Raw genomic sequence first — 108,643 nt, 5'->3', positions numbered from 1 at the left:
GAGTCAGGTAGATCTCTGTGAGTTCGAGGCCAGCCTGGTCTACAAGAGCTAGTTCCAGGACAGCCTCCAAAGCCACAGAGAAACCCTGCCTCGAACTCCTCCTCCCCCTAAAAAAGAATTTATGTGTTTTTTTCCCTTTGTTTTATACATTTTATTTGATATGTATGGGTGTTTGGCTTACATGTATGTCTGTGTACCATTGTTGTGCCTGGTGCCTGTGGAGGCCAGCAGAGGGCGTCAGTTCCCCTGGATCTGGAGTTACAGACAGATGTGAGCTGCCACGTGGGTGCTGGGACTTAAATCCCTTCTTTTTCCTTCATTTCTCATGAGATACTGGGATGCACTGAGCTGTATCCCAGCTCAGAGCTCATTCTCAGTTGTCAAACATCGATAAGTGTTCATTTATGTTTATCATACATGCCAAGAGGACAGTTAACAGTCAGATTGACAGGAGAATGGCCTGAAGTCATGCGTTTGTGTTGGGTTTGGAGGGTTGACTAATTTTCCTGTCAGTGGTCCAGACGGCACTCTTGCCCCTAATTCACAAGCCCTGAGGAATTATTTACAGGGAGGAATTTGAACCCAGACAGCTCAGCTCCAGTGCCTTCCTGGTTGCCCTGGGCTCCGAGCTAGGCGCTCAAGTGGGAAAAGGGAATCTCGAAGGCCTCCAAAGGCAGGGAGAAGAATTTGAGACGGTGGCCTGAGAACAAAGGAGGACCTTTTAGGGGTTTTGGAGTTGGAGATGGGGGGTGGGGACAGGGAAGTGACCTGGTCGGAATTGAAATTTCAAAAGCTCCCAGTAGCTGGAGGGTGTGGGGGATGGGCAAAGCCAGGGCCTGGAGGCTGATGGGAGGTGGTTCCCTCCCACCCTGAGAGCAGATTACTAAGGTCTTTAAACTGGATGACCTGCCCATGGAGCTACGCCGTCGTAGGAGCCAAGGCTGGAAGATGTCGGAAAGGTACGAGTCACAGGGCTGGGGGTCAAAGGTCTTGGGGCCTTCGATCTCAAGGGTTGTTTGGGGGCTGATCAAACTGGGAGAGGGTGATGTGGATACATTTGGAGGGGAAGGGGGAGGGGACTGGCTCTGGACTGTGATCAAGTTGCTCGTTTCCATTCTGTTGCTGGTGTGTTTTGGATGTTGCTTGGTTCTGATGGCCTCCTGCAACTGGCTTTGGATCCTCTTCCCATAGCATTTGTTTCTTGGAGTTTTAGAGGCGGAGAGGGCCTATTCTTAATTTTTCTTATGAATGTGTTTTTCGCATCCTGATGCTAGGGATTGGAACTCAGGGCCTTGAGCATGCTGGGTAAGCGCTGTACTGCTGGGCACACTGCCTTCCTTTTGCAGCTAGATTAATATCTCTATTCTTGCTGTCACCCACCTATAATCTCAGATAGTAGTAGCAGCAGCCTGGGAATCCAGCTAGGAAGATTCATTTGCTAAATGTGCACAGCTTAGTCTCTGCACTCAGGAGGAGGAAGACTGTGGATTTGAGACCAGCTTGGGCTACATGGTCAAAAAAAAATTAGTAAATAAGGGTTGATGAGATGGCTTAGTAGGTTAAGGTACTTGCTGCCAAGTCTGGCAACCCTGACAACCCGAGTTCAATCCCTGGGCTCCCATGATAGGAAGCGAGCGTTGACTCCTGCAAATTGTCCTTTGACCTCCGCATAAGGGAGAGCACACATGGAATACACTCAGAATGACACACGTGTGCAACAAAAGAAGAAAATGTGATACAAATGTAAATAAATAAATGAACCCGGTGTGGTGAAATTTCAACCCCTGGGAGGGAGAAGGATTACGGATTTAGATCGGTTTGGGATACAGGGTGAAAACAAAACTACCCAGGACAGGTGTGGCGCACACCTTTATTCCCGGTCCTGGGGAGGCAGAGGCCAGCAGATCTCTGTGAGTGTGAGACCAGCCTGGTCTACACAGAGTTCGAGTTCAGCCTGGGCTACACAGTGAGACTGTTTTTTCTTTTTAAGTATCTGGTACTTGGTGAGTCTCAGTAAAGGCAAGCTGTCCTCAAAAGGAAAGCGGGTGGTAGTGTTGTCATGACAACAGGCTGTTGCCTTGGGGAGAGGTAAAGCCCATAGAAGTTGCCTCCATGCTGAGGAAGCCACATTAAGTCACAGTATTCAGTGACAAGAGAACTCGCCCCTTCCCCCCAAAGACAAGACAGGGTTTCTCTGTGTAGCCTTTCTAGAACTTGCTCTGGAGGCCAGGTTGGCCATGAACTCACAGAGATTTCTGTACCTGTGCCTCCTGAGTGTTGGGATTAAACAAGAGTGTGCCACCACTGCCCTGCTGACAAGAGACCTCTTAAGAAAGGTTTGCTTGGGGCTGGAGAGATGGCTCAGAGGTTAAGACTGCTCTTCCAGGGGTCCTGAGTTCAACTTCCAGCAACCACATGGTGACACTCAACCGTCTACAATTCAATCTGGTGCCCTCTTCTGGCATGTAGGCAGAACACTGTATATGTGATAAACAAATCTTTAAAAAGAAAGAAAGAAAGAAAAAAGAAAGAAAGAAAGAAAGAAAGATTTGCTTGGCTGGGTGATAGTGGCCCAGGCCTTAAATCCCAGCACTTGGGAGGCAGAGGAAGGCAGACCTCAGTGAGTTCGAGGCCACCCTGGTCCACAAAGTGAGTTCCAGGATATTCTGGACTGTTACACAGAGAAGCTCTGTCTTAAAAAAACAAACCCAAAAATTTTATTTTTAGTTAGAGACAGGGTCAATCCACAGGGTTGCTCTGCTACTTGTTATGTAACTCAGGCTGACTGTAAACTCACAGATAAATGTGTAGCCCAGGCTGGCCTCAAACTTGGGATCCTTCTGCCTTTGCCTCATCATGTTTTACAGGCATGCACTACCACAAATATATTTCTTTTATGTATATGAGTGCTGGCCTGCATGTGTGTATACATGTACCACTGCTTGCCTGGTACCCATGGAGACCAAAAGACGGTGTCAGATCCCCTGGAACTGGAATTACGGAGAGTTGGGAGCCAACACATGGGTACTGAGAACCAAAGCTGTGTCTCCTGCCAGAGCATGCAGTGCTGTCAAACACCGAGCCATCTCTCCTGCCCCTTGGGTAAATATTTTAGATACCGAGGGCCATCTGCCTCTGCAGGTGTCTGGCTTCCTGTGGTTACTCAGCAGCAGCCAGAAGCTATTACAGGTGGAAACACTTCCCCATCCCCGAGACAGTCTCATATAGCCCAGGCTGGCCTTGAACTCATGTACTCTCAGATCAGCTTGACCTGATCCTCTTTCCACTTCCTGAATGCAGGGATCACAGGTGTGTGCCACCACACCACCACAACTTACTCTGAGTCCTATTTCTCTTTTGAGGCAGGATCTGGGTTGTTGCCTCCGCCTAAGTGACTGGAAGCATAGGCCTGCGTCTTCAAGCCTGAATGCCTAGGAGGTTTTGAGTAGGCAGTTGACATATCACCTTGGGGATAAGATCCCCATGGCTGGGCCCAGAGAAATGAAGCAGTGTCCCCAGGTGCCCCAGAGGAGAGGGAGTGAGCCTGGCAGGGTAGGGGGACAGACAGGTGACTCACTCCTTGGGGGAGCGCTGGTGCCTACTGAAGCTTTGGGGGGGTGGAACACAAGAGCCCAGGACTGTGAGGGTTGAGTTTGGAGCAGTCAGGTGGGGAGAGATCCTGGACCAGAGTAGCTGTTTGGCAGGCAGGAGGATGCTGGCTGTGACTTGTTCGCCATTGGGTCCCAGGAATTGGGGACTTGGAGAAATCGCACCTGCAAGGCCATGTGTTTCACACCATAGGTTTCTGGAACCAATAAGGCTTAGGATTGGAGAGGGGGTTCAGGACCTGGAGAGGACGGGAATGCAGCCTGGTGTCATCTCTGGGAGTAGCAGGAAGCTAGGCTTGGGGTCTGAGGAGGCGGGGCCTTACCGAGGACGTAGTCTTCCCTGGAGTGCTAGGGAGCTGCTGAGGGTTTTGTGAGCACAGCAATGGGAGTGGCTATGCTGGAGCATCTCAGTGCTCTCAGAGCAGACAGATGCCCGCATCCTGTTATTTGTCTCATCTCCCAGACAACCATGGTACTTGCGCTGCCAGATGACCCAGGAACATTATTCGGCATTCTGCGGCTGGCAGAAAGAACCAGAGCCAGGTCTGAGGAGGAGCTTAAGGTCCAGTGTACACATGTCCATCTCTCTTTCTCCCTCCTTCCTTCCTTGGCAGGATCTCCCATGGCTCAGGCTGGCCTCGAACTCACAGCGTAGCAAAGTGAGGGGAATACAAGCGTTTAAGAGCATACCTGGTTTATGCAGTGCTGGGGTTAGGATCTGTGCCTGCTGGGCAAACTCTCCAGTATTGAGCTCCTACCCCAGCCTTTTTGTTTATCTTTTATGCGGTTTTCATTGGCAGGAGAACCAGGGGTGGTGAAGACTGGATGTGGAGGAGAGTAGGGATGGGAAGAAAAGGATGTCCTGGGATAGTTTGGCTCAGTCACAGAAGAACTGCTGACACAGAGATCATGTCTCCAGGAGAAACCTTCAGAACCTCTCTTACTGAGTGACAGTTGATCTGCCAGGCTCAGCCCTACCCTACCGCAGGGCCTTTTTATGTGTTTGCTGTGACCATTTTCAGCTCTAGTGTCTTAGCCTTCTGCATCAGACTCCTCCCCTTATATCATTCCTCTGTCCCTGTCCCTGCTCCTCTTTACAGTGGTTTGCCTTAATTTAATGTTTTATCTTATGTGTGGATTTTTTTTTTCTAGACTGAGTTTCTCTCTGTAACAGTCCTGAAACTCACTTTGTAGACCAGGCTGGCCTGGAACTCACAGAGATCCGCCTGCCTCTGCCTCCTGAGTGCTGTGTTTAAAGGCGTTCACCACCACCACCTGGCTCCCATATCAAATTTTGAAATTATATTTTTATTTATATTGTGTGTGTGCGTGCGCCGTGACACACAAGTAGAGATCAGAGGACAAATTACAAGGGCCTGTTCTTGCTTGCCACCATGTAGGTCCCGAGGATTGAGTTCAGTTCAGTGGCTTGATGAAAAGTGACCCTACCCACTGACTTCCAGTAAATTAAAGAGCTTTTTACTTTTTAAACATTTCATTACTTATTTTTGAGTGTGTGGGACCATACACGCCAGGGCACACACATTTAGAGGTTAGAGGATGACATAAAGGAGTCGGTATGGTTCTCTTCTTCCATTATGTGGGTCCTGGGGGTCAAATTCAGGTCACTGGTCTTGGCAGCAAGTACCCTTAGGTGCTAAGCCATCTCCATATTTATGTAGAAAATTTGTTTAGATTTTAGATTTAATGAATTAATTTATTTTGATTTTCTAAGACAGGGAATCTGTGTTTAGCCCTGGCTGTCCTTGAACTCCTCACTCTAGATCTCTGCCCCACCCCCCAAGTGCTGGGATTAAAGATTAAAGACGTGTACCTCCACCACCGCCTGCTGAGATCTTCTTCTTCTTCTTCTTCTTCTTCTTCTTCTTCTTCTTCTTCTTCTTCTTCTTCTTCTTCTTCTTCTTCTTCTTCTTCTTCTTCATTTTTGGTTTTTCGAGGCAGGATTTCTCTGCATTGTTTTGGAGGTTGTCCTGGAACTCTCTCTGTAGACCAGGCTGGCCTCGAACTCACAGTGTTGGGATTAAAGGCGTGCGCCACCAACGCCTGCCGAGATTTTATTCTTTTAAGTATGTGAGATTTCCAGCGTACTCACTTTCATGTACCCACATGTGTGTGTGCACACATGAGTTTGCGTGTAGGTCAGAGGACAGCTTCTGTCATGTGATCCTGGGAATTGAAGGCAGATCGTCAGGTTTATTGCAAGGATCTTTTAGCTCCTGAGCCCCCTTGCTGGCCTGGAGGGAAACTATGAGACTGAGCCAAACAGGCTAGGAAACTGGACATGGGCTGGCTTTGTGCTGTAGCCACAGTGCCCCATGGGAAGGGCGCATTCAGGCTTCCAGGTGGGTACTGTGACTGCTCCCTTGTGCAGATGAGGGAATCTAGGCAAGGAGGATCGTGGACCTGGGCCTTGCAGCTGATGAGTGGAGCAGCTGGGATTCACACCTGGCAGTCTGCTGCTGGAAGCCACACATTTAACCACCGCCCCTTTCTGCCTCTTGATGTGGGGAAGAAAGGGAAAGAGTGAAGGCTGCAAGAGAAACGGGGGGCCCTGGCTGAGGGGGGCTGGGGAGGGGAAGGCAGACCCTGAGTGTCTGTCTGCCTGGGAATCCTTTTTTATTTTTGTTGTGCTAACGACCAAACCCAGGGCCTATTCTACCACCGAGCTATGTCTTTAGCCTTTGGGTTTTGGAGACAGGATCTTGTTATGTAATGTAGCCCAGGCTGGTCTCAAATTCAGCCTCCCAAATGAAGGAATTACAGACGTGCTCCACCATACCAGGGTTTGGAGGAGTCCTTTCTGAAACTAGAAGGAATAGACAGATGTGCTGAGGTCCAGAGGAGGAAATGGCTTAGTGTTTTGAGGTGGGCTGGGGGAGCAGAGAGGGCTGAGGGGAGGAGGTACAGAGCAGAGCTGGGGACCAAGTGCAAAGGCCAGAGGAGGGGCTCGGGGTGTGCTGGCAGGTGGAGAGGACAGATGGGCACACAGAGTGGAGGGAGGGAGCTGCAGAGAGGGCTGAGGGGAGGAGGAACGAGGCGAAACTGGAGATGGGATGCCACCCAGCTGGTGAGGATGGGTGTTCAATCAGTTGTAAGGCTTGGCTTTTGCTCTTAGAGGGATGGGAGTCAGGGAAGGAATCATGGAGTTTTGAGGAGGGAGGGACAGGAGCTGGACAAGGATTGTTGTCATCCTAGGTGGTACGTGGTGTGTGTGTATGTTTTCAGTATTTGCAGGAACTGGAGCAGAGGTTGTGGCAGGCATCTGTCTGTCTGTCTGTCTATCTATCTATCTATCATCTATTGATTTGAGGTAGGGTCTTTATGTAGCCTGACTGTCCTGGGACTTGCTAGTCTAGCCTCACTCACAGAGGTCTGCCTGCCTCTGCCTCCCTAGTGCAGTGCTGGAATAAAAATTGTTACCACTCCTGGCCCTATTGTTTTGCTTGCGGTTCTTGGGGATGGGATTTAGGGCTTTGTGTGTGTCTGTTCTACCCCATGGGTAGATGATGACTTACAGAGCTTTACTAATCTGGGGCAGCACTGGGTTGAATTTGGGAGAAGGCCTGAGCAGAGGGTTTGAGTTCAGTGAAACCCCTAGACCCACACAGGACCCCAAGCTTTAGTTAGGCTACAGTGAAGCAGGCTGCCTCTCTGGTAGGCTGTCCTGTGTGCAGTGGTAGGATGTGACAGGGTCAGTATCCCTGAACTCTCCCTGTTAGATCCCTGAAGCATCTCCACCCTCAGCCCCTCTCCAGAGATCGCCATATGTCCTTTGGGAGGCAAATGTTTTCCTCCATTGATAACCAATGGTCTAGTGGGAAGGAGAGACAAACAGTAAAGCAATAGGGACGGCAGAAAAGCAGGTTTGGGTGACACTGAATGGCCTTCCTTTGTTTTGACCCTGTACCACACACACACACACACACACACACACACACACACACACACACACACACACACACACCACACACCACACACACCCCTCTTCCTCCTCCCAGCCGGGGCAGACATCTTGTCCAAGGGAGGGACAAGCCTCTTTGTGGCTGTAACAGGATGCTGTCAGTTTCATCCCTGAAGGTGAGCCCTGCTGTCACTGTCCCCAAGGTTGGCTCTGGTTCTAATTGGCCAAACAGAAACAACACAAAACCAAGATATTTTAAACGCCGCCCCTGCCTCAGTCCCCACAGTTTCACATAACAGACAAGACTGTTTGTCTTCTTGCCCATGGCAGATAAGTCCACGTCGCCGGCTTCCTAGTTTCTGCCTAAGCTATCTTGGGATGCAGCTTGCAGAGGCTGCTCCTCCTCCTGCTGCCTGGCTGCTGGCCAGAGGCTTTGAGAACCATCTCAGGGAGGCCTGGCCTCTGCTAAGTGAGGCGCAGGAGAGGGAGGTCGACCAGCCCTTCCCCGCCTCCAAGGCTAGCTGTCTTGACTGCATGGCTTCCCAGAAGCTGGATTCTGACCTTGTAAGAGCCATGCACTGAGCTACTACATGTACAAGCCTCTTTTCACTTTTTATTCTGAGACAAGGTCTCACTGTGTTGCCCAAGTCGGCCCTTTATGAGACTCAAGACTGGCCTTGACTTTCCATCCTTCTAATTTAGCCCCTCACTCCAGCCGGGAGCTGGGATTACAAACCTGCACCACCAGGTTTAGTGAAAGAGACATGTTTTAATACAATTTTATTAGCTCATTACTTATTAATATCATGGAGGAGCATACTTGTTTAGCGGTGCCGGCTTTCGATGCAGAAACATGATGGTTGTTTTTTTTTTTTCCCTTCCCTTGTTTTATTGCAGACTCCCAACCTCAGCACAAAGTGCATTCTGGGTCTGGCACTTCCCGGCAGTGTGGGGGTCATGGCAGTGTTTTTACTGTGTCTCTGGTTTCTACTCACGATGTCAGCAGTCAGCTCTTCTCCCATTGTGACAGCCCAGAAGTCTGCAGTTGTCACCTAGGTTGGGTGACAAAATTGCGCCTGTTGAAATGCACAGATTTTAAGAAATACAAAAGCCTCATTTGAGGTGGCAGTCTATCAGGAGGTTTATACAGGAAAGGGGGCTATCCCCTCCACACCTCTTCTGTAAATGGACAGTTGGGTCAGTTGAGTCCTAGGGTGGATCTCTTTTTATATTTTAATTTTATTTTATGCTCATTAGTACTTTGCCTGCATTTATGTCCGGGTGAGGGTGTCAGATCCCCTAGAACTGGAGTTACAGACAGTTGTGAGCTGCCATGTTGGTGCTGAGAATTGAACCCAGGTCCTCTGGAAGAGCAGCCCATGTTCTTAACCACTGAGCCATCTCTCCAGCCCCAAGAGAAAGAAAAAGGGCTTGCTTGCCATTGCAGCCTCAGTTCAGCCAAAGCAATCTGGGGTTACTGCTGGACTGGTTGGTAGTCATCTGGAGGCACCTGCTAGCTGTGTGACCTTGAGCCGTGCACATGGCCTCTCTGGGCCTGGTTCAAGGTCTGTAGCCAATCCCTGCCCTGATGCAATTAGCCTGTGCAGCACAGATGTGGCGGCCGAGCGGCCGAGCAGCGAGGCGTTCAGAAGTGTTTTCTGTTGCTTTGCCGTCAGTCACATTCCATCAAGCCCAGGATCAGCTTTGGTTGGTAGGCGGTCCTCAGGCTTCCTTCTCAATCTGTGTCCTTCCCAGAATTCTGTCTGCACCCTACCTTTGTCTCTGTCTCCAGCCCAGTTACATTTCCCAGATAACCTCAGACAAGCTTGAATGGCAGCAGCATTCCTCAAACAAAGCTGCCCCGATATGTCGCCAGCACAGGCCTGCAGCTTCCTGCTCTTTGCCCCAGAAAACAGTTCAAGTGATCAGATGCAGGGAGAGAGGGAGGGAGAGAGAAGGGAGAGGGCCTCTGTGTGTGTGTGTGTGTGTGTGTGTGTGTGCATGTGCGCGCTCTGTAATTGCTTATGCAACAAGTTTTAACCTGGGATATCCACGAGTGTCCGGCTGTGTATGTATTTCCTTTTCCAGTTCTGAAGTTAGCAACCCCATGTGGTGTTTATTCCCCTAAAGCAATATTTCATATGGGCAATGGTGGAGGCCTCTGCCACATGAATGGGAGGGAGAGGAGAGTGTGCCCGCATCAGACCTCTGCTTCCCCATTTGGTCCCAGTTAAGGTTTTCCTCCCCAGTAAGAGCTGACTCCTCCCTTCGGGTGAGGCCAGGCCTGTTGTCCTGAGTCCTTTGTCAGCCTCGTGGCTCTGGAGATGTCTCCTGTCTTGGCCTCGGCCTGTTAAAACAACAAATCCTGTCTCCTATCCAAAGCCAGGGCTCTTCCCTGCAGTAGTGTTTAGATTCCTGGCTGGGTCTACAGAGCCCCAGCCAGGGAGAATGCATGCCGGCCTGCTGGGCATCTGTTGTCCTTGGGGGGCAGGGAGAGCGAGCGAGCAGCTCAGCTCTTCAATTTCTGTGAGGAATGGTGGGGAGGCAGGACGAGCCCTAATTTCTGTCGCTGAGGGAGACTTTATTGCTTCCTGGGTCCGCCTCCTGGTGTCTGGCTGCTTCAACTCCAGCCCCCAAAGAAAGGTGTTTATTTAGCATCTGTTTTTTTTTTTTATCTATCTTGTTAATTATGTTGTTGTTTAAAAATAACTAGAGGGTAGGAGAGAGGCTTGGACAATTTAAGGTTCTTGTCTTTGCCCTTTCTACCGATGCAGCTTTTAGAAGGAAACAGGCATGGGCCTCCCACCCAGCACTGTTGAAACGAGTAGAATTATAAGCAGGTCTGAGAAACTAGTTAATATTTTACTGGGGAGCAGAGCCAGGGACTGGGGGAGTGGGGGGAATTGCCAAGTGTGAGGCTGTGTGTGAAGTCACCGTTCCCTCTGCCTTAGGGGCGAAAAGAAGCAGTTCTCTGTGGAAATAAATTGAAGCAGGAACCCTTGCGAAGCCCAGGGGATTTGTCAGCCCACCAAACAGGGCCCAGATCCCCCCCAGAGCACACATACAGGGGCGATTGTGGCCGAAAGGGCTAACCTGTGGGTGTGTAGGCCTGACTATAATGAAGGTTCTTGTTTCCTGGCCGGGTTTGACATCGTTCTCCGTCCCTCTGGATTTAAATGGCTTCTCAGACACTGCCTGTATGCCCTGGATTCAGAAGGTCCACGCCTCCTTGGGAAGCAGAGGCGAGACAGCAGTTAGCTAGCTCTCCCTCTCTTTCTGCATCTGCCCGGGAGAGCTGCAGCTGGTATTTTTCCACAGGCCTTTTCTGCAATCTCAGGGCCTAGTTTTTCCCATCGAGGCCCAGAGTCCGAGAGAGGGTTAACAGGCAGGAAGCTGAAGGCATCACAGACTAATACGGAAGTCAGATTTTTGTTTAACTGACAGGTTTAGCAGGCCTCATTGGTTGGGGGAGGGGGCTGGGAAGGGAGGCCTGTGGCCTGCTAGCAACGCTTTTGGCTTTTCTTAGGGTAAGCCTGGAGAGGTTCTCCCCTTGCCATCTTGACAGAGACCTTTTTGGTTTTTCTTTGAGGACTGAGGGGGGAGGAGAGAGGCTGTAGACTGGCTCTGTGGGCCTGCTTTCTCCAGCAGGCACTTTGAGCATGACTAGGCAAACCTGACCACTCCTCCCCACAGCAGAGGCTCCTTTCACCCCTCGGGAACCTTGGCTGCCCCTCGCTGATTTGTTGGGGGCCTCCCTTGGGCTGCCTGTTCCCCCCTCAGCCCCTCAGAGGCCTGCATCTGGCCTTGTCCCTCTTGCTCCTGTTTCTCTGGGGCTTTCCACCCCTCAGCTCGACTTTCTCCTTTGAGACCCATTCAAGCTGGCTTGTTGTAGAAAACGGGCTGTTTTCCACCTTAGAAAAGGACTTCTGCGTGGGGGCAGGTGTGGATGAGACCCCCAGCCCACCCCAAAAGGGCTCTTCCCAGTGGCATCCTGGCCTCGGGCTTTGCTGGAGCAGGTCAGGCTGGCTGCACAGGTTTGCCAGGACCGGGGAATCTCGCCAGGGTGTAGGAGAAGTGCGTGCGGGGGCCCCTTTCCTAAGTTTTTCTTCCTGCAAAAGGCCTAGCTTGGCCTGTCTTTTTCTATGCACAGGATGGCTCTTGCTCACCCGAGCCTCACAAAGATAATCGCTCAGGAAGTGTTTCAGCCAATCCGCGGCGACTTTACACTCCGATTTGCCGGGACAGCCAATCGGGGATGAGCTTTTATTAGGCGGCCAGATCATCAGCCGAAGTGCCAAACCCTTTTTCTGTGAGAACTAGGAGCCTGTCCTCCATGTTTTATAAGTATTGACATTACACAGTTAACAATGCATCCACAGAGGTAAGCTCGCCTTTTTAACCATCTTTTCCTCCCTCCCTCTGAGTCATCCGACTTGTGGACTAGCAGTGTGATTCCTCTGGAGCCTGGCTGTGCCACACTCACCCCCCCAGAGCACTTAGGCTAACTTGGGACTGTTTAGAGAGGTTTTTTTTTCCTTTCTTGGGTCACATGGCTAAGTAGCCATTAGCCATAGCTTGATTTTACAGCCTGCTGAGGGCCTGGGACACCTTTACTCTGTCCAGGACATAGAATTTCTGGAATAGTTTGAAGCTAGATCCTGGTATGCCAAAAGAGTAGCTATTATTTTATTTCCCCTTCTTTTTTTTTTTTTTCTTTCCTCCCTTCCTCTCCCTGTCTCCCTCTCTGAACAGTCCCCCCCCCCCCCCTGCACTATTGTCTACTCTGTCACATGCTTGCTGGGGGAAGAAATTGGAAGGTAAGCCCGAAGGTGTTCTCCCAGCCCTGTTCAGGACTGCGTGTGGCAGACAGCAGAGCAACCAAGCCTGCTTCTCCAGAGAGGTTCTGGGAAAGGCTGGGCTAGGTTCTGACAAGGCAGGATGTGTGTTTGTTTGCAACAGAACCCAGGCCTGAGCAAGAGCAGTGCTCAGAGAGGCCAGGCTGGCTGCTGGGCCTAGGTGGGTGGTGGCGTGTGGACTCACTGCTCTTCCTCTACAGGGCTTCGCACTTACAGCTACGTTGTTCAGCCCTTTTCCCCGACTTAGCTTTGGTACAGAGTGTTCTTCAAGCCAGCCTACAGCCAGCAAATGGTTCTGAAAGTGTTTTCTAGCCTCTGAGGGAGTTTGTGGAGTAGGGATGGTGCCTGGGGGGTGGGGTGGGGGTGGGGATGGGGAGAGATTTTGAATAACATCCTGCAGGGAAAAAAAAAACCCTGGGAGGACTCTGACTCCTTTACCTTTCTACTCTTGCATGCTTTTCCATGGGCTAATGTTTCTTTTATCCTTGCTTTCTTTCCCTCTTCTTCTTTTTTAACATTATATCATCTTCTGGCCTCTGTGATACAGTATGGAGGACCTAAGATCATACCTGAGGCTCATGACAGCATCCCATACCCAGTGGCTGGGTTGTGTTGTGGTGGTGGTGGTGTTGGTGGTGCACATTTTTTAATAATACCATGTAACTGTTTACAAAAAATTTTCCTTTTTGATCAAGTCCCAAATCTGCCAGCTTGTTCTCTCTTCCTAACTGGAAAAGTGAGACGGTTGCTTGAACGTGTGTTGGGTAAGTAAAGCAATCCATCTCCTCTGGCTGTGTAGCAAGAGTTCGGTGAATTGGGGGGGGTGTAATGGGGGGGTGGCTTCTAAAGAGTGTCTTGAGTTTAGGTGATGGCTTGGATCCACTGTTGTTCCTGCTAACCTGCAGTTAGGACTGAAGATCTCACTTCCTGTTTACCCCCAGCTGGGGAGGAATTGCTGGGTTCATTGTGACTTGCAGCTAGACCTTGAATTGTGTCTGGCCCTTCTGAACTCTGGGTAGGTGATCTGCTTGTGAAATGGGAACAAAATTGTCTCTTCTCAGGGGTTCCAGAGCCCTACACACAGGGTATGTGCCTCTGTGTGTGTGTGTGTGTCTTGTGTCATATATAAGTTTTACAGTGTTTACATCTGGTGTAGAATCCTATACTCTCCCAAACTAGGTTTGGTTTAGGGCTCACTGACCACCAGTTTTAGCCTTTTTTCTCTCAAGCCTGATCCACACTTCTGTGCATGTTGGCTTTTAAGGGTGCAGCTGGAATTTTAAAGTGACAGAAGTCGACTTTCCTTTAGCATTCACCTTCAGGGTCTGCCTGGCAGCTCACCACGTATATTTTCAGCTTTGAGACGCAGTCAGCTTGCATGGAGCTGCTGCCCCGCGTGCAGAGGTGGTCTCAGGCCAACTTCACAGACGCACTAATCTTTTCCTTTCAGTGTTCAAGCAACTCAGCCTTTGATATCAGTTGAAAAAGGTTCGTTTAGTAAAGAGGTACGGACTGAGTTATGGACGGGGCCGTCTGAGGCAGGCCAGCACCTCTGAAGTCAGACTACGGATGGGGGTAAAGCTCTTTAACCAGTGCCACTGCTCCACACAAGTTCTGCTATTCTTTCTTATCTTGTTGCTGTAAATGGAAATTACATTCTGAGGTTCTCGTGGTCTTCCCCAGAGCCAGTGGCTAATGAGAAGCCTCCTGGTTTGCCTCTGTCAGTATTTGCATAACTTGTCAGGTTGCAAAGAAACTTGAGGGCAAAGCGATTGTCCTCCAAACCTTGCATTAAAATGGCTCCCACAGGTTTGGAAAGCCAGGCTCTGTTTGTGAATGTGAACCCCAGCCAATTTCCCAGCCCTGCTCAAGCTGGCCGATTTTCCTCATGGCCACCACCATGCCTGGGTTGGTAAAAAGTTAATTGCTTTCGAAGTAGCATTCTTTTCCAGTTACTTAAGGGAGAGTTAAAAAAAAAAAAAAAAAGGACTGCATTGCAGTTGACTCTAGGTGGGAACCTCAGTCCTGGCTCACAGACTAGCCCAATGGGGTTCCTTTTTTTCCCCCTTGCACTTTTAAACCAAGAGATTTTGGGGAAAAGGTTAAAGATTGACAATTGCAGTGGCCTGAGTACAGGACTTCTGGAAATTTCTACCATTGTTCCCTTCCTTTTAGGAAAAGCAGGTGGCCAAGCTGAAGAGTCTCCTACATTCCATCCCTAGGATCCCCCATCCCCCACCTTGCTTTTCCTCATCAAGGTGGTAGGTTCAACACTTGTGCAAATTGCAGAGGGGAAAACAAACTGAGGGTCTGTTTTCCCTTTCCTTCTGCCTCCTTGGTCCCCAAAGAGGATTCACAGCTGCAAGGAACAAATACAGACACTGGCGCTTTTGATCCCCCCTCCTCATCTCCCCCTCCCTCTCTCTTCCTCTGCCTCCCTCCCCTCCATATCTCTCCCCTCCCTTTGCCCCTTTAAGACCTTCTAGGATGGGTACACCATTCTGCTTCGGGAGATGAAGTGGCATTCACGTGGGGGAGGGGAGTGGCTGCTTTTATTAGCTCCAGAAAATGGCCAGTGCTCAGGCTTAACTAGGAATTAATTACATATAATCACTCAGTAAACTTTCTTCAGGGTTTTTCTAATTGTGGGAGCAAGAACATTGCAGAAGTCCAGTTACTTTTATAATCAACGCTCAAAAGATTTGAGTCAGAAAGAAAGAATGAGGTCCCTTGGATTATAAATTAGGGGTGAAAACAATAGGTTTCCTCTCTTTCTTCCAGAGAGCTAGTGCATCAGGTCTTAAAGAAAAGGTTGCGGTGGGGGTGGTGTCATATTTTTGAAGGCTGGGTGCTGGTGACCCTGAAGGCAAGGTATGTTTGGGAAGTCCAACCTAGTCAAACCTGTGATCTCCTTTGTTTCTGCTTGTCTTCCTTCCCCTTCTGGCTCTCTGGCCCAGGCACACGCTTGCTAGCCTGTGGATCTCTTTGCCTCTGGTTGACCCTGAGGAGAAAGACACATTCAAGGGGCCCTGCCTCCAGGACTGACATGTAAAAGGCAGTGTTGGCTTTAGAAGCCTTCATGGTTGTTCTTCACTTGCAAAAGCAACTCAGGAGTCATCCTTGGCCTCAGGTTGCTGGGCTCTGGTTGCCCTTCCCCCCTCTGCTTCTGCTTCTCTTACAGACAAACAGGGAGGCCCTGCCAGGTCTGCCGGCCCTTCCTACCCGGATCACCTACCTGCAGGCCGGCTCCCAGCCAGCGGCCCAGCCGCACCCTGCTCAGCCTTGGGCATGGTGCCCTCCTTTCTCCCTAGGAGCTGAAAAACTGTCACCTTGAAACTCCCTGCTCCCAGCACGGGAGAAATTCTGCAGCCCTTAGACTCTAGCAGTCAGTGACATTGGCCACCATGAGGCTATTATTACTGGTTCGGCCTGTGAAAGGGGGCTTTGCAAAAATGCATTGTTGCCTCCCAGGCCCTGTAGGGGAGGTGGATGCAAACCTCATTCGTGAGAGTTGTCTGTGGACTAGGGTTCCTCCTCTGCAGCCCTGAGGGGTCTGTCCTTGGTCATCTCTGTTATCGGGGGTGGCTGCTGTACTTGGTGGCAGTTTTTAGGATCACCATTCTTCCTGAATTTTCACCTTGGCCTCAGACAGAGGGGCAGCCCTGTCGCTTTCCGTCTTTGATGCCTGCTGTTCTGGGAGCTTTCATTTTACCTGGAGAAGTGATGTCGAGCTGTGCTGCTCAGGACTCAGAAGGGCACGAGCTGCCTCCTCTGCAGCCTGCTCTGTAGGACAGATCTGCGCGCAGGGACACCTGTCTGTCTCCACATTATGCCAGGGGGCTGCGTAACTCCTAACCTTCCACCCACGTCAGTGCAGGGCAAGGGGGCCCCAGTCTCCTGAGGAAGGCTGAACGCCCGAAAGGGAGGCTTTTCTCTGGGAACCTGTGACTTCACTAACTCCCTGCCACTGCAGTTTGTTGGTGTTTTTTTTTTTCCTCTCTCTCTCTTTTTCTTTTTTTATTCTTCTTCAAACGTTGGATTGTTGGTGTCCTTTGGTGGAGCGTTTCCTAGCTCTGATGTTTATGGAGGCAGCTTTGGAACTAGCAGGACTCCTTAAACATGAGCTCAGCTTTTGAACAAACTGCTACCATTTTAGCTTCAATACAGGAATGAGGCACTGTTGCCAGCCGCCATTTTAAGAATCCTGCATAAATAGCTTAGCTCCGATGACTGCCCGTTTTAGGTGAGTGGTTATAGAAAGCGTTTTGCTAACCATCCCCCCTCCCCCAATTAAAGGAAATTATTTGCAGATTCAGAGGCGCATGTTTGGTTTTGTTTTGCTTTTGTCTCTTTGCCCCCTTTACATTTTGATGCTGATGTTGTGACATGGAGGAGGAGGAGGATGCGGTGCCTTGGGTATTAAGTATCTCTTACAGCCTGGACCCTAATAGTATCTTTTGAATGAAAGTAAAACCTAGGAGAAGTGCTTGAGAGTGATGCATGATTCCTGAATTGCTGTGTGATGTTCTTCTTCTGACTGGGGCAGCGAGGTCTTGTGCATGCTGGTTATATGTTCTAGCTGGGTTACAGATTGTTGTGAAAGTCAAGCATTAAGGGCACTTGGGGGGAAAGGAGGATCTGCCTATTGTATCTCCATCCAGGCTCTCCCCCTACACCCTGTCAAACAGATAGGCTTTTTCTTCTCTGTCTCTCTCCTTTGGAAGTGTTGAAGGGGTGAGATGCCTGGGAATTACGGACCAGCCCTGAGTCCCCAGAATTAATAATCAGAAGGTTTAAGGCTCCCTGGATGGACAGGAGCGCGTATGTAACTTTTAATTGCTCCTTTCCCCAGTGGATGGAGGTTTGGAAGTAAGACCCGATTTCTTGCTCAGATAATGAGTATGGGGAGTCTTAATCGTTTTTGGAAAGGGGAAAGAGATGGAGTTGATTGTGTTTGCAGGTGCTGTGTCTTTTTTCCGTAGCAGTTTGCGGCTCCACCAGTAAGTGACTTGGGTAAATATGAGCCTAAGTGCTGACGGTCGCCTGCACACAGTGGATGCAACTAGTTGATGCATTTTTTTCCCCTGTTGGCTTATTTTACCCTGTTCTTTGTGCATCCATTCACCCGTCAGCCCTTTGCAAAAATAGAAATGTCAGTTTGTAAACAGGACTTGTTCCTTTGTTGATTGAAATGATGAGAGTTGCTGGGTTCTAGCAGCCGTGGAGGGGGGGGCTGTGTATGCGAGAACGCTTAACATGTTAATGGCAAAAGTTCAAAGTGTTTTCTCCAGTTGCAGTTTTCTTCCTCAAGATTGTTATTTGGCTCCCCGCCCCCACTTCCACCCCACAGGCTCCTAACAGCTCTTAAACTAAATTGCCCAAGCTCTGTGGGGCATTTAGAAAGGTACCAATCTTTCCTCATCATCACTTGTGATATGATCCCCTCTTAGTATGACGCCAGTGCTTAACATTGAACAAGAAAAAAAAAAAAGAAAAGAAAAGAAACCCGAGATTGTAGGTAAAAGGAAGTCTCTTGAATGTGGCTATTCGAAATGACTAATTTTGTGTTTTGTTTTTTTCGAAATGACTAATTTTTGTGTTTTGGCCTTTGCTTCTGTAAACAGTGCATCTGTTTGTTTCCCCTTTTAAATGCACAGGCACTGCAATGTCAGTTTAGTCAAATACAAGTTGTGCACGTGTGTGTGTGTGTGTGTGTACACGCGCGCGCGCCCGTGCGCGTGCGCTTGCACAGATGCTGTTGTGTGAAAAAGATGGTTTTCCTCAATTGTGGGGGAAATCCTAGGCTCAACACTGGCGGTGCTGTCGCTAAGTCAGGTGACTAGGGTAAAGCTTGGGTAGATAAAACAGCTTACCCCCCACTTCTGCTTCAGAATTGATTATCTCAAACTCAGCAGCAAACAGCCACCCCGAGAAACTACTTTGCATTTTCTTAGCTTCTCAGCTGCACTCCTGCCTGAAGTATTCAGCCCCTCTGGGCTCTTACAAGCCCCATAATTGTTCTCTTCAGTGCAGTCCTCTGCTTGATCAATACACCTTTGAATGTTTCCACGATAGATTTCCATGGTGGATACCCTTCAAGTGGGGTGTTTTGGGGGTGGGGGTGGCACTTTCTGTGAGTCATAATTGCTTCTTTTCCCCCACTGGTGCATTTTAGTTGGAGCACAGATTAACATACTCCCCCCTCATCCCTCAAAATATGGGTGGAATCTGTTTTACATGTTTCATGCTAGGGAGGGGAACAGGCTTGTAGTTGCTAGAAAGATCAAGGGTTACGGGGTGTTCCTTTGAAGTTAACCATCTACCCCATCTCTGATGGCTACAGGAGTTGCCCCTCCAGCAGCACCCAGGCAGATAATCGGTGTTCTAGGCAGGGTTTCTGAGTTGGGTATGCTTCTGTCTTGAAGCTGGAGTAGACAGTGTACCTTTTACTTCCCCTGTATTGTTCTGCTTGGCGCTATCCCTGGATCTGGCAGGCAGGTGTCTTTTGAGGAGCATCACCTGTGACAATGTGTCAGTACTTCCTTCATTGGTCTCTCTACAGAAGCCCACTAAATGAAATTGTTACCAAGACCCTGTGTCACAATGCTAAGCATGTTTATGTTCAAATTCAAGCCTTAACTATCTCCCTCTCTTGGGACTAGTTAAAACCGAGGACTTGGCTCTTGTCGTGAGCAATAATCTTTTCTTTTTTGCCTAGTTCCTGTCTTGAAGTCTGTCCTCTCAACACACCCGAGGCTCTCTCAAACATGGCTCCATCTTACCCTGAGCTTCCAGGCATGAGGCTGTCTTTTGGACCCATCCTTTGCCTTGTCACTGACACAGAGCACTGGACACAGACAGGACAGTCCTCTTGGCTCTTTTCCTGTCTTGCCTTCAAGTCTTCCCGATGGAAAATTCCGGCCACACCAATTGATGATACATCCGTTTCTTTTTGCTGAACCACGGTCTGCTGGGATTACACCTAGAGTGATTGCTTAGCTTCTCTTAAAAGCAGCATCTGGAAATGCCTGGAAAGTTCTAGTTCCTCAAATTGTGTATTAAGAGCAGGTCTACATTTCCTCTGGTTTGACTTATGAAGCTTAGGGTGTGTGTGTGTGTGTGTGTGTGTGTGTGTGTGTGTGTGTGTGTGTGTGTGTGTGTGTGTGTGTGTATAGATCTGACAGGGCCTGCTCTGGTTTAACCTGTGTTCCAGCAGAGAGGCAGAGAAGGTTCTGGATGATAGACTTTCCTAGCTAAGGGGGCCTGCCCCTTCCTTCTTTCTTACCCCAGCTCTCCACTCAGCCTGTGTCTTTTAAATAATCCTTCCTCATTCCTCTGTCTGTGCTGGAGTGTAATTAGTCACAGTTCAGAAGGAAGCCATGTTCAGGCTACCTGGAGACCCCAGGGTCCTGATTCCTGGGATAAAGGCTGGTAGAGCCTGGCCATGCTTTTTACCTTGTGATTTAACCAGTATGTCCTTTTTCATGGTCCTGCCTCATCGGAGAGCTATTAGGTTCATGATGGGGAGGCCTGGGAACTGCTAAAATTCTGAGTTAGGGATTCCAGGTACCGGGTGGAAGGTCTCTAACTTGCCTGCAAGGCACCCTGGTGTAAGCAATGAGAGACTTGTTAATTGAGGACGGGGTTCCTTAGGCTGGAAGTGGGTAGAGTGTACTGGAGTTTCTAAACTAAAAACACGCCCACCCCATCTCTTCATGAGTGGTGTGACAATTGAAATACTAATTTGGCTTTTTAAAAGTGTTTTTTTACTGTTCTAATATCAGCGTCCTCACACTTGGCTGAAATCAGGTGTGCTCCCCATTCACACAAGGAGGGCCTGGAGGGAGAGCCCGTTTGCTGTCTGGCTCCCCGGCAGACAGGGGCCATTGGCAGCCTACCTAAACATACATAATTTGCTCTATTTCAGCTTGGCTGAGGAGGAAATAAAAACTGAACCGGAGGTGGTAGAGGGAATGGACATCTCTACTCGCTCCAAAGGTGAGTAAAAAATCTCAGATTATCCACTCAGTTCTGCAGGGGGGGGGGAGGGGAGTCTTTCTTTTGTTGTTGTTGAAGGAGTGAAATGTTCTCCGAGCTGCTGGCTCTGACACCCATCGCACTGTAGGCTCCTTTGATGGATGAACCTAATTTCTGGAGACATTGTTCAGTCTTCCTTCCCTGCTGTGCCTGTGTGGGTGCACTGACTTGTCTGGAGTTGCTCTGTGGTAAATTTGGGGTGTGTGTCTGGGCCAGGGTGCCTGCCTGCCTCTCTCCCCAGAGCGGTTCTTACAGGAATCAAGAGTCCAAATGATGTGTTTCCTGCAGGAGCCACTGGGGTCTGCAGCTGTGGCAGGCTTCCAGATTTCAACAGCAAGCCTCTGTGCAGTCTCACGAGTGGGGTGGAGTGGGCCGGCTTGATTGGAAAATGGTGGTCTTGGTTAGCAGGGGTGAGGAGGCCAGGGCCTGCATTCAGAACCCACTGTCTGTCTGCTCTGCTGTTTATTCTGCTTGCTGGGAGCCTGCAGTGGGGCCAGCAGGGCCTGCCTTGCTGCTCAGTGGGAGGGTTTGTGGAGCACCCCAAAGGGAGCACTTGCATGTGCTTTGGGTGCTCTTAGCAGCAGCTGGTTGGAGTGCTGTCACTTATCTGCCGTAATAGCCTCACTTCTGTGTTGTTTTGTTCCCTCCCTGCAGCTCACCGCCCTGTCTGGGAGGTGGGAGGGGCTGCAGGGCTGGCTCTGTCACAGATCCTTCAGGAGGAGACTCTCATCTGGCCAGGATGTCATAAAGTATGACTTCTAAAAGCACCTGAAAGGAAAGGAAAGGGCTTAAAAAGAAGGCAGCCTGTTATTTGGGTCAAGCTCAGGATCAGGTGGCCACACAGAGCTGCCTGGGGACAGGGAGGAGGAGGCAGGCTCACTGCCCCGTTCCCTGCCCCCACTGTCCCAGAATGTGTGGGCATCTGAATTTCATTGCCTCAAGTGGCAAGGAACCCACGGAGCTGGAGCAGGGAATGTCCTTCCACCAGAGATTCTGGAGGCAGTTGACCGTGACTGAGGAAGCCCCTTGAAGCCCTGCTGCTGGGGATTGACTGATGAGACATGGGACAGAGAGGATGAGGGGCAGTCTGGAGAGGGACTGGGCCTGTTGGGTCTTCATCTTTGCCTGTCTGTCTTGCGCCCTCCCTTTTCATTTCTTTTTGGAAACAGGGTCTCACTATACAGCCCTGGCTGGCCTAGAGTTTGCTCTGTAGACCCTGCTGACTTTGAACTCACAGAGATCCACCTGTCTCTGCCCCCAGATCGCACTGTGCGCCATCACTCGTCCCTGGCTCCTTTTATTATCCGTAAACCTAGGTGTGGCATTATTTTATACCTCAGGCTCCTCCCACCTAGGGCTGTCTATGCCAGTGATACTGGTGTGTTTGAAGGCTGGTTGGTGGGTCACCATGAGCTGCCTTGTATTGAACCTGTCCAATCTCCTGAGGTGGAAGGTGTCCTTTCCCACTCTGCGGTCAGGACACCGAGGCTCTAGTGGGTGTAAGTGGGCAGCGTGGGCTGTGTTGAGTCTGTTTCTTTGCTGGACTCCTCGGTAGGCAGAGCGAGCGTCCTGCAGAAGATTCACAGTTGGGAAAACCCACCAGGCACCTGCCTTGCCCGCTGTGGAGACCTTTTTTGTCATTATACATTAAGGTACCTAATTCATAACTAAATGCTTTTCCCCCTATATTACCTAAAGCTTGCCAGCTGTGGGTGACCAGAGCCCGTCTGCCTTTCCCAGGGCGACGAGGACCAGTATGAAAAAGCACCTGTGGGTTGGGAAGGTGGCTTAGTTGGTAGAGCACTCGCTGAAGACCTGAGTCATCTGTAGCAATTGTGTAAAAATCCTGTCTCAGCCTTTGGTCCCAGTGTGAGACCCTCACTCTCTGGAGAAACACGGGGGGGGGTGTGGACAGCCCGTGAGGAGTAACAGCTGAGGTTGACCTCTGGCCTCCACACATGCACACGCCCGTGCACAGGCACCCCCTCACTTATGCTTTTCCTTCCAAAGCTTCTAATCCCTCCTGACACCCTTACTCTTGTCCCAAGTCACTGTGACCTGCCTCTTGCCTCCATTGCCCCTGTGACGCCCATTTACCTGGTCCCAACTCTTCCCAACCTCACTCCCTGTGTCCTTTTTGTTCTGGGAGTTTGTGTCTTTGTCTGTCTGGAACATGCTGGAACATGCTGTCCTGGGTCCTGGCAGCCTGCTTCTTATCACACAGATTCATCTCAGATGTTGCTAGAAAGACCTTTGGCTGCTGGTTCTGAAGGAGTCATCTTGTTGTATTTTTAAAATAAGTGCTTTTTTTTTTTTTTGGTTTTTCTTTTCTTTTTTTTTTTTTTTGGGTTTTTTTTTTCGAGACAGGGTTTCTCTGTAGCTTTGGAGGCTGTCCTGGAACTCACTTTGTAGACCAGGCTGGCCTCGAACTCACAGAGATCCGCCTGCCTCTGCCTCCCGAGTGCTGGGATTAAAGGCGTGCGCCACCAACGCCCGGCAAATAAGTGCATTTTAAGAGTTTTAGATTTCAAGAAGACTAAGAAGGTAGCCCAGCCCCCACCCCACTCCACCCGTCCTGTTACTGTCCTCTTCAGCATATCTAGATGGTAGAATTCATCAACTAAAGTCCACACGGGATTCAGATTTCCTCGGTTTTTCTGGGAAGGCCCCATTTCTGATCCAGAATGCTATTGTGATACTATATGGCGTTGTCTCCTTAGTAACAGTTTCTCAGACCTTTATTTTTGATGACCTTGACATTTTCCAAATTGTACTCCTAAAAAGAAATTTTTTTTGACAGAGACTCATGTCGCTCATACTGGCCTTAGCCTGTTCAGTCAAGGGGATCTGCCGAGGCTCTGGGGTTACAGATGTCACCATGCGAAGTTTGTGCTGTGCTGGGTGTGGAACCTGGGGCTTGTTAATGCTAGGCAAGCTCTCTACCAACTGAGCCACGTCCCCTGTGCCCACACTACAGCCTTTGGCAGGAAATCCCTCAGGCACATCCCAGGAGCAGCAGATTGTGTCCCTGGTTTAGCTCCTCCATGAACCTCCTCCTTCTCCAGGCAGAGTGACTACATTAGAGCTCTGTACAGCGGAGATGCTGTTCCCCTATAACAGTCAGTCTGGCTTTTTTAAAAAAATAATGTGTATAGGTGTTTTGCCTGCATGTATGCCTGTATACCATGCTCATGCTTGGTGCCTACAGAGGCCAGAAGAGGGAACTGGGTCTCCTGGAATTGGAATTATAGATGATTGTGAGCCATGTGGGTGCTGGGAATTAAGCCCAGGTCCTCTGGAGGAACCAGCACTCTTAAGTGCTGAGCCATCTCTCCTATGTGTTTCTTTGTTCTTTTATATTGTCATGGATCCAAGGACCAGTCTTGTGCTCTTGGGGTCATGCGTTGTTACTTGCTACAGATTGCTTCTGTTGGGCTGCTAGGGGTGCTTTGTGTTGGCTCTCGAAACCACTGAACAGCATCTATCACTGTGGGCTCTGTTTATGACTTTCTGCTTAAGGCCCTGTCTGGGACAGTGGTATTAGAAACCAAGATCTAGGTGTGCCAGGTATGCTCTTCCATGCTGGGGTATCTGCTTCCAGGTTCCCTGAGTTAAAGCCAAGAAGCAAGTGTGTGTCCTCACAGTTACTGCTCCAGTCTGAATACTTGTGTGCATATGTACACACACATGCATGTACTGCTATACACACATGGAGGTCAGAAGACAGCATGCTGGAGTTGGTTCTTTATACCACGTGGGACTCTGGGATCAAACTCGGATCTCTAGTCTCCGTGGCAAGCAACTTTACCCACGGAGCCAATTCACCAGCCCCTAGCTGCCTTCCATTAGTATGGGCCACCTCTAGCTCCCCCAGCTCATCAATGCCAACACTGGGGAAGCTGGCTCCCCTGCTTTTGTGTGCTGTATGTCCTGACCTGCAGTACAGTGAAGACCGCTAACAAGTGTACACTCAGACCACGACCCACTCAAGGGGATGGGCCATGGAGAGATGGCTCAGTGCTTAAGGTATGTGGTTGCTGTTTTCCAGAGGAGTGGAGTTTGGTTCCCGGCATCCACAGCTCACAACTGCCTCAAACCTCAGATGCCGGGGACCCAACCCCTTCTGGCAGGGCACACACATGTGACATACACACATTCAGACACACACACATACACATAGGTTAATAAAAAGATAACGTAACACATCTAGCTGTCTAGAAAGTTCCTCCATCATTATTCCCATTGTGTTCTTGTGCTATTCTGCTTGCTGGTCTTCAAGATCACAGGATTTTTCCCTAGAAGGTCCTTGGCCTCCAAGTGTGTCCCAACTCCCATCTGAGAGAAAGGTGGTGTGGCCTTTCCTTTTCATTTTATACATATGTGTGTGTGCGCATGTGTGCACGTGTGCACTTGACTGTGTATGGCTTGTTGAGGCCAGAGGTAAACCTTGGATGTCTTCCTCTGTTGCTCTCCACTCAGTTATTTGAGACAGGGTATGACTGAACTGAGAGCTGGCCATTTTAGCTAGACTGCCTGGCCGTCAAGCCCCTGGTGTCTGACTATCTCCCCCTTCCCCTACGCTCTGGGGTTATGCCCTCAGATTCCTGTGTCTGGCTTTTGACATTGTGCTTTTGTTACAGGTTGCCAAGTTTTTGCAGTGGGCACTTTACCCCGGAACTCATTTGATTATTTGAGGTGGGATCTCACAGATCCCAGGCAGTCTTGTTATACAGGTGAGGGTGACCTTGAACTTTTGATCTTCTGCCTCTGCCTCCCGAGTGTTAGGACTGCCCGACTAGTTGAGTTCTAGTTTATGACTCAGTTTTCCCTAAGTGGAATTAGGAAGTTCAGATTGAATTTAGCTCACATAGAGTGCTCAGAATGGTGTGTGAACATGAGTGTTCCCAAATGCCAGTCATGATTAGATAAGACTGGAAGAGACGGGGAGTTCTTCCTGACTCTGATTGCTCTTGCCTCTCAGAAGAGGGTGTGGGGGTATGGAGGTTGGTGTCCAGCCAGTTTGGTAAGCTATTATGTATGGCTGCTCAGGGCCGACTGGGAACTAGGAAGAAGTGTGTGTGTGTGTGTGTGTGTGTGTGTGTGTGTGTGTGTGTGTGTGTGTGTATTCCTCCATTGCACAGTGGCTCAGCCTGCTGACCTGCTGGCCTCTGCACTGTTCAAAGTGATTAGAGGCCCTGGCTTTGCTCAGAGTCTGAAGGGAGGTCCCCCTTGTGCCTAAGGAAATTTCTGCCAACCCTTTGGTAGCTGTCCTTGTGGGGAGGGGCCTGCTCTGGCTGCTGCTGTTTTCAGGGCATCTTTCTCTTAAATATTTATTTATTTTAAATTATATGTTTCTGTGTTTGGTTTGTACAAGTGACTGTAGACACCCGCAAGGCCAGCAGAGGGTTCTAACCCCTGGCTCTGGAGGTGGAAGCTGTTGTGAGCTGCTGGATGAGGGCGCTGGGAATTGAGCTGAGGTTTTCTGCAAGAGTGGCTCTTGTTTGCTGAGCCGTCTCATCATTACGATTGTGTTTTTCTTTTTCTTTCTTTTTTTTTTTTTTTGTGGAGGCAGGGTCTCACCATGTAGCTCTGGTTGTCCTGGAACTTGCTCTGTAGATCAGGCTGACCTAGAGATCTTCCAAATGCTGTCTCCCGAGTGTTGGGATTAAAAACTTGTACCACGATGTCTGGTTTATGTTATGATTATTGCTGTTGTTATTGTTATTATTTTGAGACATGGTCGCACTCTGGAAACCAGGCTGGCCTTGAGCTACCTCCCAAGCACTGGAATTAAAGGTGTGTGCTTTTACAAGACAGAATTTCATATAACCCATGCTAATCTTGAACTTGCTATATAGCAAAGGCTGGACTTGAACTCTGGATATCCTTTATTTCTGTCCCCAGGTGCTGGGATTACAAGGGGGCACCACCGCACCCCTATCAGGGCGCTCTTCTGACAGTCCCCGAGTGTCATTCATATTTTACAGCCTGAGCTTTATCCCAGGGCACTGAGGTTTTAGAGTTGAAATCTGTGTGGCCAAGATGTGATGGTCGTGATGTGTTGGAACAAGACTTTTCCCTCTTTTAACCCCATTTATTTATCCCAGAGGTCCCCGGTGCAGTCATCCAGGCTGTGAACAGTAATTGTCCCTGTAGACTCCCTTTCTTGTGGCTCTAGATGTTTAGTGCTTCAGTCCCCAAAAGACAGAATCCTGTCTTTAAAAAAATGTAATTAATTAACCTGGAGAGAGCGGGGAGGAGAAAGAGAGACACCGTTTCACCACCGTGTGTGTCCTGTCTGGCTTCTCTTTTTCTGTTAAGGACAGCTCAAGCCTCTCTGGACCATTTGGGCAGGAACAGAAGGGACTGGAAGGAAACTGGTCAGTTTTCTCATGGGGGTGACAGGAAGGCTGTCAGCTGGGTGTGGATGTCTCCACGGCCTCGGCAGGAACAATAGGGCACAGGCCATGTGTCTCTGACTGCCCTGTGGCTGCTGTCTAGACACTTAGACCCACCCTCGATGTCTCCACAAGAAGGAGAAAATATCTGGAGGAGCACAGGACTTTAATCTGGGCTTGGTGCTGGGGGATAGGATCAGAGTGAGCTCCAGCTGCTCTGGGAACTCAGAAATTGATAGTTGTTGGAGAGGTGAAGGCTTGGTGTCCTAGACAAGTGTACTACCCTTCAACCACCTCTCTAAACCCCAGTTGAAATCTTGTTTTATTCCATTTATTTTGGTGTATGTGTGTGGATGTACATCTTTATGCCATTGATTTTGTGTGTGTGTGTGTGTGTGTGTGTGTGTGTGTGTGTGTATGTGTGTGTGTGTGTGGATCAGAGGACAATTTTTGGGAATTGGTTTTCTCCTTCCACTATGTGGGTCCTGAGGAGGACCCGGGACCCGGGAACTCAGGTTTGGTGGCGTGTGAAGGCTCCCACTGAGCCTTCTCTCCAGACCTAACTCAGAATTCTCAAATCCTGTTCAGACACCTCATCCGTGGGGCCTTCAGGTGCCCTGAATTTCTATCAGCTGCTCTCTTCCTGTGCAATCACTTATTATTAATAGGCTTGTTCCCAAGTCTGCTGCTGCCTTTATATCATCCTTGGCATTTTCCAGAGCTCTCGCTTCTCAGGAGACAAAGCCTTCATGCTTTCAAGATGTCAGGGTGACATTTGTGTCCAGGGTGACAATTCGCTGAAAGCTATTCAGGCACAAATCACAAGCACCATCTAGCTTCCAGGAGTGCTGGCACATTGAGCAGCTCCTGCAATCTTACCGGGTGCCACGAATTATTTGTTTATCATCTCATTGGTTTTCAACTCACGGCTCTGATAGGTGTTTTCCCATTTCACAGTCTTGGAAACTGAGGCTCTGGGGCTTGGTTTTGTCTTTTCCTTTAAACCTTCAAGTCACATCCTTTCAGGACCAGAAGGTATATCTGTGGTGATTGCTGGCATGGGGGAAATGGGGAGGAGGATGTTACTGGATGGGCGGGCTCTACTTAACCGCTCAGTGCCAGGGATTGGACTCACTGCTGAGATTGCCCCACCATTCTCTTGCAGAGGTAGCTCAGTTAGACACAGGAATGCAGACCAGTTTCTCAAGGATGGTATGAGAACCCAGAGACTCACATCAAGGGGACAGAAATGGCTCAGGGCTGTAATTTTGCATTCTCTGTGCAAGACTGGGCACAGCACCCTTCTTGCAGGAGACGGAAGTCTGAAAAGCAGTCTGTCTGGTTCACTTCCCCGGATGGAGGCTCCTATTCAGGCCGCTTGCATCTTGCTCCTGCTGCATGCACATTGTAGGCATAATGGCGGTGTGCAGCTGTGCCGTGTCTGTGTTGTGTCACCGGCACAAGGGAACGGTCCCCTCGGAAACCAGGCGCAGATGTAGCGGAAGCCCAACATATTAAAATCCCGAACAGTGTCGTTCTTTGTGAGACTGGCTTGCCTATGGGTGTATTTACAGAGCCAGGGTGCTAGAGAATCTACAATTAGAACAATTTGCTAACTAGTCCCAGACCTTAATTAGCACAGGATCCTCTGTCTCTCTGTTGTATGTAAATTGAGACCTTCACAGGGAGATTGATTGTGGACGCGGCTGTGAGGTGAGGGACCCTCTGTCATTTTTCAAGGGATCTCTAAGAAAACAGAACTGTCAATACCTTTAAGCCATGGCAGCGGAAGCACAGGGAGGCTTTCTTTCAAGAAACATCAGTGATTTGAACTGTCCCAACTCTGACATCTCTGGTCCTAGGAAGTGCCAGCTCTGCAATGTGTATGGCAAGTATGCATGAATGAGAGAACTGTCATTTTGTCCCCCTCCTCCCTAATAAGGTCTAAAATATCCCAGAATGTTAAGCCCTCCGATCATGGCTTTCCGACTAGAAATTGCCTGCCTTCTCTTGGCAAGTGTTACCTGCTGGGCATCTGTCCTGTTGGGCATGTCCATGTAGTTTCCCGAGTGTGTGTGTGTGCCTGTGTGTGTGTGTGTGTGTGTGTGTGTGTGTCTGTGTCTCCCCTTCCCTCCCTCCCCCTCCCCCACCTGCCCATCTACCCTGGTTTCCTTTACATATTCATATTCATATGCGTGTTAAGGTTAACATTGGATACCTTAGTCATTCCCTCCTTCCCTCCCTCCCTCCCTCCCTCCCTTTCTTCCAGAGGGTTTCCCTGTATAGCCTGGCTGCCCTGGAACTTGCTCTGTAGACTGGTGTTGATGGGAGTTTCTGTCCTACTTGTTTATTTAGTCCCAAATAAACACACAGAGACTTAAATTAATTATAAACTGGCTGATGGCTTCTTACTGACTAGCTCTCTCTTAATTGTTGACCCATTTCTGTGTATCTCCATGTGGTCTTGGATTACTGGTGATGTCCAGTCTCTTGCTTCCTCGGTGACTATGTGCTGTGTCCTTGACTCCACCTACTACCGTTCTCTATCCCGGTTTGGGTTTCCCACGTGACTAAATCCTACCTGGCTATTGGCTAAAACAACTTTATTTATCAACCAATAAGAACATATTCATAGCATACAGGAGGACATCCCCCATCAGACTAGGCTGGCCCTGAACTCACAGAGATCCTCCTGCCTCTGCCTCCCGGGTGCTGGGATTAAAGGCGTGTGCCACCACCGCCTGGCTCTGTTTTATTTCTTTAGACAAAGTCTCTCACCAAATCTGGAGCCAACCAATTTCTCAGGACTAGCTGGCAAATGAGTGCCAGGAATCCCTTGTCTCATCCTCCCAAATACAGGGATTAGAACCTGCTTTTTACAGGGGTGCTGGGGATCTGAATTCATGTCCTCATTTTTGCTCAGCAAGGATTTTACTGACTGACCCTTCTTTCCAGCTTGATACAGTTGACCTCTTGTTACAGTCTGCCCCATTTTTGAAACCCCATTCTTATAATAAGCAGTTTATTTTTTGAGCCTAAAGACTGTCTCTAAAAGCGATGGTTTTCCACACTAAAAGGAACCTTCTGTTTCTTCCTTCAAAGGCCTTAGAGCAAACATACCATGTAGAGGGCCTGCCTTAACATCTGAGCCCTCTTACCAAACATTTCAAATAATACTCATGTTTGAGCCGGGCGTTGGTGGCGCACGCCTTTAATCCCAGCACTCGGGAGGCAGAGGCAGGCGGATCTCTGTGAGTTCGAGACCAGCCTGGACTACCAAGCGAGTTCCACGACAGCCTCCAAAGCCACAGAGAAACACTGTCTTGTAAAACCAAACCAAACCAAACCAAAAAAAAAACACCTCATGTTTGAATCTCTCTTCTTTAAAATTCTTGATACAAGGAGTATCCTAGATTTCAGATTTTGAAAAATTGGAATATGAGTCTGTGCACAATGGTGTATTTTGAGCATGTCCTCGAGTCTAAACTTGAAACTCATTTGTGTATACCTTGCATAGCACAATGGCCTTCAGACGATATTTTCAGGGTTCTGGCTTTTTGTTTTTTGTTTGTTTTTTCTTTTGAGGCTATCTTGACATGCAACCCCATCTGGCGTGGGACTCCACTCCAGCTTCCTGTTTCTGCTACTTTGATGCTTCTGGGGTTACCATGTAAACTACCTCTGACAGATGGCTCCTGTTCCAATGGACTTCAAGGCAATACATGATAACGGGCATGGAATTTTCCACTCATGACAAGCACTCAGAGATATTCTGATCTTGGAGCATTTCAAATTCCAAGTGTTTGGATGAGGGATGTTCTGTCTGTCCTCATTTTGGCTTCAGAGGCAGTAGACTTCTTCTTCCTCTTCCTCTTCCTCTTTTGTCTGTCTGACTGTTTGTTTGTTTGTTTGTTTTTCGAGACAGGGTTTCTCTGTATTGTTTTGGAGGCTGTTGCTCTGTAGACCAGGCTGGTCTTGAACTCACAGAGATCCACCTGCCTCTGACTCCCGAGTGTTGGGATAAAGGCGTGCGCCACCAACGCCCTACTCCTCTTCTTTTTTTAAAATTATATTTTATGTGTTAGTGGCATTTGAGATTTTGAGGGTGAGTCTCACTATGTTGTTTGGATTGGCCTCAGATTTGAGAACTCACAACACCAGCATTTTGTATGCCAGGTAAACTTTGGGTATGGGGTCCTACTCTCTTAAGTTTCCTGAGTTACAAGCTTGTTCTACCAGGCTGGGCAAGAGAGCATGGGATATTTGGGGGTGAGGGTGGTGGTTCTGGGGTCTTCTGCATGCTTGGCAAATACTCTATTACTGAACTACATGCCCAGACCAACTTGTGGGCTCATGTGGCTCTCTTGTCCCCCTCCCCCCCCCACGCCTCCCAAGTAGCTAAGACTATGTAGGCCAACCCATCCTGCCAGCCCTCTGTTGCCTGTGAATGTCTCACTTCATTAATCTCTTTGTTGGTGGACATTGAGTTATGTCTAGATGCTGCCTCGAGCATCCTGTGTAGAGAGAGTGTGTGTCTCTCTGCATGTGTGTTTTCTTCTGTCTGGGTGCAGACCTGAAAGTGGAATTGTGGGATATGACTGGCAACCGTGTTTCACCAAGGCCTGGTGTCAGACTCTGGCCTGTGCTGTGCTGCTAGCCTCGTTGCTCTCTCTCTGCTTCACACACAGTTAACTTTTCAAATCACCAACGCCCGGCCTCCCTGCCTTCATTTAAGAAGATTTTTTTCTCAAAGCCGGGTCTTTTATTCTAGCACTTGGGAAACAGGGCCAGGTGGATTTCTATGAGCTTGATGCTAGCCTGACCTACACAGCAAACTCCAGGCAGCCGGGACTACACTATGAGACTCTGTCTCAAAATAAACAACAAAAAATTTTTCAAGATTTATTTTTATTATTTTAAATTATGTGTGGGTGCGTGTGTCTGCATGTGGATATCAACACATGAGTGTAGGTACCTGTGGAAGCCAGAGCCGTCAAATCCCCCGGAGCCCAAGTTCCGAGCTGCTTTGTGGGTGCTGGGAACGGAACCCAGGTCCTCTGGGAGAGCAGCCACTGACTGAGCTACCTCTTCATCCCTCTGTCTCAGAGTTTCTTTAACCTTCTCAGACACCCATTAGCCAGGCAGACTGCACAGAGACTGAGCGTGAGAGCCACAGAGGGTGTGAGTGCCTGACAATTTCCAGGAGTGGCTGTCATGGAGAATAATCACCCCCACAACTTCAGGGAATGAGATGAAGAGCTTGCAGGCCAGGGTGTTCTTGGGAGGCCCACTGGAAGTGACATTTGAGCCACAGGCTGAAGTTAGCTACTGCGGAGAAGATTGGGTACAGAACATTCTAGGTGGAGGGAGGGGCCAGCTGAGTGCCAAGGAAACATGACTAGTAACAGGGAACAGGGAAGGAGGTCACAATGCCTGGGGTGAGGAGAGCAGAACTGAGCATACCTCCTCATGGTAGCCCAGGATGGCCTAGACCAATTCGTGAAAATCCCCTTGCCTCAGCCTCCTGAGTGCTGGAATCCCTGGCGTGAGCCACCACACTGGCCTTAGGTTTGGCATTTTGAATGAATAATTAGAAGTCTGAAGCTCAGAGAAGTGAAGGTCACAAAGCTTGCTGAGGTAGAACTTCTCTCTGGCCTGTTCTCTCTGCCAGAGACTCCCAGGCCTTGAGAGGAGGAGCACACATTCAGAGGATCACTGGCTGACAAAGTATGGGACATAGGAGAGATTCAAGCTGGTTACGAAATGAAGTCCTGAGCCTGGAGGGGTTTTGAGCCTGGCTTTGTGGAGTTGAGCCAGCCAGAGAGGTTTTATCAGCCAGGTAGGCGGTTGCAGGCCATGACGAGGGCACAGCAAGTTTTGGGGAAACTGGTTTGACTCAGACAGAGTCTTTCCCTGCCTCCATAAGAGGAGACTGACAGTGGTAACTCATAGCACCGTCACTGGTGGTTCACAGTGCACGCATGTACTTAACTGTACCTCATCACACACGTGGATTCTGGTAGCAACAGCTGAATTCACTGCGGCTTAGAGAGATCAGGAAACTTGCCCAAAGGCACCGAGCCCTTGGATTCTTTCAGAGCTGTACCAGGTGGCAGAGCCTGTACACCTGCAGTGTGCTATGTGTTGTGACAGTGTTGACGTGTGGCCCAAGCGTGGCTGCTGCCAATCAGAACCTAGGCTGCCAGGGTCTGCCTTGGCAGTAGGGTGTTGGGATGGCACCTGGGGGAGTGTAGATTGGGGTGGGTTGTATTGTCACGAGACTCTTAAGGCCCCCACTTCCTTCCCTGGAATGAACTGAACCATATAAGCACTACCATTGAGCCACATCCTGGCTCTGGAGGAATATCTTCCCCATCCCCCAGGGTTTCTCTGTGTAATCACTCTGGCTGCACTGGAACTCACTTAGCAGACTAGTCTGGACTCAAACTCACGGAGATCTGCCTGCCTCTGCCTCCGTATTCCCTGTAGCCCATAAAAAAATATTTCAAAGGCTGGGGAGATGGCTTGGTGGACAAAGTCTTGTACTCCATGCTGAGGACACAAGTGTGGCTCTCCCCGCTATGGTGAATGTTCATAGTCACCATATTCTCTGTAGCTAGAAAAAAATATATGGGGTTGGAGAGATGGCTCAGTGGTTAAGAGCACTGACTGCTCTTCCAGTGTTCTGAGTTCAATTCCCAGTACCCACATGGTGGTGGCTCACAACCCTCTATAATGAGATCTGATGCTGTCTTCCGGTGTGCACACACACACAAACACACACACACACATGCAAATAAATCTTTAAAAAATATTTCAGTGCCAGGTGGTGGTGGTGCATGCCTTTAATCCCAGCACTCAGGAGGCAGAGGGCAGGTGGATCTCTGTGAGTTCGAGACCAGCCTGTTCTATAAGAGCTGGTTCCAGGACAGCCTCCAAAGCCACAGAGAAACCCTGTCTTAAAACCATACCGCCTCCCCACAATAAAAAGTATCTCAAAGGCTGGGGAGGTGGCTTAGTAGGTAAAGTGGTTGTCGTACAATCGAGAGGACTTGAGTTCAGATCCCCAGAACTGTGTAATGCTGGAGCTGTTTGTGGTTAAGGGAGGTTGTGACCCTGGTGTTTCCATTGTGAGGGGGGAGTGAGGGGGGAGGCAAAGGTGAGAATCCTGAAGCTTTTGAGCCAGGTAACTTGGCACACGCAGAAGCAGACAAGAGACGCAACTTCAAACAAGTGGAGGACACACGCACACACACACACAGACGCATGCACGCACACACGCAAATGTGTAGACACATTAGAAAGATAAGTGGAATCTCCGTTTTCTGGTTTAAATGTTCCTGCACACTCAGGATCTCTGTGGCCCTCTGTTTTGCACTCTGCTTAATTCTTGACCTTTCCAGTAGGATTTCCTACACGCCCTTACCCATGGGATTCCTGATCCACTGTCTGGCTGCGGCTCCCTGCTGCTTCCTGTTGGGCTGCTCCAAGCCCCCACTGCAGTGCAGGCCTCACACCCTGAGAGCTCCAGGGATGGGCGGGCCTGCCCCTCCCACCAGGGTAATCTGGGCTACTTTCTGCCTCTAAAGTCAGCTTGTGCAGAAGAGCGAGGCGAGCTGCCTGGAAGGCCTGTCCCTTCCCCCCTTGTTTTCTGGCATTTTCCTTGCCCTAATTAGGGTGACTTTTGGAGGCGGAATCCTCCGTGCTTGTGGGGAGCAGGGCCTGGTTCCCGGCAGCCCCTCTTCCTCCATCTGCCCTCCTTTCGGAGGTGCCTTTATTACCCTTTCTTTTCTCAGCCCACTTCTGAGCTTCAGCCCCTGAGACAAGAGGTCCGTCTTTTGTGTCTGAATAGTCCCTCCACTGCTGCAGTCCCTCCACTGCTGCAGTCCCTCACTGCATCCCGAGAGCCGCAGGCACATACTTGGTGGTGGGGGATGGATATGCAGCTGGGTACCAACCCCAGTCCTCATTCTGGAGCCAGCAGTGTTGGGGGGGCCAAAGGAAGGAAGGGCCTGAACTAGGCACCCGTGCTGAAAGCAGTCCCAGGACTAGGAGGCCACGAGGGGAGTGCCACAATGGCTCTTCCTCTTCAACGGTCTGAAAGAGCCCTGGTATTTTCCAGCCAGGAAAGTGCCAGGGTCCTGCAGCTGAGGATGAGGAAGGACCAGGCTACCGTTGTGGTGGTTGAGGCCTGAACACATCTGTCTGCCTCTTCCTGGATGGTGGCGGTTTCTGTCCTGCTCATCTTCCCTTTTACATATGGATTTGATGCCTAGAGAGTGTGGAGGCCTCCGTGGGCATGTATCTGCCAGCTTCTCCCGTGGTAAAACACCTAATAAAAAATATTAAGGACATGTTCAGAATGCAAACCACCTCCCTTCTCTCGCAGCTACCCTGTCCTCAGAGCCATAGCGAGTGTGCGTGTGTTTACTCCCGTCTACCGTTAATAAATGGCTCCTGGGCGCAGCGCGTGGGTGACTTCTCGCATAGCCACGCTGCTGTCGAGGGTGATGAATTAGATCCAAAGCCTGCGGACTCTAGGCAAGGCTCTGCCTGCCCTATTGCAAAGGTGTCCTTGTGCTGCTGGGCGACCTAACGTGTCTACGACCAGAGCTGGCCTGGTAAGTGGTGACTCTCAGTCTGTGCGCTCTCTCTGCTTCCTCCTCCCCTTGGGAGAGGCCGCCGAGGAGCCGGAAGCAGGAATGTCTGCCGGGAGTCTGCCTCTGTCCTCTTTTGGAACAGAGGAGCCAGGCTTTCTGAGCGAGCAAGCTGCCTCTATGGCAGGTAAGTGCCCACCCTCTGTGCCATCTGGCCCTCGCTTGCTGGTATGGAGGCCTCCAGGTGAAGTGACATTTTCTCCTACGATGAGAATGACCTTTCTCCTTCCACCCACTTCCTGGTTCTGGGCGAGCAGCTGCTAGGCCCTGTTTCCTACCGAGCCTGGGTGCATCTGGCTCCAGCGTTGGGAGGCCCATTCAGGCTGATTTCTGAGGGCCTACCTAAGACACACTGCTCTTGAGAGCGAGGGGTCACCCAGGGAGCTCTTGCCGTGAACAGGGTTCACCTCCTGCCCACATTCTTTGCTAGAGGGACAGTTTGGCCCCTGCCCCCATCCTTGCATCTGTTTTGTGCTCTTTGAGAGGAGGAAGTTCTGGGCTTTTGTTTCTTTATGATGTAATTACCCAGTGGGGAGCGCCAGGGATTCCTGGGGAGGGAGGCCCTTTTGGGTACCTGCTCTCTGTCTTTGGGAATAGCTTTGGAAATGATTAACGAGGGGCTCGCTTTGCCACTTCTGGGAGAGCTGGCCGAGGGTGGTCCTGTTTGAAGCCGGAGCGTTGAGCCTGGTAGTGACTAGGAGTGTTGCCTACACTTGGTGCTCCAGCTGCTCCTGACCCAGAGGCCTCTGCGGTATCCAGGGCCTCTCCAGTCAGTGTGTGCAGAGCCATTGAAGCTATGTGCAGGACTCATTTGCTTTCCTCTTGATAGAGGCCAGCGTTTTTTGTTATTTCCAACCCATGGGATTGATTTAGGATGCTCTTTGGAAGAGAGCGAGCTCTTTTTAGACTAGGTGGTGATGGGGGAGGGGGAGGGAGGAGTAAGCAGGATCTTATTTCTTAAAAAAGAATGGGGGCGGGGGTTGCTGGAGAGGTGGCTCATCTGGTAAGAGTGGGCGCTAAGGAATTGAATGTAGGTCCTGTAAGAGCCATCTCCAGCTCCCCTGTTTTCAAAGGGTTGTTTATTGGCCTGGGGCCAGCTGTTTGCTGTCACCTCTGCCCCAGTGCTCTTTGCTCCTGGGCACAGTGGGCTCGCTGTCTGCATTCTTAAGGAAATTCAACACCCACAAAAACACAAAGCTCCCAGCGTTTACGCTTGGTGACCCCTTTCCCTAGGGAAGAAACGGTTCCCTGTGAGGTGTGTCACTGCATAGACCCTGGAGAGGTCTGACTCAGGTCCTGGACATGGATGTGGATGTGGGTGGTGCCTGGTGTGGCAGGTGGCCAGGCTGATGGAGGTGGAAGTGTGGTTTGGAGGGGGTGGGGTTCAGAAGCCTGTGGGTTCTGATGCAGCCTTGGCGGGGGTGGGGTGGGGTGGGGGCGGGGTTGCTCCCAGATTCTGCCTTTAAGAGGATGACCTCATCTATGGGACTCTGCTGGGGTCCTTCCTGTCCCCTTTCCTCCCGGTGCAGTTGAAAAGCAAAAGCAAGTGGGTGAGTGCTGGAGCAGGGACCACAGTCAACAGCCCTCCCCCATCCCCAGCTGAGGACTATTGGCACTGGGGTCACTCTACTGCCCCAGTTCAAATCCTGGAGCAGGGACCACAGTCAACAGCCCTCCCCCATCCCCAGCTGAGGACTGTTGGCACTGGGGTCACTCTACTGCCCCAGTTCAAATCCTGGCACCCACACTTGGTAATAGCTGTCCCGTCGTGGGTGAGTGGAAATGAATTCGAAGCAGTTTGAAGAGGGCCTCGCTTGTGGGCAGGTTATCGTGAGGTGAGGTGTCCCCAAAGTCAGAGGATGTGCAGGGACTGCTGAGGGTGATTATTTCTGGTGATTCACAAGACATCAGCTCTGGGAGGATTACATCACATGCTTAGCTTTTAATACCCAGGAGACCGCTCACTGAGACTTCAGGGTTTGCTTCTGGTGCCGGCTTCACTCCAGGCTGTGCTCCTGAGTCATTGCAGACACATGTCTCCTCCACAAAGCGGGCCCGCTCCCTCACCCATTTTAGCACATTCAGAGCCAGACTTATTTTGATGGGGGAGGGGTGGGGTGGCAGGGTGGTGGTGGTGGTGGATTGGAGGCAGGGGTTGGCACAGGGCCAGCCTAATAGAATTCTGCTAATCCAGAGAAGGGGGAGGGGAAAAAAACCTTCTTGGATGCAAGGTGAACCGTTTTCCAAAGAGACAGCCAGCGGGGGCAGTGTATCATCACTCCAAATTTACAGATGAGATACGCTTAGCAAGGTAGCCTCATCAGAATCAAGTCATTAGAGAAGTAAAAATCTGACTCAGCTTTCTGGAAGAGGTCCTTATGGTGACTTCATTACTATGACGACAGCTGGGTTATTTCCCATCACTGTACAATCACCGGATGCCAGGTTTCCTATGGAGCAGGGAGAGTGTTTAAGCCACAGGGCTGGCCTGCCATTTGGTATTCCACGACATCTCCTAGTTATCCTTGCTGAGAGGTTTTTTTTTTTTGGTTTTTCGAGACAGGGTTTCTCTGTGGCTTTGGAGGCTGTCCTGGAACTCGCTTGGTAGTCCAGGCTGGTCTCGAACTCACAGAGATCCGCCTGCCTCTGCCTCCCGAGTGCTGGGATTAATGGCGTGCACCACCAACGCCCGGCTTTGTTGAGAGCTTTTATGGGGAGCTTTTGGAGGGCAACTGAAGGTTTAGCTCTTAGATACAGCTGCTGGGTGTCCATGAGCCCTAGGGAGATAGGGAGAGGCGGTGTTATTTGTAACAGTAAATACGATTGAGGTGATTCTTGCTTGTTTGCCTGAGACAGGTTCTAATTATGTAGCTCTGAATGACTTGGAACTTGCTCTGTAGACCAGGCTGGCCTTGAACTCACAGAGTTCACTGTCCTTGAGTGTTGGAATTAAAGGCGTGCACCACCATGCTCAGCTTGAAGTTTTTACGTTTTGCTGAGACGAGGTTTAGACTACTCAGACCTGGGCAGCTGTGAGACAGACCGATCTCTCACTAAGTGGGTGGGATTCAGTTTTGTTTCCTAGTAGGCTGGGACAGAACTCCCTGTCAGGCATAGATTGCTTATAAGTCTGTTACTTTCCAGCGATTTCCCCACACTTCCCATGAAAATACTCTAAAGTTCAAAGAAAGAGTTTTACAGTTCTCTTGTCTTGCCCCCCATTTATTTCCGTGTGTGCATGTTTACACAGCCCAGGAATGATCTCGGTCACCCTAAATTCCATGGTCTGGTGTAGAAGCAGTTTTCATGACTTTTTTAAAAAGTTTTACAGAACAAAGTCGTAAAATCAGGGAAGCTTAGAATACGTCTGTGGAAACATCAAAGAGGCGGGTGCAGAGTCGGGGAAGCTTTCCTATAGGCCTCAGATGCTATCTGATGACATTCTTCTTTGGGTTGGTGGAAGCTAGTGGTTTGCCACATTAATAGATTGTAAAAGGTTTTTTTATCTGTCAGTCATAGGATGTCAGTTTTGACAGAGAGGTGGGCAGGGAGTGGTGAAATGGCTAGAACTAGCCCAGGATAAGACGGTCAGTCTGTGGACTTGCATCATTCCAACTCTCCATATCACTGGTTCCAATCAGTCAGTCTCTGCAGACAGGGCTTCTTTTTAGGAACTCTTGTTTATATGCATACTGCAGAGAGTGACCGTGGGGGCTGGTGCCCAGAGAACATCCGTGAGAGCTGGCTTCCATGCTCCCCAGTAAGTGCCTCTATCTGAACACAACTCTGTCCTTTAGGCCATCTCTGCAAAGGTGAAGGCTTAGCCCCACCCCTCAAATCTAGGAAACTGTCTTTACAGAGTGGTGTCATGTACTTCCTGGATTCTTTTTTTTAATTAATTTAATTATTTTATTTTATGTGCACTGATGCATGTTTTGCCTGTATGTCTGTCTGATCTTGGAGTTACAGACAGTTGTAAGCTGTCATGTAGGTGCTGGGAATTGAACCCAGGTCCTCTGGAAGAACAGCCAGTGCTCTTAACTGCTTATCCATCTCTCCAGCCCACTTCCTGGATTCTTGAGATGTTCAGTGGAGCCATCCAAGGACTCCTGACCACCACTTCCCTCTTTCCCTTATTGCACACAAGGCCCTTAGGGGCAAAGAGGCTTGGGGTCCCTTTCATCTAATCATGGAGTCCCATAGCAGCCCTGCCTAGGGGATTTCGTGTGTGTGTGTGTGTGTGTGTGTGTGTGTGTGTGTGTGTGTGTGTGTGTGTGGCTGATACCTCCACCCCCATCTCAAGCATGTATGTACCCTGAAGCCTCTCAAACCCAGGAATCCCTTGCGTCTAAGGACCCTGGTTCTGTGGATCCAGGTGAGGCCCAGTGAGCTGAATATTTTAAGGTGCTGCTGGTCATAAGAACCTTAGCCCACACTGGGGGTTCTGGAGGGGTGGATCCTAGAACCTGTCTGGGCTGATGCATAGTCCCTGAGGCTGCACTGTTCCCCTTCCTGGTGGGCTGTTTTTTTTTTATTGTCATAGCCCTTGGGGATCCTAATGGGATTGAATTTGACTGAAGGCTGAGAAACCCGGAGACACCCCAGAAACTGTCTACCTTTGTCTAATCTTCTCTCAACCTAACCGCTAGCTGAGATTTTGTTAAGTGTAACGTTTGTTTGTCTGGTCTGTTTCTGGTTCCGGCTGGCCAGAGTATCATTTCTTTTGAGACACATTCTTGTGAGTCCCCTGGTCACCTGCCCTTATCACCTGCGTTAAGTGTGTAGACTCTTGACACTTGATCTATGTAGAACGAGCCCCAAACTCCTTCGTGAGCCCCTCAGCATCCCAGCCCCCACTTTATCCATCTGCGACTTCTATCTGGAATGCCTCCCTCTTTTACTCATTATTGCCTTTTGCCTGCACCTGCTGCTTTTCATGTGAAATTGAGCCTTCTAAATCCCTTTCATTTCCCTCACTTTGATAAAGTCATCTGGGTACATGATGAATACAGTACACGAGGGTATATGGTTGAAAAAATAATCCCTTCCCACATGCCTTCCTCCTGAGACACCCACCCGACTTTGGCGTTCACCCTGGAGTAATATAAGTGTTTTGCATTCTTTTGGGGAGGGGTGTGAGAGCCTCCTGCTGGCACTAGATGTGTTGTTTTGTAACTGGACCCAGGCAGGAGATAGTCTCACATCATTCCTTGGCAAAGATGCTGTTGTCCCTGGTGCTGGGAATGGACCTGGAGCCTTGTGCCTGCTAGGCAAATGCTCTGCCACTAAATGGCACCCTCAGTACTGCCTCATTAGTCTTTCAATAGGGGAGGGCTTGGGATGGTGTGGCACTCTGTTACCCAGCCTGGCCTGGGACCCAGCAACCAGGACCCATCAACCCTTCTGCTTCAGCCTCTGGAGTGTTGGGATTCCAAAGGCCGGTGACTATGCCTGTCTTTCTTGCCCATGGTGCTGTCTCTCTCTCTCTCTCTCTGTCTCTCTCTCTCTGTCTCTCTCTCTCTCTTTCTCTCTCTCTCTCTCTCTCTCTCTCTCTCTCTCTCTCTCTCTCTCTCTCTCTCTCTCTCTCTCTCTCTCTCTCTCGGAGGACAGCCTCGGGAGTCAGCTTTCTCCTCCTACCTTGTCTGAGATAGTCTTTTGTTTGTCACAGTATACACCAGGCTAGCCTGCTGGCCCATGAGCCTCTGGGGATCCTCCTGCCTGCCTCACATCTTGCTAAAGAAAGTGCTGGGATAAGAGATTCAGGCAACCACGTCCAACTTTACATGGCTTCTGGACTCAGAGCCTCACACTCTGCAACTGCAACACTTCATTTTGAGACAGGGTTTCACTAGCCCAGAACTCAACCAGGCTGGCCTCAAACTCACGGAGCCCTGTCTGCCTCTGCCTCCTGGCTGTGTTCAACATTCTTCTTTTAAAAATGTGTACGAGTGTTTTTCCTACAGGTGTGTCTGTGCACCATGTGTGCAGTTCCTGCAGAGGCCAGAAGGTGGTTGGTATTGGATCACCTGGCGATGGACTTAGAGATGGTTGTGAGCTACCATGTGGGTGCTGGGAATTGAACCCAGGTCCTCTGCAAGAGCAGCTAGGGCTCTTCGCTGCTGAGCCATATGTTCATTCTGCACTCAACATTCTCTATGGCCAAAGAATGTTCTGTTGTTTGGCTGCCAAGCGTTAAGCCACTTCTGTTCGTGGTCACTGAGGTTCATGTCTGCTTGTAGCAGTGAAGGGTTCTTTGTGTCCTCTTCAACTTCTGTGACTTCAGTCCCGCAGAGTGTACCTTGTCCCCAAGCTAACAAGCCTACCATTGAGCATGATCAGACTGGGACTCTTATAGGTGAATAATGGGTGGATGGTGACGGAAAGACGAGTAGGACCAAGGACAGATTGAACTGCAGTGGGTGGTTCTTAAGGTGGGAACCAGTGAGTGTCATTTGTTTTGATGCCTTTGGAGGGGGTGGGTAGGGCATGAGAACTTTCCAGTGGGCGGGGTCTCATCCTGGCTGAATGAATGTGAATGAGCACTGGTGGCTCTATTTCCTAAGTGTTTCTACTTGTCTAGATTTTGCTGTTGGGCATGGGATGGAGAAGCGTTTCTTGGTTGTAAGAGCAACATCTCTGCCTTGCGACTACTTCTCGTAACTTGATGTATTATTTTCTTGTTGCAATGACCAAATACGAGACAAGCAACCTAAGGAAGGTAAGGTTTATTTTGGCTTCCATCTTGAGGGGATATAGGCTGCCGTCTTAGGAGGCCTGGTGGTAGGTGGCCCCATCTACGGTGGTGGGAGTGTGTACTTGGGCTCCTCACATCTACACATCTTCTGAACAGGAAGTAGGAAGTTGACAGGAAACAGAGCCTAGCTCAGAAATGTCAAAGTCCACCCCTGGTGACCCATGCCCTCTAGTGAGGCTCCATTTCCTAAATGTACCACAGATGCCACAAGCAGTGCCGCCAGCTGGTTGTCAGGTGTTGAAATACATAACCTGTGGGGGATTTCTCACATTCAAATTGTGGTCATGGCTTTGTCTCCAGGGCTCTTCCAGGGCCATGGTAGGGAAGGGTATAGTTTTGTTTAGAAAAATAGATGATAGCTTCCCATGTGACGTTAGATAATGGCTTCACAGCTGTAGCGGGTGCCACCAGGGCCTATGGGCCTTGCTCTGTCATTTAAAAAATTTTTGTTTTTAAAGAGAAGCCAAAAAAAAAAAATCTAGGTGTTTCTTGTGTACTTTGGCACCAAGTTAAGAGTTTACATAAATGTTATGTAGGCTGAAGAAAGACCCGACTTTCCTGAAGGAAGAGATGGGTAGATTCTAGGAGGGAAACACTGACATGTCACTTGGAATTTGGGGACAGAGTGACTGTGACTGTGTCACCTTCACACCCTCTCCGAGTGACCCAGGCCTCCTCGACAGCTGTTCAAACATGGTCTTTTATGTCTCTTACAGATCCTGGCTCTGCAGAGCGAACAGCCCAGAAACGGAAGTTCCCCAGCCCTCCACATTCCTCCAATGGCCATTCGCCCCAGGACTCATCCACAAGCCCCATTAAAAAGAAAAAGAAACCCGGCTTACTGAACAGTAGCAATAAGGAGCAGGTAAACGAGCCACCAGGAGTGAGTGGCTTCTGTGCAGTGGGGTGGAGGCCAGGCAGCAGCAGTGCAGCTTGGGTTCTTGGCCCCCATGCAGCAGGGTACCTGGTAGTAGCTGTTGTTTACAGAAGGGCAGTTCAGAAGAGGCCTGGGCAAAAGTCTTTTCAGTGGGGTTTTAGATCTGTTTTGGGGACAGAGGATAGAGCTGTAAGAGCTGTAAGTCAGATTGGGGGGATGGACTGGTGTTTTTTTCCTTGGTTTTGTTCTTGGTGGCCTCAGGGTTTTCCTTCCCTCTGGGCTAAGTAAGACAGCTGCCCGAGGGGGCTGCGTGACTGAGGCCATTTTCTCATCTGTAAAATGTTGGTCAGTGTGGGAGAGACACTGTCTGAGTCCAGCTTTGGTGGAGGGTCACTGTCCCTTCTCTCTGCACCCTCCTCCCCCAAGCCAGTTCTGTCAGCTATATGGAAAAGGCTGTCCTCTTGAATTTTGTCTAAAGAATCTTCTATCTTTACATTCTCTGTTGAGGCTAGTTAGTCTTCGGGGGGTGAACTGGGGTGAGGCCTGTGAATGGACTGGGTTGGGATAGGATGTCTGTCCGCTCTGTGACTGTGAGGTCCATGCTGGCATTGTTTTCAGTGATGACTCTTTTCTTCCGTTCTGTGCTTTATCAAGGGCTGGAGTGGGCTCTGGGGGCCAGGGTTGAATTAAGTGAGATTGCTGCTTTTACTGGTAGAGGCCTTGCAATGGTTAAATGCCTAAGGCCTCGAGTATATGTTTCTGAGCATAAATCTATTTTCACTCTCAATTATACAGCGAGTGGCCAGCTCAGCCTTGGCTCTGAGGTTTTGTGCAAGTTAACCTCTTGTGTACCATTAGTTTTCTCATTCAGATAAAGATTGTGGTACTGCCCAGTCTACAGGGCTGCTGTGGACATTCATTGAACACCATTAATTAATTAACGATGGGAACAGGGTGACAGGATTTGAAAAAGAAGGCTGACTTTAGTAATCCTCTCCCCACGCCCCTTGTAACCATGGTTGGCCTGGGACTCTGGCTCTAGCAATCTTAAGGTCTTTGCACACAACAAAACTCTCCCAATATCTGAAAAAGTGTTGTAGACCCACAATGTCTGGCATGGAAGCCACAAACCATCTGTAGCTGTCTTGGTCAAGAGTGACTGAGAAACCGAGTTTTTCATTTGATTTTAATTTGGAGTTACATGGTTGCTGTCTGTGGCTGTCTGTTAGAAGGCACAGACCCGATCATTTGGGAAGGGTTGTAACTCTCTGGTAAAGGGAAGTACGGTGTTCCCTCCTCAAGGTCTCAGGGCAAGTGAGGTTAGCTTTGTTTGTCTGGCTGGTGACATCTGGCTCCTGTCACCTGGGAGCTATCATAGCTAGTAGGAGTGAAGACTCAAAAAGAAACATAGGGGCTATGGCATGGCTCAGTTTGTAAAAGAATTTGCTTTGCAAGCATGAGGACCTGACCTGAGTTTGAGAATCCCTGGAACCTATGTAAAAATGCTGAATGTGTTTGCTTGTAATTAATTCCATTGCTGGGGAGATGGACACAGGAGGATCCCTGACACCCACTGGTCAACCAGGCTTGCCGGCTTTGCGAGTTCCAGGCTAGTGAGAGACTGTCTTAAGAAAGTAGTGGGCTTCCCTAAGGGTGACGCCTGAGGTCATCATTGTCACCTCTGGCCTCCACACGGTTGTGAGCTCACATGTGTGTGTCCTTGGGCCCCTGAGAATTGGCTATCTTTCTGCTAGTGTGGCCATGTGAACATTTTCTCTCCTCCCTTCCTTACCCATACAGGTCAGTTTTCTCAGCCAAGTGATGGCCATCCCAGTACTTAGGAAGCTAAGATTAGAGTATAGAGTTTAAGGCTAGCCTAGCTCCATGGTAAACTAGAAGCCAACCTAGGCTTCATAGCCAGTTAGTGGCCAGCCTGGGCTATCTACCTAGCAAGGCCTAGTCTTACACAAGCAAGTAGCAAAAGCAGCAATCGTGACCATCTCCAAGCTCACCCACCATGCTGTTGGTGATTGTAGCTCCGTGTCACCTCCGTGGCCTCTCGGAAGTGTCCGTGTCCTGCACTGGCGTTGCTCAGGGTTTCACAGAGGGTGGGACTCCACGGCTTCAGAAGACATTTAGGGCATGGGAACAGAAGGGTGAGGGCAAAGGGACACAGGGCCTGGGCTGGCCTCTGGGGATTTGTCATCAGTAGAAAGGCACTCAGCTCTACCAGGGCACATGACTTAGCTCCCAGGGTCAGGGACACTCACTGTGCAATCAGGTCACTGGTTTTCTCTTGGAGGTTCAGTTAGGGCTCAGGTAAGCACTGTTTAAGGTTGATTGACAGGTAGGTAGATCAGGCTCACCAGGCAAAGGAAGGAGAGCCCTTACCCCTTGCTTCTTTGAGTGTTTCTAGCTTATGGCATTTGCAGAAAGGGGCAGTTTTCATGCATCCTATCGAAGCAATCACAGATATTTACTCATTTTGAGATAGAGCCACACTATGTAGCCCCGACTGGCTTGGAACTCATTATGTAGACTCATTAAGTCGACTTCACGCTCACAGAGATTCCTCAGTCTGTCTCTGGGATTAAAGGTGTGTGCCACGATTCCTGGCTTTTTCAGAGGGGATTCATCTGTTATTTTAAAAATTTATATGTTATGTGTGTTTGCTTGCATGAGTTTGTGTACATCATGTGCGTGTAGAAGCCCTTAGAGGTCAGATTCCTTGAAATTGGAGTTATAGGAAGTTGTCATGAGCTATGTAGGTGTTGGAAACTGAGTCCTGATGGCCTGTTTGTCCTTGCTACTTACTATCCTTAAAGATTTATTTATTTTCAGCCGGGCGTTGGTGGCGCACGCCTTTAATCCCAGCACTCGGGAGGCAGAGGCAGGCGGATCTCTGTGAGTTCGAGGCCAGCCTGGTCTACAAAGCGAGTTCCAGGACAGTCTCCAAAACAATACAGAGAAACCTTGTCTTGAAAAACCATTTTATCTGTATGAATTCTGCCTGCACGTGTGTGTACACCCTTCTTGTGTGTAGGGCCCGTGGAGGCCTGAAGAAAGGCATGGGATCCCCTGGAACTGTTAAAATTGTGTGCTGTGGGTGCTGGGAACTGAACCAGGGTCCTCTGGAAGAGCAGTCAGCGCTAACCCGCCACGCCATGTCTCTGGCCCTTCACTCCCAGATAGAAAACATCTGTCAGCTTTAGCTTAGATGAGACCATCCCTGGAGAGAGTGAATAGGTCTTTTCCATTTTCTTGTTAAGCTGACCTGGGGCAGGAGCCAGGGAATAAAAACATTTACTCTGTAACCTGCAATTATCCCCTTGTCGCACAGCCTGTGCCCTTTGCTGTAGGGCCGGCTACATACTTTAGACTCGTGGGAGAGGGAAATCAAAATTGGTTTTATCTGAAATTGTTGGCTTGTCCTTTAAGAACTTCCGCATTTGTTATCAGGTTGTTTTTGTGGAGCTTGTAAGGGGAATGTGTGATTGACAGGGCGACTGTCCTCTGCTGCCACTGAGGCTCCCGGAGTGGGTGGGTCTCTGAAGAGAGCAGTCACCTGGCTGATGGAGCCTGGGGGAAACTTCTGAGCCAGCAAAGAAACAAAAGAAATGCCCAGTTGGGCCCACGGAACCCAGGTGTTACCCATCTCATTTGATCCCTGAGTTTTGGCTTGACTCTTTTGTTATTGAGATAGGTATTGCTAAATTACAAGGCTGCCTTGAACTTGCTGCAGTATGTTGAAAAATGAAGAAAAAAAGTACCTTTTTTCTTTTTGGATTTTCAAGACCAAGTTCCTCTGTGTAGCCCTGGCTGACCTGGAATTCACTCTGTAGACCAGGCTGGCCTCGAACTCACAGAGATCCACCTGTCTCTGCCTGAGTGCTGTGTGTGTGTGTGTGTGTGTGGCAATCGGGCTGAGAAATCAGACTTTTAGTTAACAAAATTTAACAGTGGATTTCATATTTGGTCAGTATTAAAAATGTTGAAGTATGTGTGTGTAAGTAAGAGCTGTTGTTACAAAAAATGTAATAGGAGACCACGTTCATTTCACACATACATACTTTTTAAAATTAAAAACAAAGTGTGTGTGAATGTGTATGTGTGTGAGGGTGAGCACGCGCGCGCGCGCGCTCGTGTGTGTGTGTGTGTGTGTGTGTGTGTGTGTGTGTGTGTGTGAGGGTAAGCCTGTGTGTCTGTGTGTGTGAGAGTGTGTGTGTGAGGGTAAGCCTGTGTGTGTGTGGGGGGGGTGAGCATGAGCGTGTGTGTTTGGTGTCTCCTTTTCCATGGGTTCCAGGAATCAAACTGGTTGTCAGTCAGGCTGGCAGGCTGACTTTTACCTGCTGAGCTGTCTTGTCAGCCTTTGTTTGGTTTTTGAGACGTGGTCACACACAGTCTGCTTTGCCTGTCCATATTGCAGTTTGTAGCCAGTATGAGATCTTTCTGGAGGAAATAGTAATATTTTACTAGCAAGGAGCTTGTGTTGTGTAAATGTGATATCTGTATAATATCCATGGGTTTGTTGCGGAGGCAGTCTTGTTTCCTTGTGGGTTCTGAAGGTCACACAGCTTTAACTAGGAGGCCGTTTGACAGTCATGACTGGGCTGGGCTATTCGAGGCTGCTTCTGAAGGCTTTTCTGTGTTTGGCTTTGCTGTGTTCTCAAATGTCTCATTCTAGAGACATGTTTCCAGACGCTGCCCCGCAGGATGGTGTCTGGTTCCCATGAGGTGGCTTGCCCTTTCCTCTCTCTGCCGCTGTTGGCTCTGATTAAGTGACCAGGCTTCCTGGCGGATGCGAACACCCCGCTCCAAGGAGCCTCTTGGAGATACTTTCTACTCTGGAGATAGGCTTAAATAATGGAGGATAATTTTGCGTGAACCAAATCTAATTATTTCTACCCTCCAAATTCCTGCTATTTAAAGCACACCAGGGCAAATTGCCAAACTTACATTAGCTTTGCAAATTTGGACTGATGCATCTTGGGCTCTTCACAGTTTTTGCAAGTAGTGGCTGTGCCACCACTTAATACCAACATGTTGGGACTCTCAACCCCATTTTACAGATGAGAAAATCGAGGCTGGGGGTGGAGAGAGACACGGCCCAGGTCACGTAGCTGGTTAACGGGGGAGTTAGATTGTGCGTTTGGGTGTGCTTGGGCCACGTAGTCACTAACTCTCAGGTGCTAGCCTTTAATCTCTGGCCTTTTAACAGAGGTAAGCGGCTTCACCGCCGCTGCCCAGCTGTGTTTAGTTGGGAACTGGAGGTGGCCTAGCTGTATAGTGAGCTTGTGAGGTGTGTGATGCTGGTGTGTTGTTTGTGATGTACTTGTGCAAATGTCTGCTGAGAAACCACATTTGTTTTGAAACCCCACCTGTCTTTCTTGCCTACATTTCAGTCAGAGCTAAGACATGGTCCGTTTTACTATATGAAGCAGCCACTCACCACAGACCCTGTTGATGTTGTACCACAGGACGGACGGAATGACTTCTACTGCTGGGTTTGTCACCGGGAAGGACAAGTCCTTTGCTGTGAGCTCTGTCCCCGGGTTTATCACGCTAAGTGTCTGAGACTGACATCGGAACCAGAGGGGGACTGGTTTTGTCCTGAATGTGAGGTTAGTTCCCGATGAATGAATTCATTACCTGCCTCATTTCCTCTCCTTTCTCTTTTCTTCCTTTTATTTTTTTAAAAATTTCAAATAATCCAAATAGAGGGAAAGAGAAATGTCTTGCCTCCTGCCTGCTCTACCCTGGCCGCCCCTCTGGGGACCCGCCTCCGCGCTGGCTGCAGTGGGGCAGCCCCTGGGAAGACATGTCGCCTTGCCTGCCCCTGCTTCTTCGAGCCTTGGGAGCGCTTTGAGATCTGCGGCTGTGCCTCTGCTGCTTCTGCCGTGAGTGCCTTGGACAGGGACCTTGTAGATCTGTAATGGTTGACGATGTCTTTTGAAAAGATCCCGTGCTGTGTTTCCCTCCTTCGTTTGGCCTGGAGTTCGCGCCCGTAGCCCGACTGGGAAGACCACTCTGGAGTGTGTGTTCCACGTGGTCACCGTCTCACGCCTTCTTTCATGCAACAAGTTTTTCTCCAGTGCTGGAGAGTCAACCGCACATGGGACAGAGAGGATAACCTTTTATGATTATTGTTCCTGTTTTGGGCAAAATCGGACAGAGCCCCAACCTAGAATAAATAGGTTGAAGAAAAGTGGAGAAAATGGACGGAAGACGGGAGAGGGAGCTGAGGTGCTGGGCGTCCCCTCTTTAAGAATCCAGGCCTGGGAAGGTCACTCTGAGAGATGAGGAGGATCCGAAGGGGAGGAAATCTGGGCAGAGGAAGCCGCAGGTTCAGAGCTGTGGCTGGGCGTGCGAGACCGAAGTAGCCCACCCAGCATTTCCCGTCAGCAGCAGAGCTGAGCAGACCCGCCAGGAAGCCCACTGCTGGAGCTCCCCCTGCTGCTGGAGCTCCCCCTGCTGCGGAGCTCGCCGATGCTCTCTGCCCTGCTGCAAGCAAGTGTCAGTGGCTCACACCAGCTCATGTGGAACAGCTCTGGGATTCCACCGTGCACTGCGTTAGATTTTGAGGATGCTTCCAGTGTGTGAGAGGAAAGTGTCGTCTAGATGTGTGTGGGGGAGGAACTCGATACTGGAGAACGCCCATGATGCCACTCTTGGGTGGGGAAAGGAGAAAAAGAAGAAATACTTGAAATAAATTAGACTTCAAAACAAATGATGATAGCATTGAAGGGGTCTTGTGCCTCTGTCACAGCCAAAGCTGGCTGACGGCTCCCCCGGGGTTGCTCCAGACAGACTTGCACACTCCGTGCTGGCAGCCCCCTCCTATGTATAGACCTGGGTTTGCTCCCCCATAGTTTTGTGGGTCCCTGAGCCTCCAGCAGTTTTCTACTGTCTTGTACATCCTTCCCCCTGTTGTCTGAGTCACCAAATAGAGAATGGTTGAGGTAGGCTCCCTTCTGCAAGCGATGCTTGTAATGAGCGATGTCTGAGACACCAGAGCTTGTGACCATCGTGTGTGGGGAAGCAGCCAGGGAGGTAGGTCAGCCTGGCTGTTTGGAACCAAGCCTGCTGTCTCGCCATCACGATGATGGCTCCTCTCTGTCCCCTTGGCCGCATACAGCATTGCTGCTGGAGGCTTATATATCATGTGGATAGTCAACGCTTTCCCTAAGCGAATGGCACATCTCCTGACTTCCCTTACATCGAGTGGAAGAGTTTCCCCCAGTGTCCTCCAGCCGATTTGCCCTCGGGCTCCTTGGTCAGCATTGCTCACCAGTGTCCCTGTTGAAAAAGCTTGACCGGGACTCCTGTGCTGTGCTAATCAGTCACTGTTAGGAAACAGGAAGGAGTAGAAGTTGTCGGAGGGCGTGACAGGTGGGCAGGTGGCTCCCTAGATGTCCACTACGAATATGTAGCCCTCAGAAAGAAAGAGGACTCAAGCAAGCAGGTGCGCTTCTGTGTGCTCAGATACAGGGCCCTCAAGTTTCTCCCTGGGGTGAATTGGAAAAGGCAGCTTTTGAAAAGATAAAATGGGACCGATCTGTGTACTCTGTTCCATTGCCAGTTTCTGAGTGACTCTGTGTGGCCCTTTTCTTGATAACCAGCCACACCGGGAGTTCACTGGAGGGCCCCAGAGATGTGACAGATGGAAACTGGTTCCAAATTAATTGGAGAAGATGTCTAGCTCCTTCCACAGACAGGCCAGAAGAGTCCCCGACATTGTAGGATTTGCTATTTTTGTTGTTGCTGCCACATAATCCTCAGAGTCCCCGAGGTCTCGTATGGGGCTTCTGCAGCACCGTGCGCACAGTTGTCTTGCTGGGTCTTTTCTCTATGAAATGGCCATTCTGACCTGGCTGTGGTGGCACATGCTTGTAAACCCACTTGGGAGGCTGAGGCAGGAGAATTAGGAGTTTGAGGCCAGCCTGGGCTACACAGTGAGATTCTTTCTCCAAAGAGAAAAGGGGAAGGGAAGGAGGAGGAAGGAAGGAAAAGGAGAAGAAAAAAGGTAAGGTAAGGAATAGGAAAGGGAAAGGAAGAGAAAAGGAACCCTGGATATGGTGGCACACACCTTAAATCCCAGCTCCTGGGAGGCTGAGGTAGGTGACTTTATGTGAGTTTTGGACCAGCCTGGTCTACCTACTGAATTCCAGGCCAGCATGGCATACATAGTGAGGTGGCCTTAAAACAAAGAAATGACAAAGGAGAGGTTGCCTCTTGTAGGATGCCTACAGTGGCTTCACGTCCTTGGGCGTGGCAAATGAGATACGTTTCTCATTGGCTTCACATCCTTGGGCGTGGCATATGAGGCGTGTTTCTCATTGGCTGACCTCCTTCCCTGATTCTTCTACAGGGAGCGCCATCTCCCTGCTGCACCAGCGGCATCTTTGGGAAAGGCCATGCTGGTGTTCTGGTCTGCTTGGCCAGAGCTCAGGGCCCCCGGGGATGTGGATGGTAGTTGTTGAGCCACATTCCGTGTTGCAGTTCCCTCCCTCTACTCTCTGGGGTCTTTCTTTTCAAATTCAATTCTTAAGACCCAAAGGTTGCAGTCTGCCACCTGCCCAGGCCCCAGATCAGATCATCATGTCTCCATCAGCCCAAATCACTTCCTGATACCGTACATGTGGACTGACAACTTAAATCTTTGCCCACAGATCCAGTTCGTGCTGGTCTGGTAGTTTGGGCTAATAGCTATTCCAACGCCAATAGCTCTTCTCATTTAGATGGGAATTGCATTTACATGTGAGTGCATTAAAAATAATAGAAGGAGAACAAATGCATTGGCAGTGATGTGTTTTCCCCCTAACGGACCTGTGTGTGTGGTTTTTGACTTGTAGAAGATTACAGTAGCAGAATGCATCGAGACACAGAGCAAAGCCATGACGATGCTGACCATTGAACAGCTGTCCTACCTGCTCAAGTTTGCCATTCAGAAAATGAAGCAGCCAGGGGTAAGAGGACTATTCCCGCTGCTGTGAGCCTAATGGCGATGGTGGCTTCTGTTTTGTTCCTTTAATGTCCTGTGTGTTTCCTGATGGCCTTGCTTTTCAGGAGCACAGGCATACTCTTGGGGCCTTCCTGTATTTGCAGATATAAGATACTCTGTCCTGGAAGAGCTTAGTCAGGAGACAGTAGTTACTAGTAGGATGGGTTTGGGGATGGTTCTGAGGAGCTGTGAGGTCAAAATAACAATGGCCAAACCCCATTGGCCAATGAGGGACTCTGCTCCTGCCCCTTTGTGAAATTGTGTAGGTAGAGTGTAACTTAGTGTACTGAGACTGAACCAGGGAGCTCTCCTAGATGGGTGAGGCTGTCCTTCCTGAAGGGGGACGGGGTTTGAAACATTCAGTTTCCATCCTTTCTGAAGGCGGATGGGGTTTGAAACATTCAGTTTGAGCAGTGGGGAGAGGTAAGCTGCCACATTTGGCTGTCCAGATGTGTTCCTCACAGCTGTGCCCTCCTGAGAGCCTCTACTGGTCCAGCACTGCTATGGTCAGTGTGTTTTCTATGATGGCTTCGGGAAAATGTCGGAATAATAATTCCTTGTTTTGTTTTTCTTGTGGCCATGGCGGTTGAACCCAGGGTGTTTCAACCCCCATCCTCATCCCCAAAATATATTGTGTTTTAAAATGTAATTTTTTTTTAACATTAAACCCAGTCGTGGTGACATGTCTATGTTCCAGCACTTGGGGAGGCTGAAGTTCAAGGCCACCTTGCTCTTCTAAACAGGTTTCAGTCTAGCCATGGCCACAGCAAGAGTCTGGCACAGAAACACCCTCTCCCCCATTGCCTTAAGACATTAAAATTACTTACTGCATTTTCCCCTACAGATGAATTCCAGGAACATTTTGGGCAGGGTTCCCCTTTCTGTTTGCACAAAAGCACCCTATGCTCTAGTGAAATTTCTTTGCGTTTGTGTTCCAAGTTCACAGAAATGTAGACTCAGGGTCAGGGCTTGCCCATTAAACCTCTTTCAAAAGAACAAAAAAAAGCCCAGCTCAGTGGGTAAAGATACTTGCTGCCAAGTCAGCTGACCAGGGTTCCACCCCCAGGCTTTGCATGTAATAAAGAAGAAGTTCCCCAAAGTTGTCCCCTGATTTCCATACACTCACCCTCACATGTCTGTGCTCACACACAGACACTAAATTAATAGCTGTAATAGTACACAAAAGTGAGGAAAAGTAGGCTTTGTCTTAGAGATGAATTCTGAAATCTGTTGTTGTCTGGGGGAAAAACATCCAGACCCTTCCGGTTGGCTATTGTTAAAATGGGAAACTATCTTTCTCTTGAATCCCAATCTTTGGGAGTAAAGTGTATGGTCAGAATTTGGTACAAAGTGAAAAAAGAAGATCTTTATAATTTTACTGTGGAGTGGTTTTTAGATTGAATGTGGCAAGGAGTGGCTTCTGATTTTTCCAGTCTATTAACTGTGTCTACTTAAGACCATCTATATAAAAGGATCATCTAGACCGAATAACTTGGTAAAAGTATTATCTTTGTTTTGAGGCAAGGTGAAGGGTGCTGGGCATTGAACCCAGAACCTTTTCCATGGTGGATAAGTGCTCTACCACTGGGCTATAGCCCCAACCCAACAGTGTGTGTGTCTGTGTGTGTTTTTCCCAGACTGGGTTTCTCTGTGTAATAGCCGTAGTTGTCTTTAAACTGGGTCTGTAGACCAAGCTGACCTCAGATATCCACCCGACCCTCCTGCCTCACGAGTTCTGGGATTAAAGGCGTGTGCCACCACCGCCCCGGCATGTGATGTATTTTAAAAAGATTTATCTATTTTTATGTGTGAGTATTTTGCCTGTGTGTACCATGTGTGCCTGGTGTTCGAGCTTAGAAGAGAGCACTGAAGCTTCTGGAACTGGAGAGTTACAGGTGCTTGTGAGCTACTAGGTAGGTACTGGGATCTGAACCTGGGTCCTTTGCAAGAGCACCCTGTGCTCTTAACTACTGAGCCATTTTTCTAGTGCCCATACATGGTATTTGTTATAAAGTTATCCAGGGCTTGTGTGTGTGTGTGTGTGTGTGTGTGTGTGTGTGTGTGTGTGTGTGTGTGTGTATGTATGTGTGTGTGTGCGCGTGTGCATGTGTGTGTGCGCATGCGCAGGCCTCCCTGGAGCTGCCCGGTGTGGGTTCTGGGATCTGAACTTGAACTCCTGTGGTGGAGTAAGCGCTCTTAAACACAGAGCCATCTCTCCAGCACCTCTTTTTAGCATCTTTAAATTGAGAAGTAAATACCTACCTTGTACATTGCCCCTTGAGCTGATGCCTTAAGTAGGTAAGATCAAAAACTTGCTCAGCCTGGGTGTTGAGGGAGGAACAGAGTCTCACTTTGTATGTTTTTCCCCGGGTCACGCCCTATGCTCATACTTAGGGGACATTTTTTGGTGAGTCAGCCATCAAGTCAGTTTTTCCTGGGGTGTGGACTACACAGCAAGTGTCCTTTAGAGGCCTAAAGTGGCTTATAGTGTTGTAATTGTTAACATTAATGGAAGAGGACAGAGACTATGCACTGAAATCAAAACAAATAACAAAATCAGACCCACTGACCCAGGCCCAGGACTCCGTGAGGGGAATTAGAAGATGGGTCACTACAAGCTTTTCAAGGTCATCTTATGTGACTCCCGCTAGAATTGTGAAAGCGTGTCTGGTGTTCAGCGCCCTTTGCTGTCCATGTGTGGTCTTCAGAGCAGTGATGGTTTTTGCCTGTGCGCATGTCTCTTTCTCTTACAGACAGATGCATTCCAGAAGCCCGTCCCCTTGGAGCAGCATCCCGACTATGCAGAATACATTTTCCACCCCATGGACCTTTGTACATTGGAAAAGGTTGGCCTCTATCACAGGGCCTGGCTGGAGCAGCACCGCTGTTGAGATGGCCAAGGCTCTTCTCTTTCTTTGGCCAAGCTCCAGTCAGATTTTCTTCGGGACATTATCTCGCTCTGTTTGAGTCAGTTCGATCTGTCTTCCATGCCCTTCCTCTGTGCCCTCCTCCTGGGGGGATTGCAGGGGATTGTTGAAATCCACTGGCAGTGCTTTTGAGGGATAGTCCCAGCTTCTTGGAATTAGTGACTTGATTGATCGGCTTCTCACTTCCTCTTTCGGAGGTGCTAATGAGAGCAGTGGGGAGGAGGAGGGGACATGATGTGTTTGGAAACCTCCAGATTAGCAGTAAAGGGGCTTCTTAGAACTGAATTAATTCCCTTTGCCCATCAGGCTGTTTCTTTAATGCCTGAAGAGCTTGTGCTAAAATTCCATGGTGAAAATCACACTTGAAGCACTTTGCTTGAGCCTATGATACTCATGCAGATTTCCCAACTCGGCAGCTAAATGTGGGTTTGAAACCCATCTTAGTAGGGCTGGGGCTGGCCTGGCCTTGCCTGTACAAGGCTTTCTCTTTGATCCCCAATTCTGTAAGAAAACAAAGGCATCCACAAAAGCACACCATGATGTCATAATGTCTGCATTAATAATTCCCCCAAAAGCAGTAGATCACATCTATTTTGGAAAACCTCACAGGCCCTCATGGTGTGCCAGAAAGAGAAGGCATTAAAAAAACAACAGGGTTGGAATTCTAGCTTCAGCAGAATTGTCATTCCTCAGTTTCTCACATTGCTAGAATTCCCTCATTGGCTTTTTCTGAGAGGCAAGTGATGTCCAGTTATATGAACTGTGCCCTTCATTGGATGACACTGCTGAATAAATGACATCATTTTCACGATGAGAATGTTCAAGTCCCTGTGATGACTCCAAGTGCCTTTTATAGGGTTATAGATCTTGAACCTAATAGCATCCTGGGAAATGAGTCAGAGAGCACTTATTAATTCGGCAGATGGCTTCTGTGACAGGCGTAGGGGACCCAGTTGTTAGCACTGCTGCCTATATCAACTTCATTGGTCATACTGCTCTCTGGCTTCTTCTCCCAGAATGCAAAAAAGAAGATGTACGGCTGTACGGAAGCCTTCCTGGCTGATGCCAAGTGGATCCTGCACAACTGCATTATTTACAATGGGGGTGAGTAGCTTGGAGGTTCCCAAGGAAGACAGTGTGCTACGGGCGTGGCACAGTCTCCTGCCCTCTGATGAAATCCATCAGGTGTCAGGGACTGGCTCCTACAGGCTCCTACAGACAGTATGAGTTTGTTTCCCAGCACCCATCTCGGGCCATTCTAAGTCCAGCTCCAAAGGATCCAACTCTCTTCTGACATTCGCATTCACATGTACACAACCCCCACCCCCGTACACATAATTTAAAAGAATATTGAAAATAGCGTCAGGCTTAGGTGTCGGGGAAGACTGCCTACTCTGCAAAGGGAGGATCTGGATGTCCATTTCCAGTGCCCGTGTAAAAAGCCGGGCGTCCCAGCCTGTTTGTCACGTCAGACCGGGGGCGGGTGGGTAGAGGCAGGGGACTCTCTAGAACTCTCGGAACATTGAGCTGCAGGTTCAGTGAGGGACTCTGCCTCAAAACACTTGCAGAGCAAACTAAGCACCACCCGTGTGGCGGATGGAGGACAGGGGTGCTTCCAGGTCTGCAAAGGCTGCCATTGCAGGTTTATTCCTGTGCACTGTTGTTTATTTAGTTCATAGCTGTGTGTATAGGTTTGGATGAGTGCTCATTCTTGTAGGTGTGTGCGTGTGTGCATGTGCACGAGCAAGCCAGCGCAAATGTGCCAGGCTCGACGTCAGTCCCAGGTTCCACCTCAGGTGCCATCCATCTTCATTTCTTCTTGTCTTCTGGGACAGTGTCTGGAAATGGCCAATTAGGCTGCAATGACTGGCCATGGAGCCCTTAAGTTTTTGAGGCAGGCACATACTGACTGAGCCGTCTCCTTACACCAACACACTTACAGTTCATGAAAATACTATTAGGACCAAAGAGCACAGCCCTTTGGCCATCGTGACCTTTGCTTTAGTGCAAAGCAAAAGGCTTGGCCTTAGCTCCGGGCCGGGTGTGCACGTCGTTACCTGAGAGTTCTGGTAGAGGCAGGGCCTCCTGATTTTGCCTTAGTCATTAAGTAAAACGAGAGTCACCTCATCTGCTGTCCTACACAGCTTCCAGTGGAGTCTTAGTGAGGCACCAGACACTCCATTTCCTTTTCACATTGTGTTCCAGGATTATAGGGTTAAAGAAGGCTCCTGTCTGCTAATTATAGCCTTTAGAGTGTCAGAGTTCTTTGAAATATTAACCTCATCTATAGGGAATTCCACACCAACTGCTCAGTTGCAAGATGATGACAAAGCTTGGTCAATAATTTGAATCAGTGTTGGAAGCCTGAAACCTGGGTTTTTTTTTTTAAGCCTTTAAATGGTGAATCTGGGAGGAAAACCAAGTTTAAAAAATCGCTAATGCAAGTGTAATCCCAAGGCATGAGGCTCGTTGTTTGCCTTTGAAATAATCCAGTTTTCTTACTCCCTCAGGAAATCACAAGTTGACACAAATAGCAAAAGTGGTCATCAAAATCTGTGAACATGAGGTACGTGTTCCCTGCCTGTGTGGTGTGGGGTCTCCTCCAGGCGCAGGGCAGCCGGGTGGGGTGGCTACCATAACTTTTGCGTTCATTGTGTTGTGTGCAGCCTCTTGTCTCTTCAGGCACATGAAAGCAAGAGGAAGGGGCCCCCAATGGTGTAGGAGCCCATTATTTTAGTGGTGATCTAAAGGGGGTGGGGCAAAGTTTTACTCTGAAGTCGTGGCAAGTACAGGGAATTCTGAGTTTTCTTGAATTGTCAGTCTGTCAGATTTCGACCTTTGCCTCCACAGTTGGTATGAGTTGGTCTGTGGGGTCACTCCTACAGAGGGTTGTGGTTTTGACTGAAGGGGACAAGCCTATAAAGTGTCTCTCCCTCCCTCCTTTTTTTTTTTTTTTTTAAATAGGGTCTCATCATATAGGCTAGCCTTGAACTTGCTATGTAGATCAGGCTGGCCTCTGCCTCCCTAGTGCCAGGAGTAAAGGTACACACCACCACGCCACCGTTCCTGTCACATTGCCTGGCCATGATGGTGTCCCCCTCCCCTTCTCCACTGATTGTGAGGTTCTCAGGCATGAAATTCACAGATGACAGTGTGTCCTAAGGTTAAGAGACTAGACACCTCTGCTATTGGTGGATGTTTCCTGACTGTTTTTCAGAATAGCTACCAGCCTGAGGTGGATCTATATGGTAGCGTGTGTTCTTTCCAGCTTATGAAGTTCTGATCTTTAAATGGATTTATTTTAATTAATTAATTCATAATTTATTTTTTGAATTATTTATTTAATATGCATACAGTGTTCTGGCATGCATGCCCAAAGAGTGTATGAGATCTCATTACAGATGGTTGTGAGACACCATGTGGTTGCTGGGGAATTGCACTCAGGGTCTGTGGAAGACTAGCCAGTGCTCTGAGCCATCTCTCCAGCCCATAATTTATTTTTTATATTTTTTATTTTTGGTTTTTGAGATAGGGGTTCTCTATGTAACAGCCTTGGCTGTCTTGGAACTGGCTTTGTATACCAGGCTGGCCTCGAATTCACAGAGATCCACCTGTCTCTGCCTCTGTCCCCTGAGTGCTGGGGTTAAAGGCATGCGTCACCATGTCTGGTTATTTATTTTATTTTTTAAATAATTTATTTTTATGTTATGTTCATTGGTGTTTTGCCTGCATGTATGACTGTATGAAAGTGTCAGATCTTGAAGTTACAGACAGTTGTTAGTGGCCATGTGAGTGTTGAATTTAACCTGGGTTCTCTGGAAGAGCAGTCAGTGCTTTTAACTGCGGAGCCATCTCTCCAGCGCCCCCATCCCCCGTTTATTGATTTGTATGTGTATGGGTGCTGGTGTATTAATGGACATCATGGGTGTACAGATGCCTGAGGGGGGCCAGAGGACAATTCCCCTAGAACTGGAGTTACATGTGGTTTCAGGCTTCTTGAGGTGGGTGCCGGGAACCGAACCCAGGTTGTTGACAAGCACAGCAAGTGCTTTTAACCTGAGCCCATCTAAATATAAAAATTATATGTGTGTCTGTTTCCTCCATGCGATCACGGGACAGTAGCATTTCACTGTCATTCCTGTTTGCATTGCTGGTGGCAAGTCATGATGGAGCCCTCACTATGGGCCTTTGGATTGGTGTGATGAGTGTGCTAGGGGGAAACACATCCCCGCCCTCTCATTTCCTTCAGTCTCCAGTTAAGCTGGCTCAGGGGGCATGGATGTGTGCTACAAGATGAAGATGTAGCAGTTCATGGGCCCTGCGTAGTCATAGGACGCAAAGAGAAATAAATGCAAGACCATCAATACTGGGACGGTAATAGCCTCTAAGTGTGTTGAGGAGACTCATTTAGGCTTTGGAGATCTGCTCCCTGGGTTCAGGTCCCTGCCCTAGCTCTCTGCCACTGTGAACTCTGGGGAAGATTATTTGAATTTTGAGGGCTTCCTTCTTTTCCTGTACTTTAAGATCAGATGACAGCAGTCTATCCTTGAAGGGTAAATGTATTGCCCACGTTGGAAGACTTAGGCTGGTGGTGTTCAAGGTGGTGTGACTGTAGATGCCATGGGACATTGGGAACAACGGTATGCTAAGTCTGGAGTTTACTGCTGTGTGGATTCTGTGGTGTCCTCCATCCCTCACTGCCTAGCAGGAGGTGTAGACCCAGAGGCACGAGCGGTTGTTTCTGAAGCCTTTGGACTAGTGTGCATCGTAGATGCTGACTTCAGCTTGAGGCCATTGGTTCTAAGACTGCTGTCCACCCCACCAACGTACCATCTTAAAAAGGAGCCGGGACAGCCCCTGTGTGATTGAACATTCTGGTTGTCATTAGTGCAAGTAACGTAGGTGACAGTGGCCATGGTTGACTTCCCTGGACAGTGATGTACAGATTGAGCTTGGGACATGGGGGAAGTGGAGAGGAGGGATTCCAGACAAGATCGGTCCAGATGCAATTCCGTAGGTGGGCAGAAGTCAGACGGCACATGCCTTGGATGGAACTTAGCAGTTGTTGAAGTTTTTTGTTAATTTCTTAGCTTAGCCCTGCTGCCAATTGAGGATGGAGAATTCCCTCCAGTGACAACCAGAATGCCTCTAGATATTACCAAGTCATTCTCAGGGTTGAGTGGGGGTGACTATGACAAACACACCCACTAGTGTGGCAGAAGTTCCTGGAAACTTGCAGGTAAGAGATAGGCAAGCTCGGGCCGGGCATTGGTGATGCACACCTTTAATCCCAGTACTCGGGAGGCAGAGGCAGGTGGATATCTGTGAGTTCTAAGCCAGCCTGGTCTACAGAGTGAGTTCCAGTACAGGCTCTAAATCAATACAGAGAAACCCTGTCTCGAAAAACCAAAACCAAACCAAACCAAACAAACAAACAAAAAAACAGAGATAGGCAAGCTCAGATTGAGGTGGGTTGCAGCCACTTCTGGGTTTTGGGTAGGGTGTGAAACCGGCTGGATGGGCAGTGAACTGCACTGGGACTTGAATGGAGGCCGGGGCTGTGGATGTGGCTCAGCTTGTAGCATCCTTTCAGTGCGAGTACAAGGACCGGTGTTTGATCCCCAGCACCCGTGTAAAAGCCCAGGCATGCCAGTGTATACTTGTACTCCCAGGACTGGGGAGGCAGACCCAGGAGGCCTTCCTCAATCAACAGCTAGCTAGCCAAATTGGTGAGTTCCAGGTTCAGTGACAAACCCTGTCAATAAGGTAAACAAACAATAACAATGATTCCAGAAGACACCTGAGAATACTCTCTGGTTTACACACAAACACACACAGAGAGAGAGAGAGAGAGAGAGAGAGAGAGAGAGAGAGAGAGAGAGAGAGAGAGAGAGAGAGAGAGATTATTAGGCATGATCCCAGCACTTGGGAGGCTGAGGCAGAAGAATCCCTAGATCACCTTGAGGCCAGCCTGGACTACCTGGCAAGATTCTCTTGCTATCTTGCTGCTCCTAATACAAGAGAAAAACCCAAAGAAGGAAATCTGACCTTGAAATCAAGGTAAAAGCACTTAAATATCAGGGAGTTACTGAGGGCTGCCAGATGTGAGGCCCTCCCTGGGGCTCCACACTCTAATGTATTTTTGCCTTGCAGATGAATGAAATTGAAGTGTGTCCAGAATGTTACCTTGCTGCTTGCCAAAAACGAGACAACTGGTTCTGTGAGCCCTGTGTAAGTTGGACTCGGTCTCTTTATTTCTCTCCTGCAACTCTGATGCCTTTGGTGGCTATACTAAGAGGGTCCTCTCTAGGGATTCATGAGATGAGGTTGGGAAGTTTTATATAAGTTGTTCTGAAAAAGTCAGGGCACATTGGAATGGATTGGGCTTGGGTAAACCTCTTGGACTGAACTGTTTTGTTCCAGAATGAAACATCCTGGTAACTAGGTTTACTCGAGGGTTGTGGCAAGTGGGACGCAAGCCACAGAGAAACCCTGTCTCGGAAAAAAAACCAAAAAAAAAAAAAAAAAAAAAAAACCAACAACCCCTGTGAAAGAGCCATTGGTTTCCCAAAGGGGCGAGACCCACAGGTTGAGAACTGTTTTACAGAGATGGGTATTGCCGGCTGGAGCGACTGTGTCTGAGAGAGAGAGACAGGGTGGAGGGTTGGAGCGGGCAAGACTGGGCAAGTGACAGTTAAAGCATAGCTCAGGCTTCGTCGTGCCTCTGGAGGTAAACAGCGGTGAAGTCACTGCAGCCACAGCCCTGGCGAGTCCCCAGCGGAGGAGCGGCTCCTGCAGCTTCTCACCTGCACAGCCCGAATTTTGTTGAAACACCACAGATTGAGGGTTGATTGTTTCTGTGGTGCCTAGAGAGAGGAATTTTCTTCTTTGTTGTCACTGCCGTAATCAGTAGAGCCAGGACCCAAGCCTGATTCCTTTCACTGTTAAATTTTTTTTTTAAGACAGGGTTTTTCTGTGTAGCCTTGGCTGTCCTGGAACTCATTCATTAGACCAGGCTGGCCTTGAACCCAGGTACCTACCTGCCTCTGCCTCCTGATTGCGGGGATTAAAGGCGTGGGCCACCAAGCCAGGCTCAGTTCGGCTCTGCCCCGGCTGCACAGCCACCGAGGAACACCTGTGTGAGGACCCTTCTTGCAGCTTCTTCTTTCCATGCCTGACTTGTGTCCTGTTTTGCCTTCTAATTGCTGTGATGAACATTCTGGCCAAAGCAACGCAGGGAGGAAAGGGTTTATCTCATTTTATAGCATCATCCAAGGAAGTCAGGGCAGGGCCCGAAGCAGAAGCCATGGAGGGGGGCTACTTAATGGCTTGTTCCTCATGACGTGCTCTGCCTGCTTTCTCAGACACCCAGGACTTCCGGTTCAGGGGTGGCACCACCCTTCAGTGGCCTCCGGTATCAGTCATTAATCAAGAAAATGCCCCTGTAGGCCAGCCTGAGGGAGGCCAGCCTGAGGGAGCCTTTTTCTCACTGGTCATCCCTCTTCCCAGATAACTTTAGCTTTTATCCAGTTGACAAAAACCTAACCAGCAGGACCTGTATTCCTCCTCCCTCCCCGTGTTCAGATTGCCTTTCAGACTTTACTGTGTGTCTTGCCACCAAATCTAATGTCAACTCTGCATTTTGTTCTTCTAGAGCAATCCACACCCTTTGGTCTGGGCAAAACTGAAAGGGTTCCCCTTCTGGCCGGCGAAAGCTCTGAGGGACAAGGATGGGCAGGTCGATGCCCGTTTCTTTGGACAACATGACAGGTGGGAGTTTAAGAACAGGCTCCAAGTGGAACGCTGGGTAGTCATGTCAGACGTTAAAGGTGGCGGAGCCTCTGCTGTTGTCTCTGCTGTTTTAAAAGAGAATTCTACCTTTTTATTAGTAATGGCTGTGGCTGCTGTTTCATTTATTGCCATAACAACCTCTGATCGCGTGTTTGTAAATAACATTTCCCAGTTCTGTGTTAAGCTCAGTGAGGGGAGGGCTTCATTCGGTTGCTTGAAGAGTCTCAGGAAAAGAATTGTGCCTCCGTGGTTCTGTTGATGGATCTGGCTGTGGAACGAGTTCCATGGCTGTGTGGAGTGCTGCTGTTTGATGTGCAGTTATTTATTTATTTTGTTTTCTGGAGTAAATTAAACCTCTGTGCAAATTACTTTGAAAAGTCATGCTTTTAGGGACTGAAGTAGTTTCCTAGATTGCCACTAAACGATTCTCTTAGCGTTAGATGGAGCAGCCCCCCCCTTCTCTGTATCTAAAATGGGAAATGACAGGGGGGATGATATTTTGACAGGTGTGAACCCTCCCTTGCAGCCTCCCCACCCTCCCCTTTCGTTCCCACACAGGCTGAATGGAGTTATGGAGTCATTCCAGCTAACAGCAGCTCCCATTGCCTTGGCGCCCCGCCTGCCTGCGAACAACAGGTAGTCAGAGGCGCTGCTTCACGCGTTCCCTTTCAGCCACTTACCTTATGATTAGATGAAGCAGAGGTGCCTTCAGAGCCCCGCCCCTCCCCCACCCCACAAGCACTTTGAGAAGGCGTGTGAGCAAGTGCATAGGAGTTAAAGTCATGGACCACACCACACACATGTTTTTTAGTGATACCAGCATCCCCCATAGCGCTCACTCTCTGTCATTTTTCACTTCGCTTACAAATCAAAGGAAAAAGAGTGTATTTTAGAGAGATTCAGTTTCTTACGGAAATCCCAGCAGTTCTTGTCAGGAGAACAGGTGGCAGCTCATTGGTGTGGTACTGGCTTTGGCCGGGCTATCACACTTTAATTTTCATCCTCGCATCTCTAACCCGCCCTCCCCCCTCCCATGCTCATGTAGCCCAGGCTACTCTCAATTTGTTTTCTATCAGAAGGTGACTCAGCTCCCGGTCTTCCTCTACACCCGAGTGCTGGGATTCCAGGCATACATCTTGACACCTGATTGTGTGCTGATGGAACCCAGGCCTTCCTGCATGCTAGCCATGCTCTCTACCAAGTGAGCTCTATCCCCAGGCCCTCTCCATCCTGTCCCATCCCGAACTTCAGCATTCCTTCGTTTCAAGGAATGTGTTTCCTCGGGCTGTTTCCAGACTGCAGTACAAATCTAGCAGGCATATACTTGTCCAAGCGGGCTGCTAGGCTGGCTATCTCCCATCTGTAGGAAATGGCTTGGTGTGAGGCTGGTCGACCTGCCTGCAGAGGCTGTGCTATAACTAAGTGGTTTGAACTGGGGGCCCCGGGGACAGTAAGGGTTTTCTTTCTGTTCTGAGAGCAGGAGGAGCTGGTGGCTGGCTGTGCCTTACCATCTCATCACGGAACACTTGTGTTCATATCTTCGTCGTTTGAGGCTCCTCTGTGGGACAGCACTGTGGATTCACCCATAGGGGTGTGCATTAGTGTGTGACACAGCAGGATGCCCCCATTTACCAAATGGTTCCAGACTCACAGAGCTCCTGGCTCTGTTCCTTCTGCTGTGAGCAGCCTGCCGTTGAAGGTGACCTTGGGGGCATACAGGCCGCAAAGGCATTGCCTGCACTCCTCACTAGAGCTGTTGTCTCAGATGTACGAAGCGCATCCCTTGGTCTTGGCTGGCCTAGCGCCAGTTGCCCGAAAGCTGGGGGCTTTCCTGTTCTCTTGCAAGGTCCCCATGCTTCTCAGTGTCTGCAGTGCCTCCCATTTCCTCTGCAGGCCTGGGCTCACTTTGGGCAAGGGGGCCTTGCTGTGCATGTGTGAACAGTCCACAGTTCCATGGTACCAACACTTTGGAGGCCTGGGGTGTTCCTGTCACTGGAAGCTGGCGTACATATTCTCCCCACTGGAATGAATTCTTGGACCCTTCCCCCCCTTCTAGACCGGGTTTCTCTGTGTGACAACGTGGCTGTCCTGGAACTCTCAGAGTGCCTCTGCCTCCAGTGCTGGGATCAAGGGCTTGTGTCACCACACTTGACTCAAAGACAAGCAACCCAGGAAGGCTGATTGATCTACAGTCTGCTCTCCTGAAGTGCGAGGGAGCCATGATGTAGGGGCCCATGGGAGGCGCCAGAGCTGTCTGTTCTTAGAATGCTCGTGTCACTTGGTGGTGCCGAAGCAAAGGCTTGGGCGTGTTAACAGTAAGCTTGGCCAGGCTAAGAAACATCCCAGAAGCTCCCACTGTCAAGTTTGTTAGTCCAAGAATGAGCTAAAAATGAGCCTATTGGAGACAAGGTTTCTCTGTGTAGCCTTGGCTGTCCTAGAACTTGCTCTGCAGACCATGCTGACCTTGAACTCACATACTTGGATTAAAGCAGTGCTGGGATTAAAGGCGTATGTCACCATGCCTGGCATGCTTTTTTTTTTTTTTTTTGGTTTTACGAGACAAGGTTTCTCTGTATTGTTTTGGAGGCTGTTGGTCCAGCCTGGCCTCGAACTCACAGAGATCCGCCTACCTCTGCCTCCTGAGTGCTGGGATTAAAGGCGGGTGCCACCACCGCCCGGCACCTGGATGCTTTTTATCTTTTAAAAGAATTGTTTGTGTGATCTCAGACATAGGTACCATTATCTAAAATTATAGGAAAATCTTAGTCCAAATGATCTCAAGGCCTTAAGAAAAATCCCTGTTGGCCACCATGTGCCTACTGTGTAATTGAGCAGGGGCTCATTGTGTAGCCAGGCTAGCCTTGAACTTGTGTTCCCTCTGCCTCTGCCTCCTAAGGGGTGGCATCATGCATACATACCCGTCCCCAGACACCAGGCACTTTGCTACTCTAGTCTTCCTGCTGAGAAAGAAAGAGGCCAAGAGAGGGCAACACCTTGCCCAGGGTCACTCAGGGGAGAACAGTTCTCAGGCTGCTGTCGTGGCCCCTCCCTGAGGCCTTCTGTGATGAGGAAATCTCATTTCCTTTTAAGGATAAAGAGTTTATTCTTGCCTAGGCCCCTTAAGACACTTGGAAGTGGGAATGGGGTTGGTGGTGGTGGGCCAGTTATATCCTTTACAAGGGCAAGGGCCTTGGGCCTGTGGCTCCTGGCCGGGAAACCCCTGGTGCTGACCCAGGAGTGTTGAGTTTGCTTGCTTGGAGTTCTGTTCTCCTAGGCGGGGCATGTCGGGGACAGCCCTGGGGACTCTGGTGGCCCTCACTGCTCCCTTCCCTGGCCCAGAGGCCTGTGTCTCCTTGCAGCTGTTTGGCTTCTGCTCAGCCTTGCTGCACCTGCTTAGACCTGAGTGTCTTCAGGTCCCAGCAGCAAGCTGTCCCTAGCACACACAGGGATCTGCCCGCTTCCAGCACTGCCTGAAGCCAGTTGTGTTTGGGGGTTCTCACTTGCAACCGGCTTTGTGCTGAACTTGGCTTCTGCACAGGCCTCTTCTCTTGCATGTCATTTCCTCCTCAGATGTAGGACTTCAATGCCAGCTGTTGACCTGGTCTAAAATGCTGGAGAAGAAGCCCACTGCTTCTCTTCAAAGACCAGGGGACCGGGAAAGGCTGGGTGCAGAGTCCTATGTGGGCTCTGTGGACATAGCTGAGGAAATGCTTCTCCTATAGGAGCGAGTAGCTTCTTCCCCTCTGGCTCCCCCCATATCTGGTGGCTTTATGCCAGACTTAAGTTTGAGGTTCAGGAAACCTTAGAGGTCCTGGTCTCCATAAAAAGTTATGAATGAGATTGAAACTGTAGAATTAGGAGATTACAATTATTGAGATGTTCTGCTGTCCCTAATCTTCAGGAGTGTGGTTGATCTTAGTCCTTCCTGCGGTCATGGTGGCTGGGGGTGTGTGGTGGGTGTGAGGGGGGGGAGTTGCTGTTTCTGGAAAAACATCACTGATGCTTTTGGTTTAGGGAGTCTGCAAAAACTTCCTGGAGTGTGGGGGCTGATAGGGGAAACAGCACCTCCCTGGAGGAGCAGGTGGAAAGTGTCCCCCAAAGCCAAAGGCTACTTACTGTAAAGAGTTCTCCCCCTGTCTGTTTTCTCACATGCTGCCCGGCATGGCAAGGCACTCAGGAGGCAGAGGCCAGAGGATTCTGAGATGCAGGCCAACCTGGACTACATAGTGAGATTCTGTCTCAAATCTGAAATTGGCACCTCCTTCTGGGAATATGAATTTGCAAAGAACAGTCCCAGTTTTTGGAATTGCAATGAAAAGGAGGCTCACATTCAGCTGATCCAGGAAATGTGTCCTCTTCAGATGTGTCATGGAGGACTCCTTGACTAGTTTTTTTTTTTTTTAATTGTGAAACAGCAGAAAACGGAAGGGATTGTCGTTTTATTTATTTTTGACTCTTAACATTTATGTTTTCACTTTTGTGTATGTGCGTGTGACTGCCACAGCGCATGTGTGGAAGCTAGGAGACAACTTGGGGGCGTGGCTTCCTTCCTCCCCTGGCTTGGGTTCTGCCAAAGCAGGGCCTTCGGCCTGGCAGCCGCGCCTTCACCTGCTGAGCTGTCTTGAAGCCTCCATTGTGTTCCTAACAGATTAAGGTGGCCATGCGCTGAGCCTTTTCACACCCTGGGTAAATTTTGTTCCATCCTTATTACCTCTGGGAAGTGGACCATTCATTAACCGTTCAAAACAAGTCATTTATTTTAAAAAGGAGAGCCCACGTTTAGGACTCTTGGCAAGCACCCGCCAGGCTAATTTGGGTTGCATTAAGAAAATTAAAAGAATAAACAATCTTGGAAATGAGTGACGTTGACTCGGTCTCTCTCTTTTGCCCTCCTAGAGCCTGGGTTCCAATCAATAATTGCTACCTCATGTCTAAAGAAATCCCCTTTTCTGTGAAAAAGACTAAAAGTATCTTCAACAGCGCCATGCAGGAGATGGAAGTTTACGTGGAGAACATACGGAGGAAGTTTGGGGTTTTTAATTACTCCCCGTTCAGGACGCCCTACACTCCCAATAGCCAGTACCAAATGCTTCTCGATCCCAGCAACCCCAGCGCCGGCACTGCCAAGACAGACAAACAGGAGAAGGTGAAGCTCAATTTTGACATGACAGCGTCCCCCAAGATCCTCCTGAGCAAGCCCCTTTTGAGCGGGGGTGCAGGCCGCAGAATCTCCCTGTCCGACATGCCACGCTCCCCCACCAGTACGAACTCTTCTGTGCACACGGGCTCTGACGTGGAGCAGGACCCCGAGAAGAAGGCCCCGTCCAGCCACTTCAGCGCCAGCGAGGAGTCCATGGACTTCCTTGATAAGAGCACAGGTCAGCCCCAGTTGGGAGAGTGGGGTAGGAGGCTGCTTGGTATACTCTGGTTCCTTGGGTTACTCACCCATAAGTATAAGCAGGCAGCTCATCACAGCCATCAGGGGGTGCTGTGTTGGACTAGGTAAATGAGTAACCAGATTCTGGACACAAGGGAAGTATTCCCAAAGGGGCGGAGATGGGGCAGGAACTCAAGGCCTCTTGGCTGTTTCTAACAGTGTTCTGTGACTGGTTTTCCTCATGACTTCGTACTCAGAAGCTTAGTTTTTGGCACATTCATGGTGAGGTTAGCTCAGGTGTTATGAAAACAAGGTAGAACCGTTCTCCCTGCCCAGTTACTGCACCCCCTTCAAGGTTGCATCTTGGGGACGGTGCTAGTGTCTATCGCTAGTATCTGTTCCCAGGCTTCCCCCTCAGAGCTGATGGCTTTGGGCAGCCTATTTGATGCCTTTATGCCAGTCTTCCCGCCGTTACCATGACAACCCTAACTGGCTGCCTGTAGGCTCTCTTGAGGACAGAATGAGTTAGGACCCACAACAAGACCTGAGCAGTACTGAGAAGTGTTGGCCATGGAACTATTTTTCCTGGTGGTTTCTAATCTTCTCTCTCCATGGATCTGAGAAGAGGTACAATGAGGGGTGACTTAAGTAGAACTCCTCACAAAACGGAACCGCATATTTGTGAATTTTATCTTTCTGAGATGGTGCAGGCTGGCCCCAGACTGATGCTCCTGCCTCCATCTTCCAGGTGCTGGGATTACAGGTGGGCTCCACCACAGTTGCTTGAAGTTATTGCATAATAAAATAAAGCGTCTTCACACACAAGCTCTCCTAACAGATTATTTCAAAGAATAGGAATGTAAGAATGCCTGTCGTTCAATTTAGTGTCTGTCTTCCCTTGGGCGTGACATCAAGCTTTGTGACAAAATTCCTTGCTCATTAAGAGAAGTTTTCTTTTTTAAAGGTGAGAGCTATCCTAAAAATACACAACCAGCCTTCTTTATTTTATATGGTCACCTTATAGGATTAGCAAATGGCTCCTGCATGATGGAATGAGAGAACTGTGTAGGTAGAAGCAGGAGGATCAGGAGTTTGAGGCCAGCCTTGGCTACATGAGAGCCTATCTCAAAAATTCTAAAACCAAAACTAAACCTTCAAAAAAGAAAAAGGGGAGACATTCAGGATTGCTTCACTCTCACAAATTGTACCCCTCCCTGTGTGGGGCCCACAACAGACATCTTGGGGGTAGGTTCTGTGTTTTGGTCATGGTTGCAGCTGTCGACATTGGTATTGAGTTTCAATAAAACTTTATTGGTGTTGTTTGGTGAACACCGAAGCCTGAAGTGTATACTTTAAGAACTGTTGGGCTGGAGAGATGGCTAGATGGTCAAGAGTACTGGCTGCTCTCACCAAGGAGCTGGATTCAGTTCTTTTTACCACACGGCAACTCACAACCATCTGTAACTTTAGTTCCAGGGACTCTGAGGTTCTCTTCTGACCTTCTTGGTCACTGGGCAAGCACGTGGTGCATAAAATAAATGCAAGCAAAACACTCATAGCCAGGAAAAGAGAACTCCTGAATTTTTCGTGCCCTACTCCAATGTTAAATACCCTTCTTACACAGCAGACTGCACAGGGGCAGGGGACAGATTGATGCCATAGCTGTCACTGTAGACTATAAGGATCAGAAGGAACTCTGTCAGCCCTCCCAGCCAGGCCATGAAGTGGACCTGTACCCTCCCGCCCTCTTCTGTTAGCAGTGGGAATAGCTTGATGTATGTCTTCTTTTAAAAAACCCACAGCTAGGGACCGTACAGTTGAGATCAGGCTGGCGTCCATCCAAAATGGTATAAAGTAGAAAAACCATGTAAGTAGCTCTCAGAATCCAGAGGGCCCATTGTGCTGTGATGGAGCATGTATTACCAGGAGAATTTAGAGCCTTGATTTTTGTTTTTATTCTTGTGACAGGGTCTTACCATGTAGGCTCTGCTGTCCTTAAACCCAAGCTCTGCCTGCCTCTGTCTCTCTCATGCTGGGATTAAATGTGTGCGCCTGTATGTGTGTGCATGCATGTGGGTGAACATGACTGTTCCATGTCATCAGCATTTGCCAGCTATTGCCAAAAGACCACGGTGATAATGTTAACGTGTGCTGTGGTACCGTCCTGAGCCTGCAAAGCCCTCTGAGCTAATGGTACTTTGGTCTTGGCATTCCACCATGGGGCTGTTGTCAGGGAGGAGGGAAAGTGTTCTCACAGACTCTGTTTTATTGGGAAATCAATAGTTGTCATAAAAGAGCTGTCCATGACAAATACTTAAGTCACTACTAACCCTCCCTCCTATGGCCAGCTCTCCTGAGGAGTTACACGGCGTGCTATTAAGTTGAACCTCGGGCACTTCAGAGTCATTAAGGGAGGGGAATGTGATTGACAGGTGAAGGAGGCAATGAAAAGCAGAGTTCTGTCTCATAGTGACCCGCCCTGCGCTTCAGCTCATGTGCACTGGTGTGGAATGCTTCCCCGGATGGCATCCACACTTGGAATATTTGTGTGTCTTTGTTTGTATGTAGGCAGGCGTGCAGGCATCTCTATCTGCTATGGCCCTTGTGTGGAGGTCAGAGGTCGTCTTGCCGAGTCAGTTCCCATCACCACTTAGGTCCCAGGAATTTAACTCAGGTCATCAGGCTCGGTCGGGGCAGGTGCCTTTGCCAGCTCAGGCATCTTGCTGACCCCGGTGTTGCTCTTTTGATTGGGGGTGCCTGCTAGTGCTGCTGTTTATATTTTGTTAAGGAAGGGCTGCTCAGATTCATGAGTGGCGTGTGACCTGAAGGTCCCCAAACCCTGGACTAGAGCGGCACAGAGCTTCTTGTCAGCTAGCTCTTGGTACAAATGTAGATGGGATTTTACATGCTTGTGGGTTTTGAACTCCAGGTTTTCCTGCATTTGCCTCCTCAATGCTGGGATTATGGAAACATCATGCCTGGTCTACATTTCTTATACTCTCTGGTGTTTTTTAGCTCCCTACCTTCTTGGGCCATTCATGTCAGGACCAGATCACCACAGCAATGAGGTCTTTTCAGGGACCAGGAGCCATGCTGAGCGGTCCCAAAAATGTGTGAAGTAATGTGTGGAGGTAACAGGTCCAGACTGGGTGGACCCTTAAGGCAGCTCTTAGCTCCTCTTATCAGTTGGCCAGTGAAGGAAAGAATTCTAAAAATACGTCTTAGACGTGAGGCTCATGGCCTGTTATCAAGGGCGAAGATAATTTGCCAAAATCTTCTTTCCTCCCTGTTTCTGGTGCCCATCTTGCTTTCATGTACCCTGAGGAACCTTGAGCCAGGGAGGGAGCTCGTCAGAGGCAGCCCTCAGACTCCCCTCAAGTGGCTGCCATGCCTTTGGCAAGCCTGGTTCTGACCTGTGGTCATGCTATGGGAGGGGCTTGCTCTGGTCACCATCTGAGGTTTACATCCGTGAGTGGGTCAAGGCATTCTCAGTGGTAGCCCAGCCATTCACCTCACAGTCTGTGCTTAATAGGCTGCCCGGCTCAGCTGCCCTGTTGCTTGGTGACAACTCTTTGTTGCCAGTCCATGGCCACTCTTCCTTACAGGATCACATCCAGGGCACTGAGCTGCACTGGGATCCCTTGTGCCTTCTCTCCTGTCCCCAACGCAAACCTGTGAGTTCTGATTTGTGAAGCTGGCTTCTAACCATGACATGCTTTTCCAGCTTCCCCAGCCTCTACAAAGACGGGGCCAGCAGGGAGTCTCTCTGGCAGCCCTAAGCCTTTTTCTCCGCAAGCACCGACACCCATCATGACGAAGACAGACAAGACGTCCACCACTGGGAGCATCCTGAACTTGAACTTAGGTCAGTGTGTTTGCAGATGTGTGTTTGCACTTTGCTGTTTTGTGAGTGGCTCTTGGCCATTGAAAATGTAAGAGTTTCCGTGGATGCAGGGAAGGGGTGAGCTGAAGGAAGGACCAGGGCGAGAGCTTTCCTGAGGCTTGTTGGCATGCAAACATGCTCTCCCACACATTGGGCCTGTCCTTACAAGTGATCCTTGGAAACCAGTTTCCTCCTGTGTAATATACATGACCGAGGTGAGTTTTGTGAGCCTTGCCATGGGTGTTGATAGTTTTTAAATTTTTCCTATTTACTATTCTTGAGTGTGCTTGCCCAGTGTCTGTGGAGGCCAGAACTGGAGTTAGATGGATGTAAGTCTCCATGTTAGTACTGGGAACTGAACCAGGATCTGTTAGCAGGGTTAGTGCTTATAACCCTGGCGCTTCAGGGTTTTTTGTTTTTGTATGCTAATTTTCGTATCCTGAAGCATTGGCTTTTATGCCTACAGCTTTGGATTGACAATTTTATTTCTTTACACTTTTTGAAGACAAAGTTTGGCTGTGTAGTGCAGCTGCCTTTGAACTTGCCTTCTTGTAGCTCAGGCCTGCCCTGGATCTCAAGGGCCTCCTGTCTTTACCTCTCATGTGGGTGGCCTGCTTGCATCCCAGGTAACAAGAGTCCTGGGGTCTGTTAAAGTTGACTGACATGGGCCTGTAGCTCCTGTTTTGCTGGGTAATTGAATGCTGCCACCTTGTGTTCGGAGGCTGGATGTGCAGCTAAGTATCTAGTGCTTATGAGGACCTTGGCAGAGAATGGCCCCAGTGGATCTTGAGGTTGAGAGCTGGGTTTAGAGTGTTCGGAAGGAACAAGGGCCCCCGGCCACTGGAGCAGGCAGGGATCAGTAAAACGAAGATCATGGGGCAGGAGGACAGAGAGGAAGCATCTCTAGGGGTTTGTGATGCCCTGGAGACCTCAGGACAGAACATTTCAGGAGGTGGGGAGGCCATCTGTGTACAGCATCGTGTGTAAGTTCACAGCACCATCCAGGCCTGGGCTGCCTGCAGTCCTGCTGCAGATGGTGACTCTAAGATCTGAATAGGTGGTCTGGAGTTCTCAGGGTGGCAGGGCTGGAGGCCACCAGGGACAGTCCATCTCTGTATCACCCCTCTGCACCATGGCTGGAGTTGGACAGTGGAGGTCCTTCTGAGATCCCACTCAGAGCGACAGCTGGTTCCTCACTTGATTCAGAAGGGAGCCACTTGCTGTCTTGGGGACATTTGTTATAGGAAATGGGGTTTCTTTTCTCGGCCGCCTCCTACCTTCTCGCTCTGAACAGAGGCACTGTGTGGAGGCGTTCTTATGGTGACATTTCCTCTCTGCCAATCATGCCTGGCAAGAACAGCGTCTCCTATGAACCAGGGCCCCCTGGGCATCCTAGTGACCCCACAGGTCTTTGAAGCTTGACCTGATAGGTGGGTGTAGCAGTGGGTGGCTTGAGGGCGGCTCCAGGGAAGCTGGCCATAACTCCTGGGGTACACGACAGTGGGGGCAAGAACACTGGGTACAGAGATGGTTCCTGGGATGGAATTCAGTCTCAGAGGGATGCTCTGTGGGGACCCAGGAAAGCACTGTGTGGGGTGAGAAGGCCATGGGGCAGAATTGTGACATGTGATCCAGAGTACTGGAGGCTGAGTATTGTCCAGCGAAGCAGGCGTCCGTTAAAACAGCACACAGGGAAAGCTAAATTAGATAAATGCCAGACAGACCAGCATTTGCCTGGGTTTGACTCCAAATTTTAGAGTGGGTCATTTTTTTTTCTCCCTCCCCCCCTTTTTGAGGCAGGGTCTCACTATGTAGCTGTGCTTTGAACTGTGTCCGCCTCTGTCTCGAGTGCTGGGATGAACAGCATCTCTCTCCATAACTCTTCCCACATATATCTATTTTCGTGCCCCTGTGGAGGTCCAAGGACAGCGTGGGGAGTTGTTCTTTCTACGATTCAGGTCCCAGGGCTAGCATGCTGGTCGCTAGGTTTGGAGGCAGGTGCCTTGGACTCTTGAGCTCTTGTGGGGCCTTTCTCTCTTGTTTTTCTGAGGCAGGTCCTCATGTAGCTCAGCCTGATCTGGAACTCACTATATACCCAAGGCAGGCCTTGAACTTTTGACTCTCCTGCCTGTTCTTGTCCCCGAGTAGCCCAGAAGGTTGGCAGTCTTGACAATACCTTGTGTGTTCTTGTCCCCTGGGACGAGCATTGCTGTAGCTCTGCTGGCTCCTCCCTCTCCTTCCCTTCCTCCTAGGTGACATTGTCACTTGCTTTCCATTTCCTTTATGTGTCATCAAGGACGTGGGTACCCCTGACTGGGGTTGGTGGTGGGACTGGGGTTTTTACTAGTCCTGAAGCAGTACCCCCCACTTCTGTAACTTTCCTGAGCCCCATGTCATCAGTAGCAGTGCAGAGGACCTCAGTATTCATGTACCTAGCCTATCTCTTTCTCCCCACACCAAGACTCCCTGACTGGGCCCCTGGTTCCCCTTTCTTAGAAGTAGTTGTCTGTTGATGCCAATGCAGGAATCTGCCTCTGCTGTGTTTTGGCGTTGTGTTTATCGTAATCCTGTCCTTACTAATGGACACAAGGTTGCTGTCTGTTTCGATACTGAAAATGGCTGCAATGAAGACATTTCTGCCCATGTGGGAGGGAAATCCATAGAAATGAAGGAAAGGCCAGAGGCCTCATGGGCTTGATATTTGGAGATAGTTACCAGGTTGCCCTGTGAAGCTGCTCGGCTTCACGCTCCCTTGCAGAAATGGAGGAGTGCGCCCTTCTGTTTCCAGCATGGCTATTTTTCCTCCCGATTTCCATTTATAGCTGGAGCTGTCTATGTCAGCTGGAATGTTCAAAACGCTGGCAGCAAGCGGGGAGCTGGAGCCACTCCCGGCATAGAAGGGCAGGGGCGGACGTCCCTGTGGTGAGGGAGAGACTGGGCAGGGGCGGACGTCCCTGTGGTGAGGGAGAGACTGGGCAGGGGTGGACGTCCCTGTGGTGAGGGAGAGACTGGGCGGGGGCGGGCGTCCCTGTGGTGAGGGAGACTGCTAGCTTTCTCCCCACAGAGAGGGAAGTCCAAATCTAGCCAGCACTCCAGGACAGATTATATTTGGTTTAAGTGCCCCGAAGCCTGTTCTTAGGCCTGATCCGAGCACTCATGCATTGAGATGAATAATAATGGTTTGGATAAATATTAGTTTGTCGGCCAGGGAAGCCTAATTTTGTAAGACGGGAGACAGTTTGGATTATAGTATTACAATGTTAGTCTTTGAGACACAGCACACATAGTAGTCCAGGGTGCCGTGTTTGCTCTGTAGGTCAGGCTGGCCTTGAACTCGTGGCAGTCCACCTGCCTCGGGTCAAGTAAAGGAGAGTGTCTACTTAAGACACATGCAGTTATGCACGTCAGGCCAGCTCTGTCTTGGTGTTGTGACATGGGCTCACAGCAGCTAAGGAAAACTTCTTGATGACCTCTGTAATAGCAGTGGAGGCCCTTGCCTGAGGTAGCATGGAGGGAACACAGATCCAGTGGGCACTGGCTCAGAAGTGGGATCTGTCACTGATAGGACTGACCCTGTCTGGAAACTGCTGAGGGCCTGTCGTGGGGAGCGGGCCAACCGAAGGACATTTAGCGCCACCTGCAGATCGCCCCTCCGTTCTGGACTTCCACAGCCACCTTCGTTTCCTCCTCTCCTCCTGCAGTGTTGGGCACCAAGGAGGGGTAGGAAACAACTCAGTGAACTCCCTGGCCCTTACAAATCTGGTCTAGCTGGTCGTACAGCCAGCGCTTGGCAGAGGTAGCCAGGGGACTTGAGACCTGATTGTCAGGCCAAGGAACTGAGTTCTTACTTGAAGACCTTTCAGTCCAGGTCAGTACCACTGCCTCTCCCCGCCTGCCCTGGGTGCTGGCAGCTGAGCTAGAAAGGGCACGATCCCTAATTCCCGTCTTTGTTGTTCAAGCCTCGGCCAGACTGGCTGGGGAAATGAAACCTTAGCGATCTATGCTCCGGGTGTCCTCTTGGGGGTGCCGTGCCTCTGGCTAGAGGAAAGCTGTCTCCGTACTCCCGCGTTTACCTGTTGCTTTCTGAGGTTGCATAGATTATTAGCAGTTTTCTCAGTGCAGCTGAGCCGTGCAAATGTTACCGACAGCAGGAACAGCCATTTTTTTTTTTTTTTATGCTCAGTCAATTCTGCGGGGGAGGTGAGGCTGCCATGTGTTTCCTGTTACCCTCCCCGGCGCCCTAGCAGCTGGATACATATACTCTTGTGGTTGAATGATAAAAACATTGCTTAACACCCTGCTCACCTGAGTGCTGGGTGGTGCTTGCCGTCTGTCCTGACGAGGGTGTGGTGGTGTCTTCCAGATCGAAGCAAAGCCGAGATGGACTTGAAGGAGCTGAGCGAGTCGGTCCAGCAGCAGTCAGCCCCCGTTCCTCTCATCTCTCCCAAGCGGCAGATTCGTAGCCGGTTCCAGCTCAACCTTGACAAGACCATAGAGAGTTGCAAAGCACAACTAGGTGCGTCCCCCGACTGCCTGTTCTGTGGGTACCGTTCTTGAAGATGCACCTGGATAGAAGAAGGCGTGGCTTGCTGTGATCTCACCAGCTGCCTTGACTTCCCTCGTTAGAATGCACCGCGTTTCTACTCTGGAATTACTTCAGATTTGCTAGTTGGCTTTCCAAAAGGGCCTTTTGAATTTAGGGGAGGGTATTCTCCGACTGAGGTAGCCTGAGAACTTCAGGTGGGAATGTGGAAAGCACCGGTGTTCCAAGTTTGTCTGGCTTCTTGCCAAACTCAATGATGTCACAGCTTTGTTCTTTAATGGGTCTTATAAAGTCCAACCTTCCCCTCCAGGTGTGCTCCCCCACCCCTCCTTACCTTCCAGAAGTCTCTCTGATTGCTGGCCTCCTTTCTTGCCCCAAAGAAAGAGGGGACCTTCTTTGGGTGGTGGGCCCTGTCCTCTATGGAAACTTCTAGATAGAGGTTTTGCCTTTTCCGTTGAGTCGGGCTTTCTCTGTGTAGCCATGGCTGTCCTGGAACTCACTCTGTAGACCAGGCTGGCCTCAAACTCACAGAGATCTGCCTGCCTCTGCCTCCCGAGTGCTGGGATTGAGGACATGCACCACCACCGCCCCCTTCCCCCCCAGAAGCTGGTTTTGTGCCCACAGCATATGGTCTGGAATAGTGGTTGAGGGCAGTGAACTAATCCAGGGATATTGATGAAGAAGTGACAGATTGTAGGGCCCCAGGAGCAGGGGTTATCCTGAGGTGAGGTTTTGGTGGCAGTGGGTGCCCTGGGTCCTTGAGTGAGAAGGGAGCTGTGATTTTAGACCAGAGCTCTGGCTCTGCCAGTCTTGGAGGTCATCTTCCACAGGTCAGTTAAAGAAATGGGTGACAGAGAAAAGCAGACAAGGGAGATTTATTCACTGTGACTGCATTGGGAGGGTCAGGCTGAAACAGAGGGCCAGAGGCGTGCATGCCATACCTACACAGTCCTGGTCAAGATACGGTCCTCCTCAGTGACTCCATCATGGTCTCAGCTCTTGGGAGTTGCGCTGACATGTTGTTAGAATAATGAGAAATCTCTATCCTACAGACAAGGTCCTCTGGTTGAGTACCAGGCATCAGCCTTCCCTCCATGAAGTTGCTGGGAAAATGACAGTTTCTCAGGGACCATTAATAGTGAGATGGCACAAGGGTCCCTTTTAAGGTGTCTCTTGCCAGCACTGTGGCTCTCCTTGTTCCTGTCCCATTAGGACACTGAGAGTCAGGGACTCAGGTCAGCCATTCTGGTGTCTCTCTTGCAGCCTTCCACAAAAACTCTATTATTGCTAGTAAGAATTTTCTAATTCATTTACCAACCCCCTCCTGGACCCACTATGCCCTGCTGAGCCCTTTGTCTGGGTTATTCTGGGAGTTGTTCAATCATCCCCAGTCTATTTTAACAGATAAAAACTCTGAGACTTAAGAGTGGGTCATTTTCCCAAGGTCCCACAGATAACAGCTCCTGTGCGCTGTGCCCGATGCTCGCCGACCAGTAGCACAAGCCTCTGACTGCACCATCATTTCAGACCTCATGTTTTTGTGGTTGTTGGACCCCCAGAGAAGTCCTTTACTATTCCCCAGCAACTCTGCTGACCAACTGCCTGTGTCTTGGCTCTGCATGGCTCTTGTCCTTCCTGAGTTTTCCTTTGGTGGGTCCAGGTCATGGCAGATACCTGGCCATTGCACCGGAGTGAAGGCGGTATGAAGAATTGTCTGGGATTTCATTCTTTTGGGCTTTCTTATTCTTACTTGCCTGCTGCCTGAGCTGGAAGCATATATGTATCATGTGTGTGTGACACCTGCTATTCTGTCTCCTTTGATGGGCATAGACAGGTGTGGTTTCCTCTTCCCCCTTTGGCAGTGGAAGGACAATGCATTCGCATGAGTTCTTGAGGCTCTGCAGCAGATTTTGCTGTTGCCTGTCTGCTGCTTGCAGAGCGACATCCCACAGAGGCTGGTTCCTATGCTCCGTGCACAGAAGCCACCACCTTGAGGCCTATGTGGAAATTTTTTGGTTGTGACTTGGGTAGAGAATTCCAATTCAAAAAGGGGGAGGGGGGCAAAAAGACAATGCACACAGTAGGCCAGTGCTGCCCACATGGCAATTGTGAGGGCATATGTACGTGGGCTGCACTGCCATGCTAAGGCTCTGGCCTCTGGAGCCCTAGACACAGGCAGAAGCCTGCCTGTTCACACTTGGGAGGGGTGCTGGGTCAGAAGCCCAGGCTTCTTGTCTGCCTCCCAGTTGATTTTCTTTGTGCATAGACGCTTGGCTCTCTGGTACCTTGTTTTACTGGCTCCCTGATTTCTGCAGTCAGTGCAGCAGACTTAGTATAACCCTGGCAGTCCATGGGTCTGTCCCTGCTCCCCTTGGATCTCCATGATCTCCAAGTTCCCTTCTTGCTTTCCCCACTGAGATGGTGGGAGAGTGTGTTTCCCTTCCGTCTTTCTTGCATAGCTGAGCTGTGCTGGTTTCTTTTTGTCCTTAGGTATAAATGAGATCTCAGAAGACGTTTACACAGCCGTGGAGCACAGCGATTCGGAGGATTCCGAAAAGTCGGAGAGCAGTGACAGCGAGTATGTCAGCGATGAGGAACAGAAGCCCAAGAATGAGCCAGAGGACCCTGAAGACAAAGAGGGGAGTCGGGTGGACAAAGAGGCCCCCGCCATTAAAAAAAAGCCAAAACCTGCAAACCCCGTGGAGGTCAAAGAGGAAGTGAAAAGTAACTCGCCAGCCAGCGAGAAGGCTGACCCTGCACCCGCCAAGGACAAGGCGAGCCCGGAGCCTGAGAAGGACTCAGCAGAGAAAGCAAAGCCATCGCCTCACCCCACAAAGGACAAACTGAAGGGAAAAGATGACACGGATTCTCCCACAGTGCATTTGGGCTTGGACTCCGATTCAGAGAGTGAACTTGTCATAGACTTAGGAGAAGATCCTTCTGGGCGGGAGGGTCGCAAAAACAAGAAGGAGCCCAAGGTGCCATCACCTAAGCAGGACGGTAAGCCACACACACACACACACACAGACACACACACACACACACAGACACACACACACACACACACACAGCCTGGAGATTGCGGATTTTGTTTGGCGTCGGTGTGCGAGGATCAGACTCAGGACCTAGTGTAGGCTAGTGCTCTACCGCTAAGCTAATGTGATTGTTGAGTCCAGGGAGACAGGGAGGGTCTCGGCCCCTAGCTGATACAGCGGGTCCTGCTTGATCCTCAGCACAAAGATAAGTCCCACAGTCACTGCTTCTTATGAAGTTCATTTTAGCCTTAGGTCTGCCTGCTTAAGGTTTTATATAGTTCAGTTTGGCCTGGAATTATATAGCCAATGAAGACTATGGATTCTCCTGCCTCTACCTCCCATGAGACAGATTTAAAGGTGCTGGTGCTTGAACCCATGGCTAGCTCTCTACCAACTGAGCTACATTTCCCCCTCCAACAAACTGCCTTTTAACATTCAGACATTTGGGTGGGCCTCAGGGATCAAGGGCTCTCTCTCAGTAGAAAGATCTAGATTCCGTATCCCCTTCTCTTGTGCCCTGCATGGTCAAATATGTTTTCTTACTAGGAGAGGAATTCATTAGGGATTGTGGGGCATTGAAAATGGAAGAGACTTTGGTCAGCACCCTCTGGACATGACAGTTTGTCCTGTGTGCATTGAATGTACCCAAACCCTAGGATTCTCACTAATTCTTCGTCCCTTGCCCTGGAAATGGTCTAGGTGCAACTCTGACCTTTAGCCACTAGATGGCCCTATCAAACATGCCTTTCCCTAGTGGGCAAAACCTTCCGCCCCGAGGGATCACCACCTGAATCTTTTTAGGCTTGTTGCTGTTGTGATGAGCAGCGTGGGCCAGCAGTCAGCATGCTGGCAACCTCCCCAAAAGGGGCTGAGTAACAGCAAGATTTTGGCTGGGCAGGTGGGAGGCCAGAGGCCTCCAGCGTCATTCAGTCAGTGCCCAGGAATGATAGCCATCAAGCCAGGTGTACTTAGGGAGGTATCTCCAGGTGTCATTTTGGACTGTGCTTAGTTTCCGATGGGAGCCATTTTCTCATCACAATCCAGAGGTAAGGTATGCTTCTGTGTACCCCATTCTTGTAGCCTGGTGTCCTAATGCAAGTCCTTGCTCTGTGCCCTGAGAACCTTTTCTCTGTGGGGTGCCCACCTGGGCTGTCTGGAACCTCAGCTCTTTTTTTGTTTTGTTTTGTTTTTGGTTTTTTGTTTTGTTTGTTTTTTGAGACAGCGTTTCTCTGTATTGTTTTGGAGGCTATCCTGGAACTTGCTCTGTAGACCAGGCTGGTCTCGAACTCACATAGATTCACCTCTGCCTCTGCCTCCCGAGTGCTGGGATTAAAGGTGTGCGCCACCAATATCCGGCGGAACCTCTTGAATCAAGACAGATTTCTGTGACCAGGGAAGAGGCAATGAGATACCTGTCATCGGGAGGTGCAGAAGGCAGGGCATGCTCAAACTGTCGCTTAGGCCTGTGGAAGACATCAGAGTGCTGTCTGGGGCGGAGTGGAGGGCGAGATCGCGCACACCTGTTACTGCTCAGGTGTAACTTCCTCCATGTGAGGGTCGTGTTCCTGAGATGTTTAGAATCTCCCATTCTTTCTGAAAGAGGCTGTGTGTGTGTGTGTGTGTGTGTGTGTGCGTGCGCATGCTGCATGCACGTGATCAAAGGACAACTCATGTCATTATTTGCGGTGGCAAGTTTCTTTACCCACTGAGTCTTTTTGCCAGCCTCAAAACGCACCTCTTCATGCTGTCTGCTCTGACTTTGTGCCAGTGTTTTATATACAAATGAGTACTAAGAACTTTTAATCCCAGCACTTGGAGGTAGAGACAGGAGAATAAGGAGTTCAAGGCCAGCCTTGGCTACACCAGACCCTGTCTCAAACAAAACAGACAAAAAAAAAAAAAAAAAAAACCCATACTGTCCCAACTTCAGGGGGGTCATGAACAAGTTTCCATTGCAGTGTGAGCTTCCTAACAGGGAAAGCAAAAAGGGAAGCATAGTTGCTTAATAGAGTTCAGATTTGTTTTTAGAAAATCAAAAGCATTCTAGCAGAGCTATTACTGGTTTTGATGTCTGGAGAAAACTCCTGCAGAACTAGAAAACCCTGGGTGGTTGGTAGGAAATAGAGTTAAAGATGGTTCTAGAACACAACACAATCAGAGAAACTCTCTAAGAGTTGAGGCAAAACTTACTTCTATAAACTGGAGTCCCCTCGATGGATGGATGGTGGATCCTCTTTCTCCCGGTTCTATTAGCATGCTGACGACAGCCATGTTCCCTCTGGTCCATCTCGAAGTGGAGGGCTTGGTGGAGTGCAGCCAAGGGTCCAGTGCAGAGAGCAGAAGCAGACAGCTTTCACACCTGGACACTCCCCAACAACCCCTCACTTTGGGCTGCCACCCCCGACAGGGCCATTAGTTAGTCCTTATAAATGCAAAGTCCTGTTCTTTGGTTTATTAACTTATGGGGCTGGTAGGCAATCTGCATTTCATTAGAGTGATAGGACAAATGAATTCTAACCACCACACCCCAAACACCAGAATTTTCCCCATTGAAGAAACAAGTGAAGAAATTTCTGGAATTTGTCCCATTGAAGAAATGTCCGGTCTCTTGAAAGCCCCAAGCCATAGCCCGAGGAAACACTGCTGGAGCACTCTCTCTGCTCCAGTTTTCCTTTGGGAAAAGATCACCAAGTAGGCACAGCTCAAAAAGCCAATCAGGAGAGAGAAACTGATCTTTTTGAGCCTAAAAGCGAGCCAGGCCCTCAGTAGCAACAATGGTACTATGTCACTGGCGGAAACACAGGCTGCCACAGCTGTTTCTTCAGGTTAGAGCCCTTGCTGGGCACCACACCTGTAGAATGGCCAAGGTCAGAGTTGCTTTTGAACCTCGGGTAGCCAGCCAGCTCCGCCTCCCTGGAATGCTGGTCTCCAGAGGAGTGGGGTACTCACCAGATAGGAAGCTGTTGCCTTCTCTTCCATGGCATCCTGTAACCTAAATTTTGCTCCACATCCTGTCTGGAATAACCTATGTGTTTTTCTGGGTGATCCGAATCTAAAAGAACAAGCTCCATCCTCATGAAATGCGGAGGGGTGTGGGATGTGATGGCAGAGCCCCCTGGTACCCATGTTTGTGGTGTGTGTTGTGAGCACCCTGGGTGGGGTAGGTAGGTGCACCTCTGCCCTTCGGAAGTAAGCTGGGTGCCCTGCTCTGGCCCATTTTCCAGGAGCTTCTCCACTGCCTTCCCATTGTGCTGCCCCTCCCTCCCTGCCCCCGTCCTCGCCCACCCCAGATGTCTTTGAGCCCAGGTGAGCACAGGTGGTTGACACCACACCACGACCTGCTTCCCCAGCCCTTGACAGAATGCTTTTGAAACAACTCTTAAAAAAATAAATAAAGCCGGGCGGTGGTGGCGCTCGCCTTTAATCCCAGCACTCGGGAGGCAGAGGCAGGCGGATCTCTATGAGTTCAAGGCCGTGCTGGACCGATAGCCTCCAAAACAATACAGAGAAACCCTGTCTTGTAAAAAAAAAAAAAGTAAATAAATAAATAGTTTAAGGCTTAAACCTGTCTATTATGTAATAGGAAATCCAGTTTTGTGTGCTCTCCGTGAAGGGCGTGGCAGGAACATCTAGAATACAAGGTGAAGCTGGGCTAGCTGAAGGGCAGGATGTCCAGGCTGATGTGTTGGGGAAGGGCCTCAGGCCTGGGGCTGAATTCCTTTCAGTGTCTAGGCAGCCCCTCCCAGAGACGTTGTCTTGGATGAAAGCACATTAGGTGTTGTACTTCAATGACTTTACGGGCCATCTAGTCTTGGAGTCCACGCCCTGTTGGCTTTCTAGCCCAAGGTTTCTGCCCTCTCTGTGGGGGCTGCTCCTGAGCTGTCCGGCACTGCTTCTGGCTGCTCTGCAGGGGCCTGGGTCTTGTCCTCCTCGCCACCTCTTGATCTGGGATGTGAACTTGCTCTCATAACTCCTGGCTGCAGTAGAGGCTGTGCTGGTCCTGGGACCTCCATGGCCTTTCTGAATTTCTTCAGTCTGCCTTTACCGGGTTTGACCCAGAACTGGCCAGTGGTGTGTCCCAAGTCCCTGCTCATGATTTCAATCCAGTTTCTGCTTGTTTCCATGCCCGCCTGACTGTAGCTACAGGTAAACCGCCACCATCCACTGCAGCGGGCAACCAGTCTCCCCCAGAGACGCCGGTGCTCACCCGCTCAGCCACCCAAGCACCCTCGGCTGGGGTCACTGTGGCCGCCACCACCAGCACGCTGTCTACCGTCACGGTCACAGCACCGGCCACCGCCGTCACCGGAAGCCCAGTGAAGAAGCAGAGGCCGCTCTTACCGAAGGAGACTGCCCCAGCCGTGCAGCGGGTCGTGTGGAACTCATCAAGTAAGTTTCAAACGTCCTCCCAAAAGTGGCATATGCAGAAGATACAGCGGCAGCAGCAGCAGCAACAGCAGCAACAACAGCAGCAGCAGCAGCAACAGCAGCCTCACTCTTCCCAGGGGACAAGATATCAGACCAGACAGGCTGTGAAAGGTACCTTGCCCCCTTCTGTTCTCTGTGGCGCCCACCCCGTTTTTTTTGCCACATTAACAGGAGACAAAGCCACCGCTATTTAATTTTTCCCCCATTCCTGTGTGTGTCATGGTCATTTCGGGCCTTACTCACCCCATACGGTGTCGTTTATTTTGAAAAAAAAAAACAAAAAAACAAAACAAAACAAAACCAAGAAACTGGCTTGCTGTTTACCATTCGCATAGATTTTTCTTTTATTTAAGATGTTTAGTTTTTCATTTTATAAATGATACACAAGCCCCCTCCTTACCGAGGAGACAGAATCCGCTCATAGAACTTTGAACCCTAAATGTGGCTCGTTCACTGTCAATGTCATCATTCCCCTTTCTGTGACAATCTTGAGTAATTGTTGTGAAAGCTTTCCCAGTGCATGCATATACATAAGTTTTTATACCATAAAATTTTCCTTTTTTTCCCTTTTTTTTTAAAGCAAAAATGGTACCATTCTTGACTTTTTTTTTCCTCTCCCACCCATCAGCATGTTTTAGAGGTCTGTCTGTGTCTTATTCTCTTGGACTGCTGCGTAATATTCCCTGATTTATTTAAAACAGTCCCCTGCTAGTGGAGATTTAGGGTGCTTTCAGGTTTTTCCTGACTGTAGCTACGCTGCAATGAATATATCTTTGTGTATTACATCTGACGAGCATGAGTGGCCCCGTTGTCATTTTTGGCAAGGTTTATAGAGTATGAGAGGTGGGTAGTGACGAGGTTTCCTTTTAAAACTGTCCCATGTAGAACACGAGCAGGTCTTATTGCAACCATGCAATGCAGCTGCACGGTCAACTCAATACTGGAGGCCTGTCCCTGTCGCATAGCTATTGGGCTCAGCCCAAGTGTGGGTCTGGATAGCAGCCGTGTACCCAGATCTGGAGGCTGTAATCTGGGCCTGGTTCCTGGTGGGGGGAAAGGAGTTTCCTCCACACCCACCCTTTCCCCGGTGTCCCCTCTATCAAAGCTCACCCCAGTGAGGAAACTTCACAGAGCTGGTGTGAGGCCTGTCCCAGGGATACCTCCAGGGGTTCAAGACCGAGTGGGTGGAAAAGGCCTGAAGAACTGGACAGGTCAAGAATGAGCTGGGTTGATGCTGGGCATAGAAGCTATTTGAGCGGGGCTGAGATTAGGATCACACCCCTTGTTAGATTCTGTCCTGGTAGAGCTGTCCCTGAGGGCGGGGTAGGCGAGTGCAGCACTCAGACCTGGTGACAGTAGCGGTCTCAGCTTTCAGAGAGTTACACCTGGGGGATCTGAAAAGTTTAGTTGAACTGGTAAGGGCTGGTTTTAATCAGTAATGCACTGCTGCAGCCACAGAGTGTGTGGAGTCTGTTGGGCCCGACTTTGATCAGGGAAGTGCTCCTGCACCACCCACTCATTAAAATGGCGAGGCATTGGTTTTAATCACCCATAGCATATCACACTTCTAGCCCCAGTGGCAAAGAGTGACTTCAATGAGTTGCGATACTGTTTTGTCACCAATGAAAGTAGAAGGTGTTGATTTTAATGACTCCTGTGCTGTTGGACTTTTGAAGTTGTTGGGCCACGGGTATAGTTCAGTCTTAGAACGCTTGCCCGGCATGCATAAGGCCCTGGGTTCAGTTCTCAATGCTGCAGAACTCCTAATATGTCAAGGCCTGAGATTTTAACGAGTGAACTATTCCTATTCCCTTCAGTGAAAGTGGTAGGAAGTGATTTTAATTAGCAGAAAGAACACTTGTTCTGCCCTACCTGAGAAAGGAGTTCAGTGTGCCTTGTGCAGGGGTGACTGGTATTTTTAAAAGGAGGAGGAGGCAGCTGGGAGAAAGGAAAGTTGAACATTTTAAGAGAGCAGAACGGTCTGTGGGAAGCTGTCTGGTTTTGCCAATGGGCGGTCAGGCTTAACTTCTCGTAGAGATGGGAGACAGTGGGCCCACATTTTCAGATACTGGCTGTGTCTGCCTCTAAGTGTTTTTGGTAACCTGGCTTTCGAGGCTGGGTAACTCACCTAAACTGTACCACCTTGACCTCTTAGATGCTTGCTTTGCTCAAGTCTTGGTAGTCCAAGCTGTCAGGGCCTAGTCGAGAAGAGAGTTCAGAGGCGCCTGGCTCCAGCTCAGTCAAGGTGACACTGGCATGCATAGTTCAAAAGCTGCCTTTGGTTACAGGAAGAGTTCCCTTTCTTAGCCCAGCCGTGTGCTGGGCTGCACTTCCTCACGCGGGTAGGGTGACCGGACCCTTTGCTCTCTTAGCTGTCCAGCAGAAGGAGGTCACCCAGAGCCCGGCCACTTCCACCATCACCCTGGTGACCAGCACCCAGCCGGCAGCCCTGGTCAGCAGTTCCGGCTCTGCAAGCACCCTAGCATCCGCTATCAATGCCGACCTGCCCATTGCCACCGCCTCAGCCGACGTGGCCGCTGACATTGCCAAGTACACCAGCAAAGTGAGTGGGTGGGCGGTGCTGTGGTTGTGGTGGGATTCCTGGGGCCATGACTTGGTGGTTTGTAAAACGGCTAAGTTGCTGGCATTACAAGAGGCTCTCTAAGGTCAGTCTTACATTTGGGACTCGAGTTGGTTTGTCTCTTTCTTTCTTTCTTTCTTTCTTTCTTTCTTTCTTTCTTTCTTTCTTTCTTTCTTTCTTTCTTTCTTTCTTTCTTTCTTTCTTTCTTTCTTTCTTTCTTTCGTGCTACCAGTGGTCAAAACTAGGGTTTGGAATATGCCACCAAAACACCTTCAAGTTGTATTTCCAGCATTGTTCTTTTATTTTGAGACAGGGTCTTCCTCTGTAGTCTAGACTGACTTTGAAGGACTCCTAAGCATCTGGGATTACAGGTGTGCCACCATGTTCCCATCCACCCTGTGTGTCTTCTTTATTTGAACATCACAAAAGGCACCAATAACAGACCAGAGAAGTCCTCGCTTGGTGGACCTATGAGTTTATAAGGGTTGGGTATAGGAACCGGAGTGATTCAGGCCGGTAAATTGCATTATTCAAAAATTGGCAGGGATAAAGAAATTACCTCCCTGAACCTTGTTTTGTTTTTTGCTTGTTTGTTTATTTTTTATTTTTTTTTTGGTTTTTCGAGACAGGGTTTCTCTGTGGCTTTGGAGGCTGTCCTGGAACTCGCTTGGTAGACCAGGCTGGTATCGAACTCACAGTGATCCGCCTGTCTCTGCCTCCCGAGTGCTGGGATTAAAGGCGTGTGCCACCAACGCCCGGCCTTGTTTATGTTTTCAAGACAGGGTTTCTCTGTAGAACAGCTCTGGTTGTCCTGGAACTAACTCTATAGACCAGGCTGGCCTTGAACTCACAGAGATCCGAGATCCGCCTGCCTCTGCCTCCTGAGTGCTGGGGTTAAAGGTGTGCACCACCACGCCCTGCTGTCTTCCTGGTCCTTGATGCTCCCCTGGCAGGTGGTAAAGCTGCGGGGGTTTCTCCCCAGTCACCATTACTATTCATATGGCCCCCTGGCCTGTGACTTCTGCAGCTTTAAGAAGCCCCTTTGTGTGCTTGCTCCTCTCCTCCCTGAAGAGGGAAAATTTCAGTAGTCCAGGGCGAGAGGGCTGGGTTTAAAGTCCCCACGACGTGGGCCCAGTGTATCACCAGATGTCCAGCTGCTCACCCAAGAAGCACTGGAGTGAGTCACTGTCGGCTTACTGGAGAAGGAAATGTGACAGAAGTCATTGTGACACCAGCAAGGTGAGATGCCAGGGACCAAGAGGGACTTGGGCTCCTGGGTCCTCCCCTTAAGCCATCCACTCTAGAACACAGACCCTGCTGGTGGCCTGGCATTGTGTGTGAACTTGGCACAGTCTCCTTTTAATTGGCCAAGGCTTGTTTGACCATGGTTGAAGGAGTAAAACCCACACTTCTCCTTGGCATCGTGGAGACCTCTGCAGTGGCCTGCGGGTGTCGGGAGAACGGTGATAATGACCCTAGGGCTCCAGCTGCACTGGTGATTGGCTGTCAGCTCTCCCCCAAGGATGATGATGCCTGGGTGGAGGTGCTTGGCCCATCACTGCCTGCTTATCGGGCTTATCACTGCCAGTGATTAATAGCTAATGAGAAATACTTTCCTGTTTAGTAAATTACTGTGTGAATGAGAACAATTTGTTTTTTACTAATGAGGAAATGATTCTTTTGTATTTAGTAAGCAGTTCAAGTTACATAGCGGACAGGTGAAAAGAGTGGAGGACAGGGCTTCTCTGGGGTTTTGTTTTCCCTCCCATCCATGTGTCTGTCTGTGTCTGTGTCTGTCTGAGCAGGGTTTTGCTCTATATTCCAGCCTGGTCTCAGATTCTTAGTAAACCCCCAGTCCTGGCCTCCTGATTTATAGGTGTGAACCACTCTGCCCAGCTTGGAATTTTTTCTTTATTTTTAAAATAAATTATTTTTTTTTATGTATGGGTCTTTGCATGCATGCAGGGCTAGGGTTAAGTAGGGTGAGGGTTCAGCACACTGCTTGTGAAATTCTTTTCCTCAGAGACCAGAGGAAGGAATCAGACCTCTTAGAATGTGAGTTAATGGTGGTTGTGAGCCACCATGTGGGAGCTGGGAGCTCAACTCAGGTCCTTCCTCTGGAAGAGCAGCCGGTGCTCTAACCACTGGGCAATCTCTCCAGTCCCCTGCTTGAAATGCATAAATAAGTCTTGTGTTAAGAATTACTTTATTGGGTCGACAGTAGACTTGTAAAATTCTGGGTGGTGAAAGAAGTCTAAGGTTTACAGTCCCCGATAACTGTTTCTTGCTCGTTTTTTTTCTTTTGGATCCTTTTTACAAGCCATTGTTAACCCAGCGGTTGTGACAGAGTCCCATGGACCTCAGAGAAACCATACAACACACACAAAAAGACTTGGCCCCATCCGCCCTTCTTTTGGTGAAGGAGGGATTGTCAGAGCTGGGAGGGTGGCTCACAGGACGAAGAACTGGGCTGTAAGGGTCTGGCCTGTGACCTTGCCTGTTTTTCCAGCCCTGTAGAGCAGAGCTGGAGTACTCAGGGCAAGCTGACTGACTAAATTACCTTGAATTGAGAGACGTGAGGTCAGCTGTGAGAGCCTGGCCTCGGTGGAGCAGGTGGAGAGAGACGGAGGGAGTAACGCCTGGGATCTGGCGGCACCTGCGTGTGCGCGCACACTCTCACGTGCGCATTGCACACACCCACGTGGGGGAGGGGCCCCTTCGGGTGAAGATGAGAGCTGGGAAAGGAGGCTGTGGTGATGGCTGACCGGTTTAAGGGGGGAGCTCACAATTGCCCACCCACTCCATTGTTACCCTCATTGCCTGGGCCTACCTGCTCATTAACAAAAGGGGAGGCTTTGCTCACAGGACGAACTGAGGCCTGCAGAGGGGATCTGCCACTGCTCCTGCAAACATTTACATTCTGTCAGCCTCTGCAGATGCCCTTCTAACAGCCTAAAGAATGGCCTGTTAGGGGAGATACTTCCTTTGCAACTCTAAAGCTGCAAATGATAACATTTGTGGGGAGCAGATGAAGCGGAGGAGGTCGTTGAAGGCCCAGATCTGTTGTTTGGTCGGAGGGGCAGTCTTTATTAAAGTTAGCCTTTGCTGTGTTTGGAAGTGAGTCAGTCCAGGCATGGATTCTCAGTGCCTTTAAAATTAGAGACATTCATTGTGTCAGGGATGGGTTGGATTGGCTGTTCCTCTCTCTCTCTCTCTCTCTCTCTCTCTCTCTCTCTCTCTCTCTCTCTCTCTCTCTCTCTCTCTCTCTCTCTCCCTCCCTCCCTCTCCCTCTCCCTCTCCCTCTCCCTCTCCCCCTCCCCCTCCCTCCATCCATCTATCTCTATCTCGTGTGCCTAGGTTGTCCAGGGACTCGCTCTGTAGACCAGGCTGGCCTCAAACTCTTAGACATCTGCCTGCCTCTGCCTCCTGAGTGCGCCACCACAGCCTGCTCAGTTTTCTCTTAGTTTTTTTTTTTTCTTTTTAATTAATGGGGTGGGTGAGGTAGAAAGTCAGGAAGATGGATGGCTGGCCTCCAAGAAGCCCAGGGCATGTGCGGGCAGCAGGGGCCTGCAACAAGCAGAAGTGTAGTTCCGACAAATAGTTCGGTCATTTGACACCCATTTTGGGTTACTGTTTTTGTTCTTGGTGGTAGTTAAGTAATTTCATGTTCATTAGCATCTTTTTCTGTGTAATAGAACAGGTATTTCTTTCTTTGGTTTTTGAGATTGGGTTTCTCTGGAACTTGATCAGTAGACCAGGCTGCCCTCAAACTCAAGAGACCCATCTGTCTCTGCCTCCTGAGTGCTGATATTAAAGGCTTAAAAGTGTGGACCACCACTGAATTTCCACTCATTTTTAAACTGTCTGACGTGGTCGCCCTGGCTCAGCCAGCCTTCCTCTGGTTTTCTTACTCCATTGATGTGCATACCACCCATGTGGGTGCTCCTGTCTGTTTTTAGCCGGGAGAAGAAGGCTCTGAAAGAGATAAGAGTACCAAAGGTGAAGGCACACTTTGTGTTGCCTTCCCACTGGAAACACAGGAGAGGGTCAACAGCTAAGGGCTTGCAGGCTGCGTGTGCCCCCCCCCCATTTTGGCTGCAGAGGCTAGGGAGGGTCCAGCACTCAGACAGGAGGCAGAAGGTGGTATGGATATGAGTACTTTGTATTGGTCCTGTGTATATGTCAATAAAGCACTGTTGGCCAATCGGGAAGCAAGATAGGTGGGACTAGGAGTCCAGGAGGACTCTGGGTAGGAAAAACACAGGGAGTCAAGATGTAACTGCCATAGGGATAAGAAGCCCGGAAAGTTCTCCGGTAAATGAAATACTTAGATTAACAACAATTATGGGATAAATCCTTAAGTCAGAGCTAGCCAGTAAGAAACAAGCAAGGCCAACAGCTTCATAATTAATATAGCGTCTTGTGTGTTATTTGGGGACTACAACATGGCAGAGCCCAGGAGACTGGCGGGGGGATAAACCAAAGCTGCTGGCAAGGAAAAGGCTTCTCTTTACAAGAAGGAACATTACAAATATGGTAATTGTTACATACCTATCTGAGTTTGACTACTTCGTGGAACCTAGAAGGCATTGCAGTGACAAGCTATCCATGTCCAAGGTACATGCTAAAGATTTGAGGAGTGCTAGGCCATAGTCTTAAGGCCTCTGTGTGGGGTGACTGATAGTCCTATAATGGGTCCAGATCCATAGAAACAAAGTGGATAAGTGCTTCCCAGGGACCTGGGTGAAGATGGGGGTGTTGGGGGTGGGGCTGGCTAGTTTTAAGTCAACTTGACCCAAGCTCTAGTCATCCAAGAAGAGCGAACCTCAATTGAGAAAAATGTCTCCATAACATTGAGCTGCACACAAGCCTGTAGGGTATTTTCTTGCTTATTGATGTGGGACCGCCCAGCATATGTGGGTGGTGTCACCCCAGGGCTGGTGGTCCTGGGCTCTGTACAAAAGCAGGTGAGCAAGCCAATAAGCATGGCCTCTGCATAGGCTCCTGCCTCCAGGTTTCCACCCCGTTTGCATTCCTGTCCTGACTTCCTTTGATGAGGAGCTGTGCTGTGGAAATGCAACAGATTAAACCCTTTCCTCCCCAAGTTACTGTGGTCGTGGTGTTTCATCACTACAGCAGAAACCCTAAGATAGGGAAGGCTGAGAGGAGAGTAGGGTCGCCTTCTTGGGTGTGTGTGATGAAAATGCCCTAGAATTGCTTGTGCTGTTGGATGAGCAGCTCCAGACTTGGGAAGCCATTGAATGTGTGTATGCAAATTGGCACACAGCCACAGAAAGAAGCCTAGCACCTCAGAGCCAGCAGATGGTGCATTGTAGGTGGTGAAGTGGATAATGTATTAATTATTATATACCATTAAAATGCGCTTTTGGCTCAGTAGGATGGCTCAGTGGGTAATGGCTGTGCAAGTTTGGCACCCTGACTTTGACCCCTCATGTAAATGTGGGAGGACAGAATTGTCCCCACAAAGTTGTCCTCTGACCTCCATCATGTTCCAAGACACATGCATGCCTACACACGTACGCACAGCACTACCAACAATAAACTTCAAAAAAATTCTACTGGTGGCTAGAGTTGCTGCATAGTTGGTGGAGTGCTTGTCTACCATGCATGAACACCGGAACTCAGCCTTACCATTGAATTTAAAAACCGGGTTCGGTCAGGGGCTTCAGAAATTTGGGAGTCATCAGCTACTCAATGAGGTAGACCAGATGGATGCATGAGGCTCCAACCTTTTAAAAAAAAGATTATAATTTTTATTTATTATTTTTTAAGTAAAGAAAAAAATTAAAGCAAGAAAATAGTCTCTTCCTTAAACCTTTTGTGTGGGCTCACCCGGGCGTGGAGTTTGACCTCTAGAAGGGATTCTAGATGGCCTTGACACTATTCTCTGAAGACTTTCTCAGCTCAGCAAGGGGCTGGCCTGTAAACTGTATGTCACTTAGTAGCCTCCTTGACTTCTACCCCTGGGGTGCTAGAAGCAGCCCCACCCTGCTCTTCCTGCACCTTGATCACCTGAAGCACCAGGGCCTGGGAGGGACAGTGTGCCCCAGACTTCACCAGTGTCAGGTTTGCTTTCCCGTCACCTCTGAAAGCCGCAGAGTGAGTGTCCCCCGCTCCTCCTTCATGTAAGACTTCTTTCTGTTTTTATCTTTTCAGATGATGGATGCCATAAAAGGTACGATGACGGAAATCTACAACGACCTCTCCAAAAACACCACGGGAAGCACAATAGCTGAGGTCAGCAGCAACTGGGGACACCCCAGCAGTTCAGGCTGAGCCAGGGCCATGGGAGGCTGGGCGCATGGGTGCATGTTTTATTGAGTAGGTGGCTAAGGAGACTAGCCCTGCTTCCTACCTACATCCTGTAGATCACAGTGGGAATTGCACACCACTGGTGTGTGGTCAGTGCTGTAGTCATCTCTTTCCACCCCCCACCCCCAGCAATGTTTCTCAGCTCTAGCTGTCCCAGAACTTTCTCTGTAGACCAGGCTGGCCTCCAACTCAGAGATCCGCCTGCCTCTGCCTTCCGGGCGCTGGGATTAAAGGCATGTGCCACCACCCAGCCTGACAGAGGTACTTAGGTAAGAATCAGAGACACCATAGCTCTATGAGCAAAGACGGACAGTGGTTAGAATGCCAAGCTATTTTCTTACAAAGTCACCTCTTGTATTTAAATCATGAAGCATCTTCTCATTCAAAAACAAACACGCACAATCCCTGCATCTCCCTCGAGGCCACTCAGAGGGATCACCTGCTAATACCTGTGTAGACAGCGAGGTGCTGGTGGTGGCCTGGTGGCCTGTATTCAGTCATCAGGTGACACACAGGGATCAGGGTTACCTGAGGCCACTGGAGATGGTGCTGCAGGCAGAAACACTGGCCTTTGAGGCAGGGTTTTCTAATGGCAACGACAGGACAGAGCTTCTGAGAGGCCCTGAAGAAATCAATGGAGATTTAAAAACAAGCGTGTGCATGGTGCAGGGGTGTGCCTGGTGTTTTATAAGTATCACCCTCTGTGATTATACTGACAGTGTCAATCAGCAGGTAGAAATCTCTCTGTCCCCAGTGAACTGTTTCTTTTGTCAGGGGGTGAGGGTGGGATCAGGGAGATAGGCATTCACCATGCGTCCCTGGCTAGCCTTGAACTCATTGAGTTCAAGTAATCTTGTGTCTGCTTCCTGAGAGCTGGGATTAAAGGCTGCACCACCCCCACTCAGTCCTTTTTGTTCATCTTAAGCATTTGTGTGTGGTTGAAGTTGTGGTTCACGTGTGTCCCCTGAAACCTTGGGTCCAGCCTATGATCACACCCCTCTAGTCCCCAACCCTGCCACACTCCTGCATTGGCTTGTGGCTGCTCTCTCAGTTGCTCAAGCAGGTGGCATGGGTGGTCCTCGGCTCTGGGGCCTCCTATATAGGTTGTAGGGGGAATGGCTCACTTGTCTGGGCTTCCACAACCAGGATACTCAAGTGTGTGTGTCTGTGTGAATGTGATCATCCTGGTATCCACCACCTGAGCTGCGGGACAGTAGGCTCAGAGGCAGGCTGCCAGGCAGAGCTTGGGGACAGACCCGAGGGAGACCAGCTGCCATGGGTGTCCTGTGTCCCCCCTGCAGATTCGCAGGCTGAGGATTGAGATTGAGAAGCTGCAGTGGCTGCACCAGCAGGAGCTCTCCGAGATGAAGCACAACCTGGGTGAGTCCCTGTGGGTGTGAGCTCCGGGCTGCTCTGAGGCTGGGCCCAGATGGAACAGGTCAAACTAGGCTGTACCCAGAGTCGGGGAGCGCACAGTCCTCAGGGATCTGGGGGTGCGGGTGCAGACCCCACCTTCCCTGTCACGGTAACAGATCTGTTTTCTCCTGCCACCTTCACATGGGTTCTGGGGATTGAACTCAGGATATCAGGCTTGGCCCCAGTACCTTTACCAGAGGAGCCACCTTGGAGGCCCTTTACTGATCTTTTCAAGAAGAACTTGATTGAGGGGCCATTTACTTTCAATGTGAGGTTTGCTTGCAAATATATATATGCCCAGCGCAGAATTGTCTCCGCATGAGTGGTTTGATAGTTGCCCCATTAGCGTAACAATCGACCATAGTGTTCATTTAGTGTCTCAAGACAAATTGTGGTAGGATGCCTTCATTATCTGTGGGCCTCAGTTTCCTCATCTGTGAAATGGTATGGTAGAGCTTATCCTTGGCGGTATGATAATGCTTACTCATAAGTATAAAGAGCTTAGAACCACACTTGCACACAGTAGGTGCCATATACATGTTTGATTGACAGAAAAAAAATAAATCAAGAGAGAATGAGTATCAGCTGAAATTTTTTGAGGGCCCTGTGACATTCCTACAACTCAAAGTTACTTGGGATACTATCGCTGGGGCCTCCTGTCACCTACATACTGGGCGCATCGATGAGTGTGTGACAGGCCATCAGACTTGAGTGATGGACGTCCCATCTGGATTACTGGTCCAGGGTCACCAAGCCAGTGGGGGGGGGGCATTTCTATGACTTAGACCAGGCCTGTGTGAACCTGGGGGTCTGACGCCTGGCATGCCGTGCTGTCCTCCTGCAGAGCTCACCATGGCAGAGATGCGGCAGAGCTTGGAGCAGGAGCGGGATCGGCTCATCGCCGAGGTAAAGAAGCAGCTGGAGCTGGAGAAGCAGCAGGCGGTAGACGAGACCAAGAAGAAGCAGTGGTGTGCCAACTGCAAGAAGGAGGCCATCTTCTACTGCTGCTGGAACACCAGCTACTGTGACTACCCCTGTCAGCAGGCGCACTGGCCCGAGCACATGAAGTCCTGTACCCAGTCAGGTACCGCTGGGGCTCTGGAAATGCAGTCGTGGGGTTACGCATCACACCTGGCACAGGGCCTGCCGCTTCCAACAGGCAGCTTGGCAGAGCTTTTGACCAGGAGACCTGGCCCCAAAAATCAGTGGTCCTGGCGCCCAGAATCTCTGTTCTTGGAGGTAATGACAACCCACAGCCTTCAGCAGGATTCAGTCCCAGTTCTCAGAGCAAGGAAGAAGCGCTTGTTAGCTGGGAACTGATTTGTTGTTAGGACTGCCACAATAGCCATCATCTCTTGTGACCCGAAGGGCCTAGAGCCCTCCCTCCGCAGGAACCACCACCTGTCCGCATTTTTAGTGGTTTTAAGTTATATATATATATTGTTAGGGTTTATGGTAATGTGGCACTGGGGTATTGGTAGTCACATTTGGTGATGTCCACCCAGGGGCCGGGGGCGCTCCCCCATATGGATTATTTAAATCTCCCAACTTTCTTTGTGGCATGGTAATGTCTGTGTCTCCGATTCCTCCCTGCTTTTCTATTCACCCTCAGAGGATGCTAGTCTCCATCACTCTGCTTCAGAAACAGATCCACTGGCCCGAGGCAGATCTAAGCCTAAAATGAAGACCAGAGGCCCCCTTGGGTGGATCACATCCTGGCTCTGCACAAACTTCCTTTGCTGAGAGTACATGTTCTCCTCAGCAAAATGATTTTTTTTTTTTTTTTTTTTTTTTTTGGTTTTTCAAGACAGGGTTTCTCTGTGGCTTTGGAGGCTGTCCTGGAACTCCCTCTGTAGACCAGGCTGGCCTCGAACTCACAGAGATCCACCTGCCTCTGCCTCCCGAGTGCTGGGATTAAAGGCGTGCGCCACCAACGCCCGGCTGCAAAATGATTTTTTAAAAAGATTTATTTATTATGCATGCAATGTTCTGGCATGCATGCCAGAAGAGGGTATGAGATCTCATTATAGATGGTTGTGAGCCACCATGTGGTTGCTGGGAACTGAGCTCAGGACCTCTAGAAGACTAACCAGTGCTCTTAACCTCTGAGTCATTTCTCCAGCCCAGCAAAATGATTTAGAACACGAATTGCTCGATATTAAAAGATCTGCTTTCAAATAAAGTTTAGAGCTCTGGCTTTTGGAGATGTGGCCCATGCCAGATCTCTAGGTGGGACTGGGAAGGATGGAGCCTGCTCGGGTCAGACAGGGACTGAGCCATGGGCTCCCCTCGGTGTGGCACAGTTTTAAAGCTGGGCTCCAAATGAAGCCTGAAGCCATCACACTTCCTGAAGCATCCTCATGAGTTCTCACGTTTAATTGGTCCCTAGCTACTGCCCCTCAGCCGGAAGCAGATGCCGAGGCAAGCACGGACACAGGAAATAAGTCATCCCAGGGCAGCTCCTCCAATGCACAGTCAGCACCTTCAGAAGCGGCCAGTGCCTCCAAAGAGAAGGAGGCGCCAGCAGAGAAGAGCAAGGACAGCTCGGTGAGGGACCCTTGCTGTCGGGGTTATCTGGGTGGGGAACGACTCTGGTCAGTGCGCTCCAGATTCCAGTGATGTGCAAGAATGTGGAAAGCTTGGGTGGTGTCGGGGGCCTTTAGCTGTTCTGTAGGGTTCCTCAAAGTTCACAAGGATGCTCCTGCTGAGACTTTGCAGAGGTGAACTCAGTGTCCCTTCTTCTGAACCTGGAAGCCACTATGGAGGACCAGAAGTGTGGCTGATGTGACCAAGGACCTGCTGGTTTTAAAATTATTTGAGATTTAAGTGACCTCGTGTGGCTAGTGCTGTCACTCTGGTCCTCAGGTCACAGCAGCTTGTTTTCCATGGGGTATATGATAACAGTTGAATACATAGGCTATTTTAGGGGTATGGTCATCATTGTTTACACTTTTAACTGTATTTCAAGAGACCAAATCATTAGATGGTCAGTAAAAACCCTATTGACTTCACAGATAGTGTCTCTCGTAACATGAAATAAAAAGCAAATTGTTAGCATTTTTGAGCAGTCCTGGGTAGGTCTGTCAGTGGAGCTTCGGAAGCAGTGAATGTTCTAGGAGTGAAGACACTAGGGATAAATGGGACATCCCCCAGGCTTTTTTTCTGGCCTTTTTAATCTGGCCGGCAGAGCATAAGGTGTGTGGCCATCCGTCTGGTCTTGTCTGATTGCCAGGTAGAGGCCTCTTAAAGTGTCTTGGGCCGGGGGGGGGGGGCGGGTTGTGAGCCCTCCCTTGATTCCCTGGGGTTCTATGGTCCCATCTTTTTGTTTGTTTGCATTTCTAGACCCTGGACCTTTCTGGCTCCAAAGAGACGCCCTCCTCCATCCTCTTAGGTTCCAACCAAGGCTCTGGTATGTCGCCCCCTGGTGGGCAGATGGTGTTTTATATTTCACTTGGTCACGTTGGGGGAAATAAAAGGCTTGGGATCTTTTGGGGGTACCTTGGATGGGTTCGGGTGGGGGTATGGCTAGGCAAGGTGCCTCCTTGCATTGGTCACCTGTGTATATTGTATTTACTGAGGGCATCCCTCACCGGGACACAGGGTCTCTGAGGTCCTCAGGCCATAGTTGATTCATGAGCTTTTAGTGAGAAGATGAGTGGAACCTCAGTGGATGAGCCGCCTCCCCACCCCAAGCCCCGCTAGCCATGTGGACATCATCTTCTCTTGTGGAGTTTGAGCCACACTTCCTTCCTGGGAGCCTTGGGTGTCTTCCCAGTCTTCTAAACTTGTTCCTGGAGTTCAGAGCCATGGCTTCCTTGTCAACAACGCTTTAGGCCAATTTGGAGTTCTCCCCTGTCTTGACTCCAGAATCTTTCTGTCAGTTGGTTTTCTTTAGCTGAAAAGCGAACATTAATGTTTCACTTGCACAGTGAGTGTAGACAGAGAAAGGTTGCTCAAGATGGTGGTTTGAAGGAGTTGACACTAGGGAGGACATAGACATACAAATCTGGTTGTTTCTGTTTTTGAGGGTTTCTCTATGCAGTCCTGACTGTACTAGAACTCACTCTGTAGACCAGGCTGGTCTTGAACTCAGAGATCCTGCCTCTGCCTCTTGAGTGCTGGGAATGAAGGTGTGTGCTGTAACGTAGTCTTCCCACCTGCCGCCTGGGCCCTGCCATACTATCTGAACCCCCAAATAACACACAGGACACTATATTAATTATTAAGCTGTTGACTGTTTGCTTGGTTTCTTATTGGCTAGCTCTGACTTACGTACTTAACCCATAATTGTTATTTTAAGTGTTTCTCTTACCGGAGAAAAGGGTCTTACTTCTCTGGCAGCCTACATCATGTCTGTCTGTGCCTCCCTTTCCCAGAATCCTCCTGGACTCCTAGTCCCACCTATCTTACTTTCCTATTGGCCAACAGTGCTTTATTCAACAACCAATAAGAGACAGATTCACAGAATGACATCTCCCATCAGTGTGCCACCATGCTTTGCTTTTTTTTTTCCCCTGAGTGCACGTTAACCATAGTTTATTATAACGAGACTCAAAGGGGGGAGACAGGCATGAGGGAGAGTAAGGTAAGAAGATGAGAGCTGCTTTTTTTTGTTGTTGTTGAAAACTTGGGGTGCAGTAGAATTGAAGTCTGCTGGTGGACAAAGCAGTCGCCCTCCCCCAGTATCTCCTTCAGCTCCTGCGTGTTGCCGAGTTCAGGGCCTCTGTCATCCCACAATGTCATTAATGCCATAGATCATTTCAGATTCTGGTCTTTGGTCTCATGATGCCCCTGCCTCAGCCTCCAGGTTGCTGGGGCAATGGGTCTGTGCCACCTCGCCTGGCTTGAGCTCTGCTCTCACAAAGACAAAATGGATGGGACTCTAGCAATGTGGTGCCCTTGGTGTGGAACACTTTGTAGTTTTGTTTTTAAATCGTGTTTTTAGAGGTGCCTTAATGGATCTTCTACTTTTTAGTGGTGATGTTTAAATAAAATAAAGCATTAAATAAAAACAGTCATGGTGGTGCATGCCTTTAATCCCAGCATTCTGGCATCAGAGGCAGGCAGATCTCTCTGAGTTTGAGGCCAGCCTGGTCTACAGAGCAGAAACTGTCTTAAATGTAAACAAGCATAGAAACCCATGGCTTGAGTAAGATAAGAGGATTGTAGTTGGGACTCAGGCGCTGTGGAGGAGTTTGGCTGAGAAGTGACATCTGGCTGGGAATGAGGACTCCTCCCGGGAGTGTCCTATGCTCTTCTCTTGAGTCCAGGGAAGCCACACTTTTTCGAAGGCTGTGCGTTCCCTGACAGTTGTGCAAGTCACAGAACGAACAGAAGAAATGCGTGTCCATGGGCCAGCAACCCCTGACTTGCAAAAGTGGCCATCTGCTTGGGTCAGAGGGACTGGAAAGAGAGGCCCCGACTGGAGAGGTGGCCTTCAGTTTGGTGGGTCCCTAGCCTCTGGGGAAGCAGCTGCTGTGATTCTTTGGGGGCAGAAGAAGAGGAGGTGGTTGGTCCACAGGAGTTGACTTACACACTTGGGTTGCTTAGCTGGTGATGTCAGAGCTGGGGCATCCATGCTGGGGTGCCTTCTGTAGTATGCCATGTGCAGGAGGTAGCCCCCACAAAATTGCTGTCAGTAGAAGCCATCGGTGGTTGCCCAGGCTGTCCCATGTGGTCTTGGTTTATCCAGTCCCAGCACTCCTTCCTACCCCTCCCCTGCCCTCCAGCGGTGTCTTCCTGACCTCCCTTCCTTTAGCAGTCCTGAGAGTGGAACCCAGGCTCCCAGGAGCCTGTTTCCTCAGCATACACACCTGGAAAAAGTCCAGCTTTCCATGTTTTCCTCAGCTGCACCTGAGCCCCCAGAGCTAAGAGGGAAAACATCACCCAGAGAAACAAACATGTCTCACAGTCCTGAAGCGCGCGCACACACACACACACACACACCACACCACACCCCACACTCCTCACCTGCTTGACCACCTTATTGGGTCCCTAGTGTGAGCCCCTGATTCCCTACTCCATAACAGTAGCATCCCAAGTTCTTTGTTCCCTGTCAGACCACCTGCCTGGCCTCTGCATCCTTAGGAGCATTGGCCATGGGCACTGCCCTAAGGCTTGCCCCCTGCACCTGCCCCGCCCCTCTCTCTTCCTGTCCTTGGCAGCTAAGCTGTCCCTCTCAGATCGCTCCTGGGCAGAATTGATAAATTCACCTGTGATTCCATGTTCCTTTCTCCACTCCACACCCCACATTTCTGATAGAAAATTCCACAACAGGAGCCATGGTCAGGTCTGTGTTGTCCATTCTGGGATGGGATTGGACATTTTATTTTAGATTGAAATAGTAACTTTGTTGACTCATGGCTACTGGATTGAGCAGCATAACCTGAAGCTTGTCCACTCAGCTTCCCCAGTCCAAGTACAGCTTCTCCTGGTTCCCTGCCTCTTAACTCCCTTCTCCCAGCCCAGGTAGAGCATCATGTGGTACCCTTCCCCAATCTCCCAGCCCAGGTAGAGCATCATCTCCTGGTACCCTGCCCCCATCTCCATTCTCACACACCTCAACTCACTCAGCTGGCTTCTATTTTGGCATGTCACCATTGTTTCAAGATGAAGCCATCCATCCAGCTATAGTGGCGCACACACTTAGGAGGCAGAGGTAGGCCTGGTCTGCATAATGAGTTGCAGGTCAGCCTGAACCACATAGTGAGATAGCATCTCAAGGAAAAACCGAAGAGGGGACATTGACAAGCAAAGGCATTTAAAAGTCTAAATGTTGTGAGTTTTATTATTATTATAATTCTTTTTTCTCTGAAAGTGCTGGGCACTGGTGCAGTGCCCAGGAGAGACTCGGAGCCTTGCTTATGCCAGGCTGGTGTTTTCCCGTCTCAGCTGCATCCCAGCTGGCACGCTCTGACATTTCATCTCTGGAATGCCCAGGCAGGTGGAGACTTCAGAACGAGCCTTGTCTCGAGTCCAGGGTAAAGGATGAGGCAGGGTTAATGGAGAGGTGTCTCGGTGGGTACAAACGTGAGGGCCTGGATTCTGCAACCATGTAAAGCGCCCGGTGAGAGTGTGCACCTATAATTCCAGTGCCATAGTCTAGAGACCTGAGACTCACTGGACAGACACAAGCTTTAGTGAGAGACCCCACCTTTAAAATAAGAGACAGACAGACATGGTTGAGGAAGACACTCATCGTTATTTCTGGCTTCCACACTCACGTGTACATCCCCCTCCTGACTCCCACTAACTCCCCGAGAGAACGGGGAAGGGGAAAAGGAGGCTTCCTGGTAATGAGTGCTGGGGGGTGGGGTCTTATCATTTTCCTCTTTCTGCACCTACACCGTCTGTGCTGACGGAGCCTATCAGAACAAAAGATCCACTCTCTTCCGCTCCTCAGTCTTTTTTCTTTTAAGATTTGTTTGTTTGTTCATTCATTTGTGTGCAGTGTTCCACCTGCATGTATGCCTCAGGCCAGAAGAGGGCACCAGATCTCATTACAGATGGTTGTGAGCCATCATGCGGTTGTTGGGAATTGAACTCAGGGCCCGGAAGAGCAGCCAGTGCTCTTAACCTCTGAGGCACCTCACTAGCTCTGCCCCTCACTCTTGACACATCAGTTAGCACCAGCACTTGGTCCTGGGGTCGCTGCCTGTGACGTCTCTTGGAGGAACGAAGGCCTGGGCTGTGTCTGCATCCGGCCTCAGTGTGGGAAGGGAAGGGTCTGTGAGGACAGAGATGTTAGGAGGGGCACTGGCCTCCCCAGTAGGTGAGCGTGTTCCTCTGTTTGACCTTTATACTTGATGGCCTTTTGTGTGGTACTGGGGACTGAGTGCCGGGCCCCACGCGTGCTGGGCAAACAGGGAGCCATATCTGCAGCGGCGGTCTGTCCGTTAGGCAGCGTGTCCTTGCATACAAACACAGAGGCTACACTAGAGCTGGCAAGGTGTCCTCCGCCTGGTTCTGCCGACACGCTGGCCCTCTGGGACTGTCTTTAGACTTTATCTGTGGCCTCCCCGACCCTGATTTCTGAGGCTGTCACTTTATATGATCTGACCACCCCGGCTGTGTGAGCCTCCCCCATTCCCAGCCTGTCAGGAGAGGCAGCTCCCCTTCTCCTTCCTGTCACTCTCTCACATCCATGCTGCCCACTTGTGGCCTGCTGGCATCGAGACTGAGAACGTGCCTGCTTCGCCGTCTCGTCTTGCCTCCTTTCTCTCTGAGTGTGAAAAGTTGCAATCCCACGGTTCCATTTGCAGTGACTGTGATGCCACGTGTCGCCCAGGCATGTGGCCTACCCTGGTGACACGTCACTTCCTTTCCTTCTCTGTCTTCATCCCGTCTTCCCCTTAGTGAACTCCTCAGGGTAGTCTGGCGTACTTACTGAACTCTTCAGGGCCACTTGCTGTGGGCCGAGGCTGGGGTGGGGTGGCGGGTGTGTGTCAGACCCTTGGCTCTCCTGAGAATCACTTTGGCTGTGGTTTGTGGATGTCCTTTCATTGTGGCCTATGGCGTAGTCAGCCAGTCCTGTTGTCCTCAGTGTGGCACCTTTGCCTGCCTTCCTGTTTTTCACAGATAATCAGTCCATTCTCTGCTCTGCTCTGTGCTGTCTGCCACCCTAGTGCGCCTCAACCCAGCCTCAGTTTCCCTGTTGGAGTCAGGCTCTTGGCAGAGCTTTCAAAACGCGGAGAATCTGTGGCTTGCAAAATGTGGGGTTGCTTTTACGTGCCCGTATGTCCACTTCCCACCCTGTGGTGCTGTGTCCTGCGACCCTGTTTGTGGTTTGCACACATTTTCAAGCACATCCATTCAAGTGGCGTACATGAAGGAACAGCTGGCCCATCAGTGACCATGGTGTCAGCCCCTGGGGTTGTGTGGAATCTGAGCTGTGACAGACTATCTAAGGCTACCTGTGCTCTCTTCAGTTAGCAAGAGGTGTGACAAGCAACCTGCCTATACCCCAACCACTACAGACCACCAGCCGCACCCCAACTACCCAGCCCAGAAGTGTAAGTATGACCCTGTCTCGTGGGAGCTGCTGGGGACTCGCTCCGGCATGTACGTGCCTCGTTTTGTGTGTGTGTGTGTCTTGTGGGCGTGTCCTGTTCTTTTCGTCTTCCTTTGCTTTGCACTTAGTTTTCTTGTCTACACCTCTCACGGCCTTCGCAAACTGCCGTGGGATGGATGGTGTGGGTCCGGCTCCTCGGACGGAGCTTTTGTTGTGTCCTAGCTGGATCCTCTACTCTACTTGAGGCTCAGGCCTGCAGACTCGGGGCTCTCGAGTTCTGTTTCTTCGGTGTCCCTGCTGATCTTGGCTCTCCCAGAGCTGAAGGACTTGGCCATGTGTGTCTACAGCCATGTCAGCCCTTCAGAGACATTCTAGAGGATTATAGTGTAAATGCCTAAGAGGGCAGTTTGTAATCGCCCTGCTGCCTGTTAGAACGCTGTCCCCTTCTGGCTGCATATAAAGGCAACCGGAGCATTCTCTGCGTGCACTTTGTGACAGACAGAAGTGTATTCCCTTAGGGGCAGCAGTAACAGTGTCCCTGTTCCATCTCTCGATGTGACACTCCAAAGCCCAGGAGAGTTAGAGAACCTGGGAGCTTAGGGAATGGTCTAAGCAGTGAGTGGTCTTAGTGGACAGCCATTAAGGCTGTCATCACAGCCACCAGCGGTGCCCACAGATTGGGGCTGTTGTCCTCTTCCGAGATGGCTTCTTCTTTTAGCTTCTTTGCTTTCTCAGCCACTACCTAGCTTCCTGCCTGTGTCCTCAAAGCCATCCCAGGTGTCCGTTGGGGTCTGTTTCGGTCACTGAGCCCTAACGTGATCCTTACTGGGAATCCATGGGGTTGCCATCTCATCTGGACCTCATTTCTTCTCTCTTATAATCTCTTCCTGGTTTGGATGTGAGTCTTTTAAATTAACCAAGGGTCCTGTTAATATCCGGAGACCTCGGGCCCGATTCTAAAGGTCTCCTGTAGCCAGTGTCAGGCAGAGTGCACGGGCCTGTGGTGTCATTCAGTCACTGAACAGGGGCACGGATGCCATATCATGGGGCCTCATCACTCAGCAGCCTTCCCTCTGCAAGCATGACACCCTGCAGATCTTAGTCAGCCATGGTTAAAGCCCAAATATCCGCCATCCTTCTGTCCCGTACACCTCAGAGAAGGGATCTCAGTGGTAGCTGCCGCTGGAGTGGTTGTGCCGCTGGAGGGAGGGAGGCGGCGTCCATCTGGGAGGTGATTTGAGGGGAGGTGGACAGGGGAGTTGAGCTTGCTGCCTTTCCTCCCCAGACCATTCCAGGAGCAGCAAGACAGGATTGTGGAGCAGCAGCGAGGAGAAGCGAGGCTCAGCCCGCTCCGAGCACAGTGCAGGGACCAGCACGAAGAACCTCATGCCCAAAGAGTCTCGGGAGTCTCGACTAGACACCTTCTGGGACTAGGGTGCATGCATTGTGAGCCAGAACACCCCCTGTAGGGGGGAACACCCCAAACAACAGGAAGCAACAGAAACTGGAGAACAGCCACCTTTCCAATTCCCAACACTCAGGCTCTCTCTGCCCGTGGGCGTGACTTCAGGGCAGCGACTTGACTCCATCCCAGCATGGGCCTTGCTGGGACTGCTGGACCTTGTGAGCCCAACACTTTAGGTGTAAGTAGGTACACTTTGTGACGTCACTGACCTAGCCTACCTTCCTTTTTCATATCTATACTGACCTTAACTTATGAAAACAAACAAGTTATATATAAAAGAATCTACAACAAAAGGAATGTTTTGATAATCCAGAGGGCTGGCTAGCTAGCCCTCTGACCTCACTGTGGTGTCAGGGCTGGGCCCAGGGATTGCTATTCTCACAGAGGTCCTCCTTCTTGGATACTCAGGGGGGGAGGGAGCCACTGTCACTCTGCAGCATACCACGATCCGGGCTCTCAGGCTCTGTTGTCCTGGACCCCCACACCAAGCCATCGGCCCCTCGCAGACCCTACAAGACGATGTTGTGAAACACAAGCTCACTGGGCTCAAGGGACACAGAGAGAAGCAGGTACGTTCGGTGTGATTTCCCCCATGGTTCCCAAAGGGGCAGAGCAGCCTGCTGTTTACAGAAGGTCCATCGCGGATGCAGACAGCACTCGTGTGGGGATGCCCCCTCTCTCTGCCGAGCGCATTCCACAAACACTCACACACCTGTGAAGAGATACGTGTCTCAGAAGCAAGGACTCAGAAGCAGTGTGCACAGTGAGGACATGTGGGACCTCTGATGGAGCATGTATGTATTATTTCTATGCTGGAGTTCTACGTTTTTATGTAAGCATGAAACACAGGCAGTGTGAGAGAAAGCCAGGACCGGTCATGCTGTCCCGTTAACGCTACGTCTGCTGTAGTTCCATTTTGTATGTTGTGTAAAACAAGCATCGATCGAAGCAAAAAGTGATGTGTGTATATGAGGAAAAATTAATTGTATATCATTCCAGTACATTCCGTTGTACATTTTAGTCTTTGTTTACTTTCTCTTCATTGTTGATAAGAGAATGCAAGCTGTGCATTGTCCAGCTAGTTTACCCCTTACTAGAAAAGAAAGGGAAGAAACGCTAGAAGAAAACAGGAGAGAAAGAGCATTTGTGAATTGCGGTTGTCAAAAAACAAAACAAAACAAACAAACTAGCCTAGCTGGCCTTATTTGGGAAGCGTAACTGCTTTTAGCATATGGGAGTATTTTTTCACATTTTCTTTGTATAAAATTTGTATTAAACTTAAATATCTTTTTTGGATGATGGTGTTTCTTCATGACTGAGCCAGTGGTCTCGTGCCGTTACAATCTTTTGGGTTCTCTCTTCTCAACCTTTTTTCTTTTTAAATTAAACTGTTTCAGCAAAATGGTTAGATGGTGATAGTCTCCCATGGGTCAGGGTGTGGCTGTGTCAGGTTTGAATGTCCAAACACGAGAGACAGGTCTCCCAAGGTCCTGGATACTTTACAGGGGTGGCCTGGGCAGGTCCTAGTCAGGGTAGCTACCGTATTCCTGAGGCCAAGGCAGTGGGTTGAGCCACCAGGCTCTGAGTGCTTGGCCGGGGCCAGTGCCACCCTGGAAGCAACTGGTCCATTAGCCTTTGACTCTAGGTCAGGAGGTCCATCTGGGAAGGCTGAGGTTTCCCATGGTTTTCTGGGTAGGAGTTACCCAGATCTCTGTCCTAGGGCACGTGTGTGGGTATATATGTATACCAGTAGGTACATATATATACTCGGGTGTGTGTCCCAATGGGGTGTGAGTTCTGAGGGGAAGGGTTGACACTTCCCTCCTGTGTCCCCAGGTGTTAGAAGGGCTGTTGAGCGGGGCACCCTCTGTAACTGCTGGGCCCTCCTCTCTTTCGCCCCTCACTCCTACCCCAAGCCTTCCACAGAGGAAAAGACTGACTTGCTTACTCATGGGTAGAAAAATGGTGGGTTTTTTTTTTTTTAATGTGAAATTTAGGGCTGAGACTGGGGCTCAATTGGAAGGGTGTTTGCCTAGCATGCACAAGGCCCCCGGCACTTCATAAAACTAGGGATGCACATGCCTGCAATCCCAGCACTCGGGAGGAGGAGGAAGGAGAATTACAACTTCAAAGTCACCCTTTGCTAGGTAATGAGTTCGAGACCAGCCTGAACTACATGGGGCCCTGTCTCAAATAAAAGTGAATACATACATGATGTGAATCTGATTTTTATCATTTAGTCACGTGACTCCTGCTTAGCGCTGTGAGAGGGTCCATGTAAAGACCTTCCCAGCCACCTGCTGCCCAGTGTCCTCCAGTGTCCCTCGGTGTCCAGCATTTACACGGTACAGACGTCTCTATCCCTCTACACACACGTGACACACCTTCCACCGCCTGGTTTCAGTTAGGATTTCAAGGACAGGTGCAGAAGTCCTCGTTCCTTTTACTGGGGACGTGCGCTCTCATGTCACACAGTCTGTCCCCTCTGGTCTCAGTGGATGGCCAGTGTGAGTGTGGCGGGTAGGTGGGGACACTGCAGGTTCAGACACAGCTTGCAGGGATCTTGTGACCTTGGAGTGACGTGGACCCTGTGGCTCACACAAGCTACCTGTTATTGGAGCTACATCCGAGGTCTCTGGCCAAGTGTCTGCAGGTGCCAAAGTCTGAGAATGAGAAAAGGTCATAAAGGGGTCTGAATGCACAGAAGTGGCCACAAACCTTGTTCCTTAGCAAGGGAATGCATTGATGGCAGAGGCTGGCTGGTCAAACTATTAGTGCAAGTCAGTGCTCTCGCCACCTGGTGGCTATGTGCAGAACTGCAGCCCATATATGAGACCACTGGAACCAAAAAAAAAATGTCAAGCCAAGCATAGGGTAAACACAACACACTCATGACCAAAATAGGGTTGGTTCTGTCCCCAGAGAAATGGCATGCTCGCCTGAAACAAAACCAACAACATACATCATGTTCTAGGTGGCTCCAATTGTTGAAGGCTAATCTGAACTTTTTTTTTAAATAAAAGTCATGCCTAATGATGGAACTTTTTGTTTTTCCAGACAGGGTTTCTCTGTGTAACAGCCCTGGCTGTCCTGTGACTCACTATGTATATCTGGCTGTCCTGGGACTCACAGAGATCCGTCTGCCTCCTGAGTCCTGGGATTAAAGGTGTGCGCTGTCATGCCTGGTTCGAAGTTTTTGGTTTTTAAGTAAAATAACCCAAGCTTTTCTACCACAGGGCCAAATTATGAAAGAAAAAAGGGAGGGGTGGCAGAATGATGGGATTTACATGCTCTGTGGACCAGTGTGTGGCATGCAGCTCTCCCCTTGCTGCACAGTGTCTGGCCTGCAGGGACCCAGACTGCCTTAGCCCTTAGCTGGCCAGTCACTTGGCACAGCTAGGGAAGAGCTACAATTGCAAACCTAACGTTTGTTAAGCACCTACTGTATGCTGGTCCCATTCCGTCCCATCTGGAGAGGAACCGCTTGAGGCTGAGGTGAGTCTTGGGGCAAAGCCAACTGTGGTTCCAGCTGTGGGTGAGAGACTTCAACCCTCAAGCCTCAGTTTCTTCAGCTCTAAAATGGGGTGATGTGTAGCTGGGGTTTCTTTCCAGCCTGGTCCAATAGCCATGTAGCCCCAAATGAACACACAGCCGTGTCTGTTAATTATAACCTGTTGGCCGATGGCTAGGGCTAGTAAAAATACTGGCTAGCTCTCTTAACTATTAACCCATAACTACTAGTTT

General features: G+C 49.7%; 1 protein-coding gene and 1 long non-coding RNA gene across 32 annotated transcripts; one reads left to right on the top strand and one right to left on the bottom strand.

The window, feature by feature from the left end:
• Window positions 1-8,295: 8,295 nt before the first annotated feature.
• Window positions 8,296-10,914, bottom strand: LOC121134562. The gene is made up of 2 exons (XR_005871654.1): window positions 10,624-10,914; window positions 8,296-8,582 (listed from the first exon to the last, which is right to left on the bottom strand). It is a non-coding gene; the product is annotated as an uncharacterized LOC121134562 (long non-coding RNA).
• A 771-nt stretch (window positions 10,915-11,685) lies between these two features.
• Zmynd8 (zinc finger MYND-type containing 8) lies at window positions 11,686-106,195 on the top strand. 31 transcript variants are annotated; one of them, XM_040733036.1, is made up of 25 exons: window positions 15,825-16,629; window positions 20,314-20,384; window positions 25,064-25,156; window positions 42,949-43,097; window positions 48,512-48,730; window positions 51,962-52,075; window positions 54,864-54,956; window positions 56,054-56,141; window positions 57,548-57,603; window positions 61,191-61,268; window positions 62,692-62,807; window positions 63,387-63,464; window positions 67,725-68,206; window positions 71,930-72,070; window positions 76,452-76,604; window positions 79,122-79,631; window positions 83,774-84,205; window positions 86,467-86,657; window positions 92,853-92,933; window positions 94,310-94,388; window positions 95,269-95,508; window positions 96,814-96,971; window positions 97,767-97,833; window positions 103,352-103,435; window positions 104,720-106,195. In XM_040733036.1, the coding sequence occupies exons 1-25, from the start codon at window positions 16,613-16,615 to the stop codon at window positions 104,866-104,868; spliced, it is 3,939 nt and encodes a 1,312-aa protein (XP_040588970.1). In that variant the 5' UTR covers window positions 15,825-16,612; the 3' UTR covers window positions 104,869-106,195. The 31 variants fall into 31 exon arrangements, with proteins under 31 accessions (XP_040588987.1, XP_040588975.1, XP_005085022.1 ...); XM_040733041.1 differs by lacking the exons at window positions 15,825-16,629; window positions 25,064-25,156 and adding an exon at window positions 11,688-11,911; XM_040733049.1 differs by lacking the exons at window positions 15,825-16,629; window positions 25,064-25,156 and adding an exon at window positions 12,168-12,191.
• Window positions 106,196-108,643: the final 2,448 nt, after the last annotated feature.

This window comes from Mesocricetus auratus, unplaced genomic scaffold, assembly GCF_017639785.1.
Source record: "Mesocricetus auratus isolate SY011 unplaced genomic scaffold, BCM_Maur_2.0 Super-Scaffold_100028, whole genome shotgun sequence".
Taxonomy (NCBI): domain Eukaryota; kingdom Metazoa; phylum Chordata; class Mammalia; order Rodentia; family Cricetidae; genus Mesocricetus; species Mesocricetus auratus.
This window is presented reverse-complemented; position numbering and strand designations above follow the sequence as displayed.

Bases quoted from the DNA above. Each gene is read 5' to 3' on its own strand.
- Zmynd8 (XM_040733036.1), top strand. The intron at 72,071-76,451 runs GTCAGTGTGTTT...GGTGTCTTCCAG, and splicing joins CATCCTGAACTTGAACTTAG to ATCGAAGCAAAGCCGAGATG. The intron at 103,436-104,719 runs GTAAGTATGACC...TTTCCTCCCCAG, and splicing joins CAACTACCCAGCCCAGAAGT to ACCATTCCAGGAGCAGCAAG.